The sequence below is a fragment of the Achroia grisella genome, unplaced genomic scaffold (assembly GCF_030625045.1).
Source record: "Achroia grisella isolate CSIRO2021 unplaced genomic scaffold, CSIRO_AGI_Agris_v1 utg807, whole genome shotgun sequence".
Classification (NCBI taxonomy): domain Eukaryota; kingdom Metazoa; phylum Arthropoda; class Insecta; order Lepidoptera; family Pyralidae; genus Achroia; species Achroia grisella.
In genome coordinates, this window is record NW_026713028.1 from 21,567 (window position 1) to 165,745 (window position 144,179).

The 144,179-nt window shown below is 34.1% G+C and overlaps 10 protein-coding genes across 13 annotated transcripts; 3 read left to right on the forward strand and 7 right to left on the reverse strand.

The window, feature by feature from the left end:
* Nucleotides 1–914: 914 nt before the first annotated feature.
* LOC131851755 (HIV Tat-specific factor 1-like) lies at nucleotides 915–2,787 on the reverse strand. The gene has a single exon (XM_059202300.1). The coding sequence runs from the start codon at nucleotides 2,606–2,608 to the stop codon at nucleotides 1,016–1,018; it is 1,593 nt and encodes a 530-aa protein (XP_059058283.1). The 5' UTR covers nucleotides 2,609–2,787; the 3' UTR covers nucleotides 915–1,015.
* Nucleotides 2,788–10,986: 8,199 nt separating this feature from the next.
* On the forward strand, nucleotides 10,987–13,572 carry LOC131851768 (uridine diphosphate glucose pyrophosphatase NUDT14-like). Its single transcript, XM_059202314.1, has 4 exons — nucleotides 10,987–11,301; nucleotides 11,926–12,136; nucleotides 12,577–12,653; nucleotides 13,289–13,572. The coding sequence occupies exons 1-4, from the start codon at nucleotides 11,112–11,114 to the stop codon at nucleotides 13,444–13,446; spliced, it is 636 nt and encodes a 211-aa protein (XP_059058297.1). The 5' UTR covers nucleotides 10,987–11,111; the 3' UTR covers nucleotides 13,447–13,572.
* A 3,223-nt stretch (nucleotides 13,573–16,795) lies between these two features.
* Nucleotides 16,796–33,199, reverse strand: LOC131851712 (DNA damage-binding protein 1-like). Its single transcript, XM_059202244.1, has 23 exons — nucleotides 33,012–33,199; nucleotides 31,818–31,966; nucleotides 31,134–31,399; nucleotides 30,641–30,740; nucleotides 30,208–30,313; nucleotides 29,689–29,771; nucleotides 29,147–29,300; nucleotides 28,371–28,592; nucleotides 27,767–27,929; nucleotides 27,583–27,691; nucleotides 27,039–27,223; nucleotides 26,228–26,379; nucleotides 25,920–26,091; nucleotides 25,427–25,570; nucleotides 24,738–24,861; nucleotides 23,775–24,021; nucleotides 22,441–22,574; nucleotides 20,957–21,082; nucleotides 19,956–20,105; nucleotides 18,915–19,045; nucleotides 17,863–18,029; nucleotides 17,423–17,649; nucleotides 16,796–16,926 (listed from the first exon to the last, which is right to left on the reverse strand). The coding sequence occupies exons 1-23, from the start codon at nucleotides 33,070–33,072 to the stop codon at nucleotides 16,843–16,845; spliced, it is 3,456 nt and encodes a 1,151-aa protein (XP_059058227.1). The 5' UTR covers nucleotides 33,073–33,199; the 3' UTR covers nucleotides 16,796–16,842.
* Nucleotides 33,200–34,106: 907 nt separating this feature from the next.
* Nucleotides 34,107–69,366, reverse strand: LOC131851747 (b(0,+)-type amino acid transporter 1-like). The gene is made up of 9 exons (XM_059202293.1): nucleotides 69,166–69,366; nucleotides 42,020–42,265; nucleotides 41,656–41,925; nucleotides 38,340–38,465; nucleotides 37,739–37,883; nucleotides 36,764–36,991; nucleotides 35,760–35,856; nucleotides 34,834–35,155; nucleotides 34,107–34,224 (listed from the first exon to the last, which is right to left on the reverse strand). Exons 2-9 carry the CDS (start codon nucleotides 42,258–42,260, stop codon nucleotides 34,157–34,159), a joined length of 1,497 nt encoding a protein of 498 aa, XP_059058276.1. The 5' UTR covers nucleotides 42,261–42,265; nucleotides 69,166–69,366; the 3' UTR covers nucleotides 34,107–34,156.
* LOC131851748 (uncharacterized) lies at nucleotides 39,195–41,507 on the reverse strand. The gene is made up of 4 exons (XM_059202294.1): nucleotides 41,240–41,507; nucleotides 40,819–41,148; nucleotides 40,194–40,380; nucleotides 39,195–39,671 (listed from the first exon to the last, which is right to left on the reverse strand). Exons 2-4 carry the CDS (start codon nucleotides 41,145–41,147, stop codon nucleotides 39,525–39,527), a joined length of 663 nt encoding a protein of 220 aa, XP_059058277.1. The 5' UTR covers nucleotide 41,148; nucleotides 41,240–41,507; the 3' UTR covers nucleotides 39,195–39,524.
* On the forward strand, nucleotides 48,717–57,053 carry LOC131851731 (uncharacterized). Its single transcript, XM_059202274.1, has 4 exons — nucleotides 48,717–48,828; nucleotides 48,913–49,155; nucleotides 49,210–49,890; nucleotides 56,995–57,053. The coding sequence occupies exons 1-4, from the start codon at nucleotides 48,717–48,719 to the stop codon at nucleotides 57,051–57,053; spliced, it is 1,095 nt and encodes a 364-aa protein (XP_059058257.1).
* LOC131851732 (uncharacterized) lies at nucleotides 60,416–65,269 on the reverse strand. The gene is made up of 2 exons (XM_059202275.1): nucleotides 61,845–65,269; nucleotides 60,416–60,521 (listed from the first exon to the last, which is right to left on the reverse strand). The coding sequence occupies exons 1-2, from the start codon at nucleotides 65,267–65,269 to the stop codon at nucleotides 60,416–60,418; spliced, it is 3,531 nt and encodes a 1,176-aa protein (XP_059058258.1).
* A 1,542-nt stretch (nucleotides 69,367–70,908) lies between the features above and the next one.
* Nucleotides 70,909–76,027, forward strand: LOC131851791 (protein arginine N-methyltransferase 1). The gene is made up of 8 exons (XM_059202345.1): nucleotides 70,909–71,244; nucleotides 71,361–71,521; nucleotides 72,165–72,329; nucleotides 73,332–73,480; nucleotides 73,895–74,042; nucleotides 74,228–74,317; nucleotides 74,786–74,935; nucleotides 75,775–76,027. The coding sequence occupies exons 1-8, from the start codon at nucleotides 71,181–71,183 to the stop codon at nucleotides 75,916–75,918; spliced, it is 1,071 nt and encodes a 356-aa protein (XP_059058328.1). The 5' UTR covers nucleotides 70,909–71,180; the 3' UTR covers nucleotides 75,919–76,027.
* A 6,928-nt stretch (nucleotides 76,028–82,955) lies between these two features.
* Nucleotides 82,956–90,904, reverse strand: LOC131851711 (uncharacterized). Of its 4 annotated transcripts, none has more exons than XM_059202240.1 (4): nucleotides 90,760–90,904; nucleotides 86,472–86,531; nucleotides 84,076–84,273; nucleotides 82,956–83,620 (listed from the first exon to the last, which is right to left on the reverse strand). In XM_059202240.1, the coding sequence occupies exons 1-4, from the start codon at nucleotides 90,812–90,814 to the stop codon at nucleotides 83,478–83,480; spliced, it is 456 nt and encodes a 151-aa protein (XP_059058223.1). In that variant the 5' UTR covers nucleotides 90,815–90,904; the 3' UTR covers nucleotides 82,956–83,477. The 4 variants fall into 4 exon arrangements, with proteins under 4 accessions (XP_059058223.1, XP_059058222.1, XP_059058226.1 ...); XM_059202239.1 differs by having other exon boundaries at nucleotides 84,076–84,309; XM_059202243.1 differs by lacking the exon at nucleotides 86,472–86,531.
* A 6,259-nt stretch (nucleotides 90,905–97,163) lies between these two features.
* LOC131851766 (uncharacterized) lies at nucleotides 97,164–102,308 on the reverse strand. Its single transcript, XM_059202311.1, has 3 exons — nucleotides 102,268–102,308; nucleotides 98,379–98,532; nucleotides 97,164–97,396 (listed from the first exon to the last, which is right to left on the reverse strand). The coding sequence occupies exons 1-3, from the start codon at nucleotides 102,268–102,270 to the stop codon at nucleotides 97,191–97,193; spliced, it is 363 nt and encodes a 120-aa protein (XP_059058294.1). The 5' UTR covers nucleotides 102,271–102,308; the 3' UTR covers nucleotides 97,164–97,190.
* Between the last annotated feature and the right edge of the window lie 41,871 nt (nucleotides 102,309–144,179).

Genomic DNA, 144,179 nt, shown 5'->3' on the forward strand with positions numbered 1-144,179 from the left:
GGCCCTACTAGTATGAACAATGTATCCTATGAAGTCGACCTCCATACGGTTTGTCTGAAAACCATTTACAGATGAAATTTCCACCATAGGCTAAGTGACTTAATTTCGTCTTCATGTTTTCACTCTTCATTTTTCACATAATATATTTTTCATATTTGTAGAATGCGTATACTATATGCTTTAGTCTTTAAACATTATGTTTTAATTGTATTATCAATAAAGATAATTTACAATCAATAATATACATATCTAATCGTAATACATTGCAGTAAACATCATACCATATTGTTCTTATCTTTTAGTAATGAAATTGGGGTATTATAATCTCAACCAAAACATTGTATTTACTACTAGTATTTTTTTTTCATGTGTGAATATTCTCACAGCAGTATATGGACAATAAACAACAGAAATGGTCAATATTCCATGTGTCTACCATTGACGAAGATATCTATGAATGTAGATATCGGACATGGAATCTCCTTTTTAGAAGTCGGTTAATTTGTTCGGAACTCTGTGAGAAAATCCCAATCGCACTTGACCGGTTTTCTATTAAATCAAAACATACATGTTATATTATACAATTATTATTACAAATATAACAATTTATGTAACCATTGCGCCGCGGCTTCTACGGTCATTAAATTTAATAGAAATGACAGCCACCTTTGTCGCCCACCTTTTTTATGAAATGGTGCATTCGCCTGCACTATCTATATCATTGACACTGAGAGGACATCAATGGTGCATAATAGGAGATGGATATCTGGTTGGTGACTGCATTACGGCGAATTCACCAAGTAGGATGAACCGGGACGTCATGTATCTGCGGACTAAATATACATATATAGGAGTAGCTAAATATACATGTAGATAGTGTAATATTATTGAAATGAAATATATTTTGTGATTAATTATTTTAATGTACTATTATAATACAGTGTAATGCACTAATGCAAGGTACTCTTAATATAATATAAATGTACAGACGTTAGGTATTTGAAACTTAATACAACTAAGCTGTCTCTTTAGTTTCAACTGTTTCCGGTGAGACTACTGTATCAGATTTTTCATTGCTTTCTTTATCCTTATTAGCTTTTTCTTCTGGAGTGCCTTCTTTATTCTGACTATCTTTTCCTTCCAAAAACTTATCCCATTTGTCTATTCTCTTACTTATTTCTGCATCTGTTTCTGCAATTCGATATTTAGTCCTTCCATCCCATATTTCAGCTGTAATTTGCCTCTTACCAAACCATCTTCCATTAATCAACTGGACTACTGCATCGGCTTCCGTTGGTTCCTTCATGGTGATTTGAGCAACTCCTTCTGGATGTCTATCATAGATGACCACTTTACGTACCTCACCACATTTTGCAGATTCTTCTCTCAAGTCTTGCTGATAATCAAGTATCAATTGTACATCTTTATCAAAGTCTGTGGGCTGAAATAGATTCTTAACTATCACTATCCTCTCATGTTTTGACCGTTCACCTAGGAACTTCTCAGGGCGCCAATCAAACAACTTCTGCTGCATTTTTTTTATTTTCTCAAGTTCTTTTTTCTTTTTTTTCTTGGGTTTAAGAGCAGGATTATAATCACCTTTTAATTGGAAATGAGCCCTTTCCACTTTAACTTTATTGCCATTGAAATCGCTGCCATCTAATAATTTCAGAGCTAAATCTACAGATTCTATTTTTATGTATGTACATAATGCATCACCTTTGAAACAATTCTGTTCTTTATCCATATATAATTTTACCTTCATTTTCTGTGTACTCACATCACGCTCCACCAGACCACATTTCTGCATGAAATTAACAAAGTCCTCCTCTGTTATATCCAATGGCAAATTTGATACATACACCTTTGTATTTGTCTCCTCAGAAGCTTCAAACCACTGTGGCTCAACTTTCCTTTTTAAACCGGCTTCAGCTTTCTTCTGTGCCTCTTTTTTTGTTGCATCCTCTTTACTTTCTTCTTTAGTAGTGTTATCAACAAAACCATATGACATTTGGTAGTAGGCTAAAAAGTCATCGTCAACTTTAGGTATCCATGCCTTTTTTTGGTCATCCCAAAAGAATTTAGACCCATCTTGCTCTGTGTAAACATGTGTATCATTCTCATAGCTGTATGTTCTCCCTGGTACTTCTTGTCCACTTTTAGGGGTCCAGGAAGTACTGGTTTCATCCCATACATATTTTTGTTGTGTTGTTGGGTCCGTATAAGTAGCTACTGTACCTTCGTAAGTAATGTATGGAGCGTACTCACCCCATGCTGTAGCATCTTTTTTATCTGTAGAAGTTTTATCTTTTTCTACTAGACTATGTACATTTTCAATACTTTTACTGAGGTTTTTGTCCTTTACCTTTGACGTAGTATCCTGATTTACTTTATTTATTACATCTGTCTGTGTAATAACCTTTAAATTGCTTTCTACCTGATCGGACTTTTCGGTGTCTTTGCTAACTTGTATTTTATCTGTATGCTCAGAAATTTCAGAATTACTTGTCCCTTTAGATTGCTGGTCTTCTTCTGATAATTTTTGAACAGTCTCACATGAAAGTTTGATTACAAACCCAGGTTTCGTATTTTTTTCTTGTTTCGCCATACCTATTCATTGGTTTGCATTTGTTTTAATAGGTTATTTATATAGGTACAGGCGTACCTTACAGAAAGAATTTGGTCACATACAGAAATTTTCCAATATATTAGCTAAATAAATAATATTAAATACGAAATGGAAAGAGATAACAATATTAAATAAAAATATTAGTCCGTCATTCAACAGTCAGCTTGCGTCAAAATCAGGGGTGTTTGTCTTTCATACAGATGTTTTTGACAATGAACAATTGCTTATGTGTGAGTTGCGGAATATTAACTATTGCTATAATAAAAAAAAGAAATAATTTCATGGGTAATGTACGTATAATATACTTAAACTAATTAAATTAACATTTAAATAATAATATGACTAAACTATAATAATTTATTTATATAATCATTATTTAAACCATTTATCATGATTGTAGATCGGTTGAACAAAATTACATCTAATATGACAAAACAGTGTGCTGTTTTCTCTTGAGTTCTTGCAATAATATCAACAACATTCAATGAATGACAATGAATGAAGGTTAACAGAGTATAACATTGAACGACAGTTTATAAAAAAAAATATTCATGGGTTCTTGCTTTTTAGAGCCCATTTCGGATACGATGGTATACTGCTTTATAGAACTAGGTGTTATTTTGCTGAAGTCCGTTTCATTACTTAATGGATTTATATAATTCAGATTTGTATGGTAGCGGAATTCCACAAAATAATGTAATTTCATTAAATAACTTATGAGAGAAAAATATAATATGAAGATAAGAAGTAGCTCTCAGCGAACCAGTTTTTTATATAATAAATTATTTCCATTTACCCACGCGTATCTTTACGTTGTGGTTTCGCTTTCGTAATAAGTTGTTTATTTTAGTAGATTATTGAAGTTATTTTCAAAAATACTTGTCGAAATGGAATAATTAATAATCAAAAATAACTTTTTTCAATTTACTATATTTTAAATTTTAATTTATTAGAAAAAAAACAAAATACTGCATACTTTTGTATATATTTTGCAATGATTACACGCTAAATGCTTTATTAGCAAAGAAACTTATATTACCTACTGAAATGTTGTTTACTTACTTTTACTACTAAAATCACTACGTTATGAACATGCTATTTTTGTAATAAACAAAAATAGCATGTTCATAACGTAGTGATTATTTGCTTCGATGGAAGTGTCAAAGTCAAAGTTGTAATATTAATTTAAAAAAACACATTTTAGAAAGTTCGTTACATTTCGAAAGTTTTTAAATTGTTTCTTTTCTTGTTTCTTGTGTTGAATAAATTAGCTCTTGTGTTTATGTTTTGAATATAAACATAGCAGCAGTTATATGTATGCTAGAATTGATTCGCTGCAACGACTTGTATTTATTCATATTGTGGATATTGGGTATAATCAACTATGTCTACGGATGCATATAGAAAGTGTGCTAAATGTGGAATAACTGCTATTCAGGATGGGGCACTATCATTCCACCGGTTTCCTAAACCTGGAAAAACAAATGTCGGACGGTATGGTGACTTTCACATCTTATTATCGTATTAATATTATAAACATGAAAATTTGTTTGTGTGGATGGATAGATGGATGGATGGATGTTTGTTACTTTTTCACGCAAAAACTACTGAACGGATTTTGATAAAACTTTACAATAATATACCTATGTATCAGAACAGGCGGGTGAAACCACGGGTACAGGTAGTATTTTCAATAATATTATAGTATAATGTAATTATACTATAATATTATTCCAAATGATAGTAAACTTTTATTATACATACATACATTTGATTTTTCCACCTCACAGTCAAATTGGATATGATTTACCGGGTATGTTATACCATTGTAATATCTATATAGTAATAATTTAATCAACCGTTTTTGTGCTATGTCCACATTTGCATTTCTAAAATTCTTAAGCCACCCTCCCCCCCACACCTCCCTTTATGTAACATACATAAAATTTTGATAAAAAGAAATTGAATTGTTCACATAGAAACCTAAATGACATGTTTTATGGAGAAATGACTAAGTTTGCTAATGAAACACGTTAGTATATTTTCAAAAGATATATTGACAAACTGAAATTAAAATTCCTAAAAATTATCATAAAGATTTTTCTATATTAGTTTATTATTTTAATTTAGTGATAAAACTGTTAATGGCCAGAACCAAAATTTATAGTTATCATAAAAGCAGTAACAATAAAAAATCTAATACCATTGAATATTTTGGTTATTCTATTAAATGATTAAATTTGTTCAAATAAATTAACTAACATATGTAAACTTGACAGAAAAAGTAAACATATAATTGTAAATAAAAATATTTATATTGTTATTACTGTTTTACAGGGCAAGAGCTTGGGCTAACTTTTGTTGGCCAGACCAAGACTGGACATCACTGGATGATTTATCCAAACTTTTTAAAAGCAATAAAGTGTTATGTAAAAGACACTTCAAGGATTTTTGTTTTACCAACACTACAAAAAAGCAATTAGGAAGGTATTCAGTGCCTACTGAAGATAATGTTGCAGTAGATAGCTCTCATCAAGTTGCACTAAATATTGAAACTGTAGCACAAGTGACTTGCGAAATAAGTCCACAACCAGGGCCATCCTGTGTAACTAATCTATCAAAATCTAAAACCAAAAAAATTTCCACAGGAATTTTAAAAAATATAAATGTTAAGAAGTTTGTTGAATTAAGTGCTAGAGAGAAAAAACTGTAAAATTTGCAGTCAGAGTTTTAAGGAGATAAGTAGATTACGCAAAAGTTTAAAATGTAAAAAGAAAGCTGCCAAATTAGAAAAAATATGTGAGAATGAAAATGTTCAAAAATTGACTGATTTGAAGTTAAGTAATACATTTATAGTATTGTTGCAAAACCAGTTGCAAAATTGTAAAAGACAGTTAAAAGGTCGACGATATAATGTTGATCAAAAAATTATGGCTTTAACATTGTACAAAAAGTCACCTGCATGCTACAGACTTTTACGAAGAATGTTTGCGTTACCCTGTCAGAGTACATTAAAAAAGATGCTGAATAAAATACCATTAAAAACAGGCATTAACAAACAAGTATTCGAAAGTTTGAAGAGAATGGCTGAAGGCCAATTGGAGGATGAGAATCTTTGTATTCTAGTATTTGATGAAATGACGATAAAAAAACATCTGTATTATAATGAGAAGACAGATATTATTGAAGGATTCCAAGATCATGGTAGTCATAACAGAACAAATCAAATAGCTTGTAATGCCTTAATGTTCATGTTGACAGGTTTAAGAAAAAAATGGAAGCAACCAGTATCATTTTATTTTTCTGGGAAGTCTGTAACCTCAGACAGATTATCAGTCATAATTAAAGAAGTATGTTTTTTTTTAATATTACATACAATATTCTTTTAATCAATTTCTTATATTATGTATAGTAAATATTATTGTATTTTTAATATATTATTACTTTTCAGATATTACATGAATGTTGGAAGACAGGTTTAGTTGTAGTGGCGACAGTATGCGACTTATCAAGAGTCAACATAAAGGCTCTTGATATCCTTGGTTCCACAAAAGAGAATCCTTATTTTGTGCATGATGGACATGAAGTTGTCACAATATTAGACCCGCCGCACCTCATCAAATGCACGAGAAATATGTTTTTAAAACATGATATTGAATGTTTAATAACAAACATAAATAATATTGATGGTCAAACTGCTAGAGGTATGTAAATAATATTAAATATAGTATAATAATAATGTAACAGAAGAGTCATTTAAACAATAACTAACTATTAAAGATATATTATGTCTAGCATACATAAAAGTAGTTTACTATGTTGTAGTATTATCATTATCTGTAATACATGCATTAACCCTTCAAATACTATTTTGAGTTTCTGATTCATTATGAAAAGTGGTTAAGCAAAATAAAAGATAATTTAATAAAGTTATTTATGTATTCTAACTAGTATAATATTATTATTGTTGTGATGTTCTAACAAAACTTTATCACAACAGGTGTGGCGAAGTGGTCACATGTGCAAAAATTTTATGAACTGGATAAAAACAATCCTAATTTTGTTTTTGCACCTGCATTGACGGAACACCATTTGAACCCTAATAGTAAACAAAAAATGCGTGTCAAATTGGCTGTGCAAGTGTTCAGCCATAAAGTTACAGCTGGAATATTGCATAAAATTGCAACAAGTAAGTATTTTTTAATCTATTTTGATAGCCTGAAGTGCTCTAGCTGTAACATAGCTCTTTACTTCCAATGGTAGCAGGTTTGATCCCTCACATGGTACAAACATTTATATACATGAGTATGATTGTTTGTGTTGGTCTGGATGTTTTTTGCTATTATTAATATTTACTGAGCAAAGCCTATTACTCACTAAACGATTACTTGAATGACGAGTGTAAATGGCAATAGTTGTTCACACACTGAATTTTCATTTAATGACGAATAGACATAGACACCTATATTAATATACATTGTAAATAAACTGGCTTTTAAAAAACAAATAAGTAATTCAATTGAGTTTCTTATCAGTTCTTTTTCTTTGTAATAACTCTACATTTCATATCTTACACATCTTTGACAATATTTGTGTTGTCTTAGTTTTCACTGCAAAGGTTTCTTTTAAAGGTTTCCATTAGTATATTAACTGAAAATTTTGAATATAATTATTATATAATTTTTTCAGATGAACTCCCTTCAGAGGCGTCAGCTACAGCGGCATTATTAATTAATTTTGACCAACTGTTTGATGCCGTTAATGCCGATATTCCTGACTTACGTGGCGGCAAAAAATTTTCAACCAATATGACACCACGGTCATCTCACCTTCAATTATTTAGGAATATGAGAAAATTCATTTCGGAAATGAAGTTTATTGGTTCGAATTCACCCCCACCATCACAGGTTGGGTGGATTCGAACTATAAACGCGGTAGAAAGATTGTGGAAAAATTTACAGGACTTAGGAGTGAATACTCTTTCGACACGCCGCTTAAACCAAGATCCACTTGAAAATTGTTTCGGTTGCATCAGATACCACTGTGGATCTAACGATAACCCAAGTACTGGACAATTCATCGCGGGAGCAAAAACAGCTATTATAAATAATTTACGCCATTCTGGCTTAAAACGAAATTGCGAAGATGATGAATTCATCCTTAATGATAATTTAAAAAATTTTTTATTCCCTACTGATAAACAACCTGATAACATATCCACAGGTGAGAGTTCCACAGTGGATTTTGAACCACTAATTGCTGATGCAACCGAAGCAATTGAGCAGGCATCTGCTGAAGCGCAAGCATGTGCGTATGTCTGTGGATTAATTTTTAAAAAAAATAAACACAAATGTATATGCTGTAAACAAATATTTTTATCATCGGAATCCACGGACGATATTAATATTTTATTTACAGATTTTAGGGAATATAATGAAATGGACAGAAGTCTTACATATGTAAATATACAATTTGTGCAATGTATAGAGGTATGCGCTTCAGCAGTGAATAAAATATTAAATGAGGAAGGTTGGAAAAAGGGATTAAAAAATAATGTAATATCTGCTCTTTCTCAAGTGGACTTTAATTTTTTATTAAAATGTCCAGAACATTATGATGAAAATAAAAAACATTTAATAATATCTACTTTTCGTATTTGTATTAAAAGGTATACTGTATTAAGAAACAGAGAATTTAATGAAGAGGAGAAATCAAAGAGTTTACAAAAAAAAATGCGTATATTAAAAAACAAGTAATTAATTGTAATTACGATTGTAAGCTTGATTGTAATACGAAGAACAGCTAGGAGTTAGGTTCAAAATTATGGTAATTTCTCTCGCTGTTATTAATTAGGTATCATTCCATTACTTCCTTATCCATAAAACCCCATGTTGATAAAATATAATACTTTCTACAAATCTATTTTAACTACATGCTTATTTTTATGAATATGGAGGTAAAACGCTGTCTTATAAACCTGTTTTAGCTATTGTACTCTGTGGTACTCGGTTGTTCTTTTCTTACTATTTTCTATAATAGAAAGTGGTAACTTGCTAATAAACTAGCTGCAATCCCTTATGCAGGGTATATGTAGAATAAAATGTACACATTACATTAACCGTCTTGAAACATCCAAAATTTTTTCCAAATGTTTTGTTTCAATTCATATAAAATACATACAACATTCAGTTTTGTATAAATTGTCGCCTTTAACAAATAGCTATTGTCGTTGCTACTTGGATACAATAAACATAGTTAATAAAGTCCTGTTTATTCTTAGATTATTTTTATTGTATACCGCTACATGAAAAAACTGTAATATATCTAACACAACGCTCTGAAAAAAGAAAATACAAATAAATTTACAGCGCCATATCTATAAATAGAAATATGTAGTTCATATTAGGGCTATTTACATAACGCTGTTAAAATATTTAAATGTTTAATATGTATGAAACACTGATAACTGTAGTTCCGAAATTTAGTTTGTATCTGCCACTGTCATATATATATATATATAGCATACAGACAGAACCGGGAATGACCTAATTAATGTATTACAAGAAAATCGCAATTTATTGTTTAGAAGTTATCAAATGTTATGTTGCAAATAAGCAAACAAAACCAATTTTTTATTATTAAAGTATACCAGAATGTCATGGATATTCCCAGTTCCTTTCGTTTCGCCCGTAGATAAATAATTAGCCACCATTAATATAGATATTAGTACAAAACGAAAGAAAACAAAAACTGTAATATTCCCTGTTCATTGCCTTATACCCTTCACATGGTTCATACATAATGCAAACTATGAACGTTATTGCTAATAAAACACCATTGTAACAGTAAATAATAATAATGATTTTAGTAGTCCTAAATTATAATTACTATGTAGTTTTAACACAGTGTTATCACTGTTTTCTGACAACCTAATAGATTCAGTATATTATGTGTACATAAAGTACATAAATACAATTCCTAAATAAATTAATTTAGAAATTGATATATAAAAGTTTGTTCGTTTTTGTATTATTTTGTGATTGTATGTATTCAGTATGTGTAAAAAAAGTAGTTTCTTTTATTTTTAGGGTCAAGATATTGAATTCTATGTAAGCGTAACACGCCACTCAAATGAACGGGCAAATGGAATGAAACTAATAAAAGAAAATCAAAATCTTTGTTCTTATTTTATCTCCAAGAATACATGAAATATACTTTTTATTTTAATGCTTTTAGACCTGCTTTCATAAGCGCCAGTTAATCTTATAAATTAAAATTTAAACATTTTTAATTTGTAAAGTTAACTAATGTTTATGACGGCTTCTCTGCCATTTTATCCATCAGGGTATGGTAGTTCTTATGAAGCTTGTAGACGGCCAACAGCTTGATCAAGCACGTGTTATTTTTGCCATTCAAGGCTACATTTGCCTGATTTTTTTTGTTCCTAAAGGCAAAATATCCGTGTTTGATGAAGCTCTTGACCGTCTAAAGACTTGAGTAATAAAATTATAAACACAAAATATTTGAATTTCCCTCCACTATTAGTGCTAAAATATTCCGTGCGGAATTTGTAGCGCTAGTGGTATTGGAGTATTTCCCATTTTTTTTGTACTAGGTTACCCTTCTTCTCTTTAGAGTATTATGTTCCTTGGTCAAAATCAAGTCGAAATACAGCATACAGGGTAGCACAAGTAATGATGTGCTGACTGACTTAGAATGACATCCTTTTTATTTTGGTTCCGTTTTTCCCGATTTAGGAAAGGCAATAACACTCGGTCTGTACAGCTATGACATTCCTATGTGACACTAATCGACATAGTGAGGTACTAAATTTATTGTTACGATAAACGATTATGTATTACCACAGGTATTACTAATAAAAATAAATTAATTGAACACTTACCGCATAATATTTCCTATATAAAATAATTAGTAAAATATATATTCCTTTAAATGTAATATAAATTATCATGTTTTCAAATCACTTCACATTACGATTCTTCTTTTCAGGATTAAGAAAATTTAATGAAATATTGGTAATAATGAAATAATATTTTAAAGAAAGCATTCACTGCCGTTCTAGCCTTAATATATGGCAAGAACGGCAGTGAATAGGATATTGGTGTTCTGTGATGTTCGTAGTCATCTCGTTAAGATGAGTGCGAAGAGGGATAAATAGAAGAGAAAAACATATTACGCTGACCCCCAAATGAATGTGTGATAGAAGAAGCAGATGATAATGGAATATCGTTCTGAATATCATTGATTATCTTTGAATTGAACATATAATCGATAAATAATAATTTATAATCGATTTATAAGTATTTGTCAAACACAACACTAAATTCACAGGAAAATTTAGAATTGAATATTTTTTTGGCATAAAGAAAATTATAGAATAAATAATATACATCATACTTTTTAATCTAATTGCCATTATATTTATATTATAGAGGTCCAAGTAGGTACAAGTTTGAATACAATGGAAGATGTTAAGGATGTTTTTTTCAGTCCACTGCCTGATTCCCCTTACGTAAAACCATTTAGGTTTAATTACACTCAGAACGGCATGAAAAAGACTTGGGACATCCTAGAGGTTCACGATAGTGTGGTAATTATAGTATTTAATGTTACAAGAAGGGTTATGATATTCGTCAAGCAATTTCGACCAGGTATTAATTGCTTTTATTTTAACCTATACTATTGCCTATAGCTACTTTTTACCATCGCACAGCTCGCCATCGACAGGGAATTCATACCCACATCTTAACTCCTACCATATATACTATAGTGTTCTCGGACAGTGAGGTTTTAGAGACCGGGCGAGTAGGTACACAACACGAAACAAACACTGTCACTGTTATTTATTTAACACTTTAAATATTTTTCTGAGTGATAGAATAAACAAGGAAGGTAGCTCTAGTTACCACTCTAGTCATAGTTTTAATATTAGTGCTAATAAACCTTGATATTGTGGAATGAACAGGAAGTTTTGCCAGGAGAGTATTTTGTGTTCATAGTTTATGGTTACCATTTCTATTAGCTTTTGCTTAATTTCCACCATTGTGGTCTGAAAACAATATTTCTTTATGTAATATCAAATAGTTTATTAGTAGACAGTATTATGTATCCTAAAACTATATTTTTTTTACATGTCTGTCTAAATAGATTGGAACCCTAAAATGTTGTAAAATCCATAAACAATAGCAAATAAAATATATTGGAGCTGACACATACAATATAAAATGAAATAAGTTTCTTAATCTACTAGTCTTTGATTTTTACTTTAATTTCAGCTATTTACTATAACTGTATAAAACCTGAAGATAGACAGGCAGACTTTATAGACACAAATAAGTATCCAGCATCATTGGGTGTTGCGTTAGAGATGTGTGCGGGTATCATAGACAAGAATAAGTCGATAGATGAGATTGCAAGAGAGGAAGTGCTGGAAGAGTGTGGATATAATGTTGAGCTCAAAGATTTGCATAAAGTTACTTCATACAGGTAAATATTTGACCCATTTACACTTACTGTTACCATTTTGAGAAAATGTCCTTGATATATGTATATATATAATTTTTTAATTAATTTAGTTCATGTTTGTTCAGAGTTGAATATATGATTTCTCTAATACTCGCTGTATAGCTTTGCAATATAAATTATATGTATATCACAAATTTGTGGGATAAAATGTATAATGTTAGTTTATGCAATTTGCATTACGACAAAGTAATACACTTTGTACTTATAATACTAGCTCCAGAACCACAGGTTAATTTCATAAAATATTTTCTCCACCTTCTAAGAAGGTTCAAACAGTTTTATTATGTCCAGTGAGTGGGTCCGAGGGTAGGTTGAATAAAAAAAAGCTTAAAAAAATAACCAGCCCCAAGTATGGTAGTAGTACCATTATTCATAATAATTTTTGTTATTTTGTGTTTTAGGTCTGGTGTTGGTGTGCAGGGAGCTCTCCAAACACTATACTATTGTGAAGTGACTGATGATATGAAAACAGAACAAGGTAAGTTGAACATCACTATGATTTGTGTCCTAAGACCTTCATCACATATAATATAACATGTATAATACAAAATGTTTCTATGTCCAACAGACATAGAAACATGTTGTATTATACATTATACACATCTTCACATAGTATAAATGAAGAGGTCTGTCTAATTGCTTAGATATTTTAATAGATTTTATGCACTTTTTAACAATGGATAGTGATTCAAGAGGAGGGTTTATATGTATAATACATGTACACATGTGCAAAGCCAGAGTGGGTAGCTAGTATATAAATAAAACATTTAAAATGTTCACAATAAGTTTTATATATCTATATACATTTCAGTTGTAATAAATAAAGATTTTTCAGTGTAGTTTTTACAGTTAGTCAAGGACTAGTTTAGTTATTCACAATCAATTTATCTTCTCTTATTTTGCATCTTAATTAGTGTTGTAATTGCTAATAAAGTACAGTGTGGCCGCTTAAAGTTTGCGCGGATCGAATGGGCGATGTAACTTTGAACTGAAGTACATATATAGTTTTTAAAATTCAAACCACATCAAACGGCGCTGTTTCAAGGTTATTTGGTCACATCACTACAAAAACAAACAGTTCACGTAACCTAAACTCAATTTTGTGCTCTTCAGGTGGTGGTGTGGACGATGAAATAATAGAAGTGGTAGAGAAAACAATCCCCGAAATAGAGGCCATGGTCAACTCGCCGGGACCACTGACCAGCCCGCCAGCTTGTCTCTTTTCTTTAATGTGGTTCCTACGTAATAAAGCGGACAAGTACAGAAAGTAGGTGCATAATACGGTAATAGATAATAATAGATGATTCCTAACGACCTGTTAAGACCAGCCAATCTATTCTAGTGACTAATTTCTATCCAATAACATTGGATTGCACATAGCATGTGCCTTTTTATACACTTACAACAAATATTAAATGACATGATATTGGCTTGTCTAGAACTGCAGTAAGTTCTATACTGGAATATGTATATATTCCAATATAGAACTTACTGCAGTTCTAAAGCATTGTTAAAATTCTTAGTACTTTAGCTGTATAGTCGTGAAATGGTGAGATAGATACACTTTTTATACTTAACCCTTGCATAATAGAGGTCATTTTAGCGTGCAAGCATTTGTATTGTACTAATAATAATTAAGTTACATGTATATGTAACTTAATTATTTTTAGTACAAATATTTTATATAAACGCATGAAAAATGTTACGTGCACTCATTACTATGCACTATTTGCTATCTATTTTGAGAGCTAATTAGAAATGTATAAGTATTGGAATTTAAAGTCTTTTTTAAAACACTTGTTGTTTAGAATGGAACTGCAATTTAATCATTCCAGTATGTTAAAGTCCCATTCTGAAGACTATTTCCATTATAAATCTTACATGTTATATAGTCATAATACATTCTCTTCTCACAGGAGTTTCGAAAGAACTTGTGGAAAATGCAAAGACGATATACTCGAAAACTAACGTATGTAATGAAATATCTAATATACTCCTTACGATCACGTGCAAATATCGTGTACACATTTTTGATAGACAAACTCAATGACCTTACTCATATTTGTATTTAAAATCTTTAAACAAATAGAGTTAAAAAAGGTCTGCGTGTATTAAGCGTCATCCACACAATTAGAACCATCTATTACTAGTGCAGTCATTAGAAATTAGTATAAGTAAATCTCGTTCTTATAGTGTGCACATCTTGCGTTTTTCTTGGGATATCAATTACTATATAAAATTATAGATATTAGAATAGAATTCAAATATTATAGTACATTGGAGTCCCTTTACGGAATTAGTTCCAATTTAAAACATGTGTATAGAGCAGTGACTACATAAGTAGCCTGTTCTTTCAGAAGCATTTCTGAGGAATTGTATGTATCGGGAGGCCACTGCTACGTACTATAGCAATAAAGAAGCTGTTTGATCGGCCTTAAAAACCTCGACAAATACTAGTACTGTTGTCTGTTGTAAATTTGACACTTCTCTTTTCTGTATCGCTTTTAGTAGGCATTAAAGAACACAACATTCGTGTGCGTGACGCTTTATATACATATAAGATAAAAATGTTTATTTACTTTTAGTATAGTTTGGTACTTTATAGGTCACAAGTATAATGCATTTAGTTAATTTGTTATGTAGTTGTTATATGAAATATAATTTATTTATATGTTTATTTCAAGTAATGAGTCGTCTAGTAGACTTCTCATTAAATTTGATTTGTAGAATAAGGTATTTAAAACTTATATTGTTCTTTGATTTAAAAACTGTTCAAGATTCAGTTCAGATTCAATCTGCTCAATGGTTCCAATGAAATGTAAAGTGGATTTTAAAAAGTCGAAACATAAGGTTCCTTATTACATTCATGTTGCAGAGGATTTGTCTATCATAATTATTTATATAAAATTTTATTAAAAAGAATATATAAACTTCGTTCGCATTGATGTCCAACTCGCACTTTGCCTGTTTTCTTAAAGTGTGTATCTACATAATGACTTGTAACCGTTACGTGGCAGTATTGTTGCGGAAGTTTTAAGGCTAACGGGGTTATGTCCGTCATATTGTACTAATAGTGCGAGCCAGAAGCTTTTTTAGTCAATTATTACCTCCCTGTAGAAAATCACCTATTGTATATTGCTCATGTTGACCTAGCTCGCGGGTCATAAAGAGAATTAATTTTCAAAACTGAATTTATGAATTTAATTTATATTACGTATAGTCCGCTTCACGTAAGAAGACTGCTGGCGGTGTACCTGCAATGTCTAATTTAAACATGTTTTTTTTTAACCCTAAGCAGATTTATCACAATTATTTACCCCCCATCCCCCTTGTCAGCAAAAGTAAGCAAAGCTCTTACCCCCTCCCCCCATGCTTACGTAAACATTTCTCAATTAATGTATTGTTTTTTTAGCAAAGACAATGTGAGGGTTGCCATTCGTGTAAAAAAATTAAATTACGACCGATGACGTAATCATCATACAGACTCCCCCACCCCCATGTCATCCAAAATAAGCAAAGAAAAGACCCCCCGCCCCCCTATAGTGCTTACGTAATACTTGAACGGCCCCTTTTGGATTGGAATTGGAGGTAAATAAATATGATGCACTCTTGCTCAGGTTTTTTTTTGTGACTAAAGCTATAAATATCTAAGTGCATAATATAAATTAGAATTTAATATATGGTGTTTTTGCCACATTAGAACAGGGTTCAGAAGCATTTGTAATGATAGATGTTTAATGTAAAGGTTATATCAGATACAATGAACTTGTAAATTATTTATAAAAACGTGCATTTTATGTTACTTTATTTCAAATTAATAATTGAAGTCGAAAGAATGAGATGTAATATTTATTTATACTGCATTGTGTATAAAAAAATTAATGTATAAAGCGAGTGTAAGCCTTGTAAGTTTCGTCCAGCAATATTGCAGGCGATTAATTTATGTACAAAACAACAAGAAGGATGTATATAATATTGTATAATATTAAATTAAATTTTACGGAAAAATACTTGTTTTACTAAATGTTAAAACCTTATTTTATGGCGCTGGTGCTCTAGTTTTAGCACACCGCCTTATTTCCGATGAATTTCTCGATTCCTCGCGCGGTACAAACATTTATGTTCACAAGTATAATTTGGGTGATTACCAACAGTATGGATCTGAGCGTCAATATGGATATTATGTATCTACTAGCTGGCGCCGTAAACGTTGTTTTGCCATATAAATTAAATATATTTATATGGCAAAAAAATTATGCCATAAAAATTAAAATCGCTATTAAAAATTGGGGTTAGTGACTGATGAGGAAAATTTAGGTTGTATTTTTTAATGCACATATAAAATAATAAAAATAAGATGTTTGGTGGACAACCCTTATCACTTAGGGGTATGAGAAATAGCCGATTATTTTTTATTAATTATGTTAACTCGAATTCAATATTTATTTAAAACAATTTTTTTTACAATGAATTTTGTACAATAATCTTCGGGCTTAATGCTAATAGCATCCTATACCAGCCAACCTTAGGGAATGCAGAGAGATTCGATGCCAGTTTGGTTTATGAAATAGTTCATAGTTAAATGTCAGTTAGTACACAGATGAAATAAAATACAGCGTATGTATTACATAAAGTATTTATTAAATCAACTGAATTACTATAACGGTCTAATGTATTCTAGTAAGATCTTCTACTATCTTGATAAGGTCGTCAACTGTCGCGTCTCGCTTCATGCCGCCACCATCGTCGATCTGCAATAATTTGTATTAACGTCTTGGTTATTACAATTTTAATATGTAAGTATGTCAACATATAAAGAAAAAGATAAAAGATCGTGGAAAGTGACAAGAGCTCCGCCGACAAGAGCGTGGTTCTTAAATGAATGAAGAATATTAATATCTACGTACAACTTATTTTCTTATGGTTGTTAATGGAAATATGATAAATTTACCACAAATTTAGTAGGTCAACCTGACATGGTACATTGCTAGCAATGGGGCTATTAGTACACATTACTAACAATGCTCTTTCCCCTTATGTACTATGCGCTATATGTTGCAAGTAATGGAAGGCCTTTTCACCCCATATGTATCTTTCATCAAAATCCGTTCAGTAGTTTTTGCGTGAAAGAGTAACACACATTCATCCCATGCACAAACTTTCGCGTTTATAATATTAGTAAGATGTACTAAATGCAAAAGTTTAAAAATATGTATAATATATACTATATATTAGAAAATAACTCACCTGCAAACCTTTAACTGTTTCTAGCTGTTTCTCCCTGGACAGATCTAGGAAGCTCTCTATAAGGTCTCCATCTATGAACCCTTCCGCCGGCTCTGTCTTTATATCTGTATTGAACGATCTCCAAAACACGTGGGTGATCTTGCCGACTGATTTTATCGTGTGGGTCAATCTTTCTTCTAGTTTGTGTAGGAATTCGTATAGTTCTTGTGATAATTGAACAACTAGACCTGGAAATTAAAATTGTCATATCAAACAGCGCCATCTATTAGCGAATCGGCCGTAACATTAGTTAGATGAATTTAGCTTTGTTGCAGTAGACAATTATTAGTATCGAAGTGTTACACTTAAAGCGTGATATTTGCCGGCCTCGATGATGTAGCGGTTTAGAACACCATCTTATTTCCGATGGCTGTGGGGCTGTGGAGCGGGGTGTCACTCACAGATGGCGCCGGTGACGGTGGCCAGCAGCACGGGGTTGGTGACGGGCGCGGCGGTGTCTGCGTGTTGCCCCACCAGTGAGCCGAGCCGCATCACGTTGACCATGTCGCCGACGTTGAACTGCCCCAGGTAGCTCATCTGTTGCCGCTCCTCGTCCGTCGTCGCCGCACTGCAACACGAATATAAGCTAGCTACTCTTTCCCGCAGATAATAATGTGCATGTAAATTTAGACAAAGAGAATGAGAAAGCTTGCCAGCTTTAACTCTATTATTCTTTATATTTCTTGTCTATTATTTTTAAATTAATTATTTTCATTGTAAAATAGCGGATATCTGACTATAGAGCAAAGACATAGTTATAGAGTTATTTATAAATCTTATCTCTGGAAAATTAAATCTGAGAAATAAAAAACATTTTAAAAGCAAATGAAATGACATGAAATATACTCATAAATACGCGCTAAAGAGTGAACCAAAAAAAATTATAACGCAATCAATCCCTCACGGTTACGCGCGCAGGCTTTCCAGAGCTACATCGCAACAGCTATTTCAAATTAATCCATTGTGACAAATTTTAAGACTAAACCAATGTACAAATTTTAAATCTAGTCGACTGTATATATTTTAAAACTAATATAAATAGACAGACACTGAACATAATCATCTAAGTGGTCTACGAAGAACAGCTGCTTGCTTGTAAACTGTGTTCTCGTTTGAAGGGTAAGATATAGCAGTGAAATTTCAGGGTATCCAGGCTTGGCTGCGTAGTCCTCCATAATGAAAATAATGATGTCAGATGATATAAGAAACTTTAAGAAATAAAGTTTCTTATATTCTTCTTAGATGAATTTGCATTACCAATGTGGCGGTAGAATAAAAATATACTATTTCAAAGTCCATTTGTACCTGCGTCAGGATCTAGTTACGTCCTCTCTGAAAGTTCTAGAAGTTTTCAACAGGGAGAGACTTGGTCACATTTACTTGTTGCTGAACCGTCAATTCAATATTTTCTAGCGGAATTCATGAAGAAGATATGGCTAAAAATCATACTGACCTGTCTTTCTGACAGACGAATATGTTGAAACTATTCTCTGCGCCGAGGAAGGTGTCATCGTCCAGAATCTCAACGGCGGTCATCCAGTTGGGCGTGTAGTCTCGAGCGATCTCTTCGAAGCTGCCCTCCATCTGAACATGACATCATTTCGTTTCAAATGAAGTGGCTTCCGCTGTCTGTTCGTTTAGAACCTTTAAACTACGTAACGTATTTTAATACAGTTTTAGCAATAAATAATGATTCAAGACGGAGGTTTATATGTATAATTAATGCGTATGTAAACCTCTTTTAATATAAGAAAATGTATTTGTGTTTTCTCCTAAAGAAAAGATGTTCATTTGTTTTTGATATTCTAACAGCGAGTAATAACTGAGCTACATAATAAGTCGGACGTTTTAATTCATATATATCAATAATACATGTACACCAGTGTGTAGCCGGGGCGGGTAGCTAGTAACGTATAAATCAAGACATTAATGTTTAATTTATATATGAAGGCAAACAATTGAACGGCCCACTTAAATGAAACATTTGATTGTGTTCATGAAACATTACAGAGAAAACAGGGGTGTTATAAGACAATGTCTAATATTGTCTTATATCACCCCTGCTATCTCATGTGGAGGTAGACCTGACATTACATTGCTAGCAATAGGATTATTAATCTATACTACTGGCAATTCCCTTACCCCTTATAGCTTGCGAAATTCGTGCATATCAAAAGTTGCGTTCACTATGACGTTTACATTTGACAATGCCAGTCTACCCCATCAGCAATAACGTTCGTGATAGCATATTATTATTATATCTGACGGCCTCGGTGGTCTAGCGATTTAGCACACCGCTTTTGATCCGATGGTCGCTGATTCAATTTCTCACACAATGCAAACATATGTATTCATGAGTATGATTGTTTATCAGTCTAGGTGTTTTCTATGTATATATTAGTTGTCTAGTACCAATAATACAAGTTCTGCTCACCGTTTGACTAGATGGCGTTGTGTTAATTGTCCAGAGTTATTTAGTTATTTTAAAACTTACTTGTTTGTATTGTAATAAGGACATTGAGCGCATCAGGTCGCCTACGAGTATGAAATCTCCTTTGACCTTCAGGAATAATGCCACTATGTTGTTGAAATGACTGCATTCCAGTCGCAATTCCTTGTCTGATGTCCATTCGAATAGCCGCACCTGTAATAGCAAACTATTTTTTTAACTATTCTAATGCAGTTGACCGCAGCTGGCCTTTACAGCATCACCTAAAGAGAGAGAGTGCTTCACTCCAAACCCGTGGAAGTACTTACGGAGTAGCTGAGGGTCAAATCCTTCCTCACAGATACAACCTAAGTCCGAGGACCGACGAGCTAGAGCTTCGGGCCTCGGCTCAGGCCGTCCGTAATTACGATCCCCGTCCGAATTGGACGGGCAAATTTTAACAAATTGGTTTTTCAAAAGCACCACACTTAAATCTTTAATAAATACGTTTAGGTTACTTTTTTTATTACCGTTCCATTATCATCATTTATTATCTGATGATTAAGTCTAGCGGTTTAGCACACCGCTTTAATTCCGATGGTTGCGGGTTCGATTCCTCTCACGTTACAAACATTTCTATTCATAAGTATTATTGTATACGGTCTGTATACAATCATACTTATGTATTTACAAAAAAATGTATTTATGTATGTATATCAGTTATCTATGTTGTCTTCAGTATATAAATTTAGAGTAATCATTTGACTAATTTGTAATGTCACGAAGCATTGGTGGCGCCACCGTCGTCCCTCACTAATACGCATAGGGTATTTATATGGGAAGGCGAAAGGGAGTTGGCGTCTTTCTGTTCAAGGCCACCGAGACGACCACACGTGGATACAGTAACGCAATTTATGTATACCATAACGACGTATCATTTCTGAAACTTCCCAATATCTAGTACCCAAAACACCAGCTCTCAGCTTGGGACAAGATGGAGCCGTGAGAATTGTCCAATTATTATTAATAGTACTCGTATAAATGAATTAAAAGTATTATACACTGACCGTACTGTTTATAGATGCTAATAATTTCCCGTTAAATTCAACTAGCGAGTAGCACGCGCCCTTGATTTCCTTCTCTGCCACTTGTACCAGTTTGCCCTCCGACCAGTGGAATAGCAGGAGTCTGCCCTGTTATAGAAATGTTTCATTAATTTATTGACATATTTTAAATGCATCTAATAAAGATAAGGAAGCCTTTATTCAACTTTTTCAATACAGTATTTTTTTTTACATATATTGATTTTTTATATTATTATACAATTTATTTTTTACTATAATTAGCTGCACAATTGGTTCATGTATTTAACTTTTCTATGATTATTTATTTAAATGCATCTAGGTAACTTAATTCATAAAGGTAGAACGTAATAAACTTCGTTTCATTTATAGTCCAGTTATCTTAGTATAAATTAGGTAATTATTTCTCAAAATTTGAGATACCCAGCCACTATCATTACATAGTATAAAACAAAGTTGCGGTCGCTGTCTATACGTCCCTATGTATGCTTAAATCTTCAAAACTACGCAAAGGATTTTGAAGCGGTTTTTTTTATAGATAGAGTGATTCTAGAGGAAGGTTTATATGTATAATACATGCGGGTGTACATGTATTAGGTACAGGAAGCCGGGGCGAGTAGCTAGTAATAATAATAAATTAAACTCCTATAATTTCGTATTTTCACACCTATATGTATACACCCTATCATATGAATATTTTGAGACACCTTTTTGAACGTTAAAATACAAGTTTATAGGCGGGTATCTTAATTCCGAGATGTTCTTACAAAGATAACTGGACTATTCACATGTCAAAACCTGTCAGTTCCACTCTACGATATGCTTCCCCGTAATATTGCCAGACCTATTAATATTCCTTTTCTTTTAACACTGGCCCACTCCCCTCTAGTTAAAATACTAGCCAAATTTATTGCTGTCAATAATATAAAAATATAACCCCCTTTGTATATATTCCCCATATTTTAAAATCCTTGTCTATGTCATGTTTGTCAATCTGTTACATATATTTTATTGTACATGTATTTTACTTAACCACTATTTTAATTGTAAGCTAACATGTGTTGTGTTGTCCTTATTTTTAGCATTCTCAGCCAACTGAAACAGTCCTTTCTACGAACACAGTCAAGAAAACCGTAAACCACACCACTGTGTCTCCCAAACCACGACGTTGGCAAAATCACCGACCTCATTTGGTGGAAGCCATTTAAACTAAAAGAAGAAGAAGAACTGGACTATTATTGACATCAAACAGCTTGCTTTGTAACGTGTGCTCACAAAGGTATGGCAATCAAATTATTGACTATTGGATTGACACCTTAGTTATTGCAATGAGGTACCACGGGTGTTATAATATGAGATGACTGTGGTCCTTTTTATAACTATGTTCCAGTTTCCATCTTATCACCAAATAGACTATCAGCTTATTGGTCCTACCAGTCACATAAAATAAGTGAAAAGAAAATTGTTACTTGTTTAGGTTCTGATTCTTCGGGATTGATTAAGGCGGTGCCGACCGCGTAGTAGTGGTTGGGGTCGTCCCCCAGCCGACACGAGACCAGAGACAAGGCGAACTCGTATGACATGAGTTGATGCGCGTGGAGAACTGAAACAAACGAGTTTATATTCTTATTCGAAATAATAACAAGTTACTACAGCAATATATTTTGCCTTATTTCCAACTTCTAACAGATTGCAAAGAATAATAACTTAGGAGAATTTACATAGGGTTGTCTGATTTCTAACTAAGCAGAGCTTAGGGGTGCTATGGTTATGTCTAAAATTACTAACAATGAGCAATTTTCGCTGAGGTAGCGATGCGTCACATAACTGATATAAATACTGAAATAGATTTTTTTTGTGAATACATAGAAAACGTCCAGACGAAATAAATAATCATGCAAATAGCCCCCGAGCCAGGACTTACTTTCGTCAATCACTTCCTTCTGGCTGAAAACTTCTAAAGTAGTTAAATTAGACCTTAAAGTTGTACAGCATAAGGTCTATTTTTGTAAAAATAAAATTAAAAGTTTGTGATGGTCCTGTTCCGCAACCCACCCTTGAAGCCGCAGTTGATGTTCACTAGGCTTCATATACCTTATCCATTTTAGAGGTTTTAACTAGTTGGAAATGTGATTAAATATATACAAATATGTTGGCATTCACAGACCGTTATCTAGTTCCTAGCTAAGCAGACCTTGTGTATAAATATACATTTATAATAATAAACTTATACTTAACATACACGTCAAACTATATGAAATTACTGTTCGAGCAGCATTCAATCAAGGCGGTTTTATTCAGCAAAACCTTTTTATTAATCAATCAAATGATTACAATAAATCATTCACTAATCCGCTAGACTGAGCTCGTACTCCGTCTACGTACGGGTTTCGGTACCTTCTTCTTATATCACTTACATGGCAAACAAGCATACAGTCCATCCGATGGTAAATAGCCATAGACGCTTGAAACACTAGGAGCGTCATGTGCGCGATGCTGACCTTTAAACGTATGCTGGTCGATTGAATAATTCAAATTCAAAACATCTTTATTTATGTAGGTCTATTACAGACACTTATGATATGTCAAAAATCTACCGTCAGTTCGGAACGATTTCGAGATGAGAAGTACTGACAAGAAACTCAGCTCTTATTTATTTTAAATGTACATATTTACAATAATACAGATTCATTTAAATTCAAATTTGGAAGAATAGAGCGACCAGTATATGATGTACGTATATATTAAAAAAAAAACAATAGATGTAATCGGCGTTTCAATGGACCGAGTCCGCGCTGCGTACCTTCGAAGGTGTGCTGGTCGATGACGAGCAGGTTGTGGAGCTCGACGTCGAGCGCGTGCGGCGCGTGCTTGGCGGGCTGCGGCGCCGCGCCCGACGTGGCCGCCGCCGCCGTCGACGCGCTGCCCCGCGCCGCCCCCGCCCCCGCCGCCCCCGCCGCCGCCCCCGCCGCGCCCGCCCCCGCGCCGCCCTCGCCCTCCGCGCCGCCCCACTCCGCCTTGTCCACGCGCATCGTCAGCAGGCCGAACGTCTGCAAGAACCGAACCCCCACATATTTATTTATTCGAGACAGTAATATATATGTATATATAAATGAATTCCGGTTCGTAAGTCTCGCGGTAGATTAAGAAAATAATTTTGTTATCGACTACTCAAAAGTGCTTGAACCGATTTGGCTAATTTTAGTCTTAAAATATTCATGGAGGTCCAGGGAAGATTTAAACGGTGATAAAATATGAAGAAATTGCATAGAGAAAAATAAAAACAACAATTATATTTTCCAATACAAACTGCTGATATCTGTCAAACATAGCGTTCAGAAATTTATTGCGTAACTAAAAAACTTGAAAAAACCATTGACATATTTAATTTTAAGGCGAAACGAAGTTCGCGGGTTCAACTAGTAATGAATAAAAATAAAGAGAGATGCTTGTAGACGTTTATTGTAGCAGAGCGCATGTTTTTATATCTACAGAACTTTTTTTTTATTATGTTATTAAAATTTTATGTTGTTAAAATATAAATTCAACCCTAAATTTGCACCTATCTTTTAATAACCATTTTAATCTATATGGCAAAACAACAGGGTCAACTAGTACTAATATAAATTTGTTTTTGTGGCCCCGGCACTGAAGACGACTATCTGCCACGGTAACGCCGAAATCTTTGACCAGTAGTCCTCCTTCATGAAGGTGGGCAGTATGTTAGTGGGGACCCGGGCTACAAATACTATAATATTAAGTCTACCTGTGAGGCCTCCTGATAGGCGATTCTCCGAGGCGTCTCTCCTAGCGGCACGGTACGGATGTGCAACTTCTGTATCTCGTCTATGGTGCCGATGGTCACCGTACTGTCTGTTGCCAACGCCAAACTGTACATCACATATTTAAATCATTATAAACAAGATTTTCTTTCTTACTCACTCTTCTTGTGAAGAGTCTGCGTTCCGAATGAGTGGTATAATAAAAAGAATGTGACTATTCAAAAGTGCTTAAATTTATTTGAATAAAGATTATTTATATTTCTATTTCGGCTTATTCTTCTTGGACGATCGTAAATGCAAATTTGGAGGTTATATCAATAAAAATACAATATAAAGATTATATCAATTCCATTCTATTATGATGAAACAATTATGTATCTTTTAGTATTTGCCGGATAATTCAATCAATGGTATTATTATTATAAACTTATTAAGCCACAATCATTTATGACGGATTCAATTAATGGTGTAATAGTAATACACTTATTAGGCTACAATAATATACAGGTTTTAAATCATTTTCGTAAACAATTTATGATTGTATGAGCCTAGGAACTGAACTGCTATATCTGAGTAGACCAGAACTCACACCTCGGTTGTGCAGTTCGACACAGGTGTAGATGGTGGTATTACAGTGTATTATAATAGAGTTGATAGTATAGTATCGTCTCACCTGTCTGGGTACGCGAGCGCGTTCAGTGAGCACATATGCGTCACTTCCTTGAGGTTGACATTGGAAAACACCAATTTGTGGTTCGATGAGAATATCACTGTAGGCCGGTCCGAGCACGCGAATATGTTAGTGGTGGACAGCGATCTATCAAATAATAGGGTAAAGGTATTAACGCTAAGATAGGAATTATTGAAAGATTCCGTATAACTGTAGGGTGAAATTTCATTGATTTAATATCAGCTTCCCAAATACCGTCGAAATGGGAAGGACTAAGTGTATTAAACCTGATTAACCAAATTTTGTCACTAGATTGTGTACTACATGCGATAGGAAATTAATGCATTCGAAAATCAATCTTTAAATATTCTAATATCAAAATTGATTAACACCTAAATTCGTAACATTTCTATTTGAAATAATTGTTTTACAAAATACACAATGTGTGATGTTTTATGTATATATGTAGATAACATAGTAACAGAATATGTATTACCGGAAGCTGCGTAGTACGGTAGGCTGTGTGCCAAGAGTGACCCGTTTGCGGCTGGAGAGTACACCGGTGACAGGATCCATTGTGAAGTAGAACATAGAACCATCGCCTAGTGCGCACAGCAGGTAGCAGATGCCCTCAAGTACGCAAATCAGCAGTGACCGGGGTATTATTTCTGGGCAGTAAAAAAAACTGTATAATATTCTATGAAAGCAAAAGTTCAAATGCCATTCTCTCTTTTCTTAAAAATGGTTGTAGTATTAAAACATGTGCTACGTGGTGATTAGTTCAAAAACATCGTATATACTCACCACCAGATAATTTCTCGATATGTAGTGGTCGTAGATCTGGTAGTTTGAGCACCCTGATGGATATATCAGTCCATAATCCGACACCGAGTAGTGCATCATCACCACCAGGACCGAGATCTAAGCAGGCCACTTCTTCATCCATGCAAACTTCACTGTATAGAAAATAAGTATATTAAACAGTAATAAAAAAACCGAATAATTACGGTGCAAACGTGTATACGCACACGGCGCGCGTGTCGCTGCACGCCACTACCGACACGTGTGTGTGTATGTAGTGTGCGGTGTGTAGTGTGTAGTGTGTAGTGTGTAGTGTGCGGTGCGACTCACGCGAGCAGGTCGAGCGCGGCGTCGCGCACGGCGAGCAGGTGCAGGCGCGGGCCGGCGGCGCACACGGCGCGCGTGTCGCTGCACGCCACTACCGACACGTGTGTGTGTATGTAGTGTGCGGTGTGTAGTGTGTAGTGTGTAGTGTGTAGTGTGCGGTGCGACTCACGCGAGCAGGTCGAGCGCGGCGTCGCGCACGGCGAGCAGGTGCAGGCGCGGGCCGGCGGCGCACACCGCGCGCGTGTCGCTGCACGCCACTACCGACACGTGTGTGTGTATGTAGTGTGCGGTGTGTAGTGTGTAGTGTGTAGTGTGCGGTGCGACTCACGCGAGCAGGTCGAGCGCGGCGTCGCGCACGGCGAGCAGGTGCAGGCGCGGGCCGGCGGCGCACACGGCGCGCGTGTCGCTGCACGCCACTACCGACACGTGTGTGTGTATGTAGTGTGCGGTGTGTAGTGTGTAGTGTGTAGTGTGCGGTGCGACTCACGCGAGCAGGTCGAGCGCGGCGTCGCGCACGGCGAGCAGGTGCAGGCGCGGGCCGGCGGCGCACACGGCGCGCGTGTCGCTGCACGCCACTACCGACACGCCGCGCGCGCCGCCCACTCTCCACTGCGCCGCTAGCGCCCATCCGTCCGGTCCGCGCGCGATCAGTCGTATACCCTCGTCTGTTACCTGTGGGTACCGTCGCGTTTACTTTCCGCCCACTCGAACGATAAATTTAGGCTATGTATTGGATTAAATGTGAAAAGCGACCTCTAAAGGAGTTCGTAGACAGCACTGCGATATATCACTGTATTGACGCAGTCTCTATTGTGTGCAGTGTACGTTGCGACTATATACACTAACATTCTGCTCACTCGAAGGATGACTTAAGTCGACAACCTTACACCGTATCCAGAAATAGTAGTATACTGCCGCTATCTCTATTGTTATACAGTGTACGTCGTATCTTAATTGAAGATGTGACGTCTGTTTAGAACTTCGAAACGTAAACATCTCTAGTATAAATAATGAATAATTTACTGACTTACTTGTATCAACTGGTTGTGACATACATTCCCCGTGAAGAAAGTTTGTCGATCTGATACGAAACCCTTGATTTCTGTCTCTTCCACCTCCTCGCCATTCAAAGTCAGCACTCTAGACAAAAGATAACGAAAATCAATTCAAGGTCATTGACAACATAATATACTTTTTAAAAGTTTTATAAAATACCTGGTCTGACCGACGAAGGAGAGTACGAGCGTGTCGTGATGAGCGGAACCTGGCGCCAGTGTGAGCGGCCACATGCCCTTAATGCCGGGCAGGTCGATTGACGCTTGCTCCTGAATGCCGATTCCGTTGCGTATTATTCGGAGCGAGCCCATTTTATACGTACCTAGACATATATATCAGATTTGAGACGATAGAACCACTGTTTCTTATATTTATATCCGGCTCGATGGATCAAGAGATTCTGAAGCAATCGTTGAGGTTGTTTTAATTAGTTCATATTTAGTCTCAACTCTCATCAATTGGTAGAATATATATTTTTAATGCCAAATATATATAAAAAAAAATTAAGTAATGACAAAAAAAATTAATAGAATATTTAGGGGGTTGATGACTCTTATCATTGGACGGTTAAAAATAGATGTTGGAATCTCATACCTACCCGATGTGCGCTCAAAATTTCACAAAAATTGGGAATGTCTATTTTTATGTAATCCAAGCCCGCCTAAGCTCTTCTTTTGATTACAAACACCGCGTCCCGACAATGTAACATACTTAATATCTGCGAAACAAATAAATTAAACAAAAAAATGTGAGTGTTACTGACCGGAGCAGGTGATGAGCTGATTCTGCCCCTGGCGCTCGAGGTCGACGACGCACATGTCGACGATGGGCGCGAGGCTGGTGAAGGTCTCCATGGGCTGCACGTACCGCGCGGCGTCGTCCCGCGCCGCCGACAGCCGCACCAGCGCCGAGTCTCCCAGCCGCGAGCCCACGAACACCACGCCGTTGTCCAGGTACGTCATGCACTCCGGGATCGGGATCTCGCCTGCCGGATCCATCTCATCATCACTCTTCATTACACTATACACTACCACTCACACTGATTAACTTACCATTGAGTGTATCCAGACCTACACACTATACACCACTGTTCATACTGAAGCACATCAGCGAGCGTAGACAGACCCTACACACTATACACTTCCACTCACACCTTACCACCATTTCTACATTTATAATATAGATAATAATTCTTTGATTCTATTGCTTATTCGGAAAGCAGACTCATCACAAAAAAGAACGAGCAAAAAACTTGCGTGTTGCTCTTTCAATCAATCACAAACTATCAAATTATTATAATATATATTCTACACCAAAAATTTACGCTGGGAATTATGCATTATACAATTATCAAAAAATGTGACTTTTTTGTAATATGTAACTTACACATATTACAAAACAGTCACATTTTTTGTTGTTTGTTTTTTTACATCATTGTTGTTTTGTCAATAAATTCTATACATAATCAAAGCAAGTAAATAATTTGTAAACAAGCACTAAATGTATATACTCAATACTATATACCTATTTCCCACTTACCCAACAATTCCACTTTGAGATCCTTGACGGCTTGAACGCCATCTATTTTCTCCTGCAGCTCTAGTAGCAACATGAACAGGCGGCCCGCTATATCGCCCAATAGGTACCGCAGTCCGCGCGTGTCAACACGGCAGTAACAATTTATTGGTGTCAACTGTATGAATAAATAAAATTTTATTATATTAGAAAGAAAGAAAATATTCATTGACAACCATTGCATTCATATATTCATATAGCCAATAAAACATTAAGATAGACATATATATATACAGCCAGAAATTTTATGGAAACATACTTTTAATTTCTGGTTGGCTACAACATTATGAATTCAAAAGTCTGTTTGTTTGTTAGCTTTTAAACGGCTGAACGGATCTTAATGATATTTGCAATAAAGATAGATTCTATAATGGGGACGGCTTTCTTTTATTTGAAAAATGTAGACATACAAACAAATAACACAAATTAAAAAGAAATACAAAAGAGAGTTAACATATTAAAAAGAAGTATAATGTGTTGTCTATGGTTGTATTGCTATAACAAACCTTTATCTGTGGTGGCGCGACAGCTACATAACTCTGACCATCGTGGTACACAATAGACTCTTGACCAATCACTATGGCACCACCTGAATTCATATCCAAAACATTAATACTAGATTTAAAAACTTGTTGTTCCTAAGTATCATTTAAAAAAGTCAATGGCTCATTTATGGGTAAAAAAATTATAATAAGATACCAAAGGATATACTGGAATTAGTTTTAAATAAATTATTTTGATTGATTTAACAGATGTTTTAACATCTTATTGATCATTGAGCAAACCCTATTACTTACTAAACAATTATTTAAATCACAAATGTGCATGGTAATAGTTGTTCCTGCACAGGATTTTAATTTTATGTTAGATATAGACTCCTGTGTAAGTGTTTTCGTTGAGTTCTTCTCAATTGAATCTGTACACTGAACTGGACGGTATGAAAAAATATTAATATGTTGCCAAAAATCAAAAATATTTTTGGATTACACATATTAAATATAGCATAACACAGTAGCTCATCTCACCTAGGGGACTTGGCACAGGTATCAGAATAGAAGCTTCAGTTTCCACGTTGTCCTGTCGCCATAGAGGTTTAGTGAATTGTTTATCTCGTAAACCAATTTCATGTGTCTGGAACATAAAAACTTTAATTTCAATTAAGAACATAACATAAAATCATCATTAGGCGCAATTCAAAACTTGGAAATGTTCTTGATAGAGCTATTTTCTTTCATGCTAGACCACCTGATATAACATTGTCAGTAATAGTCATTCTTGAAATAAACTTAATATTACCAATTCTGAATATAATTTATAATATTTGTATATTCCTTATTATTATTCTGAAAGCAGACTCATCACAGGAAGAACATGCACAAAACTTGTATATTGCTCTTTTGAATACATTTTAAAATGTACAATTCAATAAAATTATAATAAGAACATTGTTTGTCATACCTTAATATGTCTTCCATTTAAATCTTGATGTATTAATATTAAAGTGGGATTCGAGCATCCATGCAGAAACTCTATATCATATACATTTAATTCTTCCAACCTGTAAACAATGGTTTTTACCAAGTTTTTAACATCTTTCTCAAATCACCTTGAACATTCATAAGTAGGTTTTTGTCCTTAAAAACAGTGTTTACATCGCTGTATAGAAATATACTGTAAAAAGTTTTCTACATGTGGGATCACCAACTCTTGAAAGGGTCAATCCAGGAAAATTTTTGGTTTAAGAATTTTTCAACAACTGGTTGTAATTAATTATATTATTATTATTATTAAAAGCGTCCTATTTCCTTCCACATTTCTTATTCCTATACTACTTTGAACTGGGCCTTGCTTTTTTTTGTTGCCTGTATGTTTGCAATCAGTAAGTGTAGTAACTTTATATTTTTTTAAATAGTTACTAAATTTTTAAAAAAATATATAAATTAAAAATTACCTTAAAGTAAAAGCTTTCAATTCTGTGGAGTCTTTATCCAGTGGTATGATTTTAAAGAGTCCATCATACAATCTCAGACCTATCACTCTGGCCTGTGGATCAATGACAACTAATATGCCATTCTCTGAGGGTTTGCCAATACGATCTGCTACATTGCCATGTGCTCGTGTCACCACCTCCAGTTCACCGCTGCTGCTAGTTCTCCATTCTAGTATCATAGCATTGTAGCGAGCCGTTAGGATGAATACCAAGTCTTTGTCTTCATACTGAAATTTGAAACTCCGAAGGTTATTTTACAGAAGTCATCTTATTATAAAGTAGTAAAGTAAAAAGTTGTTTGTTTTTCTTGCAAAAACTGCTGAATGGATTTTAATTATACTTTACAATAATATAGCTTATACATCAGTATAACAAATAGGTTATGGTTGCCTTGACAAAATTGCTTTTAACAACAAGTCCACCTTCTTGTATTTATACAAATGTATTGATTCTTATTTAAATGTACCGATTTACTTTTACTGCATAATGCAAATAGAAGTATATTATAATATACTTTATTTAGTAGTATAGTATAAATCTCTGAGTGTGTATGTGTGTGCATCCATGTGAATCTTGAACAAATCTGTGTTCAACAGTAGTTCTTATTTTTTATAGGGAAAATCTAAAATGTTGACAGTTACTTACTGGAGGTCTGAACAGTTTCATTTTAGCTACTCTGCCATATAATCCAATTTCTTTCATAGGCCGCAAGCCTTCAGGGGTAACCAGGTACATCTCTAGACGTGACACTTTGGCCACCAGGAGGTTGAGGTCCGTGGGTGATGTAAAGTTGCCTGAGAAAACAAAACACTGGCTAACATTCACTGAAAACCCGTTATTGGCTTTCTCTAGATATGTACTGTAGATTAATGAATTTGATTGTAGTGAGCTGTTGGTTTTCTAATAAATAAATAAATAAATAAATAAACATCAATATTATAGACCACAGTCTATATAACAAACACCACAGGTATTATATAAATTATATAAAATTTGTGTGAGTGACTGAGATTTTGATGCCTACAACCACCTTTAACTAACCACCCCAGTCCACAGGGAAGTCATCCTCACATTACATCATATATATATGAATAACAAAACAATGACTTTTAGGATAGAACTTTGTAGCTACACCTCATGCATTACCTCTGTGGTTGACTAAGGACTAAGTGTTATACATTTGATCCCGTAATTTTACTGTCTTATAGTCCGACATATTAGCTAAATGGATTTCTAGAGATAGCCAGTATAGTCCAAAAGAGATATATTGTATAACAAACAGACTATGGCATGTTCTTTTTTCAAAAAGTCTTATTAAGTTTCTATGAGGGTCGGCAACAAGTATATGACACTAGTCTATTCTTTTATCATATTGTTTAGCATTCGATGGAACATCGTCTTCCTTGTGATATAAAGGAATAGGATGTAATAAATCATCGTAAAACCTAATATACTGATAATTTTTCAATGGGCTTAAACTCATTGCAAAGTAACATAAGAATTGATGTTTAGGTGTCGGTTCAGGACTGAATAGAATGACTAAGTATGAGTAAATCATATTTTTTTATTCAAAATTAGCAAACTGTATTTATCAGTGTTTGAGACTATGTATTAAAAACAACAACAAACATTTTCGTACAAAACCGCCGGAATTGTTTTCCCATAACAATAAGAAAATCAAAATATATTTCAATATTGTTGTAAATATATGGCCTATTTATCTACCGATTCAGTACGTTATGCATGTACAGAAAGTATAAATAGTTTGTAAAAATAGCTCGACATTCTATAATATAGTTAACCTATGCAGTATTGATTTTACTCAATTTGTGTATTTACCGGTAACACATGCTGTGACAGCCGTTGGTTTCTGTGCAGTAACAACATAATGATACGCCATGGCTGTATTTCACATAAATTGCACAATGATCTTGAATAAAATCCTCAATTGATCGCTATATTGAAAAACAATGCATTCAATAAACAAAAAATCATAACCTAAGCTGAAACCATTCCTGCTTTTTTAATCTGTGAAACTGTCGAATGTTTCTTTTTTATTTTTACATAGCGCTGAGTTCCAGTTCTTTAAGAGTTTGCTTATGGTTTAGTAAAATCCAGTTAACTCTATAGTTTATAATTGTGATTGAGTTGAGTATAATCAAGAAGAAAATTATTGGGATGGAATATTTGGTAATATGTGGTATATATTTGGTACCTGGAATAAGGCGGTTATAATTTTATACTAAAGTAGTATTCGACGATAAAACAATTTTTATTGAGTTTTATATTTCCATTATGTTTTTACAAAGTCATGACAACATATAATAATTAACATGTGCTCAGTATGGGTCTTGGTCATGAGCTGGAATAGTAGCATATGTTGCTTCGCCAGTCGTTTAAATATATTGAAATTTAAAGACTTGTTGTTTTTATATATATATATAGATCTAAAAGAAGAGGATATCTTCCTTAATCTTATGTTCTTTTAAACTGCGTGATAAATTACTCTTTAGAGTACGCAAAATTTTCTTTTCAATGGCATCTAGTATCATCACTTACTATAATGATTGTCATGTAGAGTCAAATACTGTACGTACATCTAATTAACATTAGGTACACAATTTTTATAAAGAAAAATTTTACATCTTTGCGAATATAATTTTGTATACATTTTAAAGCCTATATCATGTCCTATCAATCTTCTCATCAGGTTACCACACCACAGGTTACAGGCTACCAAACCAGTTACATTTTTATTTCTGACTGCCAGATTAGAAGTAACTATTTTTTAGAGTGAAAGGGGGTAGTAAACACTTAATTATTTAAAATCTTAAATCTCTACTATGCGTACATTCAGGTCGCTACTGATAAAATATAGCTATTAAAAGGTCAGTAAAGGGTAAAAAAAGCAAGATTAATGTAAAAATCACTTATAATTATTTCTTGACAATATTTACAGTTAATTAAGCAATATTATAGTTAATTCAGTCTTGACGGTTGCCGCTCGGCGGGACGCTCTGGAACAGCACTTGTGTTATAAATGTGAATTTACCTGAAAAAATAAAAAAAGGTTATTTATGAAGTTAGTTATAAACACTGGTTGCTGCGAGACCTAAGATTGGTGTTTTAAAGTATTAGACATGGTAATCCGACTTAGTTACGTAGTGTTTCCCCACATGGGGCCAACTACAAAAGGGCCACCGCCACCGCCAGTTGAAAACCACAAAAAAATAAGTAGGAGTTTAATAAAGCAGTTTCAATTACTTATATTGTTTGTCATATAATACATTATTAAAGTTTCTTTTTTCAATTTTTACTTTAAATAAATCTCATTGTTTGTCGCACCTGTTGTACATCTGACATTCGTGTTTCAATCTGAAGGTTAAGATATCACAGTAAAATTACAGAGTATTAATTAAAACTTTTCTTTATGCTGGCGGCAAACAAGCATACAGCCCAACTGATGGTAAACGGTTATGGACTACGGGTGCCTAACCTAAACAACAGGTGGGTCACGTGTCTGATGCCGACTCTAAAACCTTAGATCTCCGATCTTTATGACTTACTTATTAGGTTTTCTGTTACATAATTCAGGTCTCATTACGGTCAAACGCGCTTAAACTGCGTAATAAAAAAAGTTATTAAATATAATTATACTTACTTAAAATATAAGTAGGCGTTTTCTTATAATACACAAATATTGTGTAAACAGCTACTCCTATAACTATAAAGCCAACCGCCATCAAATATTTAAGCGATGGATCGTGTACGATTGGCAACACTGATAAGAATATCGCCACTAGCAATACAAAGCATGGCACTGGAGTAGGCACTTTGTACGGTCTAGGAGTATCTGCTTGCGTCTTCCTTAGAACTAGCAGTGCTACCATGCCCAACCCGTAGAAAAACCATAGGAACCAACTAGCAAATTCTATAAGAGTTTGTATGTTGCCAACAACGATGAATATTGCGGTTAGGATTGCCTGAAATAAAAATGAGTCTTCTAAATTCTTTACCATAAAAAAGAGCACTAAATAAAAAATAGTAGGTACAGTGCCAAATAGTACAAAATTAAGGATACTGTGTAATTATTATATTATTACTATAATACTACTATATTACTGTACTAGATAACTGATACATTCATTCATTCATTCATAATTTAAGAGCTACGCTCTTGTCGGTGGAGCTCTTGCCACTGATACATATTTAATACTAATATATACACAGATAAAAATGCAGAAACATTTTTGCAGTTGTAATATTAGTATCTATGGATGGTTCATCTACACTAATATTGTATTCATTGTTTTTTCTTTTGAATTTTTTCATGAATACAAATGTTTGTTCTGTGCGAACAATCGAACCCGTGACCATTGAGACATTCATTGATTTTCTTTTTGAATTTTTTTCATGAATACAAATGTTTGTACTTCGGAAGTGAGGTGGTGTCGGTGGTCTGCCGGTTTGCCAGACCACCGAGGCAGGGTATAGTAAATGTATGACAAACCGCCAGAGTATGTAGTGTAATGTAAGTAGTAGACTGGGTATAGGAAATATACCTACAAAACATATAATATAACCTACTTGAAACGCAACCGCAGGCGCTGGCGTCAGTCTTTTTACGTTGACATATGAAAACACTTCGAGCATATGGCCGCCACGAGCAGCTGTGTAACATACCCTGGGAATAAACAAGAAGTTATTGCCTACATAATAATAAATTGCATTAATTAAAAAGCATATTTTGAGAAAATTAACTTTAAAGTTAAAATTGTTGAGTCGATTTTCCAAGGTTTATAGTTTTCGAGTTAATACTCTTTGCTATTAAGTGTGAATGTACAAACATTAAACACATGTTTAATGAAATGTAATGTTTTTCCAAATAATAAGTGCATTTTGCAAGAGACAGTATTATATGACGTAGAAATAGTATATTTTCTACAAAGTACCTGCAAAGTTTTGAGGTTTTTGTTTTAACAGAAGTTTTATATATATTTAAAGGAAATTCTAGAATCTTCTTTGGTATCTTGTTGTAAAATTTTGTTTATAGGATTGATAAATACTGAACTCGATCGAACTGCACGCTTATAACGTAGCGGAAGGTGGCGACGGCGACGCCGAGTGGTGTGAGGAAGCTGGCGGGGCCGAGCTACGATACGATACGATACCTGGTGATGCCGAACTGCACGCTCATTGCGCAGCCGAAGGTGGCGACGGCGAGCCCGAGTGGTATGAGGAAGCTGGCGGGGCTGAGCTACGATACGACACGATACCTGGTCACGCCGAACTGCACGCTCATAGCGCAGTCAAAGGTGGCGACGGCGACCCCGAGTGGTATGAGGAAGCTGGCGGGGCTGAGCTACGATACGACACGATACCTGGTGACGCCGAACTGCACGCTCATAGCGCAGCCGAAGGTGGCGACGGCGACCCCGAGTGGTATGAGGAAGCTGGCGGGGCTGAGCTACGATACGACACTATACCTGGTGACGCCGAACTGCACGCTCATAGCGCAGCCGCAGGTGGCGACGGCGAGCCCGAGTGGTATGAGGAAGCTGGCGGGGCTGAGCTACGATACGACACGATACCTGGTGACGCCGAACTGCACGCTCATAGCGCAGCCGAAGGTGGCGACGGCGACCCCGAGTGGTATGAGGAAGCTGGCGGGGCCGAGCACCCTCGCTCCGAAGGCAACTGCCACCGCCGGTACCGACGTCATCTCCGCGTAGCTCAGCACCGTCATGTACGCCACGTTCATGAACACGTAGAGCGCCGTGATCAAGGGCACAGCGATGGATATGCTTAGCGGCACATTCCTGTATGGAGGTGCGGTCATTTGTTAGACAGCGCCATCTAGTTTCAAACTAAGCTTACGAATAATTGCAAAAATGTAAACGTAATATGTTTTTGTGATATTGCAATAAATAAGCGGAACTTGTTCTATAGGTAGTAGACAACATGAAATCATTTAATTTTTTAAAAATATATAATTACATTACAAAGAAAATCATTCATAGCGAATTTCATCATCAACTTATTGTTCGACACAAGTGTCCACACATCACATAGTATTAGGATAGGCTATTGTGCTATTTCGCTTTCATTAATTAGGATAATATTCTATATCGCCCAGATAAATAGCAAAAAATAAATCTACTCATGAATACAAATGTTTATACTGTAACGAACCCATGACATCTAATGAAATTATGCCAGTATGATAAATCGCTGGATATGAAATAGACATTATAGTTTTATTAAAATTAATATGTTCGACGGTCTCGGTGCTCTAGCGGTTTAGCACACCGTCTTATTTCCGATGGTCGCCGGTTCGATTCCTCGCATGGCACAAACATTTGTATTCATGAGTATGATTGTTTGTATCGGTCTGGTTGTTTTCTATGTATAATATGTATCTATTTACGAAAATAAAATATCTATGTATTTGTTATCAGTTATCTAATATATCATAGCAAGCTTTAGCATAATTTGGGTCTAGATGACGCTGTGTGAATAGTCCTGAGATTATTATTATTATGTTGAAATTTGGTGAGTCAACTAACACAGCTGGGTTGATGATCTCCTCGGTGACAACAGTGACGCTGTTCCAGCCATCATACGCCCATAGCCCCGAGTAGAGGGCCAGGGCTATTCCACCAGGGCTCGTAGTACTGCCTTCGAAGCCTTTCTTCAGGTGTTCCGTGTTTCCTGTGAATATAACAATATTACTATACTTTCTTAGGAATATTTATTTATAAGAAAGGCAAGCTAACTAACGTCCTAAGTGGCAACCGTCGTCTATACACAAGAAGAGTTTCTAGGTATCAACGTATATCATGTTCAATACGCCTGTAGTACCCCTCATACAGTGCCATTACGTAGGACTAAGCTTCTAAGTGTCTCAGTATTCTATAAGAAAAAAATCCTGAGGTTTATATTTGATTTTTTTGTCTAATACATAATTAACGACTAACGGGTGCTGCTTGTAGAAACTGGTCTGCTCTGATAATTATAATAATGATATCAATGATAATATATTATGCTTGGTCAATTTGAAAAACTTATCCAAATTTTAACTCATATTCTTTTTGACTTATCACACTGTAATCGCTATTTAATTACGCTCTCGTTGTTTTTTTACTGCAGTAACGTATAGGATCTTACCCTTAAAAATCTCGTATATGCCCCCGCCGATGACTACCAGACAAGCAAACACTTTACACACGCCGAACACGTTCTGGACTTTGACGAACAGTTTCACGCTCGTTATATTGATGTATGTCATTATAACTGGAATAAAGCATATCATTAGAAGATGTATTTTATTTCATTTATTTAATTCGGATAACCATCCAGGAATAGCTACATCAAACAAATTGAGGACAAAATGGGAGTCGTGTCGTATCAAGAATTAAAGAGCATGATGGAAGATCGCAGAAAGTGGCAAGAGCCCCACCGACAAGAGCGTAGCTCTTAAATTATGAATGAATGAACCACCTATATTATGTTACTAATCAATTTATGAACTATGTTATAAAATTACAATATATATCACTCTCTCAATTCATATGTAACAACAAAAGAATTTGAAATGAATAAGAGCTGAGTTTTTGTCAATTCTTCTTGCCTCGAAAGCACTCCAAACTGACGACTGTAGATTTGACATATTTAATAAGAGTCTGTAATAACCTGAATGAAGATATTTTAATGTATCATTTCATATTAGTTTCAATGCATTGCAAGTACCCGCTGGCTATTCTATAATGAAGGTGACATACAGCATAGCATGTATTGAATTGGAAACGAATTGAATTTGATTAGAAATTAAACATGGAAAAACATTGATTGTTTAGTACTCTAACATTAAGTGTTTAGTACTCTAAATGATTTAAAATAAAACATGGCAAATAAATTATATTCCAGAACATTAAGTGGTTGAAAATCGTGCCATGCTATAACGCAGACTGTAATATTAAAAAAAAAAGTAAGGACAGAAGAAAATAAATAATAAAACTGAAATGAAAGTCCATAACATTTATTTGTTAAATTCACAATGGTCCCTCGTATTTCATTAGATAAAATAAACTACACATTAAATTTTTTTTACGATCCTGGAAATACATCACATTTTTTATGGCTGTGTATTTTTAAGTTGGGAAAACAAATGATATAAGATACTTCAAAGAGTTGAGAGTACTAAAAGTTGTTTTTGTAATGCTTCTGAGTTATGTCCATAATGTAAAAATTTACATAGTCATGGTTTTTCTCATAGTTCTATAATCTGATTAGTTGATGTCTCTACAATTTTTCTATTCTATACAGTGGCATAACTCTCATAAAGCTTGAAGCTCAATATGCAATCTTCACTTCAATATTGTTGTAAGGGTTAGTTGTGACTAAGTTAATGTCCTTTAGTAACTCAATTATTTGGTAGTTCTCTGCTGTTATTGGTATATAACTGTTGGAATTTTCATTTAGTTTTTCAGCCATTAATTCCTGAAAAAAAAAACATTTATTATTACTATAAGACTCCACTGATAGCTTGCTAGCATACACCATAAGCTCAAGTGAGGGTATTATACTATAATATTAGTACTTAGAAATGACGATGTATACATCACCACAAGCACTCAGTTTTAGGTCAAATTGATATAAATAGTTTTTCCAGATTTAGAGACTGGAGTTCTTTATGAATTACTAGTGACCCGCCCCAACTTAAATAAAACAGATATTTAAATCATTTTATACAAAACATTAGCAGATTACACCTGTAAACTTCAATCAGAAATGAATTGAGGGATCAAAATCACATAAAAACAACCCAGTGGATTTCAAAATTATTGCAAATATACAGACAGATGAGGTGAAAGGACTTCGTTTTATATGATGTATTACATATTATTGGGTAGATATATATGAACCCAAAAATAGTTGTATAACATACATATAACAAGTCACTTGTAAAAAAATCCTCCTATATATAAACTGAACAAGACTTGCATTAAATTGTTAACTTACGGCCATAACTTCAAGCATCAAGTCCGCATGCTTGGGGAACAATGACCTAACGAGGCCATGAATTTCAGTCTTCATTAGAAGAAACCTCTCTTTAGCTTTTTGCAAGTGTTCCGGTCGCAGCTCTTGTCTTTTTTGTACCAACGGCTGAGACCTTGCTGCCTGTGACATTTTTATCAATTCATTTAATCTGTAATTAATATAAATTGTTGAGATACCATTAAATGTAGCAAATAATGATAGTTAAAAGTTGATATAGTTATGTCATGAGAGGTTATGTATATGAGGACATGAGAGCATGAAAAGTACATCAGTTTTTCTGGTAGCAGGGTGGAAATGTTGCATTGTACATATTTTTAGATGCCACATCATTAAAAAAAATATTGCGGTGGGCCTCCTCTACCACTAAGGTATGAAAAATAGATAACTTGTTCTCAGACCTACTGAATACATGAAAATTGGACAAAACCTTTTGGAGGAGTATCACAACTTAGACTGTATTTTATATTTTACATTTAAACATTTTGGAATTATGGAAAATAGAAGTAAAAAAGTATATAATATTGTAAATACAGAAATATCAAATTAAGAACCATCCTGAAATTCGTTAAGTAATTAGTTCACCTACCTGTTGATTTCTGCATCCACATCATGTACTAAACCTTTTGTGTATGCAGTTAAGTCTTCAATTTGCGTGGTTTTTTCTGTCATTTCACTTAAAAATTGGGCGGTAAGTAAATTTTCATCGGTTATTATTGCTGTGCTTGAATTTTCAATATCCGATCGAAGCCCTTCTACGTAACATAGAGACTTTTCACTTACATTGTCTGGCGTAATTAAATGCGTATTTAAAGGTGAATTCTCAATCACATTGCAGGTGTCGACACATTTAGACTGTAATGCTTTTATTTTCCGCTTAAGGTCTTCTTGGGTCTCTTTATTACGATTATTAGACATACTGTAAATATAAACAGTGATGCATAAAGTTAAATTGAAAATTATTCTTAGATAATATTATAGTAAAAGTAATAATTATAGTTTATACTTACATTATTATTTGAAGTAACTTTTAAATAGTAGTTTAAACTAACATTCACTGATCTAAATTATTTTCCACAATAACAATGACTAGAAACAATAAACGATAGCGGCGACCGGTGGTGTTTAAAAACTTGTAATGACATTTACTTGACAGTCGCCCGTTTGACAGTGTAGTGTTGCTACAGCCTGTTTATATCGTAAGCGAGAGTCGAGCGTATAATCGAGTCGAAATTCGATGAATTCGATAAATTAAAAAATGGTATATAACTTTAACATTGTTGTTCTTTATAGTTTCGAGAATATTATATGACGTATTGGGATACGTAACATAACGTAGTGTTAAATAGCATACAAAATTATACAGATTTTATTAACAATAAACTGTAACAAGACGGAGACAGAAATATAATATTACTCTACTTACGTAATGCTGTTAGAGAGCCTAATTTGATTGCAGTGTCCTTATAGTCTTCTTGTAAGTCATGTGTGAAAGGTTGTATTGCATACTCAGCGAAAGTCATTACAATTATGGCCACTTCAGCGGGTCTGAGTATCATAACGTAAATCCATGCACATATAAATGACGGCAACGGGCCCCAAAATTTGTGCATTTTACCGAAAGCTGCTTGAAAATATGCGTATTCTGCTCCAGATTTATTAACCACAGTTCCCAATTCGGCGAAGGATAATGCTCCTGCAAATTCACGTTCCATTATATTTACCTTGATAATAAATATAAGTAAACAATAATAATTTTATGAAAGAGGTAAAACCTTACCTACACCCACCTAATAAGGATATTATTCCTGATACCGTCCATATGATTAGGCACAAGCCTACTGACCCGGAATGTTCTAGAGCCGACGCTGGGGATACAAAGATCCCTGAGCCAATCATTACTCCAAGGATTAGGTTCACTGCTGAATATAATCCCAATTCCCTCTTCAATTTCACAGTACTGCCACAAGCACTGGCTATTCCATTGACTGGTTCACATTTTTCTATCATTGCCGCTTCCTGGGCGGCCATTCTAACTGGAACAAAAGATGGCAACAATTGAATAATATATTGCATTCTTTTACATGTTGCAAACCCGCCGGATATGTTTTATAATAGTTCAAAATTCATTGTGCACTAGCGTGTTGTTATAATTCTGTTTACTCTATCATTAGCCGTAATCGTTGAGTAATATTTTTATTATAATTTTTTGACCACCTACCGTGGTGACTTAGTGGTTAACGGACACGGACTATAACTAAAAGGTTGTAGGTTCAAATCTGACATTAAAAAATTGTACGTCAGCATATGTGGCTGAATTTCCGGCGATAGAAACAGAGAACGAACTATAAATCGATTCTTCGATCGAGTATTCGGTAGGCTTGCCTCCTTGGGATTTGAATTCCAATATACCGAGCGAAATGTGGGCATATTAAGTGCTGAATGTCAATAATATATCTAATTAGCCCATCTGGAATAACAGTAGTGACGGTAAAAAGAAAATTTTAATGTTTTAATCAATAGGCACATAATCTATTGATTAATTCTCACACAATATTCGTCGCTGGGAAGGATCGAATTGACGTTCTATAGTGAGTTGGTGAGTTGAATGACCAAATACATCCTTGCCGACTTAGAAATATGAATGTGTATTTCTTTGTCTGTTAGCGTGTTTGTTTATCGTCGCTTGGCGGTTCGAACTCTTTCACTATAAAATATTATATATTACTAGTATTTTGACGGTCATTGTGGTCTAGTGGTTTAGCACACCGCCTTTCTTCCGATGGTCACAGGTTCGATTCCTCTCACAATACAAACATTTCTATTTATAAGTATGAATGTTTGTATCGGTCTGAGTGTTTTCAATGTATATTATATATATACAGTAGGTATGTAATCCTCCCTATAACACGGACATTCCCCCATATAACGCAGGGATTTCCCACATTATATTTGTGTACTGTGAAATTTATAATGATTTATTTATAATTAGGTTTTCTTAGTTCATATGCATAAGTTTTTTTATTATATTCCATTTTCTATTTAAACCCCCTTTAGCCAGAAAAAAACTTGAATAATTTATACGGAACGCGTTATACGGGGTCGTAAAGACGCGTCATACGGCAATACTCCTACAACGCATTTTTCTATAACGCGGGACCAATCTACCGTGTCATAGGAAGGATTACTGTATTTATAAAAAATCTAGGACCCATACCACAAACTCTACTTTGCTCGGAACTAGCCGTGGCTGTGTGAATTGTCTCAGGACAATTATAATTATATCTATTTTTTAAATTTAATTTATGCAATCGTAGCCACATACTTTTAAATAATAAATTACCAATATCGAATTATAATCCGCGTAAGAATAATTTATAACCTTAATTAGTAACGAGAATACTCATACACTACAGTAGTACTACCACAGATAAGATAATATTAAAAGAGTTCATGCTTTGTATTTAATGATAATATACAATAAATACGACAGTTATTTATTATTCCTTTTATTTTATATACACACTAGTTACTCGCCCCGGCTTCGCCCAGGTGTACATGTATTATACATACAAACCTTCCTCTTGAATCACTCTATCTGTTAAAAAAACCGCTTCAAAATCCGTTGCGTAGTTTTAAAGATTTAAGCATACATAGGGACGGACAGGCAGCGACAGCGACTTTGTTTTGTACTATGTAATGATATATAAGTGTATCATTCTATCTGTAATTTGGCACCTATAGGTAAGGTAATAGATAGATTAAACTTTGGAAAAGTAGAGATATATTTCGTCTCGAAAATAGAATTTAGGAGTAAAATAGGAATTTAATGTTATGCGGAATCCATAAATTCTAAAGATAGTAGTAATAATTTAATATCTTAATGTGAACAAAGTTGCGGATTAGAGTTAGTTAAATACTTTGGTACAATGTAAAGATTAAACGACGCTGCGACCGTCGTTTAATCGAGTTAACGCTGAAGTGAATGACCTATGTCCTCGGCAATCGGATGCTTCAAAGGACAAGGTTATATTATTATTAAGAGGTCATACAAGAACAATTTTGTTAAAATTGATAGACTCTAATGCGTGTTCAGACATACGCCGACTAAGCTGTATGGCATGTACCTACTTAAACGACATATACCTTTTTTATGGCTGGCAAAATCAGCTATATCCCAAGCCTCAATGAAACTCTAGGACCCAATGGACGCATTACATTGTGATTTGGGAAATCTTACACGAACTCGGTAAATAATCTGGTAGTTATGGTATTGTAATTGTAATAGGAATGTAGTTTTTGTTTTTTTTTTTTAATTTTATTGGAACTCGCCAAGTTATTTGATTTTTGGTCAGATACCAGTAACATCCTAGGTTACAGGATGCTTAACGCGATGTGGTTTGAGTTTTCGAAATTTCTAGAACGTAGATTTGAATGAGGCTCGATAGAACAGAAAATAGTCTGAGACCAGTTTAGAACCAGACGCTCCATAAGAATAGAATAATAAGTTGGGGCCTACGACGGGTAAAATGATTTAGACAATGTTGAATTATTCCCAATTCTCTATTGAAATCCAAGATTTTATATTCCAGAAGACTCTTGTCATTAAAACAAATATTGCACTACGTCATCTGTAATTGGTTAAAGGTTTTATCTCTACCTATATACTTACTTACCATCGCCTGGACTATATGTTTGAATCTACTTGAGAAAAGGGCTATATAGGGCTTCAGCCGCGGTCAGCCAATTAATATTATACGAATTATATTCTACAGACAGGTACGTATATGTGTCTTCAACGAATGGAGTAGAAAAGTCAATAAAATCCATAAGTGCATAAGATAGTTATATTATAAAGTTATTTCCCAAAAACAAATATCAAAGATATTCTAATTCTTCTCTAAAATCTTCTTTTATTGAAAAACACAGACAGCTTATTAAATAATAATGTGTTATGGGTACAAAATAATAAAGAAATACTTGAATAATAGATATAAAAAACACACAGACTAATATCGTGCGAGGAATCAAACCAGCGACCATCGGAAGTAAAGCAGTCTGCTACACCGCTAGACCACCGAGACCGTCAAATAATCCGAATACGGGACGCCAGAACAATGCGGAGAAATATCATTATTTTACCTCGCAGACAGCGAATTATTAAATTTCTTTATCTACGAGAACATGCCAAATATAATACAAAAGTCTGCGACCTAAATAATGATAACTCCAAATCTATGCATATAAATAAAATTGGAGTGTCTATTTGTAATATTGAAATAACCGTTTTTTAATACACGCATATGTATATTAATATATCAAAATAACATTTTTTACAATTTTTGTCTGTCTGTCTGTTTGTTCCGGCTAATGCCTGAAATGGCTGGACCAATTTTGACGGGAGTTTTATTGGCAGGTAGCTGATGTAATAAGAAGTAACTTAGGCTACTTTTATTTTAGATAAATAAAGTTAAATTACACGCGAACGATATCGCGGGTACAGCTAGTATAATAATATAATTGTTATCTGACAAGCGAATACTATCATTTGAATGCATGAATCGTCAAAATGGAGACAGTAGAAGTCAGAGGTCTGAACTTAGATAAAATAATTTTCACGTAATTAAAGATAATGTTTATCGGGAAGAGGAAGGGTATGTTTACTGAATAAAGACAAAGAATACTTGGTGTATTTTTTTATTCTCATAATGCTATCAAAGTATACGTATGTAATATGTTATCTGTGGCATACGCAACTGTTTCTATGACTGGCATTATGCGCTATTTCCCAAGCCTCAATTCAATTTTAGATAAAAGTACCTGACCTCGCAATTGTTTTGTCATATAAATAAAAATCACTATTAAAGAATAGAGGTTGGTAGGAAGGTGAAAATTTAGGTCTTTATGTATTTTGAATTATAAAAAAGAAAGTCCAAAAAATAAAAAAAATATTAGGGGTATGAAAAATAGATAAGAGCCGATTCTTAAAATGCATATAAAACCTACTGAAAAAGCATATAAAATTTAATAAAAATCGGTGAAGCCGTTTCTGAGTGATATGGTAAGTAAAATTGTGAGACGAGAATTTTATAGGTATATAAGATATATAGCGTGACAATAAAAAAAGCAAATTTAATTAGATTTAATGTCGTTATCAGTTTCGCTTTGTGAATGCAGATAACACCCATGTAATAGGTTTAATTATGTTGTAGGAATGTATGACGAATGTTTACGCGTTTAAGGAGACCATTTTGAACAGTCAATTGATTTTTAGTAGTGCATAGTATTTATAAGTAGTATTTTGTGATAATTATATTTTTTATTTAATGGATCTCCTCTTTACGTGGCTTTTGTACCAGTTTTGTAACGTTATTATTTCAATTATTATATACTAGCCGACCAACTTCGTTTGCATCACACTTACATGACATTTATCATTATATTTAGCCCAATGTATATAATATATTTTAAAATTATAGCCTACGAGTTATTCTGATGTGTAAGCTATATTACTGTAAAGTTTCATCACAAACCGTTCAGCAGTTTTTGCGTGAAAGAGTAACAAATATCCATCTATACTCTCAAACTTTCGCGTTTATACTATTAATTGGATTAAGATCTGGTGCACTAATGAGTATAAATAAATAATAATTAACTTAATAACTAACTGAAATACCAGCAGCTATGAATTCCACGGGAATGAGCCAACATGGTCAACAACAACAACAGCTAATATTACCACACTAACTGCTCCGGAAATAGTTGAAACCTATTACTGTATTAAAGTCTGTGTGGGCGAAGTCACAAGTGCTTACTGCAAGAGTATAAGAAAGTCTATACCGACGTATACAATTTCTAAGACAGGACATGTAAGGGGCATTAATTATGGCACACGTTGTTGCAGAGGTGGATCAGGAAATTGTGGGGCCCTGGGCTAAAATTATTATACTTCGTCTGCGTGGAATTTAACTTTACTTTTCTAAAATAAAAGTAGCCTAAGTTACTCCTTATTACATCAGCTACCTGCCAAAAAAAGTTCCGTCAAAATAGATCCGGCCATTTCAGAGATTAGCCAGCACAAACAGACAGACAGACAAAAATTGTAAAAAATGTTATTTTGCATATTCATATGCATGTAGTAAAAAACGGTTATTTCAATATTACAAACAGACACTCTAATTTTATTTATATGTATAGCTTTAAAAATGCAACGACCAAAAACAAGCGACGGGGAATTGTCCCCGTTCCGTTCGATGAATGCATCGGTTGCTTGATCTCAGGGTAGCAAAACTTATAGTAGGTTTTTTGATATGTTAGATTTTTTTATTCCAGACATGGTTATGGTCATCCTATGGTTTTCAGTGGGGGTTGGGGGCCCCTTTTATCCACGGGGCCCTGGGCTGCAGCCCAAAATCCCTTAAGTAGATCTGCCCTTGCGTTGTTGATAATGTGTGACATTGTATGTAAGAGATTATGACTGTATGTTCCCGCAGATTTTTTTTTAAATCTACCTTAGTTGTATAATTTGCGTATTCAATATAAGTACTTAAATTAAACTCATTTGTTAGCATGCATTTAACAACTAAGTCACGACTGTGTGTCGTTACAAACGAACTATCGATTTGCAACTAAATTATACGTTGATTTCAATGAATTCGCAATCACGTGAGCTCTAATAGATCGGAACATATTTTAGGTAGTTCGCTATATAATTTTCATTTGTATGAGTATGGATTAGTGTACAGGTATGCAGTATCGGTAAATATCCTCGATTTGTAGGTTGCAGTTTCAAACCTGGTTGGCTGCTAATCACCTGCCAGAATGAGCCGACCAAAATATGGCTGGTGAGCATAACGCCCTCCCTAAAACCCTGGGCCGACGCAGAACTCTCTGTGTTGGACGAGAGAGCGATGCCCAAACCAGCCATTGGAACGGCCTTCATCCCCAGTTCGGAGACAAGGTCGGTCGATGAGGCACTCAGAATGCTGAAGTCCCAAAATGACTGCCTAAATTCCGAACTGTGGAAAATACTCAACCGTAAGGCTGAAGAGAACGGTACAGTCCTGACCGTATCTCTGGACGAGCCTTCGGTTGACTTCCTCAAAACACAGGACTATAAAGTCAACCTTGGCTTTAAAAAGGTCCTGTTCCGGGTCAAGGGGATCTCCACGCCTACACAGCAGCCTACTTCGGACGGTAATGGAAGATCTGCCACAGAAATACCCACACCATCCGAAGCGGCGAAGGGCGTAGACACCAACGCCAAACCCGCCAGAGGCAGCTTTCCCCAGCCAAAGGGGACCTCGCAGACGAGGATCCCCAGTTTCAAGACGGGACGGAAAGATCGCGGCAGGAGCGCCACAGCTTCCAATCGCAACCCAAAGGGACGCCCACGTCCCACAGGGAAGGCGAAAGGAAGCTGCTAACACGCCCACACACAAGAAATGTATCAGAGCCAACATTGTCCAGGTCAACTTACATCATGCTATGGCAGCAACAGCGGTCATAGAAAACCTCTTCCGCAAAAACGACCTGGACCTTGCTCTGATACAAGAGCCATGGCTCAACAAAGCCACGCCTTTAGGCCTCAATGCCTCAGGTAATATTCTTTTTAATACCACTGGCACTAAACCTAGAGCATGCATTCTTTTTAATAAGAAACTAGATTTTCTGACTGTTCCAGAACTATGTACAGATGACCTAGTGACAGCCTTCGTCAATTTCCCTGGATGCACAGGGTCAAAAGTACTGGTCTGCTCTGCATACCTACCTGGACATGATGAAAACAACAAAATCATCAAAGACCCGACAACCGGCCTACAGCCTGTGGTGGAATACGCCCGTAAGCACAAGGCCGAACTCCTCGTGGGCTGCGATGCAAACGCCCATCACACAAACTGGGGAAGCTCTGACATCAACACCAGAGGTAAGTCACTTGATGATTTTATACTAACCAACTGTCTTCAAATCCTAAATACAGGGTGCACACCGACGTTCGTCACTGCCACAAGACAAGAGGTACTAGATATAACACTCGCGACCGACAAACTAGCCGAATATATCACTCATTGGCATGTCAGCAATGAGAACTCCATGTCTGATCACAAGCACATCAGATTCACAATTGAGGCTGCAACAGACTCAAACCCCATACTCTACAGAAACCCAAAGGCTACAGATTGGCCTAAATACAGAGACAGTCTTACAAGCCTAATTGCGGACCTTCCGAAGAGTATTAAATCTCCTCTAGAACTAGAACTCGCTGTGGACATACTTCTAAGTGGCATAATAAGTGCCTACCAGAACAACTGTCCCATCAAAACCAAAACCGCCAAATGTAAAACACCCTGGTGGAATAAGAGTCTAGAAAAGCTGAGGAAGAAAACTCGCAAATTATCCAACAGGGCTAAAAAGGGACCTTTCGAATGGGCCCAATATAGTAAAGCCCAAACGGAATACTACTGCGAAATTAGGAAAGCCAAAAGAGCATCATGGCGTGCTTTCTGCGAGGAGATAACTCAGACTCCCCAAGGATCCAGATTACACAAAATGCTTGCCAAGGCGCCAAATAACCAAATTGGACTTATGAAAAGGCCCAATGGTACCTATACGACATCAGAGGAAGAAACTCTACAGCTGCTATCTACAACCCACTTCCCTGGTTCGGTTCATATCTCAAGAGATAAGGAGAATCCTCCAAGCTCACATCTACAAAAGCCCAACCATGAGGCGTGGAACAGAGCTGCAAGGATTTTTCGACCAAAACAAATTATATGGGCTATAAAATCTTTCAAGCCATATAAATCATCGGGAGAAGATGGAATTTTCCCGGCCCTGTTACAACAAGGGCTTGACATCCTATCTCCCTATCTGGTAAGAATATTTAGAGCCAACTTTGCCTGGGGTTTTATACCAGAACCATTAACGAAGGTCAAAGTTACCTACGTACCGAAAACCGGTCGAAGAGACTACTCGCAGCCAAAGTCTCACAGACCTATAAGCCTAACCTCTTTCATAATAAAAACCATGGAAAAGGTTCTGGACCAACACATTAGAGCTACAATCCTCGAAAATGCTCCCCTGCACAGGAATCAACATGCCTACCGCAAGGGACATTCCACAGAGACCGCCTTGCTCGAACTCACCGACAAGGTCGAGAAGGCCTTTGAGGACAAACAAATAGCTCTATGTGCATTTCTCGATATTGAGGGTGCTTTTGATAACACGCCCATAGAGACCATCTCACAGGGACTCATCCGCAAGAAAGTGGATGAAACCACCACTCAATGGATCAAAGCAATGCTCTCAAATCGAACCATTAAAACTACTCTTCACAATAGTACGTTAGAAATCCGACCTACCAAAGGATGCCCTCAAGGAGGCGTTTTATCGCCACTGCTGTGGCTACTAACGGTAGACCAGCTCTTAGATGTTATGACCAAAAACCAATTTGAGGTACAAGGCTACGCAGACGATTTAGTAGTCATGGTCAGAGGGTTCTGTGCAACAACAATATCAGACCGCATCCAAAGAGCACTAAACATCATAGTTAAATGGTGTAAGGAAAATGAATTATCAGTAAATCCTGATAAAACAGTAATTGTTCCGTTTACAAAAAGGAAGAAACTTGACAAACTTGTCATGCCTAAAGTAAATGGAAGAATATTAGAGTGCTCCAAAGAAGTCAAGTACCTGGGCGTAACCTTCGACCAAAAACTGACATGGAACACACACATAGACAACATAACTCAAAAGGCGAAAACATCCCTAGGTATAAGCCGACGGGTAGCGGGGCCCAGATGGGGAATCAACCCCAAAATTGCCCTATGGCTTTACACAGCAGTGGTGAGACCGCTTACCACCTATGCCTGCGCTATCTGGTGGAGGAAAACCCTCCAATCCACAGCCGCCACCAAGCTAAACAGCCTACAGAGAATTGCTTGTCTGATTATTACAGGAGCCATGAGCACCACGCCGGGAGCAGCTCTAGACGCATTATTGGACTTGACGCCCCTTCCTTTATTCATACAGGAAAAGGCGAAAGCCAATATGCTCAGAATAAGTTCCCAAAGGAGGATATCTTGGCATTCCCTGGCCATAAAAACTATACAAGACTCGATTATGAGTGATCCTATTCTGGGAATGCCTGAAGACAATATGGCACCAGAGTGTAACTTTGTACAATATTACAAAATCGAAATATCTGGAAGAGACGAATGGCAAAATAACCATACACCGTCTCACTCAGAGCATGACCTAGTCTGGTTTACAGACGGGTCCAAAATAGGAGACGATGTAGGATGTGGAATATGTGGTTTAAAACCCAAAATCTGCAACTATATAGGCTTAGGAAAATACGCCTCAATCTTTCAGGCAGAGACTTACGCCTTAATTAGATGTCTGGAAGTAATCCTAAGCCTCAACTACATCAATCAGAACATATACATTTATTCGGACAGTCAAGCTGCTCTACTAGCACTTAACTCGTACGAAATCCGTTCTAAACTTATTAGAAACTGTATCTTGCTACTAAATGAAGTAGGAAGCAGAAATAATATTATTCTGAGATGGGTCCCCGGGCATTCAAATATTGAAGGCAATGAGAATGCCGACCATCTGGCAAAGTTAGGGGCAAAAACCGTCCAACTGGGCCCCGAACCCTTCTGTGGTGTGCCTCGTTGCCTAAAACTGGGACATCTCAAATTAATAACCAAACGAGAAGCACTGAATCACTGGCAAGAAATGCCAGGATTAATACATTCAAAAGACCTTATATCGGGCTTCTCGACCAAATACTCCAATCGATTACTGCTACTGAGTAAAAACAACATATGCATGATGACTAGGGCCCTCACAGGACACTGCAAATTGAACAAGCATATGGCTAAGCTAGGCCTATGCACGACTAGTATCTGCAGATTCTGCCAAACTGAAGAGGAAACGCCGCTTCACATCCTATGTGGTTGTAGCCCACTCATGCATAAACGAAATATCTCCTTTGGAAAGTTTACACTCTTTCCCGAGGAGATAAAAACGATCGCTCCTAAGAATATCCTTCAATTCTTGTCCCTGACGGGTCTAGGTAGCGAACTCTGAAAAGGGCGAGCACAATAGATCTATGTAGGTCGCAGTGCTACAGGTGCCACACATCTGACAACAGCCCAAACAACCCAATAAAAAAAAAAAAAATCGGTAAATATAAACTGGCGAGATACCAGGTAAAATTTGTAAACTATAAACGATAAACCTGCTACCTATAGAATAAAAAAAACTAATAAGAATATCTACATGCTCTATGGGCGTTTTTTGTCCATCAGTTACTCGTTTACGATTATAGATACAAAACCACTAATAATAATAATCTTAGGACAATTCACACAGCACCATCTTGACCCAAATTAAGTTAGCTAAAGCTTGTGTTATGGTTATTAGATTAGATATTAGACTGATACAAATACATAGAATTTTTTTTCGTAAGTACATACATATTATACGTAGAAAACACCCAGAAAGATACAAACAATAATAATCATGAATACAAATTATTGCACCGTGCGAAGAATTGAATCCGCAACCAACGGACGTAAAGCGGTGTGCTAAACAGCTGAGCAGTTTTGCGGCTTATAGTTTATATTTTATTTTGTATAAATTTGTGTGTAAATAAATAAAAAGAAAATCGTTAGACCACCGAGGTCGTCAGTATAATAAGAATGCTCTATGGTCCTTTTTTCTTCATCAATTAATCGTTTACGTTACACGTTGTGGCATGGATCCGCCCTTTGATTACATATCTTGCAATCAGTTTGCGATATCCGAAATTGCACAATAATCGCTATCAATCTCCATATTAAGATTACATAAACGCGAATTAGGAAACGAAATAGTTTTGTTTATCACTTCTAGCATCTAAGAAATATTGTTATATATTTTATTTAATTTAGAACTTGTTATAGTTCCATCGTCTATGTACCAGATATAAAATATAGAACTTTAATTTATGTAATTGGAATGAAACTTAAGTATTATTAATTAATTTTAAATTACAAACAACTATAATTAAACGTATTATTATTATATTTTACCTCTAATTGCCGTACCACCAATGCTAGTTTCCCCTTGCCTTCCATGATACACTCACAGCCTAGTGTAAGGTCATAGATAAACTGTATCTTAGGTTAAGTTTTAGTCAATAAATTTATTCTTATTTTTAACGGAACTGGAATAAAATGACGGCCAAACTGATTCAAAATATAACGAAATGTGATAACTTACGTAATCTACGTCATTTCTATAGTTTAGATTTAAAAGTATCAAATGCAAGTCGGATTAGAAATATTGTATATATTATTAAATGAAGTAAGACTTGTTCGAAGTCCTGGTATTTTGTATTACACGCCACTGTCATTGCCGGTTCCACATGGAGAAATAAATGGTTAATCGGTCACTCACAGAGTGTATTTACCTAAATACCTACATACATATAAAAAACATATCTAAGGTGGCAACAGAGTAATATTATCTAGACAGATAACAGTCAATAGTCTGGCGATGGATAATGTACTTGTTATCATAATTAATTACTGATTTCAGTATGAATGTTTCATTTACAAGTACATAACAATGATTATTCTGTAATTAATTCTACTGTCTATTCGATTAAACCGAATATTAGGTAACCTATTATTTATATTATTAACCGGACACGAATAATTTTATGGCAATTAAAGGTATTTACCTCTCTCGACGTTTCGACTAGGTTGCATTAGCCTCTGTGCACTAGCCGTGGTCACGAGCTGACTGGAGTAATAGCGATGTCAATGTATAATAGGTAGGTGTCACGTCGAGAGAGGTAAATACCTTTATTTGCCATAAAATTATTCATGTTAAGAACCGGTTAATAATATAAATATTGTAGTTAACCCATTATACAAAATCAAATAAAAAAATACTCTACTCCTGTGTAAGTAAGGGACACCTTTGTCCTTGTTCTCTATTACTGTTTCGGAATTTGTTTTCTTTTTTAAATATAACACATAGGTCAAAACTACTTAGAGGTTAGTTACGCGAGAGCTGTTTTTTCTACATTTTTTCTTTAAAATTATAGACAGTAAAATCTGTTTACTATTACACAGTATTTATTTAAAGTATAGTAATTTCATTTGTGATTAATTCTACTATGCATTAGACAAAACTAACTTTCTGTAACTCAAGGCATTACTTCTAATTAATTTAATGAAATGAAAATATTCTATTCCTGTGCTCTCTATTTCTTCTTACTTCCTGACATCTATCACCGTTTTACAATTGGATTTTTTAATTAAAATTCCACACAAAGGCCAGAACTACATAGAGCTTAATTACGTGAGAGTTGGTTTGTTTCATTCTTTTTGAAATTGTATAAAGTCACATCTGTTTACTACAATATTTATTTAAAGTAATTTCAAATTGTTTGCGACATTATATTTTATAAACAGTGTAATAATCTAAGTACACAACGATAATAAGGATATTATCATACTCTGTTACTTAATTATGAAGCAAATAAACGCATAATGAAATGTGTAAACACATACTTACCTAATTAACAATTTGTCGAGTAAGGCCACCCGTTGTTTGAAGTAATTAAAATCATTCTTGAAATGTAATCTCTTTGTTAGTTTATTTGTAAAAATAAATTAAAACTGTATGTTCTTGACGGTATATATTGTCCCATTTAAAATATATCTATGTAAATATAAACTAATATATACTTTAATGAATTTGGAGTGGTTTTAGTTATCGCATAGAATTATACTACACAATTCTTTTTGCAGAATTGGGAAAAAATAAATAACCCTATAAATAGCTATAGCTATATCTAGCCCTAAAGTAAAGATATACGTGTAGTTAAATATACATACGCATACATCACAATAGGCTGGCCATAAGTTCTAAATTCACCATGAATTTATCACAATGGTTTCTAGGGGAACCGCCTGGAGGTCAACCTGATATAATACAATACTAGTAATGGAGTTATTAGTTCACATCGCTAACAATCTCCTTTCCCCAGCAGTTAGGGTTTGTACCGTGAATATTTCAGAACGTGTTCGCCTGCATGCAGATGAAATGAGCTGAGGAAGTGAGACGGGTTGTGTCTATGTACATATTTATATTGTAGCTGTAATTACAAATGTTATACATATAATATAAGAGATACGGTCCCGAATGACGAGGCTGTTATTTTTCTTGTTCGCGTCATAACACATGGCAACAGTGTAGTCGCGCGATGTTAGTAACGCCATTCGCAACAAAACCATTGTTTTTTATAAATAAACTAGGTAGCTACTCGCCCCGGCTTCGCACGGGTGTACATGTATTATATGTATAAACCTTCCTCTTGAATCACTCCATCTATTAAAGAAAACCGCTTCAAAATCCGTTGCGTAGTTTTAAAGATTTAAGCATATATAGGGACAGACAGCGACAGCGACTTTGTTTTATACTATGTAATAATGATGATGATGAAATACTATATAATGGTATCTACTTACATTATAAAAATGTCGGAGAACCTACATCATAAGTGAACAGACACCGACAGACTTTTTAAAAATAAAATATAAAATCAAAACATGCAGTGGCAAACTTGTTTTACTTTGTAATTAGGTTAGGTTTTATGTATTTGTCATGTCTAAAAAAGTGGAGGATGATAAGATGAGCATGAGGTCAGGTTAGTTAGTTAGTCAAATTTGCCAAAAAATTATCACATGGGGGAACCGCATGGAAGTCAATCTGACATGGTACATTGCTGCAATAAGATCATCAATCCACATTACTAACAATCGGTTTTCCCCCCACCTATATATATGTTTGAATACCATAACAAAACACAGTACATCCTTACTAATTTATAAATGCGAAAGTAACTCTGTTTCTCTCGCTTTCACGCCGAAACCATTGAACCGATTTAAATGAAATTTGGTACACAGATAGTCTAGACCCTGACAAAGGACATAGGCTTTACTTTTTAGTGCAAAAAAGAGTTGCAAGGGGTTGAAAGGGGATATGAAAGGTTATATGGAAGTATCGTCATTTTACGCGGACGAAGGATGACGAGACACAGCTTTCATAAATAGACGTCTATAACTCGTTTATAGGGATAATGTTGCAGTAAAACTATTTATTTATTATCACCACTTCTAATATAATTATGTCAATAACGTGGCAATCGTATACACGATGTATGGTTACGTGCCGAGTGTGTATTATATATAATATACATATAAGTCTTAAGACCGTTATACACCGAGCAATGTATTTCTTGGATAAATCAATAAATACATTTTACCAATTGTTTACCCAGTGGTAATATAATTATATTTATGTAAGAATACAACATCCTAATAAACAAATTCACTCACTGATGACATTGGACAATTTAAAATTACTTTAAAAAATATATATTTATTAAATATTTGTAGTATAAAACAATTTATAGATTACTAAATTTCCTTCTTTTTTATTCTATATTGCACTAACTAACAAAGTATTTGGGAATTTTATTGATAATGTGAGAATGTGTATTAGACTCTAAATTACGCAAAATTTATAACGTTCAAATATGTTAATTACTTGTAGGTTCTACAAATTAAGATCGTGAACTTGAACTGTATATCAAAATGACAAAAAAATAGTATATAAATACTTGTGGCGTTTGAACAAAGAGTAAATAAAACTTTTTGTGATTATTTGCGATTATGACGGATCGTTACGACTATCGCAGGCTCCGTGTATGCTCAGGGCATCGTTATAGGCGCCATTAGTCATGGTCTGACCGAGTAATGGGGTTCATTATAGAGCGCAGGCATGATCTATTGTTTTCTGAAAGTCAATATTCCTTCTGTGACGTCTTGCAGCCGTTTGTAATACAAAATGGATAAACGTTAAATATTTACTTTACTTTGTTTTACTTTTATTATTCTGTGAATGTAGAGTCTAGTGCAGTGTTTCTCAACCTTTTTAGAGCAATGCCATTCCACTTAGCCTTTTTAAAATTCTTATGCACCTCACCAATGTAACATACATAATTTATTGGTATCATAAAAAATAATTGAAATAATAGGTTTTTGAAATCACTAGCAAAATGTTAATAATTCCTTAAGTAAATTTTCAAAGCATATGTATATTGACAATAAATAAATTTACAAATTGCCGGCCGCCCTGCGGGACGTGGTTCTCACGTTGGGAAACACTGGTCTAGTGTGTTACCATTTGCTCTATCACGCATACTTGACATAAAGTAGCATTTACTTTTGTTTCTCTCTTCTTTTCACTTTTAGTTTTCTTTTAATTAAAGTCTGGTCTTGTTTGATAATTTGCTCCATTATTATAGTTATTCGACATGAAGTAGTAATGTACTTTTATTTTTCTTTTTTTATTTGTATTCTGTTAATGTAAAATGTCGTGTTGTTTTGACATTGGTACTGGTTTGCCCAGTTGTTTGATGTTTAGTGGCAATTTGTTTTTGTATTTCTTTTATTTTTACTTTTACTTTTCTGCTAATATTGAGTCCTGTGATGTTTGACCATAAGGACTATTTTACCTAGTTATTTGACGTTAATTAGCAATGTATTTTGTTTTTCTTTTATTTTTAATTTTAGTATTCTGGTAATATAGAGTTTGTGTGACATTGGCAGTACCTCAATAGCTTTATCTCTATCTCTTGTGTTTTCTGTATATACACGAGTATCGAGTGTATATAAGTCATATTATGACTATAATATGTAGATACACAAAAAATATTTTTTATCACATGTGCGAAGCTACATCTGTTAAAAATACTTTACACATTAATTTAAGATCGTTTTATTTATAGTTTACAGATAACAAGGTAAATAATAATTACTTAATATATTTATATGGTCGTAGTAACATCTAAAGTTTCTTTCCCAATGTCCGATAATCGATATCAGTAAATAAACAAACCGACTTCGCCGGTCCGTCGTAATCACAGAAACTGTCCCCTCACAAGGTCATGCCAAGCTGAATGTTGCTACATAAAGCGCTTAATGAGCAGTCGCCCTCGGTCGACATTCTCTATAGGTACGTACAGGTATATGCTATAATGTTCTAATTCGAAACCTCTAAAAAGACTGATCCGAATTTTAAAAATGCTACCAAATTTTTTTCTAAAAGTAAACTCTACTATAATAATTGACCACCAACTAGCCAATATTTTTTTTATGGGTGATTATGGAATGGTGCACCCGACTGCGCTAACGGTTTACGCTGGCGGGGCACCAGTGGAAAATGAACATGAGGTCAGGTCAGTTAGCCCATCGTGACAAATACACCAGGAATTCATCACGATGGTTTCCAGGGGGAACCGCGTGGGGGTCAACCTAACATGGTACATTGCTAGTAATGAGGTCATGAATCCACATTACTACCAATTACCTCCCCCCCCACTAGCCAGTATTTAGTGTGATAACTTTTGACTTCCGATCAATCCCTAGTCTAATTCAAACGGGGATTCAACTGCTAAGGGTTCGAACCCCGGCTCTGGCCGTCATAACTTGGAGCTGCTCCATAAGTCTTTCCGCGGGTTTGGAGTGCCCTCTGCGAGTGCAGAGGCCTTCTATCGTTCGGTGAAGCAGTTAATGCCAGATGTGGCCAACAGTATTGGAATATTTAAAAAAAAAACTTATTGTAATTCATATTGTTCGATGTTGTCTTTATTAATAATGTGGACTACTGATCCCATTGCTAGCAATGTACCATGTCAGGTTGATCTCCATGCGGTTCCCCCTTGAAACCATCGTGATAAATTCCTGGAGAATTTGCAATGATGGGCTAACTGACCTTATGTCATGTTCATCTTGTGAACCTCCACTGCTGCTCTGCCAGCGTAAACCGTTAGCACAAACAGGAGCACTGTTTCATTATCATTCAATAAAGAAACTATACATTGTCCTATGAGTAGAATATGCAAGCGTCTGTTGTAGACACATGTCTCTCTGGTTGCAGTTGGCAAACGTCTATATTTACAAGCTTTTGTTTCAGTTCTGTTGTTTATTCATATTAATACAACACGTGTCGCATTAAAATATGCACTTAACTATCCTTAATTTCTTATTTAGTCATCGTTTACAAATCGCACAAATCTTATGAGCTGAGCAAACAATGGCAATCAGAACATTAGAGCAAACAAAGATAAGCTAAGCTATCTTTTCTGAATACCTAATAAAAGATTTATGCGTGTAAATACACTATTATAATTACAAATATGCCAAAGTCAACTCGCTTCATAATCAGTGTTTGCTGGAGGAATATTGCAGTGGTTGATATGTTTTAAATTTAAATAAAAAGAATATTTAGATTGTATTGTACGTTGATTTTAATAGTGACGCCACGGAATGTTCGAGAAGGAGTGCAAAATGGTATATAAAATATCATCGATGTTCTGTGCCTGACGTTCGAAATTTGAAATTTGAAATTTTATTTTTAAATAAAGTAAAGGGCTATTTGCGATCGCAAACATGCTCCCGGCCTAACGAAGTTCCCTTAGCACTACTTAATGTTAATCGTCAAGCATAGGTTACATTAGCTTATAATAGACTTATAAAGAATACAAATAGCTGCATAGTAAAAAGAAATTACAATTATTGTGTGGACTGTATTTACATAAACTTAATGTTAAAAATTATAAGTATAAGTTACAAATACAACTAGTAATAGTACAAGCTTGTGTATAGGACGGTGATATTCCCCAGTGGCAGTTTTTATAATTGCAGACCGAACCAAGTTATCACTACTATTTTTGTAGACTTGAACAATTTTGCCAAGCGGCCAACAGGCTGGTGGTGTATTCTCGTCCTTAATTAAAACAACACTTCCTACTTCTAGATTATTACACTTGCCTAACCACTTAGATCTAACCTGTAGTTCAGACAAATACTGTTTATAAAATTGCTTCCAGAACATTTGTTTGAAGCGAGTAATCCTTTGAAACAATGACAATCTGTTTTCGTTAACATTACATGTGTTTGGTTCTGGTAAGTCCACAATAGGCGTCCCTATGAGAAAGTGTGCCGGAGTTAAGCACGGCATATCATAATGTTCGTCGGTCAAAGGACACAGCGGACGACTATTGAGGATACCCTCAATTTGTACAAGTATTTAGCATCTCATACGTTAACTTACTGTTACATAACTGCCTTTTGAATTTTTACAGATTTGATGCCTGCTTCGTAAATACCACCCATGTGGCTAGCTAAAGGCACCGTAAAATTCCATTCTATTTTATTATTGCTACAGAAATTAACAATATTACTATATGATTTATCGTTTTTGAACATTTCGTATAATACGTTCAATTCATTATGTGAACCTCTAAAATTCGTGCCGTTGTCCGACTGAATACTAGTGCATATACCTCGCCTAGATATAAAACGCTTCAATGCATTGATAAAAGAATGCGTGGACAGATCACCAACAAGTTCCAAATGAATTGCACGCGTGGCCAAACAGATTATTAGACAGATGTATCCCTTAGTGTATTTACAATTGCGTTGCATATTACTCCTAATATTAATGGCACCACTAAAATCAATGCCGACCTGCGTGAACGCACGCACTAGAGATACTCTGGGACTCGGCAGCGAAGACATTTGTTGCTCACAAGTTTGCGCTTTAAACCTTATACACCGAACACAGCGGTGAATCACCTTTTTAACTTCGACTCTACCATTTATAGGCCAGTATCGCAGTCTTAGATTGGCAAGAGTGTTTTGTATGCCCGAGTGTAAAAGTCTGTAGTGATACTGTTCTATGATCAAGGATGTAATGTGTGACTGTGACGGTAAAATGATAGGGTGTGCATGATTGTATTGAATATTTGAATGTTTAATCCTTCCGCCAACACGAATAATACCTACATCGTCTAGAAAAGGATTAAGCTTTCGTAATGGGCTACTTTTAAAAGTAAATGTGTTTGTATTTTGTAAGGTTGCTAATTCTTTCCTTTCTTTACTAAAGTAATGTTCTTGTAACATTCGAATAATAAAATTATGCGAAAAATCTAACTCAGACACTGAAAGATAGTGACGGTCTCTTTCTTTACTGCGGGTATTTTTGATAAATCTAAATACGTATGACATAACTCTATTTAGTTTAGTAAAATTAGAATACTTACAAAAATAATCTAAGTATAATGTAGAAGGTATAGTTACTGTATGCGCGGTTTGTGTTTTAACTTCAATTAATTCTAAGTTACTGTCCTGTTCTGAAAGTAACTGTGGCGTAGAAATGGGCCACTCACTGGTATCGTCGTAGATCCAATTGGGTCCATGCCACCATAAATAAGACGACAATAATTCGTCTGTTCTAATACCACGAGTGAGTAAATCCGCGGGATTTTGCTTAGTATTTATATAACGCCAGTTATCTAAACTTGATGACTCTAATATCTCAGTCAACCTGTTTGATATAAAAACATTATATTTCTTGTATGGAGATTTTAACCAATAGAGGACTATAGAAGAATCTGAGAATAAGTACGTATAGGCTATATTAAATTTATATAAAATAGTTTTTACTTTTCTAACAATTCGTACTAATAATAGTGCGGCGCACAACTCTAGTCTCGCCACTGTCAATGTTTTAATGGGGGCTACTTTAGTCTTAGCCATCACTAGTGTGCACGTAGGTTTCCTATTGGAATATGTAGCACGAAGGTACACACATGCACCGTAAGCTTGAGATGATGCATCTCCATATCCTAAAAGCATAATTTCTAAGGGGATATCAGAAAAATAATATCGTGGGATTTTCAATTCATTTAAGGACTGTATATTTTCAATAAAGTCGATCCACTTGCTTTCTATTTCAGAAGGCAAGAGGCTATCCCATTCTAAACCTGTGCTCCACAAACTACGCATTAATATCTTAGCATTAATGATGACTGGAGCTAACAATCCAAGAGGGTCAAAAATTTGAGCTATACGTGATAATACCGTTCGTTTAGTGTTACGTGTCGTTTCTTGACTAGGAATAGAAACTGTAAGGCAATCTTTAATTGGACTCCATTTTAACCCTAACGTCTTAACAAAACATTCTGGTGAAAAATCGTAGGAAGGCATGTCAGTGTCACGTGTTACATACTGAAGAATCTGTTTATTGTTAGAGGACCATTTGTGCAATTGAAAACCACCGTTACCTAGAAGCGCAATAATTTCATCACACAAGTTTTTTACCGACTCTATATCATCTCCTCCAGAGATAATATCGTCCATATAACAGTTCTCCTGTATACATTGAGCAGCCTGAGGATATGTATCCTTAAATCGTTCAGCCAAATCTTTGAGAGTACGACATGCTAAATATGGCGCGCATTTAGTACCATATGTAACTGTTTTGAGCTGCAAGCAAACAAGCGGCGTGGATCTATCATCCCTCCATAAAATTCGTAGTAAAGAGCGTTGATCAGGGTTTACCAATATTTTTCTGAACATTTTGATTATGTCAGTTGAAAATACAAACATATACATTCTGTACCGTAGAATAATATCTAATACATCGTTATAGATATTAGGACCTTCAAACAAAATATCGTTAAGGGAAACGCCTGTGGAACTCTTAGCGCTAGCGTTAAAAACAGTCCTTAATTTAGTCGTAATATTATCAGGCTTTATCACTGCGTGATGCGGTAAAAAATAAGTTGGGTACTTCCCATGTGACATAAAATCACCTTGAATGACCTCTGCATGACCTAATTCTAAAAACTCATTAATAAAATTTTTATAGTTTGTGTATAAATTAGGATCTTTGAGAAACCTTGCCTCTAATTGTAATAAACAACGGTATGCCGTGTTAAATGAGTTTCCTAAATTACTGATTAATCCCTCATTAATGGGCATGTTAACGGTGTATCGACCACTATTATCTACAGTTGTCGTGTCCTGAAACAACTGCTCACAGTAGAGTTGGTCAGGAGTAAATATTGGCTTATTATTAACAACCTCTTCCTGTTCCCAAAAACGTGATAAAATCTTATCACAACTATTATCAATTGAAAGTAGACTAATTTGTTGAGAGTCGAGAATCATAGATGTACAATAGACTGCTTGTTTATCAATAACAAAAGTGCCAGAAATAATCCAACCGAATACAGAATTAATTAAATGTGGTAAATTTACACCTAGAGTCATGTGACCTTGTGTAATAATGGAATAAAATAATTGACAACCTATAAGTATATCAATCTCACTAGGTGTGTGAAAAGTAGGATCTGCCAGTGTGCGAGCTTGTAGTTTAGGTATGTTCCAATTGTCAGTATGGACGTAAAAGTGAGGTAGAGGTACGGTAATCTTGTCCATAACTAAGCATGTGATATTGGCAATAAAATTACTCGTGCGTGATGCAATGTTTGTTTTAATACAAACATTTGATTGTTGGTGAGATGCACCAATACCTAAAATAGAATTGAGAGTACTATCCTGTTTACACTTAAGTTTGAGCGCTAACCTGCTTGTAATGAGGTTTACCTCGCTGCCGGAATCCAAGAGGGCTCGAGCAGTGTGCCACTGTCCAGTCGCATCTTGAATCCTTATGATAGCTGTAGATAACAGTACATGTATGTTACTGTTAGTACTCGTATGAGTTGTGTGAACAACAGGAGGTCTGTTGTCAACGTGGTCACTGTATGTCGGCGTCAGTTGAGGGGTTAAGTTACAGTTGAGGGCAGGCACAGTGGGCACGGAGGCCGCGGGCGCTGTCATAGTGGGTGCTGCAGGTGCGGGCGGTAAAATTGGCACAGGTGCAGGCGTTGATGGTTGTTCAATATTATTAGATTGAGAAATTAATGAGTTAACTAATATCGCACGGCTTTGCATATGCAACATAGTATGATGTCGGCCACGACAAGTAAGACATTTATGTTTTGAACATCTATGATTAAACTTATAAGGCTTTAAACAATTGAAGCAAAGAGTATTAGTTTTAACATACTCGTTACGTTGCACCGGAGACAATTGCATGAACTGTGGACATTTATGTAGAAAGTGTTCACCTTTACACATAACACACACACTATCGCAGGTAATGACAGATGCGTTATACGATACCTTAGGTTTTGAACTAGTTTGAGGCTTGCTATCACTTCCTTTGTCATTAATAAGATCATATGACGTCATTCGCAAATTCAAGAATTGTAACAGCTCCTTAAGTGTAGGTAGATTGTTATCCTTTCTGCTCAGTTCCCACGATGTACGTAATGAACTGTCTAGCTTCTGAGTAATTAAGAAGACTAACAGGACATCCCAGCTATCCGTGTTAATATCCAGAGCATTTAGAGAATCTAGGCTTTGTTGTAAGATGTTAAGGAACTCTTTTAAATTATTTCGAGTGATAGTTATGTGATTGAGAAATGATTTTAAATGTGTGTTTACTACGATAACTTTGTTCTCATACCTGGTAATCAATATGTCCATAGCTTTTTGAAAATTGTCGTCAGAAATAAACAATGCGCTTACTAAACCAGCTGCCTCTCCTTTAAGCGCCGTTTTCAGGAATTGAAGTTTCCTTGCGGGTGACATGTTGCTGCTACCAATTGTCGTCATGAAGATGTTCTTGAAGGTCGGCCACTCGGATATCTTGCTTTCGAAGGTTGGTAAGGAGAGCTTGGGAAGAAGTACGTCATTACTGATGTGGCGGTCGTATGATGGGGCACTTGAAAAGCTTGATCCGCTTGTAGGCAGTCGGTGGGCATCAATAACTTTTTGTAGTGCCGCTCTTGTTGTATAATACCTAGTCTCAACCGCGCTCCGGTCCTCTTCATTTGCAGCTGACTGGTCTCCATCCTGGTTTCCATCGTCCTTCATCTCAATTAATGTCTGAAGTTCATCATACCTTTCCATTAACTTCTCAAGTTCCGCGTTGCGTGTAATATATTCGTTGATATCGAATCCTTCCTTTTGTTGTTGTACAAAATTATATATTCTAGTTATTCGTCCTTTTATTGCGTTGCGTTGTGCTTTTGTTCTAGAATATTCCTCCGCCATTTTATTACGTAATGACGATCGTATTGCAGATATATTGAATAAATATTAATTATTGTAGATATATATGTATTTCACTGAATGCACTAGTTAATCCGACTCGTTGGGACCAAAATGTTTGCTGGAGGAATATTGCAGTGGTTGATATGTTTTAAATTTAAATAAAAAGAATATTTAGATTGTATTGTACGTTGATTTTAATAGTGACGCCACGGAATGTTCGAGAAGGAGTGCAAAATGGTATATAAAATATCATCGATGTTCTGTGCCTGACGTTCGAAATTTGAAATTTGAAATTTTATTTTTAAATAAAGTAAAGGGCTATTTGCGATCGCAAACAATCAGACATGATCTTTTTAAGTACATATTGTTAAACACGACAGGTCAGTAAATAAACAAATCTGTTTGGACAGCATGAGTTTTAACTCCGAATGGTGTACCTACGTGCTCTAGTGATATACACTGATGAACATGAAGTCAGGTCAGTAGGTCCGCTGTGATGAAATCTGTTAGGCCTCTTAATAAAAGCAGAAACTCTGGTAACGAATTTATTAATTATATGTTTTATCACAATTTTTGTACAGACAACGTAAGATTGTTTCTTACAATCATAGATCAAAGACTATGTTAGCACAGATTATTATTATTTCTTATGTATGTTATAACATAAGGTATTTATATTATGGGTCATGTGGCCTGAATTAAGTAAAATATATAACAACGGTAGTATCTACTGCGTGGAGGTCAAGTTGGTATTGTACAAACAATGCGGTCACTAGTTAACTTAGCATCCCCTCCAGAGTAACACTTTAAACCATTAAAACTTTTGCTGTATCAAATCACGACTGAAGTACCTAGTGAATAAACATAACCAATGAGAATTAAAAAAAAAACTAATTCCCAATACTAATGTCCATCGTGAACTATCTTTTGTCAAATTAAACAGAGTTTCATTACTAGTCTACCTTGACTTTGCATAAATTCGTCTAGTACCTCTGGTTCATCTATCCGATCGCCAAGTAGCTTCCTTTAAGTTACTTGTGCTTCGGTTGAAGGGTGAGATGAGGCAGTAACGTAATAGCCCTAACTCCTTAATAACATATTAGTACTCGGGATTTGCAACTACAATAATAATTTGGTTAATTTTTGTTTCTTTATAAATGTCGTATGCTCTTGAAAAAAGATCTCTCGAGTATGAGAGACCAAGAAAAACATCTATACCCAATATTCTCTATGGTTATAATAACGATTTCCATTTTAGTCAATTTGCTACGGAACCCTAAATACGTACATCGTCTTTTATCAATGAAATGCGTAGTATGTACCTATTGTATATTTGTATGCTATTATTTAGTATATAGTACAATGTATTCACAATCAGATGCTTAAGACTCGTGTGCTTATGTTTAGCATCTTTTTACATATTGCGTTTTAAAATTTATAAATAGAATACACGTACATATAAAATAAACTGGTTGGCCGTCCGTCCGCGAGTACGGGTACATTAAAAAACCTAAACAAATGCAATACTTCGTTTGAATATAAATTGCATATGCGGCTAACAAGAAACCCTCTGTCATAAGCACAGCATGTGTTTTTCTACAAACTCGCATGTTTCGCCATTTCTTTTTGTTCGCCGTTCGATTTATTGCGAATGTTACGCGTTGGGAAATAAATAATTGTATTATCATCGTGGGACATTAATAAATCGTGTGTAATTCTGAGAATGAGCAATGATAATCGTAAATTGTAACTCGACAAATAACTCTTTTAAACTTTTTTATTTTTATGGCATTTGGAATGGCTAAGGACTTCAATGTTATCTGCTAACATACTAAGTCGAATGCCAGGTAGAATTCTCATAAAACAAAAGGATCGAACTTTGCATACATGACAATAAATGTTTGTAATAAAGTTTCAAAAATAATATTTTATTTTCCACTTTGTGTCTTTGAGAAATAAATTCAGTTTCAAGTGTAACTACTATCACTTAGTTGTGCCACTATAGTTAGTACAATCACAGATAACATAATGTTACATAGTACTATGGATGATTGATTACCCATGTATAATAACAATATAGAAGTCTCAGGGTTCTCAGAATAATAATTAAGAGAAAGAAAGAAAGAAAGCAAAGAAATCTATTGTAAATTATTAACATGAAATTTTGTATATATCTTATATGAATAATATAATTTAACTTTGGAGCTATACAAGATCTTAAAAGCGTTGTCTAAAATAAAAGTTTCTTTAACTGTGGAAATTATTCCCAAATATATTATTAATAACTTTCAAAACTCATAATTTATGTAATCAACAACGGTTGCCTAGCAACGGTAACTAAGCAACAAAAATTAATGGCGCCATGCCTTGTTTAATCAGGAATAATATAGACACACTTTCCCAATGAGATTTATGTCGACCAAGGATATTAATGAAATTGTAGTCTGTCCGTTGGGTTGAGCAGTAGAGAACACGACCGCCATGCAAAATATTTCATTCAATTTAATTAAAGTGTATCTATATACTGATTGCTCGCCCCGGATTCACCCGGGTTCTTACAACTTAATTTTGTATATATGTTAGCACAAATAATATAATGGATAGCTTATGTTACTCTGTTATAAATTGTTTAGAAAGTTTTTTTTAATTATTCCAAAATAATATGATTGTTTTTTCAAACTTTTGACACGCTCACATTTCGTCGTATATGTATACCCCGACCCCGACGTGATCTATCGTCTTCTAACGGTTTGTTATCGATGCTCCCATCACCGGAATGTTAGTCAGAAATATAAATGAACAAATTCCAGCCAGATTCGAACCTATACTAGTGTATAGTAATGTACAATGGGGTAGTAAACGACGTGTCACATCACCTTGGAATCTGTAGTATGTTTCGTATTTATTGAACACTCCCTAAAATACCTATATGCGCCTTAAAAGCGTAGTAATTATTATTAATAAAACACTGGTTAGCACTGTATTATGTAGTGGTAAGGTTCAATATCTGATGACCTTACCTTACTTTTTCTTATGACATTTTGGGGATGAAAATGGTGGCACATTTCATTCTCACTCCGTCATCAACTCATCACACAACTATAGTTACTTTTTTAATTTCATAATGGGTTTGTTGGGCTTGGCCCTAATTTACCCAATGAACTTATCAATGGCGTAAGAGCGGGCTGAACTTACTTGAAAATACCTATTCACTATTATCTTAAATCATTTTACGATTTTTTTATAGAGAAACACAAGTTTCTGTATAAAAAAATAAATTAGTTTACTTAATTGTCCATTCCTAAGTAGTGAAATGGGCCTTAAAACTAATAAATTTATGGTAAACTAGCTGATGCGTGGATAGCATTTTTAATTATTTTTGAATGACATATTTATTTACATACCCTACAAAATAATTTTTAGCTACTAGCTATAAAAATGACGATATTTCTATCTCCCCCTTTCAACATTTTTTTGGAATTATAAAGTATATGTCCTTACTTGGGGTTTAGACTATTTGTGTACCAAATTTCATTTAAATCGGTTCTATAGTTTTGTCGTGAAAGCGTGACAGACAGTTACTTTGGTATTTATAATAATATTAATAGATAGAAGATAAGATATTTACAACGCTGAAAAAGTCGAGAATTCTTAAATTTAATCGTGTTTAGATCCGACTAACAATTAAAAAAAAAGATAGTTTAAATTGTTACTCATTTTTTAATTCTTACTCGAGTAGTAACACGATCAAGAATTAAAAAAAGAAAGACAATTTAAAAGTAAATATAGCATTCCATTTTTACACTACTACATTCGCTCAGGAATTTTAAAAAATAAATGATCATTATGTATATATATATCTACCATTATATGATTACAACACATAATAAACTCACATGCAAATAGTTGTCAGGAAAAAATATGTAATCAGGAATGAAATTCCTTTGTAACGCAGAGTCACTGCACTTGGCACAATGCACTTTTGTTTATATTTTTATTATGTTAACACAATTCGCGCGTTTTCTGCGTGCCGGCCGGCCAGTCAGTTTGCGTCTGATGGCGGACAGCGTTCCGCAACGTGTGATAGTTGATATGAACATAAGCGACTGCCGACTGAACAGTATTCATGAGTAACACAATTGTAATTGTAGATAACAAGGGTTGCACGATAAGAATACAGTAAAAATTATTGACCCATGACTTAGTGGGTTCCGTAAGTATATTTGAATTTTATTGTGTAGAATGATGTGACAGAACTCCGATCATAATTACTAGAAGGATTAACTAAAGTCTTTTCAGTCTCAACTAGTTCTGCCATCTAGCAGTTCACTAAAGCGATTTCTGATTTAAGAAGATAAATAATCAGAGAATTAAACAGAGAAAGAGAAGGACATCTGTCAATCTATCACAACGCTATACTTAGTCATAATTTATTTAAATTTCAGACTTTAAAAGGAGCGGAAAAACCTGTTCATCTAATACTAGACAAATTCTATGATACTGCCTTCGGGCTTCAGTCCATTTACAACTAAGTTGACCCATTTACAGTTAGCCTATCGTGACGAATTTTACAGGAATTAAGCAAGATAATTTCCAGGTCTCCGTGAGGGTGTACCTGAAATGGTACATTTTTTTTAAGCTAGTGTGACAAACAAGCCGCCGACACCACCTGAACACCCGTCAACTGTATATAACAGCACCTCGGTCATATGTTTTTATTCTTGAGGACAAAGATGCCATGATATGGATCACGGTATAGAGGGCGCCTAGATGAGAGGTATTCTGAAGTTGCAGAAAATTTTATTACGCTATCTCACCCTCCAATCAAAATATAACTTATAAATCTAGCTGCTTGGAGGTTGATTTAGGTGAGAAAAAGTAAAAATTAGAAAAGGACGCAGACGATGTAGTTATACAAAGTCAACCATAACTCAAATTCATATTGCTAGCAGTAGCACTCTACATACATCTCATTACTATCGATCCGAGTTTGTTCAGCTATGAAGCCGAACCTTATAAAATACAACTATTATATATGAAATAATCTATTCTGACATTTGCGTCTTGGAGTGAAGCGAATATAGTTTGGAATGTTATAAACTTGTACGAAAGTTATAATATATGTATAATAGATGTATAATGTATAACGTTATAAATGATGATTGTATAGTATAACGTTCCAAACTATATTCATTGCACTGCTCATTAACATGCCCGATATTAACAAAGCGGCCAACGACCTTGCAAAATTTCAAATTTCTGCGTTGCTTTAATATAAACATTGATTTTTTTAAATTGTGTTTATATTTATTGGCTAGTTTACAAAATCGATTTCGGATCATCGATTAGTACATTCATCGACTATTATAATCAGCTACTATATCGTGTTGCAATCACTATACACAGTGTTGCCGTAATTATAAATACTTAAAACCACATGTTACTACTTAATTATCTATTTCATTTAAATAAATTGAAGATATGTATCTTATTTTGTCAGAAATCATAAAATATATATATAAGTATGAGCTTTAATAGAATTCTTAATTATTTACCGTATAACTGATTTGGCCGTTGGTACTTTTCAGCGGTGGACTTGCTCAGTCGATTAGGTATTTTTTGTTGTGGCAACTGTCAAGACCAATAAAAGGTCTTTAAATTTTTTTGCGGAAAAGCAAAATTTCGTCTTGTGCGTTTTTATTACTTTTAGGTGGTAAAACCGCTGAAAATTGTGATATTTTATTGTTATAATCTCTTATAGTGTAAGATATATTACCTTAGAAACAAATTCAAACGCTATTTCGAATACCTGAACTGTTCTTTGCTTTTCGTGACAGATCGATTCGGCTTAACGAAGTTACAGGTTATAGAAATAGATATCTGCTTTAGTTTTAACTCCTGTAATTTAAAAATGGAAAACATGGACGTCGCACAAGAAAGCTCCTCCATTACGACCACGCCTGTTGGTGAGAATGGTAAGTTTATTGACAATGTGACATTGAACTACTGATAGATCCCGGCGCTTGGGGTGTTAAAAACGTGCTCCATTGTTCTTCGATTTTTTTCTAATTTTCTTTTAAACATGTCTTAGGTCCGGACAAAAATGTTACGGCCGAGGATATGACATCCCGGGATTACTATTTTGACTCCTACGCGCATTTTGGTATCCACGAGGAAATGTTGAAAGATGAGGTTCGAACACTCACGTATAGAAATGCTATGTACCACAATAAGCATTTGTTCAAGGGCAAGGTAAGTTTGTTTTAATTTTATTCTGTACTTGGTAACCCTGGTTTCATCCACAGCTAATTATAGTATAAATTAATTTGGTATGTGGACTGCCACAGCAATTTTCATAAATCTGCCCAAAATGAGAAATTGATTTAATTACATTGATTTAATTATTAAGTACTCTAATTCTACTGCATAGTTATCATCAGAAAGCATTAAAAATATGTTTTAAAAAGTTACACAACTGATATATGTTTTTTTATTCAGCTTATTAGCAATCTGTTTATCTAGAAAGAAATGTTTTTCATGTTATTTACTCATGATCTTCAAAAGAAAAATGTATTTCTTTCAAAATTTATCCGAATTCAATAATAATTTTGGTGTAATTTGAACTTTATGTAACATATAGAAAAATAAAAAAAAAATATGCATGTGAGCGACTTCCCCTACAGTGAACTAAACCATTATTAATCCTGGCAATTTTAGTCAGAATGGGCTTGAGTGCTAATGCACTGTAACAATCCAATATTTGGTCATGTCCTTTTTCTAGTGATGAGGCAAATCTGTGAAATCAGCTCTCAGAGATGATATTGAAATCCTTCCGCTAGTTCTCTTATTATTAAAAGTCCTTTTCTCCTCTAATATTGCTGTTTATTTCCAACAGACAGTTCTGGACATTGGCTGTGGAACGGGCATCCTGTCAATGTTTGCAGCTAAGGCTGGGGCAGCTAAAGTTATTGCTATTGAGTGTTCTAACATTGTAGACTATGCACGCAAGATCATAGAAGCTAATAGACTTGACGAAATCATTGAAATTGTTAAAGGCAAAGTGAGTAATATATTTAAAAAAGAAATCCTTCATACTTGTGAATGGGTGCTGTTTGTTTGGGACTAGTCTGTTCGGGTTGCGAACACTAATTAGATTTTTTGTTTTTTACAATAGCATATGCTGGCAGTCACTCTATTCTCCCAAATTTGAATTTGTTTGTTGTTTTACTGTAAACATGTTCAACATTTATTTGAAAAGAATATGAGCCGAGTTTCTTGTTAGTTCTTCTTGTCTCAAAATAATTCCGAACTGGTGGTAGATTTGATATATCATAAGTGTTTGTAGTAGACCTACATGAATAAAGACATTTTGAATTTGAAATAATTAAAAAAAATCATTCATACAAATTTAGACTTGTCTAAAGTCGTCACCATGCATACCTCTGTCTCTACTACTTCAGCTGCTATTTTGTAAGCTGTTTCTGTAGAAGTGTGAGATAGGATAGTGAAATTATAATAATAATAACCCAGGACAATTCACACAACACCTTGTAGACACCAAGCTAAGCAGAGCTTGTGTAATGGGTGCTAGAAGACTGATATAAATACTTAGATTAATTTTTATACATAGAAAACACCCAGACTAATACAAACAGCCATACTGATGAATTCAAATGATTGTACCATGCAAGGAATTGAACCTGTGAATAGTGAAATTATAGGGCATGATACCTTAGTCTCCTGTATAGGCAATACATGAGCAGCTTACTTATTTCAGCCACCAAGTTGCTTCATAATCTGTTTCAGTAGAATGTTGAGGTATGACAGTGAAATTACAGGGTATGGCACCTCATTCCTCTGGAATATAGCTACTCTGAATACCAGGGGCGTCACAAGATGTCATGTCTGTAGTTCATGACCTATGGTAGTAAACCTTTGAAATTGCATAAAAAACATCCTACATGAAGTTGGTACAGGCAATATTAACTGTTGATGGTTGTTTACCATTCTGTTTTAAGAAATTAAGGAACTATTCAAAACTCTATTAAATCTTCTGTATTAGGTGGAGGAAGTAGAATTACCAGTAGAAAAAGTGGATATTATAATTTCGGAGTGGATGGGCTACTGCCTCTTCTATGAGAGCATGCTGGATACTGTCCTGTACGCCAGAGATAAGTGGCTCAAACCTGATGGCATGCTGTTCCCTGACAGGTAAAACACCACAATTACTCTTCAAATAGTTGTAGATTAAAAAATGTAACATTTGGTTTCAAAGAAAATTTAAATTATTATAATTTAACTCAGTTTGCTTAAGGCTGCCTTGAAAACATTGCTTTCAGCAATAAGGCCGCCATATTACAATTATACCTGTGTTTTTTAATATTAATTTATAAAATTTGGAATATTTTACTGTATGTTACAAATAAAGTATATTCTATCTATCTAAACCTTGTAAGACTTGTCCATTGTTTTTAGATATTGTTTAACAATTGAATTACAGATTATAAAAATTGTAATTTAGATCTACTAATTTTTTATATATATCAAAAATTTGTAGTGAATTGTATCTGTGTATAGTATTTTTTTTAATTAATGAAGTACCAAACATTTAATATAATTTTTTAGATGCACCTTGTTTATCTGTGGCATCGAAGATCGCCAGTACAAGGATGAGAAAATCAACTGGTGGGATGATGTGTATGGTTTTGATATGTCCTCCATCAGGAAAGTGGCCATCTCGGAGCCTCTCGTAGATGTTGTTGATGCTAAACAGGTTTGTATATATTTCTAATTTGTTTATATACAATACAAATCCGGGATATGGTATTTGTTAATATTATCGATCATAGATCACTGCTTTGCTAAAACAATCAAATAATAAATTTTATATTTCATTTATCTAATTTATTATTATAGCTACACAAAGAGGGTAATTAATGTTTTTAAACACTGTTTCAGGTGGTGACGAATTCTTGTTTATTGAAGGAAATAGATCTGTATACTGTTAAGAAAGAAGATCTCAACTTTGAATCCAAGTTCCATTTACAGGTATTTTGTTGCTTTAAAAATTATTTTTTAGCTTTGTTTATACTTTTTACATTCATTCATATTATATTTATTAATGTAACTTAAAATTAGGAGATATATTCGGTAGACTTGGGTAATTATTCAATAGATTATTATATTATTTTTAGTTAATTTATTTTCTTATTTTTTAGTTAAGTTATTCTGCTGCCATTAGCATGTGCGAGACCACAATTATTTAGTGCTGAAACCTTACCACCGCTACCGGAAGTGTTATGACCTTCTCCATTAGTGAACTAATTTCGACCGTAATTGGATCTACATCCCTCCATCTTCTTCTATCATAAATGTGCGAAATTTGATACTGCTCCATCCGCGTAATTTTCGTAAAATGGCATACAGTTTTTGCTTGACGTATTAATATATGAACTCGGATTTGACACGCTTCCGCGTGTCTAGATGCATGTATAATTGTAATATGTATTGTGGCAGGTACGTCGTAACGACTTCATTCAGGCTCTAGTGACATTTTTCAATGTTGAGTTCACTAAGTCCCACAAGCGACTCGGATTCAGTACGGCACCCGAGGCGCCTTATACTCATTGGAAACAGACAGTCTTCTATTTTGACGAATACATGACCGTAAGTATTATTAGTATAAATAATCTTAATAATATTATAAACGTAAAAGTTTGTGAGTATGGATGGATGGATGTTTGTTACTCTTTCACGCAAAAACGGATTCTACTATGACTTCGACAGTAATATAGCTTATACAAAATAATAATACGTAGGCTATAATTTATAAAGATATTATCTAAATTGGGCGAAATATAATGATAAATGTCAAGTGTGATGCAGACGAAATTACGCAGGTTAGCTAGTATTGAATAAAATAATGAAAATTTAAAATAAAACAAATAATCATTATACTATGCATTAGTTAACAGTTACACAAGCATCTCGTCTGATTTCGATCTCTACAGCAGCATATTACTAAGTTGTGAATTGAATAGAACTATACGAAATTTATGTCTTACTATGAACTCTTTTACTGTCATACTTTTTTTATTAGCTTGTTTTCAATTAGCTGCTGCAAAATATAGTGGCTCGAAATTTGTTATTTTTTATCATATCACCCATTGTCAACTTAATTTTAATTTAGAAGCCAAGGAGCAAAAAGAGCCCTTGTATGCGATTATGTACATCCGTCTGTCATCTGATGTTATCTATTTCATATTTGTAACTGTAGTTTTAGATATATAACCAACTATGGTTCAATAGTAAAAAAGACAAAAAAAATATATTGATATTGGTGTCAACTTTTAAAGAGCATGATGATGATGGAAGATCGTGGAAAGTGGCAAGAACTCCACCGACAAGCGTGGCTTTCAAATTATGAATGAATGAGAAAACCTATGAGAAGTGGGTTCGAAATATAAAAAGTGTATTGATTTTAATGTTTACGATAAAATCCACAGGTTAAAAAGGGAGAGGAGATCACCGGTACGTTCTCAATGCGTCAGAACGCGCGCAACAACCGCGATCTCGATTTCGAAATCGAAATCGACTTCAAGGGCGAGTTATGCCAAGTTCTGGAGAAGAATCACTATCGGATGCGTTGAAACGTTAGTAGTGTTATGCCAGTTTGTCCTACAAATGTGAACGAAGGTAGATTTAAGTTTTATGCTATTGCAAATTCGAGATGTCTGTTGCCAAATCCGTACATTAAATAGATTGAGGATATGTTATCCAATCCACATCTTATATATGAAATTCTCGTATCACAATATTAGTTGCCATACTCTTCTGAAATGGTTTGACCGATTTTTATGAGATTATATATTCAGTAGATCTGAGAATCGGCTATCTATTTTTCATACCCCTAAGTGATATGACCCCTATATGATATCCACCCCTAACATTTATTTTTTTGGTCAATTTTTTATGTAATAAAGTGACATTAAAAATACATATAACCCCAAATGTTCATCCTTCTAGTACCAAAAATCAATATTAGTACTTTAATTTATAGTCAGCTAATATACTTGTAAAATCGTTTGTCTGACTATTACCAAGCAGTAGGTACTACTAGTGAAATTTTTGAATATAAGATTATTTTATAAAGTAAGGATTTTTGGAAATATCTACATAATAACAGCATGCAAAGTTGCAACAATAATATAATAATATTTTTATTGCATCCAATTAGTTATAAAACATTAAAAAGATAGTACCCAGTGGTGTTCTTGAAACTGCAACGAACTTAATTGCCTAAATATAAATCGTGAAACCTTTTATTCATTGGCAATGAGATGGATGTATGTATGAAGTTGTAAACTGTTTTAGTATACAAGAAAGTAATTACTTTCTTTAAATATAATACACTAACTCTTCTAAATATGTCAATCATCTAATAAATATGTATTAGCTATGGAAATATTTGGTTGTTTACACTTTATAGTTTTCATTTGAAAGTGGCAAAACATAATATCTAATAGATTTGTACGTTCTATTTTAGTTTTTATAACTAAGGAGATTAGGTATTTATTCACTTGCAATAGATATATCAGACTTATATGTACTAACTCGAATTTGGAGTCTTGTTTTGGGCAGTGGGCTCATTATAATAGATTTCTATTATGTATTTTATAAATTACTTATTAGTAATTTACGCTGGTTTATGTTTTTGAATTTTTAGATCTTTTTTTTGAAGATGGTATTGGATTATGGCAACAGCATCTCTCTTATCTAATATCTCTTGTGATCACAGTATCCGAAACGGTATAATCGGAATTGGCTGTAATAAGAGTAGAAGCTATTATTACAATATAGCTATTTGTTTTTTTTTGTATATGGCAAGTTTTGTAAACAATTATGGCATGCTTTTCTTTTTTTTTTGTAATCGTTTGAATATCGGATATGTTTTGGAATAATTCTGTGAAAAGGACAGGCCTAAATTGTATACAAAATATGCTATATCTGAAAACAATGATTGCTAGCTTCTTGTTTTACTAGTTGGTGAGCTCTTAGTCACATTTTCGACTTATTGAATTATAATGTCGATATTTGAATATCCATTTCTATATTAAAATGGAATGTTGTACCATAAACTAAAATTAAAGTATTATAACAAATTTCTCGTATTCCTGTACACAACGTGATTTTAGGTACGGTCGGCAAAAAAGTGATGATTAATAAATATGTTGTTGCTATTTAATGTCATATTAGTACAAAATTGTTTTATGTTTAGCGACCAAATAAATTAATTTAGTTATTATAATTAAATATATGTCAGATACATTGCAAGCGTAGATACACCGCAAAAATATGACAATTGAGCATATTACATTTACATTACATTTACTCATTATACAAGTGTGTGAATAGTGATTATTCTCTAGCTTGTATATGACCTTAATTTTTTACCAACAATCATGGAAAATATCCGAATCGTGGAAGACAAACAATCAAAGCAAATTAAAAATATATTTTTTTCCTTACAGTCTAGGTATATGCAGTTTCAATTGAAAATCACTGGCAAGAAACTCAACTTTATTTCTTCTTTTTAAAAGCCAGTTTATTTCCATTGTATACTTATATAGGTGTTTATGTCTAACATTAAACGAAATCTCTTGTGCATGAACAACTATTGCCAACTGTACCGTAGCCTGCATCTGAACCCCCAGAGCTGTTTTTTTATATATCAACAATAACCAAATTATTGGTTAATTTATTTCTCTAACTACTAATATTATTAGGTTTTGTTTTTATACATATACACTGTAATGTGATAAAGCTCATGATAGCGTGTTTTAGCATTATAAATGCATTAATTTAAGTACTATTTAGGATTAGTCATGCATGGTCGTCATGTATGTTGATGCTGATTCATTTATACTCGTTTTTTTCGAGATATATAACTTTTTTGCCGACCGTACGTACTTTATAAGGGCAAAAGTAATCAGTTAAAAGGTTCGATTCGAAAACTAATAGCTGAAACCATAGATCATAAACATCAGAAAGTATACTTTTCTTCAATTTTTGAATTCGAAGTGAGTTGTATATTTTCGAAACTGCCTGTCCAAGAATTAACTCGAAAGTTCGATTTTTTTTAATAAATATAATTAAATGTGTTCCTAGTGTTTTTACTTGAAATTAATAGCAATTCTACGTGTATTAAGTCACCAAATGTTTTCAAAAAAGACGCATAATTGTCAAGTAGAAAAATGCAACGCATGTATTTATTGAAGACAATATTAATGAATTCGTGTCACATTAATATTATCTTCTGTGTCGCTTACATTTTGTTTTCAACTTATATTGTTCACGTCGCAATTTTCATTTGATTTTATTCATTGTATCTTACCACTGTAATAACGGTAATGGCGCCATACACGGGGCGATTAACATGGCGTGTATGGTAATGTTCAATAACCGCATTATACGGATTGTTTATAAATAATTAATCGTCGCATGTGTGGACCGCTTTATTTAAAAAAATTACTTGGACCAAATAAGGTCGCATTTGTTCCAAGTAACGATAATATAATACTGACGCCCGTATTGCCTAATTTTTTTATTAAATTCAAATATAAGTTAAATATGTGACGCATTGCATGACTAAGATGGAATTCTCAAATTTGTATTAAACCGCCTTTGAGTATCGCGATCTGGATTGTGTGCGGTATGTGTATATCGCCAGTTCATTGTGTTATGAATGTGTATCTTCTGCTAACGTGATAAGGGTTAGAATCGATTAATTTTCAAATTATGAATTGACTAGGAGTCAGAATTATACAGAGTTCATAAGTGACACGTCTGTATGGACGGCACAGTGTGTACTGTGTCGTCGTAACGCTATTGTTTATGTAATCACTTGCACTGGGAAGCGTGTAACTCAGTTCTTACTATGAAAGTTTGTGCAGACTTTATCTTCTAGTAATTTACCTAATTTGCTGATTTGACATTTGATCCGCAAACATCATATGCCAGATATTATGAATGAATATCATTTAGTATTAACTTCAAGGTTGAAATTATGATCAATTTGTTATCTAACATATATAATGCTTGAAATATGTACATATGTTAATAATGGAACCCACTCAAAAATATTCTGAATCTACCTCTAAAATTCTAGACATAAGTTTCAAAGAAAAATTGGCTAACCTATTTCTAAAATTATAGATATTTTAGATACTCGAGTAAAGTTATTAAGGGCGAGCACAATAGATCTATGTAGGTCGCAGTGTTACAGGTCTTAACACCTGACAATAGCCCAAAATCAGCAATAAAAAAAACGTTTTAGAGAGAATTAATTTTAGAGAAGGTTAATTTCGAAACGATCCCATCATGATAATGTCAATGGGTTTTATCTCCAAAATATGAAAATTTTAGAGATAGGTTTAGAGATATTTTAGAATCGCTTGTTTGTGGCGTTGATTGATATACTGTGAATTATATATGTGCTGATAACACAATTTTGTCATACATTTGAAATGGAATTATTTATTATATGTAACTGATTTGGATTCAATAGTCTGAGCTCTGGTTGCGTTTACGTCAGTACAAGGTTACTCTGTATTATTTATTTTACGTCATTGTAGGCTACGAAAAGATAAATTGTTAAGATATTTGGATTGGTCTTTGTTTTTTGTGAATTTAATCGTTGCAAAGCACTGGCGAAGAATTCATTTATGATATTAGTCAGTATACAATGTACTTAAAATTACAAAATATTCCCAATTTGAGATTTTTTGTAAAAGTAACATAGATTAATATTATTGGAAATAGAAATAGCGTTTATTCTAATAAAGTTGAAATAAGCAGTTCTGAATTGTCATATAATTTTTATTCTACCACTCAATCGGTAAGCAGGCTCATTACAAAAAGGCGAGAGAAACTTGCGTGTTTCCCTTTTAAAGAAATGTTTTTCAGCATTACATGTTTAAGCTTTTGTTCGGATGTAAACTGCTAAATAGCTGAATTCACAATAGTAAATAAATAGTTATTTGAGTAACAAAATAAATCATTATAATGATCAGAGCAGACCAGTCCCTACAAGCAGCACCCGTTGTTGAGCTCAGACTATACATTATTATAAAACTTTGAGAATAAAATTTTACAATACCTTATTAAACATTAATAAAATTTCGTATTAAAATAGAAATAGACTGCAGTATTTTCTCTTACAAATAGACTCCCTAATTTAAGCATTATACATTGTTCTAGAATGTTCTATATAATTGTTTGTTTAGCAAAAAACAAATGTGTAAAATTGTGATTCTGTATTTGTATCCAAAGCCTAGAATCTTAATAGATTCACTGTTTTCTACAATGTAGTGAGAGATGTGTGTAAATGTGTAATTACGAATAATTCGTGGTGCATAAATGACTTAAGAAAAGCTCGTTGTTTTTTTTTACAATGTGTATTTTTCCCTACGTACTTACTTAAGTAGACTTTTATGAAGTTGTCTGCGTAAATAGAATAGAATAGAAAATCATTTATTCATATGAATTTACACTGAAGCACTTTTGAATAGTCATTACATTTTTTTAATTACCGTTCCGTTTATCATACGGAAAGCTATCTCATTACAAGAAAAGCAAGAAACTTGTGTGTTGCGCTTTTTACATTTTTAAGTTGAAGGGTGTGAATACAAACACCAACTAACCTAATTCAATGAAATATTCTAATAGAGAAAATATTAAATATACAACCAAATGGTTGAGTAACTAAATAAGAGTTAATCAATCGTAGTGATTACAGCAGATCGTGTACCTCAGCCTCAACTATTTTAGCCGCCAATCAGCTTGCTTCGGGAAATCTTTTTCCGGTGAAGGGTGATAAAGGCATTGTTATTTATACTTATCTATCACCATAGAGCTAAAAATATAAATGACAAAGTTTATGGTGTTGTCAAGCGTCGAATTCACGTTATGGGTGTAAATCAGGGTAGTAAACCACTAGGCAGTATCGGTAAAAATAACAAAGTAAAGGACAAGTGTACGAATTGTCAGTGAACATGTTTGTTATTGAAATTAGATTTTTGTCCACTTGTTCTTCTGTCATTGTGTCAGGCCTTGACGTTGGACGTGTACATGGTCGCTTGTCCGCGTCTATATTGATGTACTTCAAATGCCTATTTTTATAATGTCGTTTAATAATACAATATATATTAAGTCGTTTGTTAGCGTGGAAATTTTGCTCATACTCCAAACTAGCCTACAGAGTTTCATATGACGGTCTCGGTGGTCTAGCAGTTTAGCACACTGTCTAATTTCCGATGGTCGCGGGTTCGATTCCTCGCACAGCACAAACATTTATATTCATGAGTATGATTGTATCGATCTGGGTGTTTTCTATGTATAATATGTATGTATTTACGGAAAAATGTAACTATTTATTTATATTAGTTAACTTATAGCACCCATAACGCGAGGCTCCAGCTAGCTTAACTTGGGTCCAGATGGCGATGAGTGAATTGTCCTGAGATTATTATTATCTAGTTCTGTTTATTTCTCTTATCTGTTACAGCGGCCGAGCAGGTTGCTTGATTCAATTGGAATTATAAGATAGCTCCATCCTCTATTTTTATTTATTTATTTATATAACTTCAATGCATATAACTTCAATATCAAAATAAAAAGTAATATAATAGAAATAGTACAAAGTAACCGCCTCACGGCATTTTCTACCAGTCAACCACAGGTTATGTAGAGAAAAATTGTAGGCGGTGCAAATATAATCAATAAGAAAAACAATCTCATAAAAAGTATATACCTACTACATGGGAACACATAATACATATAATTGCTTAATATATATATATATATATATATAAATATAAATAAAATATATCTATAATTCCAATGCCAAATAAATTACCCTTAGTCTACAGAATTATAACGCACAAAGAAATCACGGGCGTCGCATGATGATGTAAAACTGCTCATGTACGTATAGACGACTGTTGCCACTTACCATAAGGTGACCCGCCAGTTTGTCATTCCAGTTGCATAAAAGGATCTATTATAAAGAGAAGATTATAATGAAACGCCCAAATAACGTTACGTTATATTTTACTAATATTATTATTATGTTTGGTCGTATTTAATAATTCTAAAAACTAGTAAGGCATTCCTCTCTGTACTTAAATAGTAGTTACAGTCTGACCAAAACATATGCTTGTTAGAAGCATCCAACAATTCTGATTAAGTACTTATCGTTGATTCGTTTGTTTATGTTTAATTATTTTGCTGGCTGTTTTCGCGACTTCGTTCGCGAGGAATTTAACTTTATTTTTCTAAAATAAAAATAGCCTATGTTACTCCTAATTACATTAGCTACCTGGTAAAAAAAGTCCCGTCAAAATCAGTCCTGTCATTTCAGAGATTAGCCGGAACAAACAGACAGACAGACAGACACAAAAATTATAAAAAAAATGTTATTTTCGTGAATGTGCCGTATATTTTATTATATTCATAAGCATGTAGTAAAAATCGATTTATCACCATCACTAGAATCAAATCTACACATATAAATAAAATTGGAGTGTCTGTTTGTAATTATTTCAATATTACAAACAGACACTCCAATTTTATTTATATGTGTAGATTTGATTCTAGTGATGGTGATAAATTGATCTGACTTCATTCTCACCGTATATTTTAAATTCTATAACATAATGTTTCTTCCCCAAAGATGTTTGCGTATAACACTTTATTGTGAGGAGAAGATGATAGCAATGTGTGCTAATGACACCTTTGTTAGCTATGTACTGTCAGTTTGACCTCCACGTGGTTCTCCCTGGAAACCATTGCCATAAATTCCTGGTAAATTTGTCACGATGGGCTAGCCTCCATCGTGCCTTACCAGCGTAAGCGTTTAGCGCAGATAAGTGCACCATACCATTAAAATTCATAAAAAAACTTTATTGTACAGTAAAAAAAAGGATAGATTTTAAGAAGATAATTAGCATAGAAATAATAGCAAATGTATCTCAATTATTTATTATACTTAATGATTTTATTATTTTCTCTAACTTTAACTACCTTTTTCTTACATGAACGAAAGTGGCGTCCCCTAGTTAAATCTCATATACTTTTGGTCAGACTTTAAATTTAAATACTATTCGATACATCACTAATGAAACCTCAGATAAAATTAGAAATTTAGTTATTATGCGGCGATCGCGACAGGTTGAATTTGGCCGCCATCTTTGTACAGGTCCACGCAGCAGCAGTTTGAGATGAGGTAGTGTTCGTCACACGTGTTCGCGTACAGGAATTTGCAGTTCGTTTTGTAGCAATAAGGTGAGTTAACTGTGAAGAGAAAGATTGTCACTCAAAATTTATCAATAAAACAAGGGAAATAAAACTAATCGTTGGTAAATTCTGGAAGCGGTTCTCTAATGCTATATTTGAGATGAAATTAGAAAAAAAAATTAATTCAAATATATACAGAGTAATATACATTTCATGTCAAGTATTGCTTTTTTTTTGTTTTATTTATCCTTAATGGAAAGGTCAAAGAGTCTAAGCCTATAGCCTCAAGTGTTGCTGTCACTATGACGTTGACAATTTATAATGTTTCTGTCAAGAATTCAATTTATATATATTATTATACCTACGCTAGAAGATATCATGGAAAACTGAAAATAATTAAAATATAAAAATGATGAAATTCTATAAGAATAAATAAAAGTAAAAGTTTTAAAAATTATTCTGACTACCCCATCTAGGATAACTCTCGTGATGGTATATAGTAACATACTTACATCCATTTCCACAACAGCAGGCATCATGGGCCTGCTTCTTCGAACAATAGCTGTACACCGACGAATCGCATAGAGGGCAGCCCGGGTGCGCCCCCGGAGGTCCTTGCAGCCCTTGGTTGGGGTAGTACCCTGGATTGCCCCCGTACCCCGGCCCGCTCGGGTACGGATAGTGTCCAGGTTGGTAGTGACCGTAGCCTCCTAATAAATAGTGGAGTATATCGCTTAATCCGAAACCTGTTGATGAACGGTAGGTTAAGCGATGGTATGATGGTTAGTAATGAATGACACGAATTATATGAATATGACACCAATGATGGATGACTTTATAACATATATATACTTCCCAATTTGTTCCATTATACCTATATTTTATTTATAAAAAACTTAAGTTGCCATGAATGCTAGCTCTTTCGAGTGGTATTTCCATTGAACATTAGCACTGTAATGCCACCTTCAGCAAGAGCTGAGTGGAGGCTATTTCAGCTTATAGCACATGTTTATGATATGAAAGCTAAATAATAAATATAAATAATAAAATAAATGGTTATTATTAATATGTGATTGAGGCATGAATGACAATAAGTAGGTTTTGCGTCGGGCAATGAATTAGGAAAATGGCTGACTTTTGGCGCGAACTGAATGGAAACATTACAATTTTGAATATGGTCGATTCAGATCTAAATATTATAGAAATGTGTGGTAAAAAAGACAAAGTAGCTAACTTTGTCTTTTTGTCTAGTTTGGGTAATAGTTTCAATCGAGTTGATTATAATAATGAAAAATCGATTAAATTCTATTAAAAAGGAAACTTTGTACGTCTTTACATGTGACACTTTATATTACAGAAACTAAGTACTAATTCCTAATAATAATATTTTTTTGAAATATGAAAAAGTTTTAAATACTGTTGGCCCAGTAATGAAAGTAATAGAATATAAAAATATGCCTATTTTCTTTGTCTATACAGCTATTCTGAGTAAGTATACACTGCATTTTTATACGAGATCTGTATCTCGATTTCATTTTTATTGTATAACAAATACAAATACATGAAAACCTGTATGTAATACATCCGCGTACTTTATTACTATTAATTACAATATGTTTTGTTTATCTCAAACAAATTTAAATAATTATCTATTGTTATTAACAGTGAGAAAAAGATGAGAATCTGATTTCGTTCTGTGCATTCCGGTTTAGGTAGCTAATTATGTTATTTCAGTCCAGTTCTATCAAAGATGACCCCGTGAAGGCATCATTATACCGATTTAGGTAATTACTGAGAATTATTTAATTTCATTAAACGACTTCGTTACATGTCACCTTGACCTCATGTGTTTTCCTGGTTAGTACACCATTAATTAGTTAAAAATGACACATTATAATAGTAAAATATGACGTTATTATTATACTTAAAATCATCAATTGTTTAGTTTTTCTTACAGTTTTTTAAACCAACGGTCCTCGTACATTACCATTAACAGACGCAGGGCTCGTACCGATAAATCCGTTCGATTTGACATTGGTTGCAACAATTTGGAAAAGTGCCATCGAACGGCGTCGTAGAAATGGGCCGTCTGGATTGAACCTGATTATGTGAGGCCAGATTAATATACCTTACCACCTACAATTACACAAGCTGACGACCTGTTGTTAACTTTAGTGACATGCTCATTATTTTGGCCTCTTAGAAAAGGTGTGCAAATATTTCTTATGGATGATATTGAATAGTACATATTTCTGGAACTCTAGCGTTAAGTACACATTATTAATTTAGTTAATCGGATCTTAACAGGAATAATTTGTGCTATGATAATAAATTTTTAGGTACTATGTTGTACATTGTCTACATTAGCTGTGGTCACAAAACACGACTACTGCAACATAGTTGAAACATCGAGAGAGGTATATACCTTTATTTGCCATAAAATGATACGTGTTAACTTACGTTTAATATAATAATAATGATATTGAACTATATAACCTGATCGTGTCAAGTATGATATGATATTGAATGATACCTAAAACTCATAATATAAACTACATATGTTATGGTGTTTAATGATAACCTGCCCACGTCAGGTATGCTGTGATATTGAATAATAACCTGTCTATATCGTTATTCTAGGATAGTGAATGATAACCTGCCTATGACAAATATGTTAGGATATTGAATGATAACCTGTCGATGTTAAGTATGATAGGATATTGAACAATAATCTTCCCATGTCATGTCATGTGTTTGTTAGGATATTTAATGATAACCTGTCGATGTTAAGTATGATAGGATATTGAACAATAATCTTCCCATGTCATGTCATGTGTTTGTTAGGATATTGAATGATGACCTGAGACCATATATAGAATGTTATGATAATTGGATCATATGGTGTTACCATTAAATTCACTGCCGCCAACTTTGTTTCTGCTCAAATCGTAGTTTGTCGGTGCTTCTCCTATTTAAGTAGAGATACATTTAAATTACATATATATTATATATTGTAATTATTGCTACAAATTATTAATATCTGTTAAATTTTTCCACACACAATCACATTGACGAATCACCTTTCATCAATGGTATTCCCAAACCGATGCGATATTGAAACTGTAATACCTAATTGACTATGTACTAATATTTTTTAAAACCATCCAAGTCGCCAATGTAATAATTGAAACACCTCTTGCTCGGAACACGTTTATTGGCCGACAATGGTTGATCATCTTACAAAAAGTATAATACTAGTACAACTGCCTACTTATGACAATTATATAAACTAGCTTATTTTAACCATATGTGCGGGTGCTCATGGGCGACGGTAATCAATTACCATCAGGTGAACCGTAACTACATATAATCGTTCCGTCCTTTGCTATAAAAAAACTGTATTTATCTACCTTTACCTGCTTAATATAAAAGGAAAACAAACGTAGCACCCCCGGACTAAAGTCATATAATTTCTATATTATGATAAATTACTAGCTGACCCGGCAAATGTTATTTTACCACATAAGTTAATCAGTTATGCAGTACCGTTGACAGTAGAAAATTATTATAGTGATATTATTAATTAATATCACTATAATAATTTTCTATCGCGATATTATCGCGATTAAAAATAATAATTTCGCGATTAAGTAGAAGAGTGTAATTTTAAGGATTTAAAAAAAATAAATTTTGTCCAATAAATAAATAAATAGATAAATAAGAAATTTAATTGTATTTTTGATATACATGACTATACATTCATTTGATATACATATTTTTTTTTTATATACATCATATACATTTTGTGAAAAGTTGTTAATTTGAAATTACAAACAGACACTTTAATTTTACTTATTTTTATAGATTTGTATAGGTTAGTAGTTATTAGTACCTACGACCTAGGTAGTCGTATTTACCTATACAAATAAATAATATTAAACTGATAACATTAACAGATAGTTTAGATACGGTACCTTAAAAATAATAATAGATTAATTATTTACCATAGAGAAATCACTCTGTCTCTACGCGATTCAATTGCAGGCTGCCCATTGAGACCTTTGTTATGCCAACAAAATAATTCAACTACTTATATATAAACGAGATAATTTGACTGTCAATCAAGCGAACTGATTCCCCTATTGTTTTTCTGTGCGCATTTGAAACCGTGACGTGAAATAACTGTAGATGATAGACAGAAATGATCCACTTTCCTTATAATAATTAATGTTATAACGGTAACTTTGAAGCGAAGTCAGCTCTAAATTGCACGTTCATATTAGGATTGTGGTTTTTATTAAGGACTCTTTTAATAAACATATGAATGGGTTACGTTTCCATTTTAGAATTAACAACATGTTAGCATTGTGTAAATTTACAACCCACACAGAAAGTAACAGATTTGGAAATAAACTACACGAAGCAGGCAGTTCTTATTTACAACCGAATTTAAGAATACATAATTTAAATCGTAGGAGGTGTTCATTTTCGATTTTTATTCCGTTTTTTATTTGTAATGCGTCTAATTTCTGTAAATTAGAACAAATTTTCACTAAAACTGTAAATTATCAGTTTATTTTTATGCGTAGAGTTTATTGTCACATGGGTTTCTATTTTTTTTTCATTATTTTCATTTTCTTAAATGCTTCTGTTAAATTTTATTCGGCAACTAGGTAATAGACATATTGGTTTCTCGATCTAACTACAATTGTTTTTTTTTAATAAGTTTTACTCATCATATACGTTTTTTTTTTAATTAAATAATAATGAAAACATTTAACATACAACAAATACTTCAAATTTCTAGTGTTTTATAATTGTACAATATATATTTTTTTAATATTACAGCGGCAATCTGATTGTAAGCGGTTACCGTAGCCTATGGTCGCCTGAAACACTAGGAGTGTCACGTGCATGTTGCCGACCTTATATACCCTTCTTGAAAAAAATCATAGAGAAAATCTCGGAACTTTCTTCATTCCACAATTAAAGTGTTTCATGTTTTTTATTTTATTTTAGCAACATAGTGATTCCAATACTAACGATTGAAGTTCCAGTTGGATAATCGAATGGAATTTAATCGATAGGTGATTAATATTTGAGATGTTCTAGTAGCATCGTAGAGAAATTGATATCGTCATGCATTCTCTACCGTACAAACACTGAACATCACTCTCTAATATCTAGACAATATATAAAAACTAATATGTAATAAACATAGCTGTATGTGTTTGTGTTTTTTCTTCATAAATTGTTTGACGGCTTTGGTGGTCTAGCGGTTTAGCACACTGCCTTATTTTCGATGGTCGCAAGTTCGTTTCTTCGCACGGTGCAAACATTTGTATTCATGAGTATAATAGTTTGTATATTGTTATTTTCTACGTTTTTACATTGTGGGTAAATTTATAAATGTCATTAGATATATAGGATAGTATTACACCGTGTTCGTTAAATTTTGTTCATAAGTAAACGTTGAATCAGAAACCGTGTTTTATTTAATGTATGTATTAAAAAAAATTATTTAATGTATGTATTAAAAAAACTCATAACACAAGCCCTGCTTATCTTGGGACTAAATGGCGCTATGTGAAATTCCAGGGTTATTTTTACTATTATATTATTGTTCAACGAAGACGAGTACGAAAAATTATGACGATCCTAATGAAATTTTGATGAATATTATCTACCGAAAATACAAAACGAATGACTAGATACTGAGTGACTGCAAAGATCATTATCTTATTTTACGATGTCCATCTTGTTTTTGCGAATTAAAGAATAATTAAAAAAAAAACAATTTATATGAATCACTTTGTTTGTCATGTAACTATGGGAGTAAACGGATACACAGTTTATTTACGCCAGTCTACTTGTTTTTATACCTATACCATAATTATTAACCACATATTTTATGGACCAGACTGGCCATATCATTATTTGTCACTTATTAAACACTAGCTGACCCCGTGACTTTGTATTTGTGTAATTTTTTTCATTAAGTAATAACAAAACTTTGAAATAAACCTTGTCATAATATATTAGTGAAAATCGCACCCAAATTGATAGTGCCAATTGAGATTCTTTCCCACAGATTCACACACAAAAATTTATAGACGAGTCCTAACTTAAATAAAAATGATTTATATAATAAACTAGTTGATATGTGAAATCCGTTCCGCTATCAAATAAATAATGAGTCAAAATTCAATTAGTATACAATAGAAAAATAAACAAAACTATAATAATCGAAAACATTTACTTCGTTTCGATATTACATTTCAATATTTTTAATGTAATTGAATTAAATTAATTCATCACTATTGCTATCCAGTTACTTAATTTTTTTTAAAAGAAAACAACGACTATCTTTTTTAATTAATATGACGTCTACAAGTGAAGATTGAATTAAAAGAAATTTAAAAGTATTTCGTAATAAAATAGCCATAGTACACTGATTTAAGCATTTGAATGGCTCTTAAGTAATTTTTTTAATGAACATACTCACATCATATTAATTTTAATAATAAATTACTTATATTTATTACAAAACTGATCCTACTAAAGATTTATGTGATGAAAATGAGGGAGTGTTCTACTCCCTCATTTTCAGACGATTATGAATTCGATTCCCTCAAAATACAAACAATTGTATTCAGCATAATTATATTTCTATTGGCCGAGTTTCATAAGAATTGCTTTAGGAGTTTATGCTGAACAATAATTGTAAAGCGAGATTTTTATAATATAATAATGTATAGTATAAATATAGCTAGTATAGTACATAGCTAATATATGCTATATTTATACTATATATTTACCATAACCGCGACATCCTCAACATGGAATATATATTTTTTTTATAAAAATAGCCTAAATTACCAAAATGCCTGAATTAACCTTTTTGACTACTAGCAAATGTTATTAACTATCTACGAGTGAAAATCCTGTCAAAATCGATCCAACCGTGTCAGATACAAACGTTTTTTAATAACTTTTTTTTAAATGTTTTTTTTATATAAATTTATAAACTTTATGCAAAGTGAAAAACTGTTAATATTATATAATATACTATATAATTTCAAATTATAAACAGACTCTCAACTTTAAAGACCCTTATATATATAGATAAAAAATATTTGTGAACAAAATCATTAATATATTTTTATATACTACTTAGTATCTAAGTTGTAACTTACCGTATGCACCGGCAACAGAGGTAGCGATAATTACAAATATTATTTTCATATCCATTACTTAAGTTTCGTATACACAATATTTGTTACACTGTCGGTGTGTATGTTTGCACGCAACTCGTTAACTGTCTCGCGGTGGCGAAGATCGAGGATCGAATATTAAGTTGAATATATCTGCAAGCCTTAGATATATGTGGATATACCGGTACAGTCAGTTACAGAAGTGATTTCTATACAGATACTTGATATCTTGAATCCCTAATAATATTTGATGACCTCGGTGGTTTAGCCGTCACACCGTCTTACTTTTGATTCGGATTCGATTCCTTGCATGATACAAACATGTAGGGTAGGGGATTGTTAATAATGTGAATAATCACGTTTTGTGCAACGCACCATGTCAGTTCCCCCTGGAAACCGTTGTGATAAATTCGTGGTGAATTTGCCACGACGCGCTACAGCACTCGTTCACGAGTATCACTCACAAGCCAACCATCACTACCATCGGCCATATTTTAATAACCCGGCCCACCACGCTGCCATATGTCTGGACATTTTAGTGAGCGTGACATACACATATTTTAATACTATTATTAATTACACCGCGGATTAATCCCCTACAAAATGAACATTAGTTTTAAAAACACTTTAATACACTTCACTTCGCAAGTGTACTTCAAGTGCACACTATTACTGGTCCATGACACTATGAGTGCGCCTAGTTGTCCTTAGGCCACTCTTTATGGGACCCGCTCTATACACTAGAACTTATTAATTACTCTGTTTATATTTTACTAGCTTTTGCCCGCGGCTTTGCTCGCGTTAATTACTTCACATAGGGGTGGAATTTATCAAAATCCTTTCTTAGGAGATGCCTACGTCATAGTAGCTTTATGCATGCAAAGTCTCAGCCCGATCGGTTTAAAATTGACAAAGTTTCATCCCCTATTTTATCCCTTTGGGGGTAGAATTAATCAAAATCACTTATCGGATACGTCATAACATCTACCTGTATGCCAAATTTCAAATGTTAGATCACTATATTATTATATATATGAACTGAGATTCGCACGACTAAATGTTATTATTATAAATGAACTGAGTTAATAAACTGAGTTTCTTGTCAGTTCTACTCATCTCCAAGTAATTCCGAACTGACGGTAGATTTGATATATCATAAGAGTCTGTAATAGACCTACGTGATAAAGATATCTTGAATTTGAATTTGAACTTTATAACAATTTGACTTCGATAGATATGTTTTTTTATTTATTTATTTACGTACGATGGTACTGACGCATCAAAAATGGACAAAATGCCCTAAATTAATAAAGAAATGTAGTTGTTTCGTATTAAAGTACACAAAACAAATATTGAAGGAGAAAAATGTAGTTTTATTTTATACTAGCCACCTGTCCCGTCTTTGCACGGATGTATTACAAATCTTTGAATTTCTCGGCTTGTTCTGTACTATAACACACATGTATATATACATATAAATAAAATTGGAATGTCTGTTTGTAATATTGAAATAACCGTTTTTACTACATGCATATGAATATAAATACGGTACATACACTAAAATAACATTTTTTACAATTTTTGTCTGTCTATCTATCTGTCTGTTTGTTCCGGCTAATGGGATCGATTTTGACGGGACTTTTTTTTTTAGCTGATGAATAAAAATTTTGTTAGAAGAATAAAGTTAAATTCCACGCGGACAGAGTCACGAGTACAGCTAGTTATACATATAAACCTTCCTCTTGAATCACTATCTATTGCTGAAAAGTGCATTAAAATCCGTTGCATAATTTAAAAGATATTAACGAACAGACAGTTGCGGCGACTTTGTTTTATACTATGTGAAGATTACTTTATTTTAAGTCATATATTAGTACGAATCTAACTATAACTGTTTTATTAATTCTTATTTAACACGGCATATTTTTGTGCATCATATAACGGCCTCGGTGGTCTAGCGGTTTAACAGACCGCTTTATTTCAGATGGTCGCGGGCTCAATTCCTCGCACGGTGCAAACGTTTGTATTCATGAGTTTGAAATATATATTATTATTTTTGTTAAAAATGTATTTACAAAAAAATTAATATTTGTAAAAGTTGTGTAGTACACAAGCATATTACCGTGGGATTAGATGGTGCTGTGTTAGTTGTCCAGAGTTATTTATTATATTGTCCTTTTATTATAAACGTTAATTAAAATAAAACAGTTTTTATGTATAGATTCTTTTGTTCTTAAAAACAAATTTTGTTACATGAAAGTATTGTTTTTCTTTATTGTATTCTTTTCTTTATCGTAAGTCTTACGAGGATTGGACCATCTTTTATGAAAGTTTATGTTATTCACTGTGTTGTGTGGTACCTACACTGGTAGATAGATAGATAGATAGAATATATTTTATTTGCAACGTACAGTAAAGAAGAAGCTGGTGTGGTGCATTGTTCCATGGCATTCACTATTGGCCATGTTGGTTATTCAGCAGATAATAAAACTAGTAATTTACAAGTCAGCATACTAAGGGTTCCAAATAATTATTAAATTAATGATCTACATATGTACTTGTAATTTTTTACATGTTTATATCTATACTTCTATACTATATATACATATATAGAGAAATAGCCGCTAAATATTAATGTCATTAGGATTTACCTCCTTTAGATTAAATCTTAATTTTAATAATATTATAAACACGAAAGTTTGTGAGTATGGATGTTTGTTACTCTTTCACGCAAAAACTACTGAACGGATTTTGATGAAACATTACAGTAATATAGCTTATGCATCAGAATAATACGTAGGCTTATTTTATAGGATTATTTTTGATTTAAATTCATATATTGACATTTAACGCGTGTGAAAAGCACAGCTAGTATATATCATATAATCAATTTTGACGTCATACCATCTCTTTTAACGCACGGTACATATACAACCTATATATGTACAGTGCGTTAAAACTGAAGTCCTTGAAGTCTAAAAAAACTATATGATGTACCTATATTAAAAATTATAGACACTTTTTAAACAAAGTGAGTTTACTTCAGTCATTTCTCTCACGTTAGTACAGATATGTACTTTAATTTTTTTTTTATTTTGTAATCAAGAATACTTATATTTTTAAACGATGGCCCTAAATTTAATATCAACTGATACAACTTACAAGTACATTACACTTACATTCTGCTCAATCACACAGAATCAATGTGGTCAAACAAATCAGTATATAAAAATTTTAGAGTAATGTGTATAAAAATTAAAAACAGAATACCTCAAACTATTACAGATACTAATTGAAATATTTCAAAATAGATTACGCAACTGGTTAATTGAGAGATGTTTTTATACAATAAAATAATTTTTAAATTTTAATGATAAAATGTTTTAAGAATTGGATTATATTAATATAATAATGACTAAATATAAGTATAATATATTTTTTTAATTTTTATAATATAATAATGTAATATGCTATCTGAAAGACAAAATTATGTAATTATTTACAGAAGCATAACTTATATAAAATTTTGCATGTCTTCATATAAGGCGGATTCTATGGAACCATATGTACCCACATTATAACATCTGTTGGGCCCGTAGAATAATGAAAATCATAAATATAAACTACTACTCAGAGTATCAAATGTTTATGCAGACGAAGTCGCGCGGTCAGCAGGAGATAAAGCCAGGGTCTGAGGTATCTGACCGTAGACCAATGAACTCATTTACCGTAATTGGAAACCAGTTGAGTGGGCGACTCTCCCCACCATTACTGATGCAGTAGATGTATCTTTGGAGATAGATTTTATTATATTTACAAATCTATTAATCACTACGTTGCTTAATTTTTATACAATGACTATCTCACTTTTGGTGAACATGGATTCGATGGATTCGATTCCTGCATAATGCAAACATTTTTATTCAAAAATACTATTTGACTGCCTCAGCGTTCGATGACGGAAACATTCATGTTCATGAGATATAATAATACAAACAATCATGTTGTATTAGTTTAGGTGTTTAATATAGTATACATAGTGTATATTATATATGTTTTTATGAAAAAAAAAATCTGTTTTTTAGTACCTATAACACAATTTCTTTTTAGCTTGGGTTTAGATGCGCTGTATATATTATCCAGGGTTATTATTATTAAATAATACTTAAACAAGCTAGGTCGACCTCCACATGGTCCACTTCAAAATCATTGTGAATAATTCACAGCGGTGGACTGCCTGACCTTATATTGTTTCTTCGTATCACTGAATGCAGGTATATATTTGTACTTTTAGCGTAGAGGGAGTAATTTCATTATCCCCCATAAAGAAATGTTCCATTCGGTAGGTATTCATTGGGGCATCAGTAAGAGTAGAATAGTAATACGATGGTTTCCAGCTCGTGGAGGACGACCTGACATTACTAGCCTTTGCTCCATTTCCAATAATAGCTTCTTTCATTGTATGAGGATTAAGTTGGTAGGATTATCTCAAAAACTAAAGTACATTTTTTTTTAATTTTCATTGTGATTGGATTAAAGGCATTTTTACTGTATCTACTGAATTTCAACAGTCCTTTTGGTTCCCCTCTCTTTTGCAGTCTTTGTATATTCGTAGTGCCTAATTTTATAATATACCGAATTTTAAATTAAATAAAATAATAATTATAGTAAAAATAGTAATTTAATAAAAATAATTAACAATTTAATAACTTAAGATTAATTTTAAATATTATAACACTAATGCGGAGGTATGCATGGATGCTGGTTCACTTTGCTGATAATGCCGTAAGATAAGAATACAATGAAGCACCTCTATTTCATTATTCAACTCCAGTATACCGTAGAAGGCGAGTAAGGAAATAAAGCAGGAATACATTAGTAAAATAAGGAATACTCTAAAAAACTATTCCAAACCGTCTGGCTACTGTGATATTAGTAGAATATCTCTCAATCATGAAAAGAAAACTTAAATCTTGTTAAATACTAAGCGTGTCTATGATTTCATACTTGTAGTATTTTGAATGTAATAATAGGTTGTAAGTATGTGAACTAATGCTATAAACTAAACGCCATGACACAGGAGGCTTGCTACAATATATCAGTTAAATTGCATTAAAATCGCTTAAGCCGATTCTGAGTTCAGCATGCACAAACTAATTGACAACCAGCCATAAATTCCAAAAACAATGTTTTGGACAATTGTTTTTTTGAACAGATTATATATAGAGATTAGGCCCTTTACGATTTCATTAAACGTTATTATATGATTTACTCGTAGGCACTTAGTGCCGAATAAACTCGTCTGCATAATATTTGTGTCGTTGAATAAATGATCAACTTTCAATTTTTTTATATATACCACAAACAAAGATAACTTTAAGAGCAGTTTTTAAAATGATAATTAAAAAGAAATAACAAGGCCTTGCATAATTGATTAATTAGTATTTAAAAGCGCATCAACTTAATGTTATCTGATTGTCGGTTAAAGAACTGAAATGTGACGGAAAATGTTCTTTTTTATATAACTGGAATATTGCAAAATGGCCTCACACTAAACATTAATATTTTCTATACATCAATGTATATAACATTGATATTATATATACAATTCGTTGCCATTCCTGAGCGCTAATGTTTTTAGGCCTCCATAACCCTTAATTAAAAAAAAAAGAATTTGTAAATTACATTATACTGATTTTATATATAACGTCATTAAAATTGGCGCCAAAATACGGAGTTATTTAAACTAGCAATAGCTATATTGTTTAAATGAGATCGCTTGGTTGAATTTTGAACAGGTAAATTATTTTATATATTGTGTTGATGCTGTTGTTATTTTAAAAATAGTTCAATTCGGTCAGGCGAAAAGCCTGCCCCATACTGCCTAACTATTACTTTTATCAATGTTGAGTATGTGAATATATTTAAAATTGTATTGATTTATATGTATAATATACTCTATAATGCTCTCGTAAAATCATGTCATTATTAATGCCCTGAAAGTCTATAATCGTCTTATAATCGTAATATATTTATGGTATTAGCAAGTACTGTTCAATTTTTAGCTATCCCTTACTGTATCACATTAGGTGAGAATCACCTTGTTTGTTTCTAACACTGGTACCTTGTATCAGTAATGAAATATTGGTAAAAAGTAGGTACGAGTCAATGATATTACGGTGACAAAGTACTGCAATGTTCACATGCTTGTGACTATTTTGCTTTTTGTAATGGTACAGTCGTCTACATCAATATGTAAAGACTTTTTGTCTTATCATAAGTTCTTTTAGGTTATATCTATTTACAAATGTTCAAAATATCTAATGTTAATATGACAAAATATGAAAGGTTTTGGCAGCGGACTGCTACTAAACTGCCGATCTATGGTTTGTTCTTTTGATTTCCGATTTTGATCACTGTTCGATCTTAATATAAGGTTCCAGTTTCATTGCTCTCATGATGTCTCCAGTGACGGAACAGCGGCCAGCCTGCATTATGACTCGTGGGTCCTCTTTGCCGTACACAAGCTGTTTGAAGTAATGCTCATTTAGTGTGAAGACCACGTCAGCATCCTCTTCAGGTTCACCCTCGTACACGATCACCTTGTTGAGGTCCATTGCTGCAAAAATAATAGAACATTTTTTTAATAATAATGACTAGTTGTTACCACCATATTCGTCCGCGTGGATTTAAAATAAATAAAACTTCTAAAAAAAAGTAGCGTAACTTTCTCCATATAACATTAGGTAGAAGTGCTTGCAAATGAAATTCCGGTCAAAATCGGTCCAGCCGTTTCAGAGATTAGCAAGAACAAACAGACAGTAAACAGTCTAGCCGTTTCAGAGATTAGCAATTACGCAACGCCTATCATTTATTGTACACTTTCCCCCACTCCACAATTCCTCTATCACTCAAGGGTAAACTGAAACAAATCTCTCTTAAAGCATAAGTTCGCTATTGTACGCATTTAGTCTTTAAGTCAGTTATGTTCTTTTATTTATAACTAGCTGTTCCCGCGACTTCGTCCATGTGAAATTTAACTTTTATTTTCTAAAATAAAAGTAGCCTAAGTTACTCCTTATTACATTACTTACCTGCCAATAAAGGTTCCGTCAAAATCGGTCCAGCCATTTCAGAAATTAGCCGGAACAAACAGACAGACAGACACAGAGACAGACAAAAATTGTAAAAAATTGTATTTATATTCATATTCATGCGTATGTATATAAATAACATTTTTATGTAAAAAAACGGTTATTGCAATATTACAAACACACAGACACTCTAATTTTATTTATATGCTTAATATACAGAGTAACAATAAATTCGTACATAACATACAGGAAAAAAAAATCGAAATATGTTTTATTTCACTCCAAACATCCCCCTGACTGGGTTAATGGCGTATTTTTTTCTATGTAAATTTGAACTCTACTGTTTTATTACATGTATAGATTTTATTGTACAATAAAGTATTACAAACAAACCAACGGTTTGTACCGCGCAAGGAATCGAATCCATCGGATGTAAGCCGGTTTGTAAATCCGCTAGACCACCGAGGCCGTCAATGAGAAAAGGTGTAAAAAATGGAGAATACTTACTCCAGCTGTAAACGGAGTTGCCTCTGATAATGTTGAACAGGAATACTCCGCCGAGTTCTCTCGCCTTATTGGGGTCTGCTGCGGCGACCCTCGCTTTGATCTTCCTCACCATTTCTGCCTTGTTCGAGTCTTTGTTGTCACTTTGATTTGCCCCCTGAAATTATGGAATGAATGTTTATTTAATAATATGCTTAATTATCGGGAGTGGAGGGTTTATTTTGTAGCTGACTGTGCTCGTGTCTGCGTAAAATAACCATATTTATACCTTCCCTTTCCAGAGAAAATTGCAGATGTAGTGCTGTTTGTGGATGATACTTCGTTAGTGTTTAAAATTGAACGCCAAAGTAATCAATTAGCCGATGTAAAAAGTGCTATGTCTGCTGTATTAAATTGGCTTACATGTAATCTATTATAAAATTCCAGCAAAACATAGTGTATAAAATTTACACTTCCTAATGTAAGACTAATAAATACACAGTTACTGATTAATGATGAAATATTAAATTTTGTTAATGATACAGTTTTTTTGGGTATAACAGTGGACTCGATTTACGATTACAATGGGGCCCCACATTTCAAAATTAGCCAGTAGACTCAGTTCTGCTGCATATGCAATTAGAAGAATCAGTCAATTAACAAACGTGGCGACGGCTAAACTTGTATATTTAAGTTAATAAATATGTATATACTTTCATATAACCTTTTATCTCCCCTTTCGACCCCTTACCACCATTTTTTCGCATTAAAAAGTAGCCTTTGTCAGGGTCTAGACTATCTGTGTATCAAATTTCGTCTGTTTCGGCGTGAAAGGGAGACAGACAGACAGACAGGGTTACTTTTGCATTTATAATATTAGTAAGGAAGTAAGGATTAAGTGTTATGGATGATGATTTGAGAGTTTGTGGTTGACTAGCCTGACTCGTTCCTAAAGCGTAGTGAGTAGAAATAATAATAAGACATTGACACAGCCACATCTAGTTCAAGTTAAGCAGATCATATGTTATGGGTACTAGACTACTGATAGAAATATTTATTTGCATTTTCCAACATGATACGACGTTTGGATTAATTTCTGGTTTGGTATGGATGATGAGTCAGACTAAATTGTACAGATTTTTTGATAATAATAATTGATTAAAAAATGTATTTAAAAAAAATCTTTTTCTATTAAAATATGAAAAGTTTGGGTACCTTGGCCTATGAATGAAGATGGATAATAAAATAGATGAGTAATATCAATATTTTATTCAATCATAACTGTTGCCAAAAGCGACCTTTTTGATAGTTTTTTATATTCCGATAGTTTTTATATACCGATTGATTTCCAATGATATATTCCTTGGTCTTTTCGTTTTTGCTAGCGAACTGAATATACATACATATATCACCTCACCTAGGAACGTGTCCTTTTAAACCAGTTTAATACAGTCCTTCCGTAACACTAACATTAATTTGCATAATGGATTATTTTTTAACAGCCCTAAACTCGGCGGTATGCAAAAACTTCTGAATGGATTTTGATGAAACTTTACATTAATATATCTTATACATTAGAATAACACATAGGCTATAAACATGCAAGTGAAACCGCGGGCACAGCTAGTGTTAACACAGACGAACTTTCAAATAATAATATACACTTGTATCAATCTCAAATACCATAAGAATGTACTGTATATCTGTATAAGCATGACGAACTTATTACATAAGTGTTACGTGACCGACCGACAAAATAGGTAGATTATTTATGTAATTGGAATGTCCAAGAGATAATGTTGTTGTATACTGGTTATAGACCGCGGCTATGTCCGCTTATAATTAGGATTAAAGAATTATATAGTTTTTTTTTTCGGACTACTCTAATGCTGTTGGCCGCAGCTGGCCTTTACATTTCATTGGACAATGGGGGGAGAGTGCCGATGACACTCCAACGACACTCCACTCCGCGGAAAGACTGATGGAGCGACTGAAGGTCAATTCCTGCCTGACGTATACGACTTCAATCTGAGGGCACCGCTAGGGGTTGGAACCTCGGCTCAGGCCATCGTAATTTCCCGTTTAAATTTGAAGGATCGATCGGAGCGGTTTATTATGGAATAGAAAATCCTTTATTCAAATAAACTTTATTTAACTTAACTTACACTTTTGAATAGGCATCAGAATAGTGAAGTATTTTTTAATAGAATATAGAATAGGATTTACAAAATGTAAACTGTGTTTTTTAAACTTATTTTTTATATTATGGTCTTTTTTCAATACAGCTGTTGCGTTATCGGTGTACGTTCGCTAGTATTAGAATATTAGTATTAGTAAAAGCATGTGAAAAAGAGCTTACTATAAAATGATAATATTGTTTTTATAGAAAAACCTTAAAATTCATATCACTGACAATAGTATTCAATTGTACTAGATATGAGCGCGTAGCGGATTCTATGTTGATTATTGCATGCCTCTTACTTGTTATTGTGTTATGTGCATTACTCTTACAAGTTTCTATCTCGTTCTTGTTGTGATGAGTCTGCGTTCCGAATGAGTGGTAGAATAATAAAATATGACTATTCAAAAGTTTATTGAATAAAAAATATTTAAAGTTCTATTATGTATGTATATAATATATGTATGTTATGTATATATTCACAAAAAGAATCTATATCTAATTACTTATATCAGTTGTCTAGTACCCATAACACAAGCTCTGTTTACCGTGGGACTAGATGGCGGTGTGTTAATTGTCCAGGGTTATTTATGTATTCATTACTTAGTATTATTTATGAATTTTCTAAATTACAAACGTACATTTATTGATACATTGACAAACATGCCTTTAGACTTGTCTCTCCCTGTGACTTTGTTTATTTGGTCATGATTGGGATAAAATAATCGACATGCGTATTATGTTACTTGTATGCCAAATTTTATTATTATTGGTTTGCGTGCAACGTAACAAACAAAAAACACACCTTCGTTTGTCTATTAGAATTTACTAGTTTCGATTAGACACACCTACCAATTAATCTCATGGGTACTAAATATAAATGTGATATAAATCAACACAACGAAAATGAAAAAAAACATCAACAAATAATCTCCTGGATATCAGACATAAATCTATAATGTAATAAAAAAATATTAGACAATTATTGAACAAAAATAGAGATAAATATTTATGTGTAACATTGTTATTTATTACTCCTAGCCATGAATGTTTACACTAGTTTAAACATATTATGTAGACTAGGTCATTATTAAGTCAATGATTTGTTTATTTTTTATTTAACGAATAAACTTAAAAGCTGCTTTTATGACAACAGAATGTTAGATTATCCTTGAGTAACTTTAATAAGCAACAGATTTTAATGCATTTTTCAGCTATAGAGTGATTCCAGAGGAAGGTTTATCTGTGTAATAGTGAAAATGTATTTTCGAATTTAGTTAAGCGTACCTATCAGTTTAGGACAGCTATATATCTACCGATTTATATAATTCCTCTTTGTTTTGTTATATGATTATTAGCTTTAGGTATGTATGAAAGATGATATAAAAAAAAAACAGAAAACATTTGTTTAAAAAATATTAAAATATAACGATAAAAATTAAAGGAATATGCAATACAAAAATAATATATTAAGATTCACTTAATAAATTTCTAAGAACACTAAGGGTACCCGTATTAAGGTATTAAATAACTTTTCTAAAAAAACACTTGATTGTCATATGAACAAAAAGTTCATGTATAGGTAAAATTTTGTCGTATTTTCTTCATTAGAACACATGCGAAGCCGAATCTATTAGAGTAATATAATATTAATTAATGTACACATTTATATGTAAAAACGATTATTATCATTTACTAAAATAAATAAATAATAAGTATTATATTATTACTTACCATAGTGGCGTGTAGGTTTGCGGCGTGTTGTAGACTTGATTTTTGAGTACACACTGACAGAGAGAGGCTGCGTCATGCATCCGACTTTCACTCTCAGATTATTGCAAAACTTCTTGTGTAGGTAGTACGCTCCGCAGGTCTTAGTCCAAAGAAAGGACAGTCCTAATGATAAACACGTAACTTTGTGGTTTGTACAAAAAAAAGGTATGCTATAATTACAACTTTCGTTTATAAAGTTTTAATATATCGATATCGGTTTTACTAAAAAAAAATTTGCTGAGATGTGCCAAAGATTTTTTTTAATGGATGACAAATCGTCTGCGCTAACGGCGTATGCTGACGGGACAAGATGAGATGAAAATGATGTCAGGTCAAATGGCCCATCGTGACAAATTCACCAGGGTTTTATTACGATGGTTTCCATGGGAAACTGCGTGGAGGTCTATCTGACATGGTACATTGTTAGGAATGAAGTCATCAGTCCACATTACTAACCCTTACATTATCCCTTTTCCACTCAATATATCGCTATAGGTTATACAAATATATAATTACATAATTTTTTTTTGTAATGTTAATTACAGAACCTAAAAGTTGGGTTTTAAATATAGTTGATACAAAATAAAATTGTGTGACAATTTGTGTTTATGACGGATTTTGTGTTGTTGGAAAAAGGGTATCAAATCAATCTGAGAGACGGAAGTAGGTTACCGTTGATTTAAATTATACTCACCAAAATGTGGACAAGTTATGTTGGTGTGTTTACTACAATACTAGTTGAAAATACCTCTGATCTTTTATCACCTCTGCTTCCTTATCCCACGCATTTGGGGTCGTAGTAATATGTTATTTTCTTCCATTCATCCCTGTTCGCAGTCATCTTTTTATGGACTCACTTTTTTGCCATATCTTTCTTACATTCCACCTCTTTTTCGGCGTTCCTCTGCCCTTATTAACCTTAACCATCCACATACAAAACCATCAGAAACAAGGCAGAATAACATACGCAATGAACTCTTAAAAAAAAATCTTTTTCAAGTTTGTATGGAGTTAATTGTTCAGATAATGGATATTCGATATTTTAAATATATTTAAACATGTCCACTATTCGAATAGTTACAGAAAAAATATACCAGAAGAGAATCTGGAAGTTCTCAACTGAATTTGTTCTACGGGACAGTGATAAAAAATTACTACACACATGTGTAAAAATATTTTTTCTTATGGTCCTATATAGTCCCATACTTAATAGGACTAAATAGGACCATAAGAAATAATATTTTTAATGTGACTATACACCTAATAACTAATAACTTTTCCATAAACCTAATAGATTATTTATGAGACTGTCTTAAATAGTATACAATTACAGTGTCACCATAGTTTCCTAACTCCATAACAATATTTTATTTACCATTTGTCTGGAACAAAAGTAACAAACGGTCAGAATTTCACTTTTTAATTCTACAAAGATTGATTAATTATTTTGATCTTTTCGCTCATAATGATGGGTGTTGAAAATTACTGTAGATTTATCATAATTTTTAGCGGTTTTAGTCTGTAACTATGGAATAAGGTACATTTTAAATGGCCTAAGAATTTTACAAAAATGGAGTAATAATTTGTAATACAACCTCATGCTCGGTTTCAAATCAGATACAGTTTATGACACACAAAATAACCCTATATGTCAATTAGTTTTTTTATAACATAGGGGACAAACAAACTTGCGGCTATCCTGTTAGTAAATTAATTATTACCGCCGCCCATGTGCACCCGCAACACTAGGGGAATTGCAAGTACGTTGTCGGCCTTATAAGGAATGACCTCTTTACTTGAATGTTCCAATATCGTATTGGTGGGGGGAAAGGGGATTGTTAGTAATGTGGACTGATGATCTCATTGCTAGCAATGTACCATGTCAGGTCGACCTCCACGCGGTTCCCCCTGGAAACCATCGTGATAAATTCTTGATGAATTTGTCACGATGGGCTAACTGACCTGACCTCATGCTCATCTTATCACATCCTCCACTGGTGGCCCGCCAGCGTACACCGTTAGCGCAGGCGGGTGCACCATTCCATTATCATCCATAAAAAAAAAATATCGTATTGGTTATGTGGTAGGTGGCAATATTAAACCTATAATTAGTTTTAATATTGCCACCTGCATTTTTCTAACAAAGAAAAGTAACGCCGTTGTTTTCAAATAAAGTACAATAAATCAGATATATCTTACCAAAACTACTTTTGGTACTGCAAAGTCGCCGGCGCGGGTATTTCAGTATCACCTATTTCAGCTGCCAAACAGCTTGCTTTCTGTGTATCGGTGTAGGGTGCAGATTACGCTTTAAAATTACAGTATAAGAGGCAGGACATCGTTTTCTTAAAATAGCAACGCATGAGTGGTGTCACGGGTGTCATATGATAACGTGATGTCCGTTCATGTATATTTAAGGTTTAAGAGTTCTACACTTGTTTTCCATTCTAATAACACAATACAGAAATAGGTGGATGGTACATAAATGACTACCGTCACCTATAACACAGGTAACATAATATTACATACCTATAATGACCTTACCACAGCATAGAGAAATAACAAGTGTGTTGGCAGTGTTTACGATGGAGTATGTGGTTCCCTCCCTTCCCTTCATGTGGTTCCCTTTGGAAACCATCGGAATAAAATGCTGGTTAATTTATCACGATGCGCTATCCTCATACCTGACCTCATAACTCATCTTATCAGTTTTCACTGGTACCCCGCTAGCGTATATCGTTAGAGCAAGCGGGTGCACAATTCCCTTATCATGTACCATGTCAGGTTGACCTCCACGCGGTTCCCCTAGAAACCATCGTAATAAAATTCTTGGTGAATTTGTCACGATGCGCTATCCTCATACCTGACCTCATGCTCATCTTATCATCTTTCACTGGTGCCCCGCCAGCGTAATCGTTAGCGCAGGCGGGTGCGCCATTCCATCATCATCCATAATAAAAAAATTCCTTTATCATCCATTAAAAAAACAACTTTTAAATACTTTGTCAGCTTCAGTGAGATCGTGCGTGAAATAATGTTACCAGAAAAAAGTAAAATGGAAGGCTGCCATTCATCTAGATTCAGAATTCGCTACTTTGAGAATATTTTTTATAGAATTCACCATTTTTTTACAAATGTTAATATCTGTCATTGTAGTTAATAACGTTAGTAAGTTAGGATGTAGTATTTTATTAATAAATGAAATGTAAGTTAAAATCATTCGATCCTTTTAAGATCGCTGGATCGACTACCATAATTAGGTTAGATCTTTACTAATATTATAATAAATGTGATAGTAGAGATGTTTGATACGCTTACACGCAAAAATTACTGAACCGATCATCATGAAATTTTATAGACATGTTCTTTGAGGTATTAGAATGATCATAGGATACTTTTTATTTAAAACAAAACTAATATTTTTTTTAAAACACAAAAATAAAATTCACCATAATGCTACTTCAGCGTCATCTAGCAGACAGAAATGAAGTTATAAATCAGCGCCATCGAGTGAAGTCGCGGTAAAAGCTAGTAAGTAAATAAATACATAAATAACTTAGTTTACAATGAAGGTTTATAAATTACTTATGCAGTATCGAGTTCAAGTTAACTTTCTATAACTAGTTCCAGTATTACGCATAGACAAACATGCTCCATTTACTTTTAGATTATTTAATTAATCATTACATAAAAGTATATACAAATAGTGAATATATTAATATTGTTAATGTTGCGAGCAATCACATATTGCGGAATTCGTTACGATTAATTTAAAACAAATAGGTAGGTATCATTATATCATAAGTTAATGAATGTTATTTTCCTTTTATTAATATGATTAAATGCGCGAACTTTTTTAGTACATTTTTTTATGTCGGCAAATTTTGAAAATTTTAAATTCATGGTTTAACAAATAATCTTAATTCTAGAAAACTTGGTGCAATTGTGTCATTATTTTTTACAGTGGTTCTAGTTAAAATTAATTTTAACATTAAAGTTTAAATGAACAAAAATAATAAAAATTAATTACAATAAGCGAAAAATGGTTACAGTTTGACCAAATTTCTAGGTTTTCCCTAAATGCCCATAATTTTCAAAATGTGTGGGATAGATTTTTTTTTCTGATTTTTCTCACGATGATTGCAATCAGTCCTGTCACCCCGTTTCGACTTGACGTTGAGTTCTGGGACAGCCTGTATACACAATAATAATATTGCCACATTTGTACCACTTGCGGAGATGAACGTGAATGGAATTCTGATTCATTTTATTCAGCGGCCAAGTAGGTCTGTAAACTCTGTATCGTTTCGAGGATCAAGTTTTCTTCACGAATAGTCGTAAAATTAGATCAAATGAAATCAAAAATAATTAAAAAAATTATGAACGTAATTTTTTTATATTATGTTTTTTAGATTCAATTGACAAGAACTGGCAAGAAACGCAACTTCTTTTTTTTAAAGACTGTAATAATGAAAATCTTAAATTAAAATCCCGTGCATGAACTACTCTCTCACTATTGCCATGCACGCTCTTAATCATCTCAATGCATTAGAAGATCATGCGTGTACGCGCATGATATCTTCTAATGCATTGAAATCTACACACTACCTTGGTATTGGCAACATATCAGGGGTACCACGGGGTTTACATGACTATGATATGTTGTTTGTCATATTGTTCATGTAGATAGGTAAAGGTTGCCATTCACAATCAGGTGAGCTGCCAGCTTATTAGCTTCCAAGTCACATTAGAAAAAATGCAATAGAGGTCTGAACTTTTTTAGGTTCAGATAACTACTTAATATTTATTAAATGGAGATTTTGTTTGTTGTTTGAGAGTTTGATGTCATCTACATGTAAATACAGATTCATTCATAAAACACACGCGTTAGTCATATGACACGGCTCTTTTTTTGTCGGTGGCTAAACGGTTGAACATAATATCGTTCTTGTTGGACGACGGAATCTACTCATACTTAGTATACAATACAGTATAAAGCCTCTTTTTGTATCAGGTGTTTACATTTAACATATTTATTATGTAAAGTGCCATCTAGCGGGCGACATAAGAATGTCTAAGTCTTGTTGTTTCTAGGTTGCTTTTTAATTTATGCCAAGTCTGCTTAAATATTTAGGCGTGAATGTGTAGGTGACGTTTTACTGGGTTTTGATTGAAATAACTTATATTCTCTGGCATAAATCAAATACTGAATTTGATGACTTATTCTTATATGTTTACATCTCTTAATTTATAATATTACAAGAACATAGGTAAATATATATTATGTTATTCGGGGCTTATTGTAATATATATTAAGGCGAAACTTAGTTATTGTTAATGAAGTTGGGTCAAAAAAAAAGTTGTATTTTCATACAAACTTCCCTACTTTTTAAACATTTTTGCAAGCAGGGAGAGAAACACGATCGCTATAGGCGAGTATTGACATATGTTCTCAAAGGAGTCCCTTAAAACTACACCCGGGTAATAAGTCCTGGGAACTGCTCAGAGTTTCCCTCTCTGCCACATGGACGCGGCATCCGCACGCTGAACCCATGGAATGCTAAGAAGACTGACTCTTTGAAAGGTTAAAAATGTATGTTCCCTCTTCTTTTAATTTACAGGGATGTCAACTAAACATATGGCCGTGGACGTCTGGAACACCAAGAATGTTAGGCTTAAATTTTAATCTATGTTCTTTAAGAAAATTTGTTCAATCAAAGGAATACAGACTTTAGCGTTGTCACAAAGTTAAACAGTTTAATACAATATTATAATATAATATAATTTGACCTAAATGCGTAAAACGAGATGGAAATTATTTTCAATAGTAATGGGTCTGTAGAACTACTTATGTTCAAAATTGAGGTGGGTGTATTTAGGGTAGAGGTTACATTATTTCGCGATTAGCGATGTGAGTAAATTACAGAGATTTTTCTTAAATCTCTGTAATATTTTTGGAGACCAAAGCAATATTAATACACAGTAACTATACCTTAGTTACTGTGTATTAATATTGCTTTGTCTATATATAATAATAATAATAATCATCTCAGGAGAATTCATACAGCGCCATCTAGACCCAAGTTAAGCTAGCTAAAGCTTGTGTTATGAATACTAAACAACCGATACAAATACTTATTGTATTTGTACAAGAGGCGGCCCTAGCGATAAGACCACCTCTTGTACTTATGATATTATATATATATACATATTTATATATATTAATATTTTTTTTATATCTAGCGCAATAAGTGTAAAAATAATTAAAGAATCTTTTAAAATTGGCAACTTCTTGGACTTTTATTTATTTTTGTATCGATTTTAAACGTCTTTTTTTAGAATTATCATCCATCATATTGCCAATTTTTAACTCTTACTGTTCGTATCTGCATTACTAATATTTACCATTTTTTATCCGTCGTTTCATTATTCTCACATACAGTCCACCCATTTTATCGTTAACGGTATACGCTGACGGGGGCACCAGCGGAGGATGATAAGATCAGTACGAGACCAGGTCTATTAGACAATCGTAGCAAATTTAACTGAAGTTTAACATGATAGTTTCCAGGAAGAACCGCCTGTAGGTCAACCTGATATGGTATATTCCTAGCAATGGGTTTAATCCATATTATTAACAATCTCCTTCCCCTCACTTAGAGAAGAAGTTTCCTTTTTGATATCGTTTCCATTTTTTAAAGTTACTCCGCGACCGTTCAATTAAAGTAACCATAGCCTAAGCGTTAAATGGAATAAGGAACATGAGTACGCTACTTAGAGAATACATAAGTACATAATACATACATAGATATAGACACGAATAAATGGTAGAGACGGCACGAATAGAGCAAACGCACTGGTAATGCGAGAGTCAATAGTCCCCTTATATTTTAATTCTATTAAATGTCTCCCAATTCGCCATTAAAGCGAAACTATTCATGCAACAAAAAGCCAAGCGATTCTCAATCATAACAGCATTGCGAGAAGGGTGAGTGTAACAAAACTGATTCCCAATTATCTTGGTCCATGAAGCAGGTTATTTGGACGGTCCTAAACAAACGTAAGTCACTTCCTTCAGACGTATTTAACATGTTGCCAATAAAAAAGTTGTTTGGAATACTTAATGGGATTCTTGTTTTCTTTTGTTGGTAGCAGTGTGCGGTCTGTTCAGACTATTCGTTAAAAGTCTGTAAGTTTCAGAGCAAAATTTTTATATAGTGAATATGGGAAATAATCATACATCTAGTCCATATTATAAACATATTTTAAGTAAATTAAAATGATTTATTAAAATATAATAAAATAGAAAATTCCTTATTAAAATAAACATAAATTGAAGCTAAACTCTTGAATAGTCATATATATTTTTTTAATCTATTGATTATTCGGAAAGATGTCTCATCAAAGAAAGAGTGATAAGCGACTTGCGTGTTCATTTTTTTAAATTGTTGTAACTTTACATTTTTAATTTAAAATGTATCAAACTACCAACTAGAACTTACTTATTAGAGTCAATAATATATTAGAGTAAATACACAAGTAAATGGTTGTGTAACTAAAGTTACTAAATCAGTCGTAGTATTTTATGTCTATTAATATGTAGACTTATCAATAAACAATTTCCACTTTTTATTCTATCTACTGGATGTAAATATATTCACGAAGAAAAGAAATAAAAGAGACTTCTTATTATATATAATAATAATAATGATAATCTCAGGACAATTCACACAGCGCCATCTAGACCCAAGTTAAGCTAGCTAAAGCTTGTGTTATGTGTACTAAATAACTGATACATATACATAGATATTTTTTTTGTAAATACATACATATTATACATAGAAAACACCCAGACCGAAACAAACAATTATACTCATGAATACAAATGTTTGTGCCGTGCGAGGAATCGAACCCGCGACCATCGGTCGTAAAGCGGTGTGCTAGACCGCTAGACCACCGAGGTCGTCAAAATTATTACCATATATACTATTATTATTACTAGTATATAGTAACTTACTTTTTATGAATTTAACAATTAAAAAAAAATATTTACATTATCAGTAACTGTCATATGATATTGTATCAGATTATATCTAGCCCTATCTATATTGTTTTTATATATGTGTATATATCAAATGCAGGCAAAGGCACTTTTTGTTTTTTTTTTGTTTATATTTTTAATATCTTCTTTGTTTTGGTAAATTTAAATCTGTTTTAAATTTGACGCGATTATATATACGTATACTTAATAAATCAGAAAAACAATAAAATTAGTTTACTTGTGATCATGGCGGTTGAAATACTGCCGAAATATCGGGAACTCAATAAAAATAAAACGTGGTAAGATCCCGTGATTTACTAATTTAAAAGTTTTGTGAATTTTATTAGACTAAAATATGTATATTAATATATTATATGTATTGGAATTATGTAAATTGTGACGAGGGCGTAGATCTTCACAACACAGTTTTATACTTCTGTGAATGTCATGGTTTCTTCGGCCAATTTGTACACATGTTTCTGTTTCAAGTAAATAAATAATAAATAATGGATTTCAAATATTTCCCATCGGTTATGACGGTACGTGTAATGGCTCTCTAAGGCTACGGCTAACAAAACAACCACCCTGGAGACAAACCACAGCCCAAAGGGTCTTATAATATTATAGTTGTTTATGATCCTATTAAAATTAATTACGTCATCAGTTTAAGGTTGCCTTTACACTTTACTCACGTAATCAAGTTAGTACGGTCCCTCACCACCACATTGATCATCTGATATGTTTTTTATAAGTTACTAGCTAACCGATTTCTTAGAAAGATTACTCAATCTATTAAAAAAACCGCTTCAAAATCCGTTGCGTAGTTTTAAAGATTTAACCATACATAGGGACAGCAGCGACAGTGACTTTATTTTATAGTATGTAATAATGATAGATAAAGCATATACTATTTTGTACTTGCTATGTGATACAGTTTGTATTGCTTGCTTTTAAAAAACTTTCACAATTACCAGCGTCTAATAAAAAAAAATAATTGGTACTCATTTGGTACGTCGACTTCTTTCAAGAAGAATAGACAAGACACTTGCGTCTCTTATATGGTTAGGTGGGTGTTATAAATCGATGCTTATATTATTAGTGAAATTCCTATGTCTGTCTGTTACCTTACAGGACTAAACGGCTGAACGGATTTTAATTAAATTTGGCATGAATATTGATTGTATTAGGATCACGTGAACGAACCTTGATATTTCTTCTCTTTTATCTAAAACGAATACGAAATCGCGGATAATAGTTAGCAGACATTTTTTTTTATTAAATAAAATAAATGTACTTACACGTTCTTTTAAGAAAATAATATACCTTCAAACGTAAACAAATTATTCCCAAAAGGGACCGTATAAATGGTGTTATTTCATTTAAAGCCCAACACTTTTAATATTCAGATTCCGGAGCGCTACGCGCTAGACCTACATCCTACATGAGCTTTTTTCGCGAGCTTTTTTCATGTCATCGTACACACTCATGAATTTACAAAGCTCATTAACGAATAAGGAACAAAGTCGTTGTGTCGATGTTCAATTTATTTTACAAATGTCTTCCTGACATTGTAGTACAGATAGTTGACGGTCTCAATGGTTTAGCGATTTAGCACATCGTCTTATTTTCGATGGTTGTGGGTTTGATTCCTCGCACGATGCAAACATTTAAATTTATAATTTAATCTTTCACTTATAGAAAGCTTATTGGCGAGTTACACAGACAAGAATTGTGTAGAAAATATAAAAGGTAGAGAATGTCATATGGCATTAAACTCTTATTTTTAATAATAAACAATAAAAAAAATTGCCTCTTTGCGAAGACTGGCCAAGTTAGTTAGTTTTATTAAAACGTATTAATAAACCTAAAAGTTTGTGATTGTATGAATGGATGTTCTGGAGGTATAGTAGGTTCCAATACCTGCTATTACGCAATAACAAATGGATGTATTCGAGTGAAATTTACTATAAGTAGATATTATACTACGTATATCATACGGGACACTTGATACGGCACGACGATTTCATGAAAATTATTATTAAGGGAAAAATAGAAAGAAAGAGGGGGAGGGGAAGACCAAGGTACTACTACATCAATTAAGGAGAAGATGAGAGTCGTGTCGTATCAAGAATTAAAGAGCATGATGGAAGATCGCGGAAAGTGGCAAGAGCTCCACCGACAAGAGCATAGCTCTTAAATTATGAATGAATGAATATCATACGCCAATTTTCACTCAAATTCACATGAGTTAAGTACAAAATAAAGGTGTACTTGAATAAAGAATATTTCAATTCTATTCAATGTTTAGTAAAAATGTTATGATAAGAAACGAAGGAAGGAGTTCGGTTTTGTTGAATAATAAAATCCGACGACTAACCTGCCTATTGTAGGATAGAGATAGGTTCAGAGTGTTTTATGACGAGCCAGCGCACTCGCTTATTTAATTTAATATTTTACTTTGTCTGAGTTTCTTGATTTACTGCCATTTTAGTTATTTTTAAACTTTCATGTTTAATAAATAATGTGTTATTTAAATTATTAACCGGGTCTTAACACGAATAATTTTAAGGCAAATAAAGGTATTTATCTCCCTCGACGTTTCGACTAGGTTGCACTAGCCGTGGTCATGAGCTGACTGGAGCAACAGCGATGTCATTCTAGACAGGTGACAGCAGTTTTTTCATCTACCGTCACAAGATTGTTCAACGAAAGTTCGCGACACACAGCACTCACGATATCACTTACTGCATCACGGTAGCACTTACTGCCATTTTGTTCTGTACATACAAAGTCTACATACTATGTCATTCACCTGACCTGATTGAAGTCATCTACGTGGATACCTTTGTTTACTTATTTTATCCGCCAAGCAGTTTGCTTTGTAAACTGTCTTCTTTCTAATTTAACCTTTCCCATGAAATAAAGGCTCTCATTTCGACTCTATTTTTATCTATGTTATCCAACTTACTTACTTACTCACGTTACTGATATTATAAACGCCAAAGTTTGTGAGTATGGATGTTTGTTACTCTTTCGTGCAAAAACTATTAAACAGATTTTGATGAAACTTTACAGTCATATATCTTACATATCAGAATAACACAGGCTATAAATATCGTATCACAGCTCGTAAAATATTAATAATAATATCTTAGGACTATTAACACAGCGCCATCTAGTCCCAATTTAATCAGAATTTGCATTAACCTTACAAATACATAGATATTATTTTTTGTGAACACAATATAAATACACACCCAGAAAAATACAAAAAAATATACTCATAAATAGAAATGTTTATACCGTGCGAGTATCGGAAGTAAGGCAGTGTGCTAAACTGACCTTGGCCCTACGCTTGTTTATTATGACTGTTACAAAAAAAAATATAAATAGATACTGTCTACCAAATCATAACTTTTTCTCATCATAGGAAGGGTAAAAAAACTTTTAGCATTTCAAACGAGGCAAGAACACGCGGCCACCTGGGAAATTACGCGATCACAGCGACCGTTGTGCGGATAATACATCCCTGCCTGTCGGCGGTCGCTTGACGCTACGATGGTCACACGACGCTGGGACACGTGTTTTTTGTATACAACTAAATCAGTGACAAAATCAATACTTGTTTTACACAATACATTTTCTTCAGAATATGCAATCTATGGACTACCGGCTGTCGCTTGACGCTACGATGGTCACATGACGCTACGATGGTCACACGACGCTGGGACACGTGTTTTTTGTATACAACTAAGCCAGTGAGATAATCAATACTTGTTTTACACAATACATTTTCTTCAGAATATGCAATCAACGTTGGTTTTGATGTACGACGCTGGGACACGTCTTTTTTGTATAAATCGGTGAGATTTCATTATCTACATTTTCCGATTTAGTTGATACAAAAAATACGCTACTTTTTTGTATACTAAATTGATAATCAATACTTGTTTTTTTTTACAGGGAAAAGAAACCTAGGACACATTTTCTTCAGATTTGCAATCAATGGACTACCAGCTGTCGCTTGACGCTACGATGGTCACATGATGCTAGGATGGTCACACGACGCTGGGACACGTGTCTTTTGTATACAGTTAAATCACTGTAAAATCAATAGTCGTTTTTTTTAGTTTAGTTTTTAGATAAGGAGCTTCGGACACATTTGATTCAGAATTGGAAATCCATAGTACCCGCAGTTGCTTGACCCTATGTTCGTCACATGACGTTTTTGTTTTTGGGGATGTTAAATGGTTACGCTGGTGGGGCACCACTGGAGGATGATAAAATGAACATGAGGTCAGGTCAGTTAGCCCATCGTGACAAATTCACTAGGAATTTATAACAATGGTTTCCAGGAGGAACCGCGTGGAGGTCGATCTAACATGGTACATTGCTAGCAATGGAGATTACTAGTTCCTATTACTAACAATCCCCTTCCCCCCGGTCACATGACGTTGGGACACGTGTCTTTTGTATACAAATCAGTGAACAATCCATACTTATTATTGTTTTACTGGGAAAAGAAGCCTTAAGCCTAGGCTTCTTTTACCTACACAATTGGTTCAGAATTTGCAGTACATGGACTACCAGCAGTTGCTTGACGCTATGTTGGTCACATGACGTTGGAACCCGTGTCTCTTGTATTATTAAATCAGCAAAAAAATTAATACTTGATTAAACTTTACCTAGGAAAGATTTAATTCAGAATTTGCAATCCACGGACTACCGGCGGTCCCTTGACGCTACGATAGTCACACGACGCGCTGGGACACGTGTCTTTTGTATGTATGTAACTGAATCAGTGAGATCGTTTTTTACAGGGAAAAAGAGCCAAGAACAGTACTGGTATATGTATATTCCGTAATAAGAATATGTTCATGACATTTCTTTTTTCAAACTACTCTAATGGCCGCAGCTGGCCTTTACAGCTTCACCGGACGATAAGTGACGTTTGCAGATGGCACTCTAAACCCGCGGAAGGACTTATGGAGCGGCTGAAGGCCAACTCGCTTCCAACGGATACGACTTTAGTCTGAGAGCACTCCTAGGACACATTTGTTTCAGAATTGGCCATCCACGGACTACTAAATTACAAACACACTTTTATTTATAATAAAAGTGTGTTTGTAATTTCAAATTAATAGTCTTTCACTAAATGTATATGAAACTACAACTATATACTTACTGTGCGTACTTTTTTCAATAATTTATATATGTCAGTCTGTATGTTCTTCCTAATCTCTAACAAGGCTGGACCGATTCGGACTTTCACTCGTATATAGCTAATGTTATAAGGAGTTAAGTTACTCCTACTTTTATTCTAGATATTGTATTTATTTTAAATTAAATTAAAAAGTTGCAAATTGCACGCGGACGAAGTTGCGTGTGAATCAACTATATCATCAATGTATAATATTTATTGACAAAGACAGTGGAAGCGTCTTCATTTTATACTATGTTATATATGAATAGTAGAAAAGACTTTTAAATAGTCATTTTTTTATCCTATCATTCATTCAGAACGCATACTCATAATAATGCGTATGAAATTTCAGCGCTGCTGTTTTGAATAAATGTTGTTCAGAATTATATTTTAAGAATTTTGTGTGAATACAAATTGCTAAATAGCAAAGTTGACATAAGTAAATATACCATATACCAGGACAGGAGAGACAAAAGTTTTTGCTGTGTGTCCTAATAAAAGAAGAAATCGTATCAATGTTTTTGGAAAAGGCAATACGCTGCCTATTTATAATTCGATCAAAATTATACCAGCACAGGAGAGACAAAAGTTCTTGCTGTATGGCCTAAAAAGAAGAAGAAGTCTTGGCAGAGTTTCTGGAAAAGGTAATGCGCTAAATATTTATGATTCGATCAAAATTATACCAGGACAGGAGAGACAAAAGTTTTTGCTCTGTGCCCTAAAAAAAAGAAGAAATCGTGGCAAAGTTTCTGGAAAAGATAATTTTGATCGAATCATAAATATTTAGCGCATTGCCTAAATATTTATGATTCGATCAAAATTATACTAGGACAGGAGAGATAAAAGTTTTTGCTGTGTGCCCTAAAAAGTATAATGACCTTAAACGTGGCCCCTTTTCGTAAACAAAGGTTAAGACTTCATCCCTTAGGGCCTAACTTTGCGGTAAACTTTCGGAATTCCTTTAAAGAGTTTGTCTAGTTCCAGAATTACTTGTCTCTAGTGACTTCTCGATTTGAAGGAATGATTTATATATAAAGTTATGGAGTCTATATTAGTCTATTTATTACGTACCTAAGTGACATTGAAACACTAAAAGTCGTTGTTTTTGTGTGCCTGTTTTCCACTTCATCATATAAACCTCGCAACTTTTGATTTAGTTTTTACTAACATTTCGAGAATGTCTTTCAGGTCGTTTATATATGCATAGCACTTACATAAGTATATGTATAATACTTGATGGAGATATTCAGTGGATTACAGATATACAGCAGTAAATATAATTTGTTCTCGTTCCGATCAGTTGCACGTTACATATAAACTGTTACTTAGCAACATGATTACTTATTTTAAATGTTACGGATGAGACTTTTTCTTTTAAAATCAATGTGCCTAATAATTTTTTTTAGTGTATGATAATGGAACGATGCACCCGCCTGCGCTATCGGTTTACGCAGGCGGGGCACCAGTGGAAGATGATAAGATGAACATGAAGTCAGGTCAGTTGGCCCATCGTGATAAATTCACCGGGAATTTATCCCGATGGTTTCAAGGGGGAACCACGTGGAGGTCAACCTGACATGGTACATTGCTAGCAATGGGATGATCAGTCCACATTACTCACAATCCCCTTCCCCCTGTCACTAATAATACTATGTACCAATTCATGTCCACGTTTACGCGGTTTCTCTTGGAAACTGTAATGTTAGTTCCTGGTAAATTTCCCACGATGGGCTAACCTCAGCTCAGGCGGGTGAATCATTTCATTATAGTCCATTAAAAAAATATAATAGTAGTACATATATACTATATATACTACTACGGCCTCATCTATACTATAGACACGTATAAAGATGAGCTAGTGGTTTACTAATAGAAAAAATAATTTCTACCAGAAACAGGACAATGCTAGTCTATAACGTAATTTATAATATGTTTTAAATTGCATTTAATATCATTACTTTGTTGTATCTGGCCATACAAATATCCTCGTATAGTTAATATTTGCTTGTTTTGTGTGGTGGAGTTTCTCTCTTTCTCTCAGTTATATGCAGTAAAATAAAATAGTCAATAATATGCAATGGTCATATTTATGAATGTATATCAAAAGTTATTGTTGATTACATGGAATTAAACATGATGCTCCGTATCGTGTGACGTACTGTATTATTCCTGAAACAAATTGAAAATAATTTACGTTAAAATTCAAGATGATTAAGATTTTCTATAAATAAAGCCAGCATTTCGCGAGTGGGTCGAAGTTCGCATTATTTAAATATTCATTTAATTATGCGTAGAATAGAAATGGATTTTGTATATAATATTAATTTATTTATGTTTATTAAAAAAATACAGTACTGTAAATGTAGTGGATTCAAACCGCGTGGATAGAGCGTGATTTGGATTGGATTCTTCGTTTAAAATAATATTGAACTGACATGGTATTAACCCTAATAATTTGATTACTACTGTGAATAATTTAATAGTTTCTAGTAGATTCTCTTATTATATATTTTTTGTTTTATTCTAGAAGTAATATAGCAAACCATTATAAAATGTATACTGAATAAGCTAAATTTTGAGAGTACTTGCTAAAAAAACTTACTACATTTTTTTCGGCAACGGTTAGGAGAAATATGCTATTTACTTCTAAGATTAAGTAGATGACTTTAAATTTAAGCATTATTTAGAAATATATCAAAAAAATAAAACCGAGTAAAAGTTAGTTATTTGTAGCAACAAGTTTGAAATAATCATTACAGTGTGTTGATTTTTTTAGCTGTTTCTAAATACCTACATGTAGTTTCATAACAATAGGGTCAAGAATTTTTATATTTCTTATAGCCGTGATGACTTATATGTTCTGCGTCAACTTTTGGGACACTCTGTATATAGTGTATCGTGGTCTAGTAGTCCTAACTTTCAATGTAACGTCGGCAGTTGGTAATAATCTCAGGACAATTCACACAGCGCCATCTACTCTCAAGTTAAGCTAGCTAAAGCTTGTGTTACGGGTACTAGATAACTGATACAAGTACATAGATAATTTTTTTTCCTAAATACATATATATTATACATAGAAAGTATCCAGACCGATACAAACAATCATAATCATGAATACAAACGTTTGTGCCGTGCGAGGAATCGAACCCGCGACCAATCGGAAGCGGTGTGCTAGACCGCTAGACCATCGAGGTAATGTCTTTGTTTATTCCATTTGGGATTATAGACGTGACGGTATCTAAATTTGTAAATACCTAAAAAGTAATTATGAATCGTTTAGAACTCACTGTAAGCTGCTCCGTCACCGAGGATTCGCTGCGAGAGAGGTGGGTCCCTCAGCAGGCGGTGTAGTTCTGCGTTCATCAACTAAGAAAATAAACATATTTTTTTAAAGGAGGAATATAGAAGTGTTCCTGTAATATACGTTGGGAGAGGGGAGGGGAAGGGTTACCAGTGGGAGATGATAGTCATAAAATCAGGTCAGTTGGTCCATTGTATAATAATCTCTACTGTACGCAGGTATTCCAATCGTCCTAAGAAATGCTGATGTATGAGTGGCTTTTTTTAATTGATGGTATATACGTTTGCGGGGAACCAGGTGAGGATGATAGGGTAAGTATGAGTTCAGCTCACTTAGCCCATCGTGACAAATTGTGACAAATGTCATATTAACAATTTGTCACACAAAAACAAACATAACAAACATATACATATATTTTATCTGTGATATTGACAAATTGTTAATATCACAGATAAAATAATATCAAGACAGATAAGTCTTTTATTTTTTTTTATTTTGGTACAAATAGTCATAACAGTTATAATTGCATGTAAGCATACATAGTAGATAGAGAACAAGTACCGAAAAGTATTTAATAGAATACTAGCTGTTCCCGCGACTTCATCCGCGTGGAATTTAACTTTATTTTCTAAAATAAAAGTAGCCTAAGTTACTCTTTATTACATCAGCTACCTGCCAAAAAAAGTCCAGTCTAAATCGGTCCAGCCACTCCAGAGATTAGCTGGAACAAACAAATAGACAGACAGACAAAAATTGTAAAAAATGTTATTTTGGTGTATGTATCGTATTTATATTCATATGCATGTAGTAAAAAACGGTTATTTCAATATTACAAACAGACACTCCAATTCTATTCCAATGTATATATTAGTAATGTCTAAATAAATTGACATTCAAATGTTATAATAACCACTCGACCTTATTCTGAGAAGAGGCATGATCTACTCGTATTGTCTGCAAACGTTTTTTATAAAACCATTTTCAAGTTGTTTACAAGTCTCATATCACATTACTTTTATTTGTAAGCATATTATTAAGAGGACGTCTATCACAATATCAAAAGAAATGCTACAAAATTTAAAAGCAAACTTCATTTTATTGTTATTGTAGGCATTATTCACTTGATCACAGTAATTGAATATGGGAATAATTGTAATGTGAAACCAAGATATATTTTAACCGAGGTTGACTTTGAACAAAGTCACCTGAATAGGTTTCTGTCTTCTATGTTTTACCTATTTTCTTTATTTATGTGGGTCTCGGTGGTGCTAAAACGCTAGAGTTTTAGCACACTGCTTTACTTCCAATGGTCGCGGGTTGATTCCTCACACGGTGCAAACATTAGTAATCATGAGTATGATTGTTTGTATCGGTCTGGGTGTTTTCTATGTATGTTATGTATGTATTTACAAAAAATATATATCTAAGTATTTATATCAGTTTTCTTGTACCCATAACACAAGACCTGCTTACTGTCTACGACTGTAATAATAATAATAAATAAAAGAGAATAATATGTCTACTCTGTATTGTGTTCTTATCTATATCTATCTTATTCTGTATCCATGGGACTGGATGGCGCTATGTTAATTGTACAAGGTTTTTATTTATTTCTGCCGCCAAGCAATTTAAGGTGAAGTTCGGTTAAAGAGTTAGATATGGTAAGAAAATTACTGAGGCATGACTTGGTTCTATGCAATTGCAACGTGTGACAGATATCTTGAGGAGACTTGCTTGTGCAAAGTTATGCTAGGGCACATCTTACTTATTTTTGCCATCAAGTAGCTTGCTTAGCATGCTGTGTTTTTGTTGAAAGGTGATATATACCAGGGAAATTGCAAGGTATGGAAGTACGACTTTTATTATAAGTCCTTTGTATGAATGGTATCACAGGTGTAACATGATGACGTCATATCCATAATGCTGTTCATGCATATAAGCGACGGTTGCCACTTACCATCAGGTGATCTTTCAGCTTATTTACCATTCCAGTAAAAAAAGGTGTTACTATGATAAAACAATATTTTTAAAATTCATCGACAACATTGTGTTCAAACAACCTGCTACCACAAGTTAAGTCCTAAAGTTTGTAATTTCTAATCTGGTTGAGACAAAAAAAACTTACTGAAACGTCTGATGGTGATCTCTATTCTCTTCTCAAAGATGGTCCCCACTAGCAAGAACAACAGTATCGCCAGCATTATTGGGCAATAGTTCCACCAGTTCCACCATGCCATAGATTAATTGGGTGGAGATTGGATTATGTCACATTATGACTGAAATTTAAATTAGATTATGCTAAGAAAGGTGCCATAAAACTGGTAAATAAAGTTAGTATAATAAAGTTTCCTCGTATACTACTACCTACATATAACTTTAGGAAGTGTTAACATCAAACATGCAGATAGACTATTAAGATATTTTGGAAGTCTATTTAAGCATTTTAATAAGATAAAAATCATTTCCTCTATTCTCTTTTCATTCATATATATAATATTTGTTACGCTGATTAAATATAGATAGTCATTGGGTAACTTGTTTTTTAATTACCAATATTTCGCCTTGTAGCGCTATATATTTATTTGCTAATTGATAAATAATACAATGAACATGGTGATCTCTATATAAGTATATAATTTCGATTATTGAAGTACTATAATTCGTTGTCTTGAAATGTTGAAAAGATTCCAAATTTCAGAGTTTTGACAAAAAGTTGCATGCGAAAAGATTTATTGCCCTCCCCAATGAAGAGAAAATATAAAAAAAAAAAATAACCGTATTTATTTTAATAAATTTAGTATGTTCGCTCGTTTACACCGGTCTTTACCATTTTTAACAATTTAATTAAATAACTGTAGTTGACTAAATAAAATACTCACCTGTTAGTTAAAACAAATAGGCACAGATTTATAAATGGAGTTACTAAGCAGTATAGGCATGGTTAGTTTATTTTACGTTTTTCTTATTTTATTATTTAGTCTGATGACTTTGTAAAGATAGCGTAATAAATCACGGCCCGCGAGAGGTACTCGACTTCGTTTGACGTTTCTACCATTTGACAAATGCTTTTTTTATTTTTTCTGCCCAAAAAAAGGACTGAAACATAAGGAATAGTTAAGAAAATCTTGTTGTCAGCCGACATTTAAAAGGACGTACTTAATTCAAGTGTATGTTTTGAGTTTTATTTTTAGCTAACTGGTATTTGTATTTTTAGCAAGCTGCTCTATAAAAGATGCCATGCTCTCGTATCCTGTAATCTCACTGTCATCTATCATGAATCTCACGGGAACACAGAGCTGGCGTTAAACAGCTTGTTTTCAAGCTGTTTAACGCCAGACTTGGATGAAACAGAGTACAGCTGCAGACCTTTGTACAGGGTTTCCCATTTGTAGCGTTTTGAGAAACAACACCTGATATGACGTCGTCTTGATATTAAGAATGTTGGTTTTTCTCAACTTTGTTTTAAATTCACATCTTTCTAAGTACAGTTTTATTAGTTAAACTAGAGGGTGCGTGTGTGCGCGGGCCTCAAGAGGCCCGCGAGGCGTTGTCGTTGATTTTTTTTGTGAAGACGGTTTTCTTTTCGAATAAACTTGGTTGGCAAGTAGAGTTAGTTGTCTGTTTTGATACGATTAGGTGACTTCCTATTGTAACAGTGAATTTTTGTTTCACGTGTACCATCCTTCGAAACTTTGTATTGTAATAGTCACAATACAAAACCTAACCTAACCTACCTTTCTATATACCATTTCTACTTTTTATTTTTTTTTATTTTGGCTTAGCTACCCGGGTGACAAAAACATTTCGTCCATACATTGTCAACTCCTTCTAATAGTTTACTATGAAAACCGTTGTAACAACTTACATCGGTTTTCATAGTAAAGTTTTCCAAATAATTTTGGTAAAAGCCTTAGGGTTATTATTGGCAATTGGCTGGCAATACTGAGATTCAATGCCATCCCATAAAAGCGGACTCGCTGCATGGTTACCATGTACCAAAATAAAAAAATCTTCCAAATTTTGTTCAAAGTTAACCTTGGCGGCCATCTTGGTTTTTCCATTTTGATACTTCTGACATATATATTACATGACGACAGATATATTTCGTCCATATATTGTACAGAGACACGGTCCTTTTAGTGGGTCCTTAGTAAATATTACTTTCTACGAAAATCTATGCATGGTGTTGCCACCTAATTTAACAAAAAATTGCATAAAACTATTTAGATGAGATTTATTATAGATACCCGTCACTTTTATGTTTAAAAATGTCGAATAAAAATTTCCCACATTTTGGGTTTGCAAAATTATCCAAAAATCGGGGAAAATTTGTAGCCTAGATAATATTTCGAACCGAAATCTACCATGGCTCAATAAAGGTCGACTCGCTGCAGGGAAGCCAGGTACCCCAAAATGTATTCCTAAATTTATCATCAGAGATAAAATACTCGAACTCGGCCGCCATCTTGGATTTTTCCTTTTTGAATACTTTTAACTTATCCACTTTGGCGATTGAAACATTTTGTCCATACATTGTACAGAGCTAAGGTGACTCCTTCTAGTAGTTCCTTAGTACTGTTTACTATGAAAATTAGTTAATACTTCGCACCGAGAGTTTCCATTCCTCAATACAAGTCAATTCGTTGCAGGGATGATGCCACAAAAATGAATTTTAAAAAGTTCTTAAAATTGTCATCATAGATAAAGTATCCTAATTCGGCCGCCATCTTGGATTTTTTCTTTTTAAATACTTTTAACATATACACTGGTGATAGAAACATTTCATCCATATATTGTACAGAGCCCAGGTTACATACACCTAGGAGTTCCTTAGTACGATTTACTATGAAAATCGATATATGGTGTTGCCAGGAGATTTTGACAAAAATCACCTAGGGCCCTTTGAGGGATAATTTGGGACCAATGCTCATCACTCATCACTGTTTTGTTCAAATTGCCGAAAAAAAAATTCCACGTTTCTTACTTTTCTTCGAAATTACCCCAAAATCGGGAAAATTTTTTGGACCAGGTAATATTTCCCACCGAGAATATCCATTGCTCTATAGAAGTCAACTCGCTGCAAGGTTTAGTGGTACCCCAAAATTGAATTTTTAAAAGTCCCTAAAAATGTCAACATGAATTAAGTACCCTAACTCGGCCGCCATCTTAGAATTTTACTTTTTAATACTTTTAACATATTCACCCTAGTGACAGAAACATTTCGTTCATACATTGTACAGAGCCTCGGTGACTCCAAGTACTATTCTCTAAGAAAACTGATGTAAGGTGTTGCCAGATAATTCTGACAAAAACCACCTAAAATCAATAGGGGGATTGTTTTTGACAGATTTTCATTATTCTTTTGTTTGAAATGTCCGAAAATTATTGTCCCACTTTTTAGGACTTATCTCAAAAATTACCCTAAAATCGGGGAAAATTTTTATACCAGGTAATACTTTGTGTTGAGACACATCATCTCTCCATAGAAGTCGACTGGCTGTGGGGTTGGCAAGTATCCTAAAACTACATTTAAAAATATCCCAAATTTTCTCCGAAAAGCAAAACTCCCCTACCTCTGCCGCCATTTTGGATTTTTACTTTAATACTTTTGACGTATTCACCTTAGTAACAGATATATTTCGTCCATACATTATGTAGAGCCTCGGTGACTTCTTCTTGTACTATTCCCTAAGAAAACTGATCTGAGGTGTTGCCAGATAATTTTGACAAAAACCACCAAAAATCCTTAAGGGGATGACTTTTGACAGATTTTCATCATTCTTTTGTTTGAAATGTCGAAAAAAAAATTTCCCACTTTTTAGGACCTGTCTCAAAAAATACCCCAAAATCGGGGAAAATTTTCATACCAGGTAATACTTTGTGTCAAGAGACATCATCTCTCCATAGAAGTCAACTCGCTGCGGGGTTGCCATGTGTCCTAAAACAACATTTAAAAATATCCCAAATTTTCTCCGAAAAGCAAAACTCCCCTATCTGTGCCGCCATCTTGGATTTCTAAAATTTCATAATTTTCCCTAGATGCCGGGTCCTTCGGCTATCCGACGCCGCACAGTGCGTTGAGCTAGCACACTCGTAGGTACCCTATCAATTTCAGTTTTTGAAGCTAGACCTCAATTTCAAAATTTGTCCCATGATGTATGGGTGTTGCCAGCAAATTCTGACAAAATTCCCCTAAAACCCTTCAGGGGACGATTTTTGGTAGACCAACAAGACTTTTTCATTTAAAATGTCGAAAAAAATTTTTCCCACTTTATGGGACTTTTCTCCAAATTTAACCCAAAATCGGGGAAAATTTTTAGCCCTGGCAAATCTTCTTACTGAGACTTACCCATGTCAGTAGGTGGCGTTTAGCTACGGGGTTGCCATGTGCAGCAAAAACGCGATTGAAAATATCCCAAAATTTTTCCAAAAACTTAATCTCCCATAGCTTGGCCGCCATCTTGGATTTCTGAAATTTCATAATTTTCCTAGAGGCCGGGTCTTTTAGCCTCCCAATGCCCTACAATAGGGATCGGTAGCATCCCCGCAAGTACCCTAGGAATTTCAGTTTTTGGAGAGACACCCCAATTTCTATTTTGGTCAAACCATGTATGGGTGTTGCCAGCAAATTTCAACAAAACCCACCTAAAACCCTTTAGGGGATGTTTCTCGATAGGCCTTGATGCCTCTTTTGTCAAAAATATCGAAAAAAATTTTTCCCACTTTTTGGACCATTTCTCCCAAATTACCCCAAATTCGGGAATTCTTTTTAGCGCTGGCAATACTTCTTACCGAGACCCATCATCGCCCCATTCGCTGCGGGGTTGCCCTGTACCTAAAAAATGACTATGAAAATAATGATTTTTAGGACCATTCACACGCCCCCAACTCGGCGGCCATCTTGGATTTTCGAAATTTCATAATTTTCCCTAGAGGCCGGGTCCTTCGACTTTCCTATGCCCCACAACCGGAGTCGCCAGCACCCCCGCAACTACCCTGGGAATTTCTGTTTTTGAAATCCTCGAAAAATTAGTATTTTCATTTTCATTTTTCACGCCGCCATCTTGGATTTTATTTTTTTCTTTTCACCAGAAATGCAACCGTTTGCGGCCCGCTACGAACTACCGCTTGAACGAAATCGATCCGACGGAAATTGACAAAGTTCAGCCGCCATCTTGGTCCGCCATCTTGGATTTTCCCAACTTTCGGAATTTTCACGTGTCACCCTAGCGAGAGGTACACACACACCCATACATCGTCACGACCCCCGGCACTCCTTCTGGGAGAACAACTATGTCAATCAGTGAGTCACCGTAATGCAGCTTTATATATTATAGACTAGAGGGTGCGCGGGCCTCAAAGGCCCGCGAGGCGTTGTCTTTGATTTTTTTTGTGAAGACGGTTTTCTGTTCCATGTACGTATCGTGTACCATCCTGTGGCGAAACATTGTATTGTAATGGTCACAATACAAAACCTAACCTAACCTACCTTTCTGTATACTATATTAGTCTGGGGTCAAAGTTTTTAATGTAGAGATCATAATACGAAACCTAACCTAACCTACCTTTTTGTTTACTATATTATTCTGAGGCCATAATTTCTACTGTAAGAGTCGCAATACAAAACCTAACTTAACCTACCTTTCTGTATACCATTTGGACCTGTGGCTTTAATTTTTATTGCAATGATCACAATATAGAACCTCACATTACCTACCATTCTGTATTAGTATACAGAAATGTATGCTTGGTCATGCCACCTAATTTTGCAAAAAAATCGCATGAAACTATTAAGATGAGATTTATTATAGATCCCCGTCACTCTTATGTTAGAATGTCGAAAAAAAATTACCACATTTTGGGTTTGCAAAATTACCCAAAAATCGGGGAAAATTTGTAGCCTAGATAATATTTCAAACCGAAATCTGCCATGGCTCAATAAAGGTCGACTCGCTGCAGGGAAGCCAGGTACCCCAAAATATATTCCTAAATTTATCACCAGAGATAAAATACTCAAACTTTTTTTCCTTTTTGAATATTTTTAACTTATCCACTTTGGTGACAGAAACATTTTGTCCATACATTGTACATTGTACATAGCTAAGGTGACTCCTTCTAGTAGTTCCTTAGTACTGTTTACTATGAAAATTAGTTAATACTTCGCACCGAGAGTTTCCATTCCTCAATACAAGTCAATTCGTTGCAGGGATGATAGGTGCCACAAAACTGAATTTTAAAAAGTTCTTATAACTGTCATCATAGATCCTAATTCGGCCGCCATCTTGGATTTTTCCTTTTTAAATACCTTTAACACATACATTTTGGTGACAGAAACACTTCATGTATACATTGTACAGAGCCCATGTTACACTTAGTAGTTCTTGAGTACGGTTTACTATGAAAATCGAGTTATGGTGTTGCCAGCTGATTTTGACAAAAACCACCTAGGACCCTTTGGGGGATGATTTTGGACCAACGGTCATAACTGTTTTGTTCAACTTAACGAAAAAAAAATTTCCTACGTTTTTTAATTTTTCTCCGAAACTACCCCAAAATCGGGGAATTTTTTAGACCAGGTAATATTTCCCATCGAGAGTTCCCACTGCTCCATAAAAGTCAACTGTCAGTCGCTGCAAAGATTAATGGTACCCCAAAATTGAATTTTTAAAAGTCCCTAAAAATGTCAACATAAATTAAGTACCGTAACTCGGCCGCCATCTTAGATTTTTACTTTTTAATACTTTTGACATATTCACCCTAGTGACAGAAACATTTCGTTCATACATTGTATAGAGCCTCGGTGACTCCTTCTAGTACTATTCTCTAAGAAAACTGATGTAAGGTGTTGCCAGATAATTTGACAAAACCACCTAAAATCAATAAAGGGATTGTTTTTGACAGATTTTCATCATTCTTTTGTTTGAAATGTCCAAAAAATATTTTCCCACTTTTTAGGACCTATCTCAAAAAATACCCTAAATTCGGGAAATTTTTTATACCAGGTAATACTTTGTGTTGAGATACATCATCTCTCCATAGAACTCGACCGGCTGTGGGGTTGCCAAGTGTCCTAAAACTACATTTAAAAATATCTCAAATTTTCTCCGAAAAGCAAAACTCCCCTATCTCTGCCGCCATTTTGGTTTTTACTTCTTAATACTTTTGACGTATTCACCCTAGTAGCAGAAACATTTCGTCCATACATTATGTAGAGCTTCGGTGACTTCTTCTTGTACTATTCCCTAAGAAAACTGATCTGAGGTGTTGCCAGATAATTCTGACAAAAACCACCAAAAACCCTTAAGGGGATGACTTTTGACAGATTTTCATCATTCTTTTGTTCGAAATGTCGAAAAAAAATTTTCCCACTTTTTAGGACCTGTCTCAAATAATACCCCAAAATCAGGGAAAATTTTCATACCAGGTAATACTTTGTGTCAAGAGACATCATCTCTCCATAGAAGTCGATTCGCTGCGGGGTTGCCATGTGTCCTAAAACAACATTTAAAAATGTCCCAAATTTTATCCGAAAAGCAAAACTCCCCTATCTGTGCCGCCATCTTGGATTTCTAAAATTTCATAATTTTCCCTATATGCCGGGTCCTTCGGCTATCCGACGCCGCATAGTGCGTTGAGCTAGCACACTCGTAGGTACCCTATCAATTTCAGTTTTTGAAGCTAGACCTCAATTTCAAAATTTGTCCCACGATGTATGGGTGTTGCCAGCAAATTCTGACAAAATTCCCCTAAAACCCTTCAGGGGACGATTTTTGTTAGACCAACAAGATTTTTTCATTTAAAATGTCGAAAAAAATTTTTCCCACTTTATGGGACTTTTCTCCAAATTTAACCCAAAATCGGGGAAAATTTTTAGCCCTGGCAAATCTTCTTACTGAGACTTACCCATGTCAGTAGGTGGCGTTTAGCTACGGGGTTGCCATGTGCAGCAAAAACGCGATTGAAAATATCCCAAAATTTTTCCAAAAACTAAATCTCCCATAGCTTGGCCGCCATCTTGGATTTCTGAAATTTCATAATTTTCCCTAGAGGCCGGGTCTTTCAGCCTCCCAATGGCCTACAATAGGGATCGGTAGTATCCCCGCAAGTACCCTAGGAATTTCAGTTTTTAGAGAGACACCCCAATTTCTATTTTGGTCAAACCATGTATGGGTGTTGCCAGCAAATTCCAACAAAACCCACCTAAAACCCTTTAGGGGATGTTTCTCGATAGGCCTTGATGCCTCTTTTGTCAAAAATGTCGAAAAAAATTTTTCCCACTTTTTGGACCATTTCTCCCAAATTACCCCAAATTCGGGAATTCTTTTTAGCGCTGGCAATACCGAGACCCATCATCGCCCCATAGAAGCCGACTCGCTGCGGGGTTGCCCTGTACCTAAAAAATGATTTTGAAAATAATCCGGATTTTTAGGACCAAATTCACACGCCCCCAACTCGTCGGCCATCTTGGATTTTCGAAATTTCATAATTTTCCCTAGAGGTCGGGTCCTTCGAGTTTCCTATGCCCTACAACCGGTGTCGCCAGCACCCCCGCAACTACCCTGGGAATTTCGGTTTTTGAAACCGTAGAAAATTTTCAACCAGTTTTTGGCAATTTTTTCGCCGCCATCTTGGATTTTAATTTTTTATTTTTACGCCATATTCTGGGTCCCGCCGAGACGTGCCAAATCACTCTTTGAACGGAATCGATCCGAGCGAAACTGTAAAAGTTAGCCGCCATCTTTGTCCGCCATCTTGGATTTTCCCAAATTTCGGAATTTTCTCGTGGTCACCCTAGCCAAAGGAACATTTCCCCCATACATCGTCTCGACCCCCGGACGCTCCTTCTGGGAGAACAACTATGTCAATCAGTGAGTGAGTCACCGTAATGCAGCTTTATATATTATAGACTAGAGGGTGCGTGTGTGCGCGGGCCTCAAGAGGCCCGCGAGGCGTTGTCTTTGATTTTTTTTGTGAAGACGGTTTTCTGTTCCATGTACGTATCGTGTACCATCCTGTGGCGAAACATTGTATTGTAATGGTCACAATACAAAACCTAACCTAACCTACCTTTCTGTATACTATATTAGTCTGGGGTCAAAGTTTTTAATGTAGAGATCATAATACGAAACCTAACCTAACCTACCTTTTTGTTTACTATATTATTCTGAGGCCATAATTTCTACTGTAAGTGTCGCAATACAAAACCTAACTTAACCTACCTTTCTGTATACCATTTGGACCTGTGGCTTTAATTATTATTGCAATGATCACAATATAGAACCTCACATTACCTACCATTCTGTATTAGTATACAGAAATGTATGCTTGGTCATGCCACCTAATTTTGCAAAAAAATCGCATGAAACTATTAAGATGAGATTTATTATAGATCCCCGTCACTCTTATGTTAGAATGTCGAAAAAAAATTCCCACATTTTGGGTTTGCAAAATTACCCAAAAATCGGGGAAAATTTGTAGCCTAGATAATATTTCAAACCGAAATCTGCCATGGCTCAATAAAGGTCGACTCGCTGCAGGGAAGCCAGGTACCCCAAAATATATTCCTAAATTTATCACCAGAGATAAAATACTCAAACTTTTTTTCCTTTTTGAATATTTTTAACTTATCCACTTTGGTGACAGAAACATTTTGTCCATACATTGTACATTGTACAGAGCTAAGGTGACTCCTTCTAGTAGTTCCTTAGTACTGTTTACTATGAAAATTAGTTAATACTTCGCACCGAGAGTTTCCATTCCTCAATACAAGTCAATTCGTTGCAGGGATGATAGGTGCCACAAAACTGAATTTTAAAAAGTTCTTATAACTGTCATCATAGATCCTAATTCGGCCGCCATCTTGGATTTTTCCTTTTTAAATACCTTTAACACATACATTTTGGTGACAGAAACACTTCATGTATACATTGTACAGAGCCCATGTTACACTTAGTAGTTCTTGAGTACGGTTTACTATGAAAATCGAGTTATGGTGTTGCCAGCTGATTTTGACAAAAACCACCTAGGACCCTTTGGGGGATGATTTTGGACCAACGGTCATAACTGTTTTGTTCAACTTAACGAAAAAAAAATTTCCCACGTTTTTTAATTTTTCTCCGAAACTACCCCAAAATCGGGGAATTTTTTAGACCAGGTAATATTTCCCATCGAGAGTTCCCACTGCTCCATAAAAGTCAACTGTCAGTCGCTGCAAAGATTAATGGTACCCCAAAATTGAATTTTTAAAAGTCCCTAAAAATGTCAACATAAATTAAGTACCGTAACTCGGCCGCCATCTTAGATTTTTACTTTTTAATACTTTTGACATATTCACCCTAGTGACAGAAACATTTCGTTCATACATTGTATAGAGCCTCGGTGACTCCTTCTAGTACTATTCTCTAAGAAAACTGATGTAAGGTGTTGCCAGATAATTCTGACAAAAACCACCTAAAATCAATAAAGGGATTGTTTTTGACAGATTTTCATCATTCTTTTGTTTGAAATGTCCAAAAAATATTTTCCCACTTTTTAGGACCTATCTCAAAAAATACCCTAAATTCGGGGAAAATTTTTATACCAGGTAATACTTTGTGTTGAGATACATCATCTCTCCATAGAACTCGACCGGCTGTGGGGTTGCCAAGTGTCCTAAAACTACATTTAAAAATATCTCAAATTTTCTCCGAAAAGCAAAACTCCCCTATCTCTGCCGCCATTTTGGATTTTTACTTCTTAACAGTTTTGACGTATTCACCTTAGTAACAGAAACATTTCGTCCATACATTATGTAGAGCCTCGGTGACTTCTTCTTGTACTATTCCCTAAGAAAACTGATCTGCGGTGTTGCCAGATAATTCTGACAAAAACCACCAAAAATCCTTAAGGGGATGACTTTTGACAGATTTTCATCAATCTTTTGTTTGAAATGTCGAAAAAAAATTTTCCCACTTTTTAGGACCTGTCTCAAAAAATACCCCAAAATCGGGGAAAATTTTCATACCAGGTAATACTTTGTGTCAAGAGACATCATCTCTCCATAGAAGTCGATTCGCTGCGGGGTTGCCATGTGTCCTAAAACAACATTTAAAAATGTCCCAAATTTTCTCCGAAAAGCAAAACTCCCCTATCTGTGCCGCCATCTTGGATTTCTAAAATTTCATAATTTTCCCTAGAGGCCGGGTTCTTGGGCTATCCGACGCCGCACAGTGCGTTGAGCTAGCATACTCGTAGGTACCCTATCAATTTCAGTTTTTGAAGCTAGACCTCAATTTCAAAATTTGTCCGATGATGTATGGGTGTTGCCAGCAAATTCTGAAAAAATCCACCTAAAACCCTTCAGGGGACGATTTGTAGTAGACCAAAAAGAGTTCTTCATTTAAAATGTCAAAAAAAAAATTTCCCACTTTATGGGACTTTTTTCCAAAATTAACCCAAAATCGGGGAAAAATTTTAGGCCTGGCAAATCTTCTTACTGAGACTTACCCATGTCAGTAGGTGGCGTTTAGCTACGGGGTTGCCATGTGCAGCAAAAACGCGATTGAAAATATCCCAAAATTTTTCCAAAAACTAAATCTCCCATAGCTTGGCCGCCATCTTGGATTTCTGAAATTTCATAATTTTCCCTAGAGGCCGGGTCTTTCAGCCTCCCAATGCCCTACAATAGGGATCGTTAGTATCCCCGCAAGTACCCTAGGAATTTCAGTTTTTGGAGAGACACCCCAATTTCTATTTTGGTCAAACCATGTATGGGTGTTGCCAGCAAATTCCAACAAAACCCACCTTAAACCCTTTAGGGGATGTTTCTCGATAGGCCTTGATGCTTCTTTTGTCAAAAATGCCGAAAAAATTTTTTCCCACTTTTTGGGACATTTCTCCCAAATTACCCCAAATTCGGAAATTATTTTTATCGCTGGCAATACTTCTTACCGAGACCCATCATCGCCCCATAGAAGCCGACTCGCTGCGGGGTTGCCCTATATCTAAAAAATGACTTTGAAAATAATCCGGATTTTTAGGACCAAATTCACACGCCCCCAACTCGGTGGCCATCTTGGATTTTCCAAATTTCATAATTTTCCCTAGAGGCCGGATCCTTCGAGTTTCCTAAGCCACACAATCGGAGTCGCCAGCACCCCCGCAACTACCCTGGGAATTTCGGTTTTTGAAACCCTCGAAAAATTACAATTTTCATTTTCATTTTCACGCCGCCATCTTGGATTTTATTTTTTTCTTTTAACCTGAAATACAACCGTTTGCGGCCCGCTACGAACTACCGCTTGAAAGAAATCGATCCGATGGAAATTGACAAAGTTCAGTCGCCATCTTGGTCCGCCATCTTGGATTTTCCCAAATTTCGGAATTTTCTCGTGGTCACCCTGGCGAGAGATACACTTCCCCCATACATCGTCACGACCCCCCGGCACTCCTTCTGGGAGAACAACTATGTCAATCAGTCAGTGACCGTAATGCAGCTTTATATATTATAGATTTTCTAGACATAGTTAGGGTAACCCTGCAACTAATATGCAATTTTTTGTTCGATGTATAACTGAAGTAACGTGAAATCTAGTGAAGAAAGATCAGTGACTCCTAATTTTTAACTATTCGATTAATATATATTGCCTTGCACATAATAATTCCCGATACACCATACTCAATTTAGTTTGCTTGCTCTCTTAGGAAAAAATGCGTTCTTTTAGTTCGTTTGATCCCGACTAGAGTAAGAGAAAGGCAGTTGGCGTGCTTGTAAGTCTTCTTATTTTTTTAGACAGTAAATGTAGAAAAGTAGATTTTATACTTTTATTTCTAAATTATAGTATTTTATTTATTTTTTTGAGACGTTTTTGTTTTTAACAAGCCCTATATTATTTATCAAACGAAGTAAAGAGCGAAAAATCTGCTAATTAATTCACATAGTTCGTCTTTGAGAGCGCTCTTCCTAAGTACACAGTTCGTTTGAGAATTACACAAGACTAACATATAGCCAAAGTAGAACGGACTTACGTTTAGGTAGATCAACTGAAACTTGAACAGGAATAGTTATCGACCTTCTTTAACCTTCAACTTTATGCAAATTCTAAATCTTAAAACAGGTTATTTTTGGGGTTTAGAGTTTGAAAAAAATTACGTTGATTACCTCAGTGGTCCACACCGGTTTACATCTTTAAAGTTGCTAGTTCGATATCTCGCACGGTGCAAACATTTGTATGTATATGTATGTATTTACAAAAATTGTATCTAAGTATATCTATCAGTTGTTTATTACCATAACACATCTCTGCTTAGTTTAGGACTAGATGATGTGTGAATTGTCCATATTTTTATTATTATTTAAAAAAAACTTAATTATTGAGTGAGAAAATCTGATATGTAGCTGTGAGTAGTTTTAAATGTAGGGTATATAGGTCCAGATAAAATATCCGCAGCGAGTGGTAACCGATAAAGATTTAACGGACATCTGCCGCTTTCATACCGGTTTATGGCAAAGAAAAAAATGTTGGCTTAGTGGGAATCCGATGGGGTAATGATGGGCCATTTAATTTTAGGTCGGTATTGATCTTCCCACTTCCATGTTGTAAGTAAAAGCTTAGGGGAATTTATATATTAAGGAAAAAACGACGAATACTTTTCTGTGCATTTGTGTAATTCTATACTAGCTAAACCTGCAAAGGTATGTAATTTATATAAGAGGGGTTGGTGGTAGTAATATAAATGGTAAAATTTAGGAGTGCTTGTATTTTTCAATGTTACATCATAATAAAATAAAAAAAACTTTATATCTGTGTAACATAAACTGTACATTGTATAAAAACACTGGCAATACCAGGACGAGTAATATATAATTAATAGTAGGCAATACTTCAAGAAATTGATAATTTCAATTCTAAGATTTGGTTACGACGTATACGGTAGCAACAAAGAGAGAGAAGTTATGTTCTTTCTTTCAATAGTCATGAGATGATTTTACACTTATACAAGTTGTACAACTAAGTATATCCAATGCGTTTAATATTACGTGTAAAAAAAACCTTAGCAATTCAAAACCCTTTACTAACCAGAAATATAACAATCACTTCCTTGTATCGTTATAACAAAAAACCGGAATGATTCGAACCGAAAAACCGGCAATATTGTATAACACCCGGCTTTCAATGACTGACACAATCAGCTGGGGCCTCCGTAATTTTCCTGCCGTGTTTTATCTAGACGGAGAACAATGGAACTCATTTTGGGGGCACAATGAATTTCATTTCGGACGCAATCCGCCGAAATACACTGGCATTAAAATCCTTTCCATGAAATACTATTGTTACAGGGAGGTTAAGCAAAGCTAGCAGCTATTACGGCCTAAGTTTCACGGTAATTTAGGTTATTAATTTGTACACGAGAATGTCTAAATATATTATCGCAGATATGCCTCTAATTAATTATAATATATGATAAACATAGTTAAAATTACATTTTTTTTATAGCACAGGGGATAAACGAGCATGCGGCTCATTTGATGGTAAGTGATTACCGCCGCCCATGAGCACCCGCAACACCAGGGGAATGGCAAGTGCGTTGCCGGCCTTTTAAATAGGAATAAGGTCTTTTCTAGAAGGTTTCAATATCTTATTAGTTCGGAAATACTATTGCTGGAGGTGATATAATTCATTATGGCATACAAAGAACAGAAAAATAAGAATAAAAGATAAGTGTGACATCTATTAAGTAATCTCTTACAGGTAACTAAAATTTAATATAAACGGAAGATGTCAGACAGAAACACCACCTAACAGAAAGTGAGAGACTGCCTCTCTCTCTAGAGACAGAGAGAGAGAGAGAGAGAGAGAGAGAGAGAGAGAGAGAGAGAGAGAGAGAGAGAATAAGGTGAATATGGAATAGTTAATATGTTGTTGCTAATACGCTAACATACTCTTTACTAGTTCATTAGGCTGTATTACATATGTAACAAAAATATCATATGTCTATGCATCTAAAGCTCTATGGTTGTCTTTCTATGCTATATTATTATACTCGCGATATAAAAGAAATGATGGATAACCTGCCAGCATCATTAGGTATATGTATTTTTTGACAATATATAGTTATCAACAAAAAAATATATATTAATATAGTATATAGAAAATATACAGACTAGTACAAACAGAATACGAATATTTGTAATGTGCGAGAGTCAAAACTACTACAATCGGAAGGTGAGACATTGTTTTAATCTGCATAAGTCTGTTTCTACACAGGGGAGCAGTTGTGTGGGGGAGCTGTTCTGAATCTCACATCCCCACCTTGTTAGGAGCCATAGTATTATTTATTATTAGCTGGGGTAAGCTATTGGTCAATTCACACAGACGTTATTGCGGTTCAGGCTCTGTGTAGTCATTGGCAGGCTAAAGTGCCACATGTCAGGCCCACGGGAGGTCATACACGAGTTTCAGAGCCCGCCAAGGGTTTCAGTTCGCAACCGAGGAAACAGTTCTCAAAGCCCACAAATGTACAAGACTCGACTCGGTTTAAAAAAGAACATCAAGATCAACTTCCTAAAACTCACTTTTAGATTACAACAAACATTACACATTCTAGTCGTCCTGGTGTTTAATACTGTAAGTATTATATTTTAGCCCTTTCAAGCTCTGCAAAAGCAATATCTAACAATGACCTAGTACTTTAAGCTACCACAGTACCTACTTACATACTGAACAGTCATCGATTAGTCAGTTCGAGTTCCGATTCGGACCACGTAGCAATTAGTAGCCGTTAGATCCGGCCCGCGTCGGGTCCAGTCCGGTTACAACCAATGTTGCCAATTAATTATCTTTATTTTCCCCTAAGTATTAACATACTTTCGAAATATTACTTTTTAAAAAAGTTTCAATACACACTTTTTTAAAAAGTTATCATTATCATTTTTATATATAGTCATATTGTTCCTGTTTGTACTTCAATGAAATCCGCGACTTTCTTTATATAATTGGAATGGTAAATAAACTGACGGCCCATCGACTTGTAACCGCCACCTTAAATGATATTAGGTACTATCGCCCGCTGACCAATACATTAATTTTAGACTTTATAACTTTTGAGATGTTTTTTTATTTTTTTTTATGATTTTTACCTTTCGTTTTTATATAAAAGGCGTGTTGATTTAGTAAAATATATCAACGAAATATATATAATAGAAAGTATTTTTAACTATTACAACAACATTTCAGCCGTTAACACTATTTGCTAGGCTATTCTTTCTTCATACAAATTCCTTAAAGATTCTTCGACTCAATTTTCTTCCATCGGGGGGGGGATTTCCGGATTGTTGACTCCGTCACTAGCAATGCCAGGTTGTTCTCCACGTGGTTCCCCATGGAAACCATCCTGATAAGTCCTTGTAAATTTGTTACGATGATCTAATTCACCTGACCTTATTGTACATCTTCTCTTACCTCCACTGGTGTTCCGCCAGCGTAAACCGTTAGCCCAGGCGGGTGCACCATTCCATTATCTTCCATTAAAACGAACAAATTGCTTCCATCGCCATAAAATCGCCTAAATTTGAAGGAAAAACTCGCAATCTGGCATCACTGGTTACAACTGGCTCTGTTGAACATTCAGCCGGATTTGTTGCGTGTCGATTGTTTTTGTTGGCCGACCGTACGCGGTTCGAATCTTAAGTGAGGGCATCGAAGAATTTAAGAGGCACAGAAAGGGCGCTAGGAGAAGTTAATTTTGTAAACGTTAATGAAAAAAAGTTGAAGATTCGTCTACGTATGACATATAATTAAAAAAATAGACCTATTATGACAGCCTCGGTGGTTTAGCGGTTTAGCATCACTTTACTTCCGATGGTCGCGGGTTCGGTTCCTCGCACATATTTGTGTGCAAACATTTGTATTCATAAGTATGATTAATTGCATCGGACTCGGTGTATTCTATGTATATTATGTATGTATTTACAAAAAAAAGTAAGTATTTATATCAGTTGTCTAGTACCCATAGGACAAGTTCTGCTTACTATGGTACTAGATGGCCCTGTGTTAATTGTCCAGGGTTATTTATTATTTTACTTAACTGATCTTGATGTAAATAGATAAATCCTTTCTGATCTTGATGTAAATAGATAAATCCTCATGATTTATGCTTTCAGCTGCTGAGTTTCAGCCGCTACCACCATCTAGAAACTAAAATACGATCCTCATCATCTGGAAGAATAGCGGTCTCTCACCGTGCGTTTTTCTATGCACAACCACATCGTGGAATCTTCTTCCAGCAATGGTTTCCCGAAACAATATTGAAACCTTCAAGAAAAGAGCTTATACCTTCTAAAAAGGCCAGCTAGGTACATGCAATTCTCCTGGTGTTCATGGGCAGCGGTAATCACTTACCATCAGGTGTATCGCCCACTTATTTGGTTACTAGCTGTGCCCGCGACTTCGTCCGCATGTTATAGTGACCTTGACCAAATATAGAAAAAATATTTAATAATCTAATCTCATAAAGGCAAAGAAAATAGAGGAACGAGGAACGTTATAGCTTCAAAAATGACGATTTTTATACAAACTTTCATTCCCTATTTTTTCACCGCCTTAAGGGTAACAATTTTATAAACTTAGTCATATTTATTTATAGTATTTAATGAACAACCTAAAAATAAGTTTCAAAATTCTAGTTTTAAAAAAGACGATACTGCCATACAACCCTTCATCTCCCCTTACAACCCTTTGTTCACGTTAAAAAGTAGCCTATGTCCTTTCTCAGCGTTTCTTGTCTAGACTATCTGTGTACTAAATTTCATTTAAATCGGTTCAGTAGTGTAGTAGCGTGAAAGCGAGACAGACAGAGTTACTTTCGCATTTATAATATTAGTAAAGATCTAAGAAGTTTGTTTTTTTTAATAGAATTATTTATATAAAAAACACATGTATTGAAAATAGTCATTCTAAAATGAATTGTCTAGTAATAAAACTTAATTTAAATCCATATTGCATATTAAATTCCTCTTTAAAATTAGGTTTAAAACGTGTGAAATTATGAAACAGAGATTCACATTCATCGCCTGGGGTAATTTTGGGGATATTCATTTTACTGACGTGTGAATACTTTGATCATTTGATTGGGGCATTAGCTAACAAAATCTAATTATTTTAGACCCCATTATTATTAAAAGGGAGGAGCAGAATGAGGGGGGGGGGGACGATTGATTCAAATGTCCGTAATAGTAGACAATCGTACTCATGAATACAAATATTTATACCGTGCGAGGAATCGAAGCCGCGATTATAGGAAATAATCTCGTGGTCTATTATCTCTTATATGTTAGCCATACTAGCTTCGGTAAGCTGGCTAAGATATAAGAGGGGGTACAACAACTTAGTATTTAGTAGAAAAATAATGCGATGTTTAAGAGATATTATAGGTATAACCATATATTTTGCAATATTCGTCCTTGAGTTGATATACATAAGAGGCTTTTCATCAGGCGAGAACCAACTTATTTGCGATTCCAAATACATAAAATAAAAAAAAAAAGTTACGATACAATTTAGACCAGCCTGTCACGTGACCGCTGACTGGCTGGCTAATAGCACAGATAATATAATATTACATACTAATAGTGTTCGTAATACGAAATCGCCAGGCAGTTCAGTTTAAGTAAACTGCCAGGGAATAAGAGTCCATAATACGCCCGAGGTATTACGTGTACCAGTCTTTTCCCTCTGCAACAATAAGACACTCCCCTTATTATCATTATTATTCTTGTTATAAACAAGCCTGATGAATACTTCCTGCCTTTCACAAACTTTGGAGAGCACTCCATTCCCATCGGAGGACAACTTTCTGTCTAATTTCACTTGCTTGTACTGCCACCAATAGTTATGTTTTATTTAGGAATATTGCATTTTTAAATATTATTTTATGTGTGAACGTTTCTAAGGTTTTCTTTTTTTTTTGGTATATTACTGTAAAGTTTCATCAAAATCCGTTCAGTACTTTTTGCGTGAAAGAGTAACAAACATCCATCCATACTTACAAACTTTCGTGTTTATAATATTGTTTGTTTTTGCGCCTGATAATAAAACAAAAAATGTCGTGTATCACAAGGTACGTAAATGAAGAGCAACCTATGTACTAAAATACAGAAATAATTATAAATGATTAATGTAGGTATTTAATTTTTTTTGTATTTTTCGAATTAAAAAAAAAAACTGCTTATTTATTACCATTAAGGCGGAACAAAGTTCGCCGGGTCAGCTAGTTATTAATATAAGATACATCAAAATAATACATAGGTTACAAACTTCAAGCGACTAAAGACGCGGCAAAACTAGTTACATATAAATTGAAATTGAATTAAAGTGCTAGAGTGCTATGTTGTTACAGACACGCATAATGTATAAAGACTTCCTTATAACCCCCTTCTTTTGCACGAGGTTAAAAATAGGTCCACAGTCCGGTGATCCGCGTGCCCGGCTCGACATGTCCCAATAATTGGCACGTCGGATGTGGTGACCCGATTTGGTTGTCAGCGCCCGGAACTATGCTCGCGTAGAACTATGTCAGATATGGATGGAGAAATCAGACCTGTATGGATCAACTTTGGGAATGATGGTTCATTTAAGATATTGCACTTGGATTTACTATTGAATAGCGGTACAGTCCGCGTATTATTAACCTAACCTAAATCTTACTAATATTACTACCTGACCCAGAAAACCATATAAATGAAAAAATAGGGGTTAATGGTAGAAGGGTGAAAATTTAGTGTTGTATGTATTTTGAATGCCTTATGCCACAATAAAAATGTTAGAGGTGGACAATCCTTTTGAAAGAAAGAAAGAAGAAAGAAAGAAAAATATTTTATTCAGTGCAATGTAAAAAATACTTTTCACTTAGAGATATAAAAAATAGATAGACCGATTCTCAGACCTACTGAATATGAATATAAAATTTCATCAAAATCGTTCAAGCCGTTTGGAGGAGTATGGTAACTAACATTGTGACACATTGAATTTGATATATAAGATAAACGCGGAAGTTTGTGACTGTAAATGGATGTATGGATGCTTGTTATTTTATCACGCTAAACCTAGTAATTTCAATAAAAATATAAATATATATAACTCAAAGGTGACTGACTGACATAGTGATTTATCAACGCACAACCCAAACCACTGGACGGATCGGGCTGAAATTTGGCATGCAGGTAGATGTTATGACGTAGGCATCCGCTAAGAAAGGATTTTGATTAATTCTACCCCCAAGAGGATAAAATACGGGATGAGAGTTTGTATGAAACTTTGTCAATTTTGAACCGATCGGGCTGAGACTTTGCATGCATAAAGCTACTATGACGTAGGCATCCCCTAAGGATTTTGATAAATTCCACTTCTAAGAGGATAAAATAGGGGATGAAAGTTTGTATAAATCTTCTTAGATTTTGTAGGTCCTAATTTTTTTTTAAACAAAAGTAAAGCCGTAAAAACTACACCTAATTAATAATAATACTTACTACTACGTAGCTACTTTGTACTAAGCCGCGGGCAAAAGCTGGTATAGGTATATAATAGTAGGTACATATTTCAGAAAAAAATGCGTGTTATTTTATATGTTTTTTATTTTGTATTAAAAAATATGTATGTATTTTTTTATTCCTGTATGTACTGAACAGTCTACAAAGGTAAATAAAATGTTTATAGAATCTTGGAGGGAACTGGCTTACCTATTGCGAAAGCTAGGGCTAAATATATCAAATTATAATGTATATTTGTGTATAAAAGATTATTATTATTATTACACACAGCATATAATGTTATCTAGTGGGGTCATCAAATAATAGATCACCTGAGTAAACGACGAATTCTTAAAGAAAAGGATGAAATGTTATATAGAAGTTATTAAAACGAAAATAATTGTATGAAGTTAAAAGTTAATATAAATTTAAAAACTAATACATAGTATAAAGAGGTACAATTTATAAGGTTCTAGGGGGTAATATGATTGATCGATTTTGAAGATTCTTTTAGTTTTGGATAGCCCATTTAATGAGGAAGGTTGTACGCTATATAACATTACGCTATGAGCTAAAATGTACCTATAATGTAGCAAACACGAGGGAAATGTGACACAGATTTCTTAATTAAATTTGTTATTTGATAATTGTAATAAAACATTTTTTTAAATAGCATTTATATTATTCATAGCGTGATATTATATAGCATATACATGATGTAAAATGTGTAAAACCTTTAGCAAATTTATTAGAAGAAATAAAAACCCAGTCTCTCGTGCCGGCCGTCCCGTCCGCCATTGTGTAATGAAAGCAGAAAACTATAATTTATGATAGTGATTATGCCCCTAACAATGAATCGACATCATTATTACTCATTAACTGCACCTATCCTGCAAGTACCATTAATCCTAATATACGTTGTATTGTTCGTTTGTTTAGTGAAATTAATATATCACAACAGCTGACGGATATTAAAAAAAAATAGACAAATAAGGAGCAGGCTGTATATTTTATTTATTTATTTTTATTTTAATTCGGATTACATCCATATTGTATTAGTAAAAAACTTATAAAACTATGTTAGTAACTTATAATATACAGATACGTAGATATATTTAATTCATATATCTGTGTCCACGTCCAGAAGCACGGGGTTCACAATGCAAAAATATCCAGTGCCTCTGGAGCGGACAATCAGGTGTATATGTATGTTTCATTTATTATATATTATTTGTATACACAAAATAATGTTTGAAATCTGAAATTTAAAGTCATATTTTAGACCCTCTTCCAAAGAAAGTAAATAAATAAATAACCCTGGACGATTAACACAGCGCAGTTTAGTCCCAATGTAAGTAGAGCTTGTGTTATGGGTATAAGATAACTGATATAAATAGTTAGATATTTTTTCTTTTGTAAATACATACATAATATATATTGAAAACATTTAGACCGATACAAACAACCGTACTCATGAATACAAATGTTTGCACTGTGCGAGGAATCGAACCTGCGACGGTCGGAAGTAAAGCGGTGTGCTAAACCATTAGACCATTAGGCCGTCAGTATGTAGAAATATTATTTAAAAAAATTTCTATGTTATTAATAATGATAGTTCTCAATTGAAACTACATTCCTCGTTCGTCCCGTTAATCACAGAGTTGTAGTTCAGAAACTACCAATACATAGATTTCAATTTTACGTTCTTCCGATCTCCCGTTATTTGCTAATAAATATCGTATTTGTATAATTTTGTACAATTGTAAAAACCTTATAAATTATATAAAATAATAGGGACAATAATGTTATTCATTGAAGTTACCGTAATATAATTTAAGCACTAGCTGTTACCTTATTACTTACTATGTATATACGTCATTAAAATATATCTTAGAATAGAAATTAAAATTAAGTAAAATAGAGCACATTTTATATTCAAATTCTTATTATTAAACTAGCTGTTCCTGCGACTTCGTCCGCTTGGAATTTAACTTTATTTTTCTAAAATAATAGTGGCCTAAGTTATTCCTTATTATATCAGCTACTTGCCAAAAAAAGACCCGTCAAAATCGGTCCAGCCATTTCAGAGATTAACCGGAACAAAGTTAACAGACAGACAGACAAAAATTGTAAAAAATGTTAATTTGGTGTATGTACCGTATTTATATTCATATGCACGTAGTAAAAAACAGTTATTTCAATATTACAAACAGACACTCCAATTTTATTTATATGTATAGATAAGACGCAAGCCTCATTTGCAAAAAATAAGATGCAAGATTGGAATTTTATGACATTTATTTATATAAGTATCTGCGACCAACACTAACAATAATAATGCTGGAACTAAACAATTTCCCAGCTGAGTCATGTGGAGTGGTCCTAAAAGCTGGCAAAACGTCCTGAAGACACTTATTCCACGTCTGCTCGATATCTGGTGTGTGTAATTGATGGATATTTCGCGGAAAAGAGACAAATTGTGCTGACCGCAACGCGACCCATGTCAGGACCGGCCGTGACTCGAATCGCCGAATATGCTGTTTGTACTTTCATTTTTAAACTTACTTCAACAAGATTCGATTTCGATTGAAAATATAGAATATAATTAATACTTATTGGGTCCAAACTTTTGGTCTGAATGACTGCGGTTTGTGGATTTACTCTAAATGTCAGATGTAATTCGCTGTCCGGGAAGATTTCGGGAAACTCGCCGATAAATATAGTTTGTAATGATGCTACTCTCGAAACACACAAGAAAAAATCTAGACAAAAAATAAAAATAAACCTATCTGTAAATATTCGAAAATTGTAACAGCAGTAAGCA

What these genes read in the sequence shown, in the direction of transcription:
- LOC131851712 (XM_059202244.1), bottom strand. Translation starts at nt 33,072, where the DNA reads ATGGCGTATCATTATGTTGTTACTGCACAGAAACCAACGGCTGTCACA. An exon ending in GCGCTCGCGTACCCAGACAG is followed by an intron (nt 24,862 to 25,426) that starts GTGAGACGATAC and finishes TGTGATGTACAG; the next exon opens with TTTGGCGTTGGCAACAGACA. An exon ending in TAGCATCTATAAACAGTACG is followed by an intron (nt 20,106 to 20,956) that starts GTCAGTGTATAA and finishes TTGCTATTACAG; the next exon opens with GTGCGGCTATTCGAATGGAC.
- LOC131851755 (XM_059202300.1), bottom strand. Translation starts at nt 2,608, where the DNA reads ATGGCGAAACAAGAAAAAAATACGAAACCTGGGTTTGTAATCAAACTT.
- LOC131851732 (XM_059202275.1), bottom strand. Translation starts at nt 65,269, where the DNA reads ATGGCGGAGGAATATTCTAGAACAAAAGCACAACGCAACGCAATAAAA. An exon ending in ACAGTGGCGAGACTAGAGTT is followed by an intron (nt 60,522 to 61,844) that starts GTGCGCCGCACT and finishes TAATTTCTGTAG; the next exon opens with CAATAATAAAATAGAATGGA.
- LOC131851768 (XM_059202314.1), top strand. Translation starts at nt 11,112, where the DNA reads ATGGAAGATGTTAAGGATGTTTTTTTCAGTCCACTGCCTGATTCCCCT. An exon ending in CATAAAGTTACTTCATACAG is followed by an intron (nt 12,137 to 12,576) that starts GTAAATATTTGA and finishes TTTGTGTTTTAG; the next exon opens with GTCTGGTGTTGGTGTGCAGG. An exon ending in TGATATGAAAACAGAACAAG is followed by an intron (nt 12,654 to 13,288) that starts GTAAGTTGAACA and finishes TGTGCTCTTCAG; the next exon opens with GTGGTGGTGTGGACGATGAA.
- LOC131851731 (XM_059202274.1), top strand. Translation starts at nt 48,717, where the DNA reads ATGGCAGCAACAGCGGTCATAGAAAACCTCTTCCGCAAAAACGACCTG. An exon ending in TTTAGGCCTCAATGCCTCAG is followed by an intron (nt 48,829 to 48,912) that starts GTAATATTCTTT and finishes TGACTGTTCCAG; the next exon opens with AACTATGTACAGATGACCTA. An exon ending in CTCTGACATCAACACCAGAG is followed by an intron (nt 49,156 to 49,209) that starts GTAAGTCACTTG and finishes TCCTAAATACAG; the next exon opens with GGTGCACACCGACGTTCGTC.
- LOC131851747 (XM_059202293.1), bottom strand. Translation starts at nt 42,260, where the DNA reads ATGGCCGCCCAGGAAGCGGCAATGATAGAAAAATGTGAACCAGTCAAT. An exon ending in GTGCAGTTCGGCGTCACCAG is followed by an intron (nt 35,857 to 36,763) that starts GTATCGTGTCGT and finishes GTTTATTCCCAG; the next exon opens with GGTATGTTACACAGCTGCTC. An exon ending in CGCCTGCGGTTGCGTTTCAA is followed by an intron (nt 35,156 to 35,759) that starts GTAGGTTATATT and finishes TTTTTATTTCAG; the next exon opens with GCAATCCTAACCGCAATATT.
- LOC131851791 (XM_059202345.1), top strand. Translation starts at nt 71,181, where the DNA reads ATGGAAAACATGGACGTCGCACAAGAAAGCTCCTCCATTACGACCACG. An exon ending in TTGAAATTGTTAAAGGCAAA is followed by an intron (nt 72,330 to 73,331) that starts GTGAGTAATATA and finishes CTTCTGTATTAG; the next exon opens with GTGGAGGAAGTAGAATTACC. An exon ending in AATCCAAGTTCCATTTACAG is followed by an intron (nt 74,318 to 74,785) that starts GTATTTTGTTGC and finishes GTATTGTGGCAG; the next exon opens with GTACGTCGTAACGACTTCAT.
- LOC131851766 (XM_059202311.1), bottom strand. An exon ending in CAACTCCGTTTACAGCTGGA is followed by an intron (nt 97,397 to 98,378) that starts GTAAGTATTCTC and finishes TTATTTTTGCAG; the next exon opens with CAATGGACCTCAACAAGGTG.
- LOC131851711 (XM_059202239.1), bottom strand. Translation starts at nt 90,814, where the DNA reads ATGGATATGAAAATAATATTTGTAATTATCGCTACCTCTGTTGCCGGT. An exon ending in TGGCGGCAGTGAATTTAATG is followed by an intron (nt 84,310 to 86,471) that starts GTAACACCATAT and finishes GTTCATCAACAG; the next exon opens with GTTTCGGATTAAGCGATATA. An exon ending in CTGCTGTTGTGGAAATGGAT is followed by an intron (nt 83,621 to 84,075) that starts GTAAGTATGTTA and finishes TTCTCTTCACAG; the next exon opens with TTAACTCACCTTATTGCTAC.
- LOC131851748 (XM_059202294.1), bottom strand. Translation starts at nt 41,147, where the DNA reads ATGTCTAATAATCGTAATAAAGAGACCCAAGAAGACCTTAAGCGGAAA. An exon ending in GTGGATGCAGAAATCAACAG is followed by an intron (nt 40,381 to 40,818) that starts GTAGGTGAACTA and finishes TATTAATTACAG; the next exon opens with ATTAAATGAATTGATAAAAA. An exon ending in TGATGCTTGAAGTTATGGCC is followed by an intron (nt 39,672 to 40,193) that starts GTAAGTTAACAA and finishes TTTTTTTTTCAG; the next exon opens with GAATTAATGGCTGAAAAACT.